Source organism: Mustela nivalis (genome assembly GCF_964662115.1).
Source record: "Mustela nivalis genome assembly, chromosome: 1".
Lineage (NCBI taxonomy): Eukaryota > Metazoa > Chordata > Mammalia > Carnivora > Mustelidae > Mustela > Mustela nivalis.
The window spans coordinates 8,878,856-9,023,034 of record NC_139020.1 but is presented as its reverse complement, the minus strand read 5'-3'; the positions used below and the strand labels follow the sequence as shown (position 1 = coordinate 9,023,034).

The 144,179-nt window shown below is 42.6% G+C and overlaps 3 protein-coding genes, 1 long non-coding RNA gene and 1 pseudogene across 10 annotated transcripts in view; 3 read left to right on the top strand and 2 right to left on the bottom strand.

The window, feature by feature from the left end:
* Window positions 1-20,205, bottom strand: part of LOC309860634 — a 67,835-nt gene extending 47,630 nt beyond the window's left edge. Inside the window, exon 1 of the long non-coding RNA XR_014309507.1 lies at window positions 18,098-20,205. This is a non-coding gene — a long non-coding RNA (uncharacterized lncRNA). The remainder of the gene's footprint in view (window positions 1-18,097) is intronic.
* A 17,930-nt stretch (window positions 20,206-38,135) lies between these two features.
* On the bottom strand, window positions 38,136-101,530 carry SETD4 (SET domain containing 4). Of its 6 annotated transcripts, none has more exons than XR_014309475.1 (14): window positions 101,290-101,530; window positions 99,699-99,867; window positions 93,520-93,615; window positions 89,648-89,685; window positions 86,658-86,746; window positions 84,478-84,907; window positions 82,258-82,432; window positions 80,473-80,554; window positions 79,102-79,182; window positions 76,440-76,563; window positions 75,474-75,604; window positions 40,566-40,617; window positions 39,968-40,011; window positions 38,136-39,371 (listed from the first exon to the last, which is right to left on the bottom strand). XR_014309475.1 is itself a non-coding variant. In XM_082722867.1 (13 exons), exons 2-12 carry the CDS (start codon window positions 99,769-99,771, stop codon window positions 40,602-40,604), a joined length of 1,335 nt encoding a protein of 444 aa, XP_082578993.1. In that variant the 5' UTR covers window positions 99,772-99,867; window positions 101,290-101,530; the 3' UTR covers window positions 38,136-40,011; window positions 40,566-40,601. The 6 variants fall into 6 exon arrangements, 3 of the variants coding, with proteins under 3 accessions (XP_082578993.1, XP_082578994.1, XP_082578992.1); XR_014309476.1 differs by having other exon boundaries at window positions 76,440-76,522; window positions 101,290-101,528; XM_082722867.1 differs by having other exon boundaries at window positions 38,136-40,011.
* A 4,875-nt stretch (window positions 101,531-106,405) lies between these two features.
* On the top strand, window positions 106,406-110,913 carry LOC309860623 (carbonyl reductase [NADPH] 1). Its single transcript, XM_082722906.1, has 3 exons — window positions 106,406-107,054; window positions 107,636-107,743; window positions 110,230-110,913. The coding sequence occupies exons 1-3, from the start codon at window positions 106,766-106,768 to the stop codon at window positions 110,664-110,666; spliced, it is 834 nt and encodes a 277-aa protein (XP_082579032.1). The 5' UTR covers window positions 106,406-106,765; the 3' UTR covers window positions 110,667-110,913.
* A 381-nt stretch (window positions 110,914-111,294) lies between these two features.
* LOC309846960 (carbonyl reductase [NADPH] 1-like) lies at window positions 111,295-123,370 on the top strand (annotated as a pseudogene). Its single transcript has 4 exons — window positions 111,295-111,328; window positions 118,435-118,721; window positions 119,283-119,390; window positions 122,887-123,370. The product of its transcript is annotated as a carbonyl reductase [NADPH] 1-like (transcript).
* Window positions 123,371-134,251: 10,881 nt separating this feature from the next.
* On the top strand, window positions 134,252-143,121 carry LOC309860610 (carbonyl reductase [NADPH] 1-like). Its single transcript, XM_082722903.1, has 3 exons — window positions 134,252-134,664; window positions 135,473-135,580; window positions 142,241-143,121. The coding sequence occupies exons 1-3, from the start codon at window positions 134,376-134,378 to the stop codon at window positions 142,720-142,722; spliced, it is 879 nt and encodes a 292-aa protein (XP_082579029.1). The 5' UTR covers window positions 134,252-134,375; the 3' UTR covers window positions 142,723-143,121.
* Window positions 143,122-144,179: the final 1,058 nt, after the last annotated feature.

Here is a 144,179-nt window from a genome sequence, read left to right as displayed (position 1 = left end):
GACCCTGAGATCATGACCTGAGCTGAAGGCAGCGGCTTAACCCACTGAGCCACTCAGGCACCCCTATACCTAAATTTCTATTATAGACTTTCTTTATGTCAGAATACACAGTAAATATCTCACTCCTTTAAACACTGAATAACATTCTAGAAGTCACTTAACCAATCCCCGGTAGATGAAGCAGTAGAATTATAAGGTCACAATATAGTCACTTCTTTCTTCTTAATAGATATTGCCAAATTTGCTTCTAAAATATTAAACCTCCATCAATACTGACTACTATTAATTCTCTAAATTCTTGTTATCTGGAGGAAGTGCTTTTTAGTCTTTCCAATTTGTATTAATTTGGTTATATGTGAGATTAAGCACCTCTTCTATTTATAAACTATTTATACTTTTTCTCCTGTGAATTGTTTTTTCATATTCTTTGCTATTTTAAACTGGATTGATCATTGCTTCTTACTGATTTTTTAGGCACTTAGGCACTTCTTATGTCAATTTTTTATAGCTATACATAGTGAATATTTTCCCCACCTTCATGATGTTTTTTTTCTAATTGGGATTTTATTACTTTTTGCTATATAGGAGAGTTTTCTTTCAATACTATCAAATGCGTCATTCTAAAACAGTATGACTTCCAGGTCACATGTCATTATTTAAAAGGCCTTGCCCACTCCAACATAATGAAAATATTTCCTATATTTTTACTAGTAGTTTAAAGACTCTTCTTATGTTCAGATCTATAATCATTTCAAGTTTATTTTTGTACATGGTACAAGTAAGGGATATAACTTTTTTTAAAAATTTAACTTCTTAAATCTTCGCTTTATTGTTTTTCAATTTTACCCAATAACAGCCAGTTGTAAAACATAACTTATTCACTAATTCATCCTCTTTTCCCTGATGTAAAATGACCCCTTAAGCATATACCAGTGTTCCACATACAGCTGAAGGCTTTGAGAGCCAAGACTGAGGTTTTCAAAAGAAGAAGCAATTCTGCTTCTTCGAGACGGCAAATAGAAACCCTAGCTGAGTTTGCAGCCGGCCTGGCCTGCCTGCAGGATTTGGACTCAAGTGTGCGACATCAACTCTTTATTTTATTCTGCTAATCTCTTGGCTGAATGCTGGCGGGCGCCTCGCTCCTTTTTTTTTTTTTTTTAAGATTTATGTATTTAGACAGAGAGCACGGTGGGGAGAGGAGCAAAGGGAAACAGAAAGAATCTCAAGCAGAATCCCCACTGAGCATGGAGCCCGACGTGGGGCTGGATCTTACGAACCATGAGATCATGACCTGAGCCGAAACCAAGAGTCGGACGCTTAACCAACTGCACTACTCGGGTGCCCCGCATCTCACTCTCTTAATTACTATGAATTTAAATTCACTTCCACATCAAGGAAAGCACAGATCTCCCCTATTACTCTTTTTAAAAATGTCTCTTGGCTCTTCTAGTGCATTTGCTTTTCCAGATTAACTTTAGAATCAAGTTTGCCACAGTATCATCATATATTTTCTGCCTTTTTACAGATCTACAAATTACTTCACTGATAAACACTTTGCTCCACGGAACAGATGTGAGGTTCTTCCTGCACAGGGAACTTTACTCTGTGATTTTCCTCTCCTTCTTCACACTCCCAACTTCTTATTTATTTGCCTCTTTGTCCTTTCAGCCCTGGCCTTTCTCCTGTCTTTCTTCAGTAGTGAGATGGTTCTGGTTGATAACTCAAAGGTGGCCACCTGGCAGCTCACGGCCGCACACAGCATCTTTGCTTCCAAGCCCTCTGTGCCTTCACAGAGAGCAGACAGGCTCCACAGCCCCGCTGCTCCTTCAAACAGAGAAACCTGAGTTCAAATCCTATCTGATCTCTTCTTCCTATGAACTTTGATAGGTTTCTTAACTTCTCTAAGATGTACTTTTCTGTTCTGCAAAATGAGGATACTAATACTTACTTGAAAGTCTTATGGAGATTGTGGAAAATACCAAATATAAAGTTCCCAGCACGGAGCATGAATTTCCTAAAACTCTGCTTCTTTTCTTCTCTTGCCCTTTCTTCTGAGCAAGAAGCCAGCTCCTCTCAGATCTTCACAGTTGAATTCCACATTTATTTATTTAGGCCTTTTCATTGGCAAACAACATACTGAAGTTTGTGGGAGATATCAATAATCAGACAAACTAGGCAGGGAGGCAAGATGTACTCATGGGGGAAACTTAACAGGCTATAAATAAAATTTGTAAACGTCCAGTATTTAATATTAGGCATAAGCCGCAAGGAAATCCACAGAAGGAGCAAGTTGCCTACGCTCCTGGGATTTAGGCTAACAAACGACTCGTCACAGGAGGCGAAAACAGAAACTGCTCCTGCTTTTTCAGTGGTCAGGACTCGCTTGGCTCTGTCAGGCACCTTCTCTGGTCCATGTTCATCACCAGATTGCCAACTGTCCCAATGATGACAGATGAAGAGAGATTTTTGGACAGGCTCTGTCTACTCAAAGTAGATATCTCTTAGGTACTATCTGTCTACTGGTTCAGGAAATAAGACAAATATACTTTTGAATGAATGTGCCCACCCAACAGTTTTGGAAGGTCAGCTCTGGATAAGACACAACAGTAGTTACCCCAAAGGCTGTCCTAGACACTGAAGGTGGGACTGTGTCTGGTGCCGCTTTGCTCACCCCAAATCTAACCCCAGCACCGGACACGCAAAGGCTTTTGACAGAAGGTGAGAAGATTATCCCGGGGCCCCGTAAACATTGCCCATGAATGTTCTTAAACTTCTAACTGGGACAGGCCCGGCTCCTCACTGAGATTAACACCTTCAGCCTGTTCAACTGCTCACGTGGCTGTGGCCTGCACACACAGTCTAACAAAGCTCCAGCCACCATTCCCAAAGGAGAACATGAACTTGATGTGATCCTATCACATTAAGTACAAAAAAATATGCAAAGTTGCCTATCAACATAATACATCCACTTGCCTAAGACTCTAGTATCAAATGTCACATTCAAAGTCCCTGATAAAAGCAAAACAAGTGAGTAGTGACTAGGTCAACATTGCTTCTGGTTCTTTCCAAACGCTCTGGTACGAGGAAATTTAAATGAATAGGAGGTGGATTGCTCTTCGGACTTGGAGGTAAACATGAGCCAATAGTGTGACATAGATGCCAAAAAAAAAAAAAAAAAAAAAAAAAAAAACAAGGTCTTAGAATGGGTGAATTAATAGAAGTATAGTGTCATGAACAAAGGAGGCCACAGATATCCAAATATGAATATCCAAATATGAATATACCCCCCCTCCTCTACCTGAACTGGGGGATGCCTGCAGAGTGGTATTCCTCCTTTGGGTCAGTGAGGACATTCAGACAGAAGACAATCAGAAGCACAAACACTGTGTCATCTTAAAATGCTGCAAGAACCAGTATGAAGACAGCTAGATTTTACCATTTAGTCCCCAAAGCAGGACCCAGACTGAGACAGAAAAGCAACAGACACACCATTTTCAACCGAATGTGAGGGAGACCTTTCAAACGATTAAAGCCATTCAAAAACTGGAACGCTCTCATGAGGTAGTGAGTATCCTGTCACCGATAACATTCAAATAAAGGTGTCTTTCCACTTTCTGGGCTGGGTAGAGATTTAGGGGAACAGAGATTCTTCAAGCTTCAAGCCAGGTTTTGTAGAAAGCGTCCCACAGGACAGGGAGGTTAGACTGGGTGGCCTCAAATGACCGCATCGAAGGTAACCAGAAATCCTTGCTCCCTCAGTTGTTTTCTCTTATTACAATGGATAAGAATTTCCTGGGTCAGATTTTGATTGGGCACCTAATCACATCATTAACGCTTCCAGTCCTTCTCCCCAGCGGAGAGATGCGGAGATGCTCGGTGGCATCAGTGGCTCTTCCCTGCTCCTCCCTGACCCCAAAGTCACACCCACATTCTCGCTAGAAGTGGTGGACGGCGAACATCATCATGTATAATGCAGAAAGGGAATCATTGATTTTGTTCGGATTAGTCATCATAATGCCTTTCTCTTATATGTACTTAATCACAGTGGTTTCTCCAGAACGGAAATAACCACCTCTCCAAAAAATCCTCTCCATAGAAGGATCTAAATAGCTCTCTGAACAGACACCAGCTGGGCAAACAGTGCAGAGAATTTCAGCGCAGTGTGATGAGAGCGACCACACCCACGGCCAAGGCCAAGCAGCCTCTCAACACAGCTGCCAAGTAATGAAGAGCTGCAGCGGGGAGAGGCTCCTTTTGATCTAACCGTAGGGCGCTTCTATGTCTTAAGAGAATGTTCCATCCAGCTCCGTGGCTAGTCACAAAGCCTGAAAATGATTAATGGACTGGAGCACCGGCCAGTGTTTCCCTTCCTGGACGAGAACCGGACGGAGCCGAGCAGCACGGGCGCAAGCAGGAAATAAAAGGACAGCTGGAGGCCGGGCTGCAGGCCACACTGAAGGGCTTCCTGGTAGACCTCATGGCTCTGCAGCCTCGCCTTCCCGCCCTGCCCCTTCTCGCTGTGCCTGTCTCTACACGGGGATGATAAGGCCTTCTGTGTCTGTCTGAGGGATGGATGCTGCCAAAGTGAGCAATCTTAAACACAGGAAACACAGAAGCCAGCATCAAGAAAGCGTGCTCTCCTCTGCTCCGAAGGAGAGTACCCTGCAGCTTACATGGTGCGTGTCCCCCCCACCTCCAGGGTTGGCACAGTGAACCCAGAAGCTTCTCCCTGGGCACAGGACCACCCAGCTTCTTGCTCTGTTGGAAGAAGTATGAAGCCACATCTTCAATTGGCGTTCCCTCATTTAAGTGGAGTCAAGCCCTTTTGTATCCTCAGACTCTGTGGTTGCCTTGACTGGGTAGGTAGTGTCTTTACATTGTGAATTTCCAAGTTATTAGCCACAAACTCACTTTCATTTCTTTGCTATCTGTACACGACATAGAACACACTTGGTTGGAAGCTGAACCACATTCTGAAAGACTGCGCTGTCCCCATGTTGTGCCCAGCTCAGGCTACCGGACTGGGCCACATGAGTAGAGTGGGCTCTGCCTGGTCTGAGTCTCCCCGTTGAATACTGACCAGTCTTTCAAATGCAGGACATGGTGAAAACAGCAGAACTATAAGACCCTGTGAACTAGAAACTAAATTAGATGTGTGTTCATTCGCCTCGGAGTCGACTTGGGCATTAGGTATGTCCACATTTAAGAAGTATAATCCGCAAGATGCTGACGTCGGTGGGTAAGGCCAGGGCACTCTTGGTGCAACAATGTGCGCCTCCTCTCTCTCCTCTGAAGCCTAAGCAAGGACGGTGCTCTGGAGAGACATGGGGAGGAAGAGAAGGAGGCAGGGGGAGGCTACATTATGGGCACAGAAAACCACATCTGAGCAGAAAGGGTGTCTGCCTAGAGCATGGCTGACTACTGTCCTATGCACACAGATGACGAGGGCAGATTCAGGAACGAGTTTCTGCTACCGCAGCTTGGACGATGGGCCGGGCCTCACGAGCACCCTTCCCTAGCTGTTCTCCCCTCCCTCTTTCCTGACTTTCTTCTCTAAGAGCTTCCATTGTGAAGCAGCTGTGTGGTGGGGAGGTGGCGTAGCTCCTGGGGCCTGCGTCCCCATTCCATACACGGGCAGGAGGCTCTTCTCCGCTGCGGGGTCAGAGCAAAGCCCTGAGCACCAGTTTCCACTTGCTCCACCCCGAGAGCAGTACCAGCACTCCAGGTGGCATCTCTCCTCTTGGACTCTGCCCATCCTCTCCTATGCTATTTCTGTAGGGCCTACCCTGGGAGGTCACTTTCTTCGTTTCAAGCATCTTTCAGTCTCCTCTTATGAACTGCTCCAAGTTCTCTCTACATTGATTACATACGTCCATCAATTAGGTTTTTTTGCAGAGCTTGGCTTCCCCTACATTGATAAATGCCCACAGCCATTTTGCTGAAGAACCCAGGTGAAACAGAGAGCTCTCTGGCTCCCTGTCTGTCCTCCATGATCTCTGGCAAACACATTCTCCTCCACAGGCTGCTCCCTACATGTCAGAGGCGAGAAGCCAGTGACACGAGGTGTTTCTCACTGGGTACCAAGCACACGGATTCGTGAACACCATGACAATGCAGGAGGATGAGCCAACAACAGTTGGTGAGGAGATGTGACTTGGGGGGAGGATTCCTCAATGAATCCTCAGCATTGAACTTGGATGACTGAGTAGATGCCAAATGAGGGGAGAAAGACCAAGCCGAAGAGGCCTGTTTAGATCTTCCCCCCAAAGTAACAGTTACCTGGAATGTTGCTCATCATCCCCTTGCTATATATATGTGCAGAGGTGTAACGATAAATGTTTAATAACCACCTCTCCAAAAATCAAAAGTGTGTGTGCATGTGCGTGTATCCCTATATAAGTTTGTTACACATTTTTGATACAAAGGACACATAGAACACAATTTGCAAATAATGATCAAATACATAAAATCCCATACATCCTGTTTGTAAATCACAGTTAGTTGACTCACGCAGTATTTTTTTGTTCAGTTTTGCCACACCTTCATAATTGCAGCCAACCTATGGCTGCAATGGAGAAACCAATGTAGTTCCAAGATAAATGTTGGTTGATATTTTGGTTTGCATTAACAAGTAAAAAGAAAGCAAACTGAACAAAGTATATGGTAGCAAGTCACCTTCTCATCAGTCATGTGAGCAATTTCTTTGTTGAATCAGACAAAAGTTCTCAAATATTGGGAGGCTATTTCCTCAATTCCTGTGCCAGTCACGATGTAACAGCCACAGACATAACCAACTTTTAAATTCAATCTGTTCATCATTATTAACATTTTGTCCACCATTTTGTTATGTCCACATGTGTATATTGATACAGAACAATCAAGCCTGGTTTGTAGCATTAGCTGGTCTCTTTCATGTCAGTTATAAGCTCTTCCCTGGTGGCCTATTTCAAGCTACCAAGGTGATGCCACCGAACACAGAGTTTGAAAGAGATTGTAGTGGCATGCCAGTAGGTAGGATTTTCACCATACAGATAAAATAGACATAAATAACCTCAAAAGCATAGATAAGAGTAAAATTCAGTAAGATAACTAGGTGATGAGGTTAGCATATTTGTTACCCTTGTCTTTAGTATAACATTATAAATATACATAATTTTATTTTTAATGTTGGCTCTGCTTAACAACTGGCTTGCAAAGTTCCTGAAAATTTAATTATTGGCTCTCATAAGCCAGTTCACACCAGCTCTAACACACCATTGTATAAAAATGGGTGGGATCATGCCATAGGTAATCTTCAGGGAGAGGTTTCATCACGTATCATGTTAGTCTTGTCTTTGGAGCCCCAGCACCATCCCACCCCCTTCTTTTTTTTTTTTTTTTTAAAGATTTTATTTATTTATTTGACAGACAGAGATCACAAGTAGGCAGAGAGGCAGGCAGAGAGAAAGAGAGGAGGAAGCAGGCTCCCCGCAGAGCAGAGAGCCCGATGCAGGGCTCGATCCCAGGACCCTGGGATCATGACCTGAGCTGAAGGCAGAGGCTTTAACCCACTGAGACACCCAGGTGCCCCCATCCCACCCCCTTCTTTGCTCTCAGCTCTGTCACAGGATGTAGAGGCCTAAGAACAACTCCCAGAATCCCTTCTGAACAGGGTTTCTATTCTCTTACCAATGAGAGGTGAATTGGAGGACAAAGGTGGATTTCCTCAACCTCAGGCAGCGATAATTACATGGGCTCTGCAGTAGCAATAGTGGCTGCCTGTGCCTTCTTGATACTCAGGGAGTACCCCCACCCTTGGGTTTTGCCCCTTCCCCAACCCTTCCAATAATTTTGTAGGACCTGACTTCCTGTATTCAACCCTTCGTGCTCAAAGTATGCAGAATGGTTTCTGGTTATCTGGTTTAAGACCGGGGTTTATCCATGTCCATACATGGAGCCCAGTCCCACCATTTTCCTTGTGGTATAATATTCTACTCTGGGATAGTATCACATAGGATTCCCCCCAGTTGGGCTCCATTTCACACCCTCGCTGCCCAGCCTTTGATGCTTTGAATATAGCCAGTGTACCCAGATTATACTACCATGAACAACAAGGCTCTGTTCTGGTGCCTACCCAAATGGCTCTCATGCTTACCCATTAGAGTCATCATTCCTTGCTCTTATCACCTCCACAGTGTCTTCTGTGGGTGAGCCAGTAGGCCTTGCTTTCTAGTCCATCAGCCTTGGCCTAACACTGTGTTGAAATGTGTTGAAGGAGGGTCTACTGGTAGTAGAGAAACTTGTTCCTATGGGTTAGTTTAAGACCACAGACGCAGCATGAAAAAAAAAAAAAATCATATAATAAAAATGTAGTTCACCTTCTCACAGTAAATTAATGTTATATGTAAGATGTAACATAATTAGCAACATTCCACATATGTTCACTAGTTGATCAAACTCAGTCAGAACTTTTCTAGAAGTGTCCCCTGTCCTCACATCACCTGTGATAAGATGTACAGGAGAGAAGTTAATCTATTATCAGGAAGAAAAGAGAAGACTTTTCTTCCCTTGTCTGTGGGCCCAAGTCTTATTCACCCTTCAAAACCCAGTTCGGATGTCTTCTCCATGAAGCCTTCTCAAACATTACCAATCTGAGATATCTTGCTCCATATCCTCTATGCCTTGTATATAATTCTTTATACCCTTGAGGGATAAGATACTGTCTTCCCCCCAAAGAAGAAATTTGCTTACCACTTATTATTAAGAGCATTGGAATGCCCAAGTTCTGTGTTCCTTAGCTGTGCTGTAAACCCACTTCATGCTTAATATCTACCTAGGCACCCTCATGTCGCCCCATAGGACTTACGGGATAAAAGGAATCCATGTCAACATCATGCTCATTCCACTTGCTATGCCATGAATAACAAGTCCTTTGTCTTTGGCCCAGGAGCCTTGTGTCTTCTGCTGGCATCCATGAAACAGTAACAGGCTAATGTACTAGCTTGTAGGTAGAGCACAACCCCAGACCATTCACATATACTTGACCGAGCTTGTGTCTTTTCATCCTCAGGAGCTCCAGAATCAAGCAGAGGTCCTAATTAGTATATGCTTGGAGTTTAATCAAGTTGAATTGACTAGACCAGAGACAAGGAAAGTTTCTTCTTCTCAGTACCTTATAGCCCAATGTTTCTCAACCATAGTACTATTGACATTTGGGGCTACTACACCATTCTTTCTTGTGGAGGATTGTCCTCTGCAGTGTAGGATCTTTAGCAACACTTGCCCCTACCCAGTTGATGCCACTTAACACCCACTCCCCTATTGTGGCAAACATCAGTATTTCCAGATATTGCCAAGTGTTCCCTGGGGAGGCAATATCACTCTCCCCCAAGAAGCGCTGGAGTAGCCTATCCCAAGGATGCAGGAGACAATTAGAAGAGCAAGCAAAGGGGCCTTAACTAAATGATAATTTAGCATAGTCTGAAACTTTAATGCATTGGAGAGAGATATAAAATACTGTATAGTCTATTATATCTCAGCAAAACTGAGGGGGAAATATTGTTCTTAACTGCTTTTTCACAGCCTAACAGTAAACACAACTACTGTAAGCACCATGGCATAGGTGCTATACAGGGGCCATCAGCTAGATCACCACAATTGTACTCTCCTGTAATTCTGTGAAATAAGCATTTCGCATTATAGGAAACTGAGAGTTGAGTGGCTCATGCAAGTGGCTCATGCAAGTGGAATAGTTTAGACTTGAATACAGAGCTTTGAATCTCCAACACTCTTGCCCGTAATTATTAACCTTGTGTTATAATCCCTCAAAGAAAGGGGATGTCAGCCTGGTGGCTGGAAGTCATGAAATGGAAAGTCAAAATCTATCTTACGGAAAAAAAAATCAAACTCATGTGTCAATACCAGTCTCTTCAGGGTTAAAAAATACATAACACTTTAGATATTTTAAGTGGGCACATTAAGTGCCAAAATCTTTAAAAACATACACATTAATTCCTACATAAAGTGTTCAAATATAAGACCTCATGGGCTGCTCTCTCTTCTGTATCCAAAAAAATGCCAAACATCCACTCCAGAAAGGAGAAAAGTGCCAAAACCTGTTTGAACGCGGCAAACATGAATCAGAACTTAAGTGGAGTAACTTCTCCATCTGGTGGCAGGTTAAAGAACTGTCCCTAAAACACATCGCAAAGAATGCTCTGAATGAGTGTCCAACTCATTCCCAACTGAGTTAGACACTGGTCAATATCAGATTTTGGCAATTTGGAGAACAAAAAAATTACTAATTACCTATGGAATTACTAAGCTGAGTAACTTCTAAAGAAAAACACTGTTTCAACTTTATTTAAAACTTTTCCTGAGAAGCTAACATACTCAAACACCCTCCTTCCTTAAGTAGATTTGGTCCATCCAATGGATGTGGTCCAGAAGGATCGATTCCCTACATCCTAATGCTCAGAAATACTTTTAATGCACTATAGTGTTTCTCCTTGGAGGCAGAGATAGACAGCAAGAAAGGAAGTGGGAAAGAGAAGGAATGGAAGAGAGGGGAAGTCTTTGCCATATTCTATGGGGAGCCAAAAACCATAATTCTATTAAACATATATATAAGGAGGCTGCCTGGGTGGCACAGTTAGTTAAGCATCCAACTCTTGGTTTCTGCTCTGATCATAATCCCAGGGTTGTGGGATCAAGCCCCTCATCAGGCTCCACACCCAGTACAGAGTCTGCTTGAGATTCTCTCTCTCTCCCTCTCCCTCTGCCCCCCTGTTCTTGCTCTCTCTCTCTGTCTCTAAAATATATAAATAAATATTCAAATACACACACACATACATACATACATACACACACAAACACACATACACACACATACATACATATGGGGATGCCTGCATGGCTCAGTCATTTAAGCATCCAAATCTTGATTTCCACTCAGGTCATGATCTCAGTATTATGAGATCAAGCCCCAGGGCAGACTCCATACTCAGTGGGGAGTCTGCTTGAGATTCTCTCTCAATTTCTGCCCCTCCCCACTACATTTTCTCTAAAATAAATAAATCTGTAAAATATATATGTATATTTGCCAAAGATATAAAACTATGTAAGTCAGTTTCAGGAATCCTGAAAAATACCATCTAGAAAAATGATGACTTCTCAACTAAAATAATAAATTTATTTAAAAGTGAAATTAATGGGGGTACCTGGTGGCTCAATTGGTTAAGGGTCTGACTCTTGGTTTTGGCTCAGGTCATGATCTCACGGGTTGTCAGATTGAGCCCCAACTTGGACTGCTGGCTCAGCAGGGGGACTGCTTGGGGGATTCTCTCCCTCTGCCCCTCCCCCACTCTCTCTCTCTCTCTCTCTAAAAAAAAAAAAATATCATTTTTTAAAGTGAAACTAATAAAAAGAAGTTATTATTTAAAATTTAAAAGGTGGGGATAAATAAATAAATAAATAAATAAATAAATGTGAAATTAGTTCCCAATACTAAGATACACATGGATAACTCATGCTGATAAAAAAATATAAAATCTTTCTCCAATTAGTTTGTTTCCAATATAAATGTCTCATATCACCACTCCTCAAATCTTTAAATTTCACTTTCTCTTCAAAGTAATATCACAGGGAAATCTAAAACACATTTTCATTAATCTAACAAATGTTTTATTGAGCACCTACTATGGGCCAGTCATGGGGATATAGAAGGGAACAGATATGTCTGTGCTATGACGGGGCCTACACTCTAACGGGGGAACAGACAATCCACAGGCTCTGTACCAAGTGTGAGGCACCATCTCATTTCATTTTCACAGCTCTGTGTGGTGGGTCTTATTATCCCCATTTTACACATGAGGTTGAGTGGCTTACCCAAAGACTCAGAGAATAAGTGGCAGGAGTAGGATTCAAAATCATGTATCTTCTCCAACGCCCAGCTCTTAAGCCCTATACCATCCAGCTACTACCTTTCAACAGTAAAGCAGGCTGCACACAATAAGTGCTAAGAAGAGGAGGAGGAGGAAGTTGAAGGAGAAGAAGAAGAATTGTGTGGGGCACAATGTCAGGCCCTAGGGGATGCAGGGTGATTCAGCCCTGCCCCAGGACCTGGAGCAGCATCTGCCTGCAGGGACAGGTACATGAGGCTTCCAGGCCCAAGATCATACCCATCTGCTCACCAGCATTCGCTAACCATAACAAATTCTCCCAAACTTGACTCTAGCACTCTGGGGGGAGAAATCAGTCTTAGAAATTATAACTAAAATGAAATTGAACAAAAAGACTAACATCAGGAGGGTCATCAACAGATCCTGCGATTTCCCCACGGTTGGGGGGCAGGGTGGGAGGGTAGTTAGGCTGGGGCAATGGATTTCATGGGGCCTCCCCTCCCCCACTCATTCACTGACGGAAGCCAATTACTGGAATTTTTAGGTGGCCAAATACAGAGATTGAAGTGGAGGTCTTGCTTCTGTATTAAGGGTGCATGTTGAAAGGCTCAGCGATGCAGAACACAGAATGAGGAATGAAAACTTACAAAAGACAGAAGTGAAGTCACCACTTCTGTCTATCACATGCCTCCAATGGTATCCTAAATTTAGGACTTCATCTAACAAAAACCAGAGTTGACATCAGAGGAGAAACCCCACTGCCAACACCACTATTAAGGCCCATTACTCCCGACCATTTCTGGCAAACCTTTGTTTCCCACTTCTTGTCTAAAGCACACTGTTTGCTTGGCAAGAGCTAGGAGACATGAGAACCTCCTACAGCAAATGTTGATATAGAGAAAATGCCCTAAGTGACCAATGGTGTTTATCCAGGTATTATTTCTGCCACCTGTACCAAGTTTGCCAAGTAGGTGGGGTGGGTCACTCTCTTGTGTGCATTCAGTCTGAGTTTCCCAGATACCACTTCTTAGATTTAACAGGGAACACAAATCTAATTGTCCCCCTCTTCACTTAAACCATAAGGATTCCCAAGTAGGTCCTAGCTGTGAACCATAGGAATGATTCCTGTACATTTAAACCGTCTGTGTGCCTGGCCAAAGTGGCCCCCTGAAGCCAGAGGCAGCAGGCTTTACCATCAGGATGTTCTGGGGTCTTGCAAACACAACCAACATTCCAGAATTCTCCCTGTTGGCAGACGTCCGTTTGGGTGCTCTCACTCCTACTTGCTCGATACCAACGAGCAGGCCTCTTAGTTCTGACTCCTGTTCTGCAGCCAAATTGCTGACTTCCGTTAAAAAAAACCCTCATAAAGTGCCCTTTGTGGGCACAATTGTCGGTGTCCATTTACTCTGAGACATACTTGGCTTCCACAGACATGGGGGAGAAAATGTGACAAAAATAAGCCCAAGAAAGGACACAATTATAAATGTACATAGGAGCAAGCTACTCCAGAATCATAGATAAATCTTAAAATAAGATTTCTAAATGGGATACCTGGGTGGTTCAGTGGTTTAAGCCTCTGCCTTCAGCTCAGGTCATGATCTCAGGGTCCTGGGATGGAGCCCCACATCAGGCTCCTACTCAACGGGGAGCCTGCTTCCCCCTCTTTCTGCCTGCCTCTCTGCCTACTTGTGATCTCTCTGTGTCAAATAAATAAATAAAATCTTAAAAAAAAAAAAAAAGAAGATTTCTAAACATCATGGAAAATGTTAAGGTTTCTTTCATGAACTTGACTTTTTTTGCTTTAGGCTATATTATCATGAACTCAACTTTTTTTTCTTTTGGCTATATTTTCATTTCATAGCACTTATCACAATTGTGATTAGTGAATTAGCTGGCAGTTCCTGGGTAGCTCAATCAGTTAAGCCTCTGCCTTTGGCTCAGGTCATGATCTTGGGGCCCTGGGATCGAGCCCCATATCTGGCTCCCTGCTCAGTGGGGAGCCTGACTCTCCCTCTCCCCATACCTCATCCCTCTGCTCTCTCTCTCTCAAATAAATAAATATTTTTAAAAAATGAATTATCTGCATAATTTCTAATTTAATATCAATCTCCCTGGTTATTCTGTAACTCCTCAGGGGAGGACCCAAGACTGATTTGTTTACACTCCAGCTGCCCTGTCCCCTGACTGGCATGTTGCAAGGGCTCAAAAAATTGTTAACACTATCTTTGCACTAGTGCTATGATTTATTTCAATGTGTCACCTATTTCAGAATCACTATGCTTTTCATTTCCTAGTTTGGTCACCATGCTACAGTTATGCAAGATGGTGCAAGATGGTGCAGGTATATGGGACTTGCTGGTTTTTTTTTTTTTTTTTTTTTGCAACTTGCTGTGAATCTATGATTATTCAGAATCTTTCATTTCACCTAAACAGTGGGACTTCCATTTTCTCCCACATGCACACACCACAAAATGCTCTTGGCCTGCCGGATTTCCCCAGTGTCTTCTCTTCTACCAGCTCTTCTTCTAACATCTGACATCCTGTAGAAGAGCTAGAAGCTCCTCCTTTTTTCCCTTCCACCCTTGACAGAGCAGATCACTTTGTACAACAGTGACCCCCCTAACAGCCAGCCAAAATGCCAAGTATGAAGGCAATTTTTGTACAATGTATCCCTCTGTCATCTTTACAGGGACACCACCAAGAGCTGTCACATGGTAATTTTCAGTAAGAACAAGATGGAATACCAAGGGTCAGGGAGAGATGTTACATTGATGAGCCAATCATTTCCTCAAGATGGTTGGTTGGCAATACAGTCCAGAACATGCATGTCAAGGTTCACAGTCGATGAACCACACTCCTGAGTACTATGTGGCCACATCTGTGACAGCCTCATAATACACAAAGAATCAGGTCAGCACCCAGCTGCCAAGAGCCTCAGAAAACTGTACAAAGTTCATTAAAATCAAAATAAAAGCTGCCCATGTCACAATATTTGGATAACTCTCACCTTTCCTCCCCAAAAGCCACCTCTGGCTAAAGTTTGACACTACTGGTTTGAATCGCCCAATCAGATTCAAACCTTTAAACAAACCACTGAACAGATATTAACTTCTCTGTAGGCCTGGGAACACAATCCAGCCCTGCTGGACGTAAAGGTTGGTTCAGTAAGTAGGGGCAGAGCTGAATCAGGATTGCAGAGAGTTCTCAGGAAGTGAGTTTACCAGCTGCTCATACTGACCCTGACCTCCGCCCACTCTCTGTGGTTCTTCGTCCTCCTGCTTGATGACCTCCTCCACAGGGGGGGGGGAAATCCTGCCTTAACATTAACGTCAGTCTCTGTGGGTTGGAAGACAAGAGTTGTTTGGCTTTCTAATACTGTCACAGGCTCCAAGCATTACCCACAGTTGACTCTTGTTGTAAACACAATGGTAAAGCAGAAATTCAAGGGGGAAAACAACTCTGAGAGGCTCTCTAAACAGTAAGGCTGGGTTCCCAGGAAAAAGAAAAAGAACTGAAAACTAATCTTCATTACCTCCTGGATGAAAGTGGCAGGGAGGGAAAGAGCCAAGAGGAGGAGAGAGAAATGGTATTCATTTAAAATATTTCAAAATGGCAGCATGATCAAGACTTATGTCCCCACTTCCAGGCAGTGACTCCAGAGAGGGCCAAATGGCTCATTCGCTCGTAGACTTCTCAGCAGAAAAGTAATGTCCTTTCATATAGCATTTATAAATCAGTAAAGTATTTTCACATATGGACACTCAAAGTGTCAGCAGCCCTGAAATATTATTATACCCACTTTATAGATGATGAAACTAAGACTCACAGAGACATAGTCAGCAGGAAGTAGCAGAACCAGGAATACAGTGGGACCATTTGGCTGCTCAGTAGGGACATGAAAGAAGCAGGGGACAACCATTGTGGTATTCTTTGAGGAAAAGGAAATAAAGCATAGTCCTAACAGTTTATTGTTGCTCATTTCCCTTGCTATAGGAGACATATCTAGAAAAATGTTGCCATAGTCAATGTTAGAGAAAATACTGCCTGTGTGATCTTCTAGGATTTTTGTGGTTTCAGGTCTCACATGTAGGTCTTTATTCCATTCTGTTATACTTTTGTGTATAGTGTAAGAAAGTGGTCCAGTTTCACTCTTTGCATATCGCAGTCCAGTTTTTCCAAGATCATTTATTGAAGAGACTATCTTTTCCTCCTTGTATATTCTTCCCTCCTTTGCTAAAGATTGGTTGACCATATAAACATTATTTCTGGGCTGTCTGGTTGATTCCATTGGTCTATGGTATCCTGTACCATACTGTTTTGATTAAGACAGCTTTGTAGTATATCTTGAAATCTGAAACCGTGACACCTCCAGCTTTGTTGTTTATTCTCAAGATCATTTTGGCTACTTGGGGGTTTTGTGATACTTATAAATTTTAGTATTATTTCTCCTAAGTTCTGTGAAAAATGGTGTTGGCATTTTGATAGGGATTGTATTGAATCTGTAGATTGCATTCGATAGTGTGAACATTTTAACAATACTGATTTACCTAATCCACGAGCATGAAATATTTTTCCATTTGTTTGTGTCATCTTCAATTTCTTTCATTGGTATTTTATAGTTTTCAGAGTACAGGTCTTTCACCTCCTTGGTTAGATTGATTCCTAGGCATTTTTTGGATGCAATTTTAAGTGGATTTGTTGTTTTGTTGTTTGTTTGTTTGTTTTTTTTAATTTCTCTTTCTGCTACTTGATTGTTGGCAACCAATTTCTGGGTATTAACCTTGCTGTACACCAAAGGAAACCATGAAGAAAACAAAAAGGCAACCTACTGAATGGGAGAAGATATTTGCAAATGATATATCCAGTAAGGGGTTAGTATCTAAAATATATAAGGAGCTCATATAACTCAACACCAAAAACACAGTCTAATCAAAAAATGCACAGAGAAACTGAATAGACATTTTTCCAACAAAGACATACCGATAGCTGAGAGACACTTAGATGTTCAACAACATGAGTCATTACGGAAATGCAAATCAAAACCACAGTGAAATGCCACTTCACACCTGTCAGAATGACTAAAATCCAAAAGACAAGAAATAACAAGTTTTGGTGAGGATATGGAAAAAACATAACCCTGGTGCATGGTACAAATGTAAATTGGTGTAACCGCTGTGAGAAACAGTGTGGAGGTTCCTCAAAATATTAAACATAGAAAATATAAGATCCAATAATCCACTCCTAGGTATTTACCCAAAGAGAACAAAAACACAAATCCAAAATGATCTATGCACTCCTGTGTTCATTGCAGCATTATTTACAAGAGCCATAATATGGATGCAACCTATGTATCCATCAAATGGATAGGGAAAATGTGGTGTGTATATATACACACATAATGGAACATTACGCAGCCATGACAAATGATGCGCTCTTGTCATTTGTGACCATATGGATGGTCCTACAGGGTACTACGCTAAATGAAATAAGTCAGACTGAAGTACCATATGATTTCACTCATATGTGGAATCTAAAAAAAAAAATGAATAAACAGAAAGCAGAGTCAAACCTATAAATACTGAAAACAAACTGACGGTTGTCAGAGGGAAGGGGAATGGAGGGATGAATGGGGGGAATGGACGGTGAAATGGGTGAAGGGGGGTGGGAGATGCAGGCTTCCAGTTATAGAATGACTGTCACAGGGATGAAAGATACAGCACAGGGAACATAGGCGATGGCATTTTAACTACATTGCCTGGTGACAGACGGTAACTACACTTGGAGAGAGCACAGCATATCCATAGACTTCTCAAATCACTATGTTGTACCTTTGAAACTAATGCAACACTGTGTGTCAATAGTCAAATAAAAAATTTTTTCAGTAAAAAATAAAAAACAAAAAGAAAGCATTGTCCCGAGGATATGGGGGTTCATGCCCACCTTTGTGGTGGGCCTAGGAAACTACACTGCAGGGCACTACTTTTATTCTTCTTCTGACAATTCAAAGAGAACAGTCCATCAGCTGATAAATTCTCATTTCAAAGGTGATTCATAGAACATTATCTCCAACAAGAAATCCACCCAGAAATGTGAGAAGAGAGCGCTATAAACAAGCGCTCTCAAGGGCTCCAGCTGTTACTTCAATCTGTCGGCACCTCAAAAGGGACAGCAGCTTAAGCCAAAATACCAAAAGACTTTGAAGGCGAGCAGCTCACCTTGAAGTGACTCTGGAACATGAACCCAGCCGCAGATGGAGACACTGGATCTCCAAGGCCAGGCCCACGGTGGCAGCAAGAGGTCAGGTCCACGACTCTAACCCAAGACTGCTTCTGACTTGGCCACCAGGAAGGGCAGGCAGAGCCCGACCGTCCGGAGCTGCCTGAGCAGCGGCTCTCCCACAGGCTTCACACAGTCCCCAGGTTTTGAAGACCTGACTTCCGCAGGTGGCCTTGGGGACAGAGTAGCGAGGAGGGGAGGGAATCGTGCCGCAGAAGGCCCCACACTCAGTGCTGCCCCGTGCTCTGCCCTCCGAGTGCATCCTTTCCTGCTGCCGCTGGGAATAAAAGGGCTTGGCCAGACTAGTGTGCCAAACCCACTCTAGCCAGCGCCCTGGAATATAAAAAGGGAAAAAAGCTTAGTGCCATGACCCTGAGGAACTAAGTTTGTGGTGAAGCTCAACCTACGGCTGCACTTGGGGCTCTTTCAGGAGGAAGCCCTATGCTTCATCTGGCTGCCCTGCCTGGAGCTATGCACTGTCTCTACAGGCCATTCGGGAGCAGGGCACTGGGCTCTGTGCAGTTGTGTTGAACCGGGTTGACGTTCATTCCCTGCCACCCCATGCTGTGCCCATGGACTGGGTTCTCCTCCCGTTAGAGGATTTGGAGGCATCTCACCCTGGGGGAATGCTAAGCAGAGCAGAGAGTGTGCTCTGCAAGGGTTAGCATCTGAAATAAATCATGAGGCTGGAGAGAAGGGACTGGAGCAAGGTCTAATCCCACCAGCCGGGTCCCCAGGAGACCTCACCAAGCTTCCAGCATTTCACTGCTCCCAAAGGCTCTGGGAGAGAGAAAAGAAAGTCCACCTTGTTCAAGGAACGTGAAACACATACACAATCCTGGGCCCAGGAACTCATCCCACTTAGATGAGATTTGAGTTGGTATTTCTTCCATTTCAATACACCAGAAATTTGCTCTGCAAGATAACTTAGCCTCCCTCTCTTCTGCCCCTGCTTACTCTTCAGGAGGTTAATTCCAGGTTTCTCTTTCCACTGAAAAAGTTGTACCAGGTTAGACCCATTTTGTTGTCCTTCCAATTTTTTTTAATTGTGGCAAAACACATAGCAAAACACTTACCATCTTAACTGTTTCTTGTTTGTTTGGGGATTTTTGCTTATTTTTTTTTTTTTGAGGGTGTAATGGGAATTAATTTTTTTTAATTTTTTATTTCTTTTCAGCGTAACAGTATTCATTGTTTTTGCACCACACCCAGTGCTCCATGCAATCCGTGCCCTCTCTAATACCCACCACCTGGTTAACTGTTTTAAGCGTACAACTCAGTGGCATTCTGTATATTCCCATTGTTGTGCAAATATCACCACCATTCATCTTCAGACTTTTTCACCTTCCCAAATTGAAAGTTGTCCCTGTGAAACACTAAGTCCCCATGCGTCTCCTGCAGGCCACGGCACCCACCACTCTAGTTGCTCTCTGTGGGCTTGACTACTGTAAGGACAGCCTATCAGTACAGTCTTACAGGGTTTGCTCTTGGGGTCTGGCTGGTTTGACCGAGCACGATGTCTTTAGTGTTCATCCATGTCATAGCACACCTCAGGATTTCCTTCCTTTTAAGGCTCAATAATATTCCATTGCATAGATATATCACACTGTGCTTACCTAGTCAGCCATCAGAGGACACACTGGGCTGCTTCCACTGCTCAGCTGTGAATGCCTCTGCACTTGACAGAGAAGGTTCTACTTATAGTATTGTGATACCATATCAGAAGCTTGGGTTAGGGGTCAGTCTAAGGATTCTAAAGTCTCCCTTCAAGTTCAGTGACCTCCACCCACAATACCTAGCCCCCACCAAATAGCCCAAGAGATCACAAAACCCTACCCTCACATATCTGAGCCCTCTACCCCAACCACATCATAACCCTCACACACACTAGTTCTCATACCACAACCCTCACACACCCCAACACTCATACACCCAAATCTTACATGCCCCAACCCTCGCACACCTCAACCCCCACATTCCCCAACATTCATACACCCAACCCTTACACGAACTAACCCTCACAAGCCTCAACCCCCACGTGCCCCAACCCTCACGCACCCTAGCCCTCAAATACCCCAGACCCATGAGAGGCCCCCTTTTCTCTAGGGACTTCATGGAATGGCCTCCAGCCTACACACAGGAACTGCAGCTGCTTCCCAGCCTTAGGGCATCATTCAGGGAGCCCCAGCATTTCCACTCTGTCTTCCATCCTCTATTAATGGAACCACAAAATGCCTCCACCTCTGCTGCCTCTGCCACGTGAGCAAGGACAGTTCCAGGTCTGGACACAAAGCCCTGCTCTCACCTTGGACACTGGAAGCAGAAAAAAAAAAATCCTATAAATTATCCTGTGTTATGAAGGTTTTTGTGGCGGTGGGGAGGGTAGTGACTCAGTCAGTTAAGCATCCGACTCCTGATTTAGGCTCAGATCATGATCTCAGGGTCATGGGAGAGAGGGCTGAGCATGGAGCTTGCTTAGATTCTCTCTCTCTGCCCCTTCTCCCTCCCTGTCTCTAAAGAAAATAAATAAATAAATAATAAAGGTTTATATGTACTAACTCTAGCCTCTTTGGTTCTATTTTTTTTATCACATTATGTTCACTTTACCTCCAAAAGGAGGACTTATATAGAAAAACACATTTGAAATACCATAATTTTCCTGATGTCCCTGGGGCATAGACGGTACAGAAAACCTAGAGAGCTTTTAAGGGAGGAAGTATGTCTGTAAGATGTTCTATGGGTTAGGAGGAAACAGGCTGTGCAAATCTTATTCACACCTATATCTCCAGTGAAGACTGCAGGTAGATAGTTGGTGCCTGATCAGTAACTACTGAATGAGTAAGTGAAGGAGTATTTAAGGACATGAACAGATAATTCTCTAAAGAAGGCATACAAATGGCTAACAGGCGCATGAAAAAATGCTCAACATCACTAGCCATCAGATAAATACAAATCAAAACCATATTGAGATACCACCTTACACCATTTAGAATGACAAAAAATAACAAAACAAGAAACAACAAAGGTTGGCGAGGATGCGGAGAAAGAGGAACCCTCTTACACTGTTGGTGAGAATGCAAGCTGGTACAGCTACTCTGGAAAACTGTATGGATGTTCCTCAAGAAGTTAAGAATAGAGCTATCCTACAACCCAGCAATTGCACTACTAAGTATTTACCCCAAAGATACAGATGTAGTGAAAAGAAGGCCCACATGCATCCCTGTGTTCACAGCAGCAATGTCCACAATAGCCAAACTGTGGAAGGAGACAAGATGCCCTTCAACAGATGAGTGGGTAAAAAAGATGTGGTCCATATATACAATGAAATATTACTCAGTCATCAGAAAGGATGAATAGCCAACTTTTGTATCAACATGGGGATTATGCGAAGTGAAGTAAGTCAAGCAGACAAAGACAATTATCATATGGTTTCATTCATATGTAGAGGACCACATATAACATACCAAGGAGGACCACAGGGGAAGAGAGGAAAATCCAAAGCGGGAGAAATCAGAAACAAGACAAACTATGAGAGACTACGGACCCCAGGAAACAAACTAAGGGTTTCAGAGGGAGAGGGTTTGGGGGGAGGGGTAACAGGGTGATGGTTATTAAGGAGGGCACGTGCTGTGATGAGGATAGGGTGTTATAATTAACGAATGAATCACTGAACACTACATCAAAAACCAATGATCTACTATACAGTGGCTAACTGAACATAATAAAAAATAATTAATAAAAATAAAGTCAGTGGGAGGTAAAGGGAGAGAATGGGTGCCCCACTGAGTGCTTATCTTCACCTTGAATCAGCCACAGTAAAAATGCTCCTTAGCAGAGGGAACTTCAGGGAAAACCTGGAGTCGAGTCCAGGGGCTGTTTGCTATGGGCTCACCGTAAGAGGTTGGGGTGAGGTGAAATTCACAGGCAGAGGACTCTGGGCGCGCCTGCCTCATTTACAGACCTTTCCCAGCATTCTTTGAAGCTGTGGCCACAGGAAATGCAAGGACAAGAGTAAAGAGAATCGCACAGATGCTCAATAGTGAGGAAGGGCAGTCCAGTCTTTCTGGATTGTCTTGACAGTGGGATAACTGCTGGGACAATAGCAGGTGGTTCCCACAAATGCCAACCTGCTTACTTTCCTGCTTCTGAGTTCCAGCCCTATAAGGGAAGTGGATGCACCACTCACTGCACTGGTAGGTAACCCATCCTACACCTCCAACCTCAGGCAGTTCAAGCATCAGATGGTCAATGTGGGGAAAGGAATATACCTTTTCAGGAAGATTGCGGAGGAAAGTTTTTCTGCTGAGAGCAGATGCATACTGACTGACTTTACAGAGCCTGTGGAGAGTTACAGCCAAAGATTTGGACAAGAATTGGACATAATACAAAATAACCCACCTCCTGAGATCAAGGTTGCTTCTGAGCAAAGCTCTGAGGAAGGAAATCAGGTAACAATCCAGTTGCTGACAAAGAAACCTGATCAGACACAGAAGAAAAGACACTCTTATCTGTCTGTTGGATGGGCCCTTTTCTGCAACCAGTCTGCAGTTTTTGTCATTTGAGCCAGTGCATTCAATTTTATCTCAAAAGACCCCCAACTCTGGATGCTTAAAATTGATGCAGAAAGACTGAAGCCCATCCTACCCAAAACCAAGAGGTAACCTACAAGGAGCACAAAGCTGTTGACCCACCTCTTGTAGAAGGGGTCATTCTCAGTTTATTTAAAACACTAGATCAACTGCAGAAATAATTACAAGTAATAAATACACAACTCCTCTGTTCAAGCAACCCCTTCACAGCAACTGAGATCCAGGAAAGTCTATCATTAAGGTTCATAAAGAATAGAAAGTTGTATCAACACTGAGGTTTTGTGGTGAGTGAGATGAAGTCTCCGTAGAGTGTGCTGGTTCTATCTCGCCAAGCTACTTTCTCCCAACGTGGCTGTGGTTTGGTCTTCAAACAAGCCGAAAGATAAGCAAAAACATTTCCTCCCAGCTTACATTTGACTGCCCTCAGCATCCAGCCTGTTTCACGAATGCCAACAATATAGTAGAAAGCCACAATTCACCCACACCCCACCACAGAACTCCCATCTAGAATAAACCAGAATTTGGGCAGAGGAACCCATCCAAAGAACAAAATCAAATTTGACTGAAAGGTGATATAGTCAGCCTCTTTTAGCCACTGATCTTTTTGAAGTGGGAAATGTGAGAGTTAGGGAAATCAGATGGGTAATTCAAACCACTATAAAATCACCAATGATATCTTAGAACCAGAGGCAAAAACTTTAGAATGGATTGACAGACAAAATCTGCACTGTCCAATTCAGTATCACTAGGGACATATAGCTATTTACATTTAATTTTCAACTAATTAAAATAAAATAAAATTTAAAGTTCAGCTTTTCAGTCAAGCTAACCACACATTTCAAGGGCTCAGTGGCCATATGTGGTTAGTGGCTACCATATTCAACAGCACAGATATGGAATACTTCCATCATAGCAAAATGTTCTAATAGAACAGGAGTAAAATGCAAAATGTTCTATTAGACAGAACAGGAGTAAACGCTAAGAAAGGAAGAAGGAAAGGGAGTTTCAAAAGAAATAAAAGAGTTCTTTTCACAAGAAAAAAATTTTTTTCAGAAACCTAAGTATTCACCATATTCCTATCTTGATGCTTGCTTCCCAAAGGCATACTCAAACACAATGAACACATCAATGACTTGATACGAGATTCTAGGACTACATAGATCAATGTTGTTCCACTAAAAGTAGTAATTGTATATGCACCATGGCTAATTATTTTTGTAACTGTTACAAGCAAGCTGAGAGCAAACCTTTCAACAAAAGGCTGATTGGTGGTCTCATGTGCATTTTGATAATCTATTCTTCTGATTTCTAGTGGAACAAGTTTCAATCTTTCTGAAATGGAACAGGAAAATATCCTACTTCCCACTTTTAGAACATGTATATTTACTGGCCCTCTTCTTTCCATAAATGCTCATCATAAATTAGGTTGTGTTTTTTCTTTCTGGAATTTTCTTAGCAGAAGCCTTTGCTCCAGGACCATACCAACCTTGAATAGTTGCTCTGGAGCAGTAGAGATTGTTTCAGTCAAGGCTCTTTGCTTAACAGTAACAGAAACCAATCTGTGTTACCTTAATGAGAAAAGGAAATTTGTCAGATGGATTCAAGAATACTTCATGGGATCTGAGGGTAATGAGGCCTCATGAAGGACTTCTACCATTTCTCTCTGCCTCACTTTTCTGCTTCCCTTTGTCCAAATACATAATTGCTCACTCTCTTTAGAACTTTATTCTCTGCTTCTCTTATCACAGGGTGGAAAGGGCCATCCCTCAGCTCTAAAGAACATATGTGGATACTTCATGAACCTTGGATTTCACATGTCCCTTGGTGCTCAGAATTTTAGAGACTCAGTTCCATGTACCCAGAACTGATTGGCCCAGCTTATCTCTCAATGGTCCAAACAATCATGGAGGGAGAGTGGAACCATCTATGTAAACACATCAGCAACAGCTACTGAGGTGTGGGAGGCTAAGAAGCAGACAGTTCTCAGAAAGAGAAAGTCTCATAGAGAAGGTGCTCCGGGCAGTAATACCAAGGATGCAAAGGGGAAAAAAACTGTGAGTTTAAGAAACTAACCCATCTAATAGATATATCCCAATACTCAAAAATATTATAATGCAGGATGTCCATAAAATCTGAATATATCTAATATTATTTTTATTTTTAACAGATTAAAGATGTCTTTGACAACAAGTATATTCATTCACTTGTGCTTCCAGACATTATGGACAGAGTTTGCATGACACACTGCTTCATCACTACATTACTCAAAGAAAGCAAATATTTTACAAGGAGATTGAAGTACTAATAGATAAATTGTTTCCAATATACATTAAAAGCTAAGATGATTTTTATGTTTAAATTTCTGAACATATATGCTTTCTTTGGAAAGGAAGTATAGACATTTTTTACAGTTTATGTACTGTTTCTATAATAGTCTTTATTTTAGAGATATTCTGTTAAGTTGATTTTGTTGCCAATTATCTCCTTAACTATTTTCTCAGAGATACTAAATACTGGTTTTCTTTGAAAGGTACTGAACAAAAACAATATAAAAGCCAAATTATCATCTTTCTATTTTTGCTGTGGAAAAACTTTAAAAAAAGAAAGCAAGCTTATAGGTCAGCTCAGTTTTTTGGCAAACATTGACACTGTACTTTAATTTTTAATAGTATTTGCCCAAATTTTTCATACTAAAAATTCATTTCTGAAGGAATACCTTTCCCTTGTATTGAAAAAACAGACATTTATTTCCATTTGCATCTTTTTTTATCAGATGAGTTTTTTTCTCCCTGGAGTTCCCACAATAAAATAAATATTAGGTCATTTAAAATGGAACTCATCAAAACTAATAACGTATTTGATGGTGACTAACATAACACAATAATAAATAAATTAGTAAACAAACAAATAATAAAATAAAATGGAACTCATCATGTAGGCCAGAATGGCCAAGAAGGAGGTGACAAGGTGAACCTTTGTTTATCCCTTTTGGCTTTTCATGTCTCATGTCCCAGACTTTCAAGATCTCCAGAAACCCACCCAGTTTTCCCTCTGTTCATAGCTAATGGGGTAATAGGAAAAACATTTGAAGTCAAATACCATCAATAAATTATATGATTTTGAGATATTACTTATTCACACAGAGCCTACTTTCCATCTAAAAATGAGCCATGGAAATCTTACAGGTTTTATATGAAGATTAAATGAGTTAATGTGTGTAAAATACCTAACCTAGTCCTCAGCACACAATAGTTCTACCTATATTAGTATTAAAATTATGACTGTTGTTGTCTTTCTCTCAATGGCATAGCATAGCTATCTTCCTGAAAGAGAACTCCTTTAGCTTGGTCTTGAAAGTCTCTCCTCTTTCACCCTCAGTTCCAGCCCTGGGATACAGCTCCATCCAGACACTGAAACAAAGGAACAGTAAGACGAAAGTAGAAAATTACTCTGAAATAAATTTTGGTAAATCTTTGTAAGTCTGATTGAAGAAAAGAGAGAAGGTACAAATCAAAAGGATTTGGAATGAAAAACAGAAATAGAAATATAGATGCACAAATTAAAAAGAGAAAATTATGGACAACTTTTTCCAATAATCTAAGAACTTAATTGAAATAGGTAATGACCTAGAAAAAATATTAGTTGTCAAAAATGACTCTAGAAAGGGTGCCTGGGTGGCTCAGTGGGTTAAAGCTTCTGCCTTCAGCTCAGGTCATGATCCCAGGGTCCTGGGATCAAGCCCCACATTGGGCTCTCTGCTCAGCGGGAAGCCTGCTTCCCCCCTCTCTCTGACTGCCTTTCTGCCTACTTGTGATCTCTGTCAAATAAATAAATTAAAAAAATGAAATGACTATAGAAAATACAGAAAACCTGAATAGTCCTATACTATTTATAAATTTTAACCTCGAATTTAAAATCTTTTCAGCTGAGTTTGTGTGGTTTATTATTTTATTCTCTCCACTTTTTATTATGGAAATTTTTAAGTATATGCAAAAGCAAAAATAATAATAAAAATTTCTCATATAGCAATGTTTTTGCAGATAAGCTTTATCAAACATTCAAGGAAAAGGAATTCTAATATCTCATAATTTTTTTCAGATACTAGGAAAAGAGAAAACAATACAACTTACTTTTTATGCTAATATAATCTTGCTGCCAAAAACAGCATGAGATGAGAAAAGAAACTTTAGGCCAGAGAAGCTATACTGGGAAGTGGGGCATGTTGAACTTCATGGTAACTTTGCCTTTCAACTTATTAAAAAAAAGCCATATTTTAACATAGAAAGTTTTTACATCCTTCCCCTTTTATGTTGTGATTTATCTTAATTAAACCCCAATCCTTCCATTAACTCCTCATAAATCCACACACTTGCGGGGTGGTGTTGTAGATGAACGTAAAAGAATAAAGCCCGTCCTGTATCCACTGATCCCAGTCCCCAGAGACCAGAGAGTAGATGTCAAGCCTCCAACCCATGTGTTCCAGGAGAGAATCCTAAGCAGAGTGAACAGTGAGCATGTCAGTGACTCCTAATGATTTTGTTGCCCCACTTCTCCAAATGACCATTCAAAGAAGTGATTTCATCTGATTTTATGAATCAGCCAGGTGCACCCCACAACTGCCCTATGGCCGCAGCTCAGGACAAGCTGATGCCTTTTCCCTGCTTATCTCATTAGAAATGAAGCTCATGACTTGCTGCCCCTGTCCCCAGAGGTGTTCCATCAGAAACACTGAAGATTCAAAGCTATCAACTACTTTACTCCTATGGCCCTCCAGCCAACAACGTGGCCTCACTTGAGTCACCAGCCCAACTATACACTATCTTGCTAAATGAAACTAATTTTAGTAACTTCAGAAACCAAGATATTCTTGCACTTGGCAATTACATTTTCCAAGGATAGATCATTGTTAACAGAACCCATGTAGAAAGGAATGGGCATGAAATATTTAAAAGACTGTGAGATTATCTGTCTGATGTTGAATGTCCATTTGGGGAGTACTGAAAGGTAAGTTTGGTTAGACCTAGCTAGACCAAGGTAAAAATGGTGTCACTTGCTTGAATAAATGAGGCAGGAGGGGGTTCCAGCATTTTTTAAGCAGCAGTGCAATTTTAATGAATAAAATTATATATAGGTCTTCAATATATAAAACGGATGAGATCCAAGCTAGTCTTCATATAGCAGGAGGATGGAGATTCAGAGATTCATCCACTTGACTTTCTCTTATCCTCTGATTCAACCCCTTTAGACCCTAGACCCCTGCCCTTCAACACTTTGGGCCCTGGGCACACAATTCAAAGTCCACAGCCATGTGACACTAAATTTCCACTTAAAACCATTGCCACAGGGGCACCTGAATGGCTCAGTCAGTTAAGCGTCTACCTTCAGCACAGGTCATGATCCCAGGGTCCCAGGATGGAGCCCTGCATGGGGCTCTCTGCTCAGCAGGAAACCTGCTTCTCCCTCTGCCCCTCCCCCAAGACTGCTCACTTTCCTCCACTCTCTCTCTAATAACTAAAAATCTTAAAGAAAAAAAAAAACCAAAACCTTGTCACAGAGTCATCCATTATTTAGAGTTGGGAGGTTTATGTAAACCAAATCTTTTGTTTTGTCAGAGAGAAAATTGAGAAAATTGTGGGAAGAAGGGTCTTCCTGACTAGTCCAAACTTCACATCTACCCAATGGCAGACGCAAAAATATTATATATCTACCCTGACTCCCACCTCCTCCTATTTCCACCTCACCCCACTGAAGTTTTCACCAATTAAATGGAATTGTGTTACTGAACTTGCATCCATTACTGACTCACATATTATTAACCATTCCCATATTTCAATGATATATCTACACACTTCTGCATGGTTCTAAAGATATGTGTAACAAAAGTCCTGGCTAGGGTATGGATGAGGCCTGCAGAGATCGATGGCCCAGACATACACACATGTCATCCACTAAGTATCATGGGGGCCAGAAGCTTCCCAGAAATTACTTGAATGTCTGTTGAGCCTGGGGGCAAATAGAACAGGGCCAAGTAAGGGGAATCAACATAAGGTAGGAATAGGGAGATTGTGGGGGGTCCCTGGGAAAGAGTCTCCCATACTAGATAAAAGGGTTGATCTGATGGGTCAATCTCACCATCTGAACCTAGGGGATGAGGGGAATGGTGATTCCAGGTATGACAAATGCCTCTACCTAGATGCTTCCCCAAACTTGACCACATTGACATTGTGTACATGACTTGGGAAAGAGAAGAGGTGTGGAATACAGACAATTTAAAAAGCTGTTAAGTCCTAGAGGAGCTAGAACCCAGCATCTCCACATCGGGTTCCCCTCCAAAAGAGATTAGAAAGGTGTTTCTCTAAAATCAAGAGTGGGAATAAGCCTCAGTAGGTAACAGATACTGCCTTCTTCCCCCACTCCTACTGCCCACCCTCAAGCAAGTGTTAGCAGCCTAAAGGAATCACAAAGCTCCCAGAGACATGAGGCTCCAAAAGCAAAGCAAGCCTTCCCTGTAAGTCCCACCCAGAAAACTATAGAAAATCACACTGAATGACCCTGCTATGTCACATGACCACTCGTGAGACCACTCATCATGGTGGGAAGGACATGGTGCCTTGAATGTCATGCCCAAGTCAGTGCCTATCCCCCAGCCAGCCTCCCTGAACCACCCATGATAGGGGAGGAATGGCAAAACCCTAAAGATGAAAAGAAGTGCTGATATTGGAGGGAGGGATACCGAACAGACCAAACAGGAGATATCTACCACAGACTCTCAGCCTGAGAAATTTCTAGACCGTTACCTCAAAACAGTCAAAAGTAAAAGGTTTAGGGGGGTGCCTGGGGAGTGCAGTCAGTTAAGTGTCTGACTCTTGTTTTCAGCTCAGGCCTTGATTTCAGGGTCGTGAGTTCAAGTCCCGTGTTGGGCTCCACGCTGGGCATGGAGCCTACTTAAAAGGGGGAAAAAAAAGTTTAAAAAGAAAAAAAATAATAAAGGTTTGAATAAGCTGAAATCAATTTAGAGAGGAATATCTAAAAAAGAAGACTCAAAAGAGAATTTAAGAAGGTAACCATCATATTCAAGGGCATAATAAAGACAATGTAAGAAGCTAAGACAACCAAAGACAGAAGAACAAGAACACAGAAAATAAAAGGAATAAATTAAAGATCAACAAAAGCTACCACACAGTCATACCTCCCAGCGCTACATCTGTGGTTTCATTTTGTCCTCCTCAATAGCCCTGCCTGACAAATTACCATCCCTGAGTTTCACAAGGTCAAATCAACTAAGGTCATTTAGCTCCTTCTATAGCAGAATGGAAATCAAACCCAGGTCTGAAGGACCTCCAAACCTCTCTGACCCCCTCCGTGTCTCTCTGCTCTCCCGCCCGCCCCCTCAGCCCCCTCCCACACCATACTGCCTCCCATGTTCTGCAGAGTTTTAAAGCCCAATCATGAGGACTTTAGAGCTGGTGTACTTTTGAAACTATAGTAACAGCCATAATTAGAAGTTAGTGTATAAGTATTCAGTAACTAATGGGAGTCTGACCGGAATGGAGAGAAGACAGTTGGAAAACCAGCAAGGTGTAAGGTAGTGCTCCTTGGGTATTAATGCTGAAAGCATCTCTGGGTGCTTGTTAAAAGTACACTTTCTAGGGGTGCCTGGCTGGCTCAGTCTGTGGAGTGTGAGAACAATGAGTTCAAGCCCCACATTGGGTGTGGGGTCTACAAAAAAATTTTTTTTTAATTTTTAAAGAAGAAAACTGCACCTTCTAGGTTCTCATCCCCAGAGATTTGGGGTTTTTAGGTATGAGGTGAAGCCCAACAATAGCAGCTTCAATAAGCACCAGTGATTCTGAGGTAGGCCACTGGCAGAAGCATTCAGAAACACTGGTGAGAAATCAGGGCAATTAATACTAGCGGAATGTGAGAAGAATAGGAGAAGGGTCAGCTGGGTGGCTCAGTCGGTTTAAGTATCCAACTCTCGGTTTCATCTCAGGTCACCATCTCAGGTTGTGAGATCAAGCCCCATGTCAGGCTCTGCACTCATCGGGGAGTCTGGGATTCTCTCTCTCCCTCTTCTTCTGCCCCTTCCCCTCCTTGTGCTCTCTCTCTAAAATAAATCTTTTTTAAAAAAGTAGAATAGGAGAGAGATGTACGTGTTCCAAAACTGTGTGTATTAGAAAAGAAGAAAAAGAAACACATCAAAGGCAACCACTTATCTGCTTTGGAAGGTGTTGTCTTTGTCTCAGAAAGAGAATATTCTGGAAAAACCAGGCAACTGGAAAAGGGGGAGGAGGAGGAAGTACCTTCTGCATCACTAAGTGGCAAAGTACCAAACCTAAGCAAGGCTTAAAATAATTATTAATACTTGATCTAAGGTTATAAAAAAGTAAGGAAAGAAAGTAAGAGGAAAGAATGCACTAAGTCAATGTTATTGATTTACACTCTGAAAGAAATGCCAGAACTATTATTTAGATGTCAAAATAACTCCAAGAAGAGTACAAGGCTGTTTTGATCATTTGAAACCAAATACCTGCTTTCTCTGAGATGAGGCTTTCAGACATAGAGCCTCCTTAAATACCACTGCGATGCTCTGAACAGATCACATTTCCCCTTCAAAGGTTATACTATGTTAAATTATGTGCAATTTCAAAAAGAACAAGTCGTTGTCCTACTTTGAGTCCCCTTCTCTTAAAAGCATGTTTTGACTAAGATTAATTTATAGCCCAAGGAGATCTGGGGAAAGGGAAAAAAAAAAAAAAAAAAAACTTGAAATTGCAAGTAAAAATAACTAAGAATTCCGGTCGCTTCTTAAATATCAAATGACGTTGTTTTGGAAATAGGACCAGATCTGCCCAGAGTCACAGGTAAATGGACAAATGTTGGGATTTGCAGTATCCAATAGACACCTCAGGGTGAAGAAAGCTAGCTGGAAGCCACAGCTGTGGAAGAGCCATAAACACTGGGCAGTTTGCTCGGCTCCGTCCAGTGGAAAATGGTACAGTCAGGAAAACGAGGGTAGAGACGCTCACTGCCTCACAGCAGCGTCATGAGGCTCATTGGTGAGGGCTCCTGCAGCACCGAAGAGTGGACCCGCAAGGGGGATAAGCACATTCGACTTCCGCTTTCTGTAAAATGTGTCGCATGGATAACTGCGTCCTGACTCTTCTTATCACAATAACGGCACACATGCTCATCTCTTTCTGTACTAAGAGGACCCTTTACTTACTTAACAAGGTATCTCCATAATGATTTATCATTTGTGTTCCTCTTTTTATTTGTATTTTTTTTTAAAGCGGGGAAGGGGCAATGGGAGAGGGAAAGAGAGAATCTAAAGCAGGTGATGTACCCTGTATGGAGCCTGATGCCAGGCTCCATCTCACAACCACGAGATCATGACCTGAGCTGAAATCAAGAGTAGGACTACTCAACCAACCGAGCCACCCAGGTGCCCCATCCTCTTTTTAAAAAAATAAGAAAAAAAAACATTCCCTGGGCTTTTTCATATTTTTCTCACATATGTTAGGAATCTCTTTGTCAGTCACTTATGTAACACTTGCTCTACCAAATCAGGGCAACTCATTAACTGGAGGGGCCCAAGGAGAGCTTATGTGGCAGAAGGTACTAGGGTTCACTCACCCACCTAATGAAGAAAAACTTCCTTATATTTCTCAGCTTTTTCCAGCATTTTTTCAGATTGTTCAGATGCAAATTACCAAAGGGGAGGGATAGGGATTAAATACTTGCATTGTGTGGCTTTGATCTGTTGGAGCATTTCCTGAGTCCTTGGATTGTAAACTGCCCAATACTTAACTTCCTTAGAGGATTTAGTAGTCTTCTACGACTGCCATGACAGAATACCACAAGACTGGGGGGCATCAACAACAGACATTTATTTCTCACCATTCTGGATGCTGGAAGTCCAAGATCAAGGTGTCGACAGGTTTGATCTCTCCTGAGACCTTGCTCCCTGGCTTGTACATGGATCTTCTCGCTGTGTCCTCACATGGCCTTTCGTTTGCGTGCACACATCCCTATGTCTCCACCTCTTCTTGTAAGGAAACCAGTACTCTTGAAGTAGGACCCCAGCCTCAGGACTCCATTGTATTAGTTAGAATTCTCCAAGAAGGAGACTTATTATAGGAATTGGTTCACATGGTTGTGGAGGCCAGGAACTCCCAGAGTTTGCTGTCTGCAAGCTGGAGAATCAGGAATGCCAGTAGTATAATAAACAGTTCAAGTTCAAAGGCCTGAAAACAAAGGCTGATCATCTAAGTCCCAAAGTGAGTCCAAAAGCCCGAGAACCAAGACTGTCAATGTTGGAGGCTCAGCTCTAGCAGAGGGTAAATTCACCCTCCTCTGCCCATTTGTTCTATTTGGGCCCTCAATGACTAGATGATGACCACCCACACTGGAGAGGGCCATCTGCTTTAGATAGTTCACCAATTCAAATGCTAATGTCTTCCGGAAACACTCTCAAACACAGAAATAATGTTTTACCAACTATCTGGGCATCTATTAGCCCAGTAAAGTTGACATAAATTTAACCATCACTCTCATTCAACCCTAATTATCTCCTCAAAGGGACTGTCTCCAAATAGAGTCACAATAAAAATTAGAGCTTCAAAATATGAATTTGGAGGAACACAATGCAGGCCTTAACAGAGCATACACTAATACACATTTACAGAAAAGCTTGTTTTGACTAAGAAAAATATAAAAACTCTATAGTATGGTGGAGAAGTTGAAGCTATTACTCTATTTTAACTTGACCCGTAACATCAGTGTCTTTGTGGCCTAACCAATACTGGTAGCTTAAATTTTCTGTTTTTCTTTGCTTTCTCCATCATTTTCTCCTTGTTTCCAACATTGGGTTCTTTTAAGCCCCAAATCCATGCTACTTTTTTTTTTTTAAAGATTTTTATTTATTTATTTGACACAGAGAGAGAGAGATCACAAGTAGGCAGAGCAGCAGGCAGAGAGAGAGGGGGAAGCAGACTCCCCGCCGAGCAGAGAGTCCGATATGGGGCTCGATCCCAGGACCCTGAGATCATGACCTGAGCTGAAGGCAGAGGCCCAACCCACTGAGCCACCCAGGCGCCCCTCCATGCTACTTTAGATGCCTATATCTGTATCCAGTGTGTCTGACCTCCTATGAACGTTTTCTATTTAACTTCACTAATGCTGGAGAATTATAGCAATGAAGACCTACTAATAATTATTACCGAAGCGGGATGATGGGGGGTAAACATAGAATTGTGAGGGATACACAAGAACAAATAGCCCGTAGAAAAGACTTGTCTTTGTAGTAAAAAAACTGTATGTATATGACATATTTTATCTTCGAGTATTTGATTCAATACTTATATGGCTGGTAGTAGCATCAGAACATGGAGGACATTAGGCCCAATGTGCCCTATATATCACATCAGATCAACCTCCTGCTAACCTCCTCCATTAGCCCTTTCCAGCCGTTAGTTCCTGCCCTTTGTTTCCGTAGCACTGAGTTCAGACTTCATTCTAGTCTCTCCACCATTGTGACAGTCTTGAATAAAGTCATCCCTGGCTGTTCAACATTGTCCAGGGCAGTTTTTGCTTTGACAAGAGTTTATCATTCCTTTAATTCTGCTGTTCATGGAGAAAAGGGAAAAACTCCTCTTCCCTTCACTTCAAAGAGTTACTCTCTTCACAAGTAGCAAGGGACCCATTATTTCTTCAAGGTAAAATATCTAGGAGACATCTGCTAGTTAACTGCTGACAAGCTGTTTGAGAAGTCCATCCACATTTGTTCATAGGAAACTCTAAAGATACTCCCCGTTCTCATCATTCATTCAACAATTATTTATTGCATTGTGACCAAAAACTGTGTTTGGTCCTGGGTAGGGCCCTGGCAAGTGTGCGGCCCAGTCTCAGCCTGCAAGAAACTTCAGTCCCGCATCAGTGCTCTAAGGGTAACAGCTTAGAAAGTATTAATGTGCTTTCCGGCCCCCACTTTTTTTCTTTCTCTTTGCTTTCTCTTTCTCTTTCTCTCTCTGAGACATCCATCCTGTCTAGGGGGAGAATGGGGATAGAAGCCATGCAAAGAGATAGACTGACATAATGTTCACTTTTGTGCACTGAAAGTGATGATTTTGCAGTGAGAAATGGCCCTTCGGGCTGGGGTATCGTCCTAACAAAGGGCATCCAGTTTTCCTTATCCCCCCAGTAGCAAATCAACAGCCAGGCTTAGAAGACTGAGCCATGGGGTCTTTATCCTGGAGGCCTACACAGAATCTGCTCCATTTTGGCCCTGAGTGAACTGTGATGAGGAGAAGCGGGCCCAGAGGCAGGACAGCAAGATAAGTGCCTTCCTCCACCCTGGCTGTTATTATAAAAAATACCATAGATTGAGTGGCTTAGACAAAAAACATTTCTCTTTTATAGTTCCGGAGGTTGGGAGATCTGAGATCAGGGTGCCGGCACGGTCAGGTTCTGGTCGGAGCTCTCTTCCTGCTGTGTCTCTTGGAGACATCCCTCTTCTTGCTGTGTGGCCTCACACGGCAGAGGGAGACCAGGAGCTCTGGGCTCTTCCTCATCTTATAGGAGCACTAATCCCAATATGGGGACTATACTCTCATGACCTCATCTAAACCTAACAACTTCTCAAAGGCCCCAAAACCATCCCACCAGGAGTTAAGGTTTCAACATATGAATGGGGGGTGGGGAAGACAGAAACATGAAGTCCGTAACTACAAGCCAACAGGTAGACTATTTTTTAAGTGAGGCTATCCAGGACAGAGTTCTAGCTATATATAAGGTATAGGAACCAGCTTACAGGCTGTCCCACATTCCAATTCAGGGACTGGATACATCCTGCAAAATTTGGCAGCACCGATAAGCGTGGTCATTCTAGAAGATGCCTTGAAGATCAGCCAGCCTGGGCCACATGGATTCCCGGCCTGCAGCCAGGTAGAGAATCGGGCTCAGAAGCCTGCAGGTAGCAAAAGCCAATAAGACAGAGTCAGTAGATGTGTCCCAGAGACAGTGCATGCGACAGGCTGCAAATTCACCAGTTACAGACAGAAGAACCAGCATGGGGAGGGTAGAACTGTAAACAAAAAACCCCTCCTCCCACCCAGTACCATTTTAGGGAAAGAAACAAGAGAGGCTACTGGACCATGTTTCTCCTCAGGCAATTGCCTAAAGAAGCCATTTAAATTCAATTGAGGTTTTTTAAATTAAATTGGATGAGATAAAATTTAAACTGGACAGGACTAAAAGCCAGATTTTACCCAGTAACCTGTGGGGCGGGCTGAGGGGGAAATTGGATCATGCAGCCACAATGAAGGCATCACATTTTCTCAGTAGTAGGAGTTAAACTGATGCCCCTACACAACTGCCAGCCTTGGTTGCCTGCTGAGGTACATTTCATCCTCAAAACAGCCCCTGGACATCAGTACTCTGCCTGTCCCCATTTACAGATGAAGAGGAAGAAGCACAAGAGGGTGACTGAGAACTTCCCGTGGTTCCAGAACTAGTTAGTGGTGCATCAGGAGCCAAACCCAAGTGAGGCTCCATCTAGAACCCAGGCTGGCAACCTATACCCCACACGGTCCCTGGGTAGAAGACAGTTAAGCAGAAGGCCTCAGAAATCAGGATGCCCGTTCAACAAAGGATGATACCATACAAAGCTTTCATATCAAAGCAACAAGCAAAAATACCCGACCGGCAAGCAAAGTCATATAACTTCTTAGTATCTTGTGCCTGGTGGCACAAACTGCCCTCCAAACAGCAGCAGCAGCAATTACAGATGAGATGAGAACAGTTAAGATAAAGGGAAGTTGGAAGAGGTTCCCTGTAAAAACTGTATTTTTAGGGAAAGAAAGAGAGGAGAAGAGTGATTTTTCTTCCCACGACTCTGGATCAAACTGAGGTTTGATTAAAGAATGACCTTGACCCACAGCAGAGAATAATAAAAGACAATTTCCAGTAAGTATGCTTGCTCGAATTAATGATTTACTTTTTATTTTTAAACCGAATTCAGTAGAGATTTACATGCATTAGGTTACAATGATTAACATTTGAAATTTGACCTTGAAATAATCTTTACATTGTAAATTCTTAATGATCAAAACAATGTTCTCGGTGATTAAAACATATTAGTGATTAATTATTAAAGGAGAATAATTGCAAATACACATTCCTAAAATCTCAAGGCTTTTAAACCATTTGTACAAATGACTGGACATTTTTTTAAATTTACAAAAAAAAAAAAAAAAACCTCCATCTAATTCACATTTTCACTGTCAACCCCAAAACAAGAGAAAAGGTACTCTAGCAAGCTAGAAATGCACATGACTACCTGTGATCCCATCAAAGCCAAAAAGAGAAAAGAAAATTATTCTCTATCAACCTGCAACAATAAGAAATAATCCCAAGAACTTCTTAGGTAAGGTTAATAAAAGGTCAGTAGTTCTGATTATTTTTCTTAAAGAAATCACTTTGTTATCAGTTTAATAACATGGAATCAGGCACGATCTTAATGCTATACCTAAGAACTATGATTGATGCCCAAGCTGCGTAAGGACAAGCAGAGCTACCGAGCAAACCTGAACAATTTTTACTGCGTAAGAAGGTTTCAGGGGCACCTCGGTGGCTCAGTCGGTTAAGCTGCTGCCTTCGGCTTGGGTTATGATCCCAGAGTTCTGGGATCGAGCCCTGTGTCAGTCTCCCTGCTCAGTGGAGAGCCTGCCTCTCCCTCTCCCTCTGCTCCTCTGCCTCCACCTGCTTGTGCTCACACACTCTCTCTCTAATAAATAAATAAAATCTTTAAGAAAAAAAAAAAAAAGACGGTTTCAAGAAATGACTGTATCTCATGCCAAAGAGAAACAGTACTCAACCAGATACCGGCCCTGTGTATTTGAAGCCATCTTTCCCAATGCCATGGTTCTTCTTAACCTGGACGTACTTGCCTGGAGCAGATTTCCTCTGACACAAGGAGCCCCACCCGGAGTGTGTACAAGCCAGGGCTGACTATGGCATCTCAGGGCTAAGGCCATCTCAGGGCCAGGAGGACGGCCTCTCGGGGGCAACAGCCTCCCAACAGCTGAACACACCTGGCCAACTCTTTGGGGCAAGATAGAAAAGCATTCTCTACACCCTCCCCAAAACTGCCCCTTGTCTGTAGGTTCCCCTCAGAAGTGACAACATTTAATAGAAAAAAATAATAATAAAAGGCAATTTGCTGGGGAATTGATCTATATGTAATTTTCTGAGTTGTCAAACATTACCACTTTTCACAATTTATTCTACATTGATCATAAACCTAGTTTTTCAAATATAAAGGAATGATACTTGAAATGTTACCTATATTAATTTTCTATTGCTGCATAACAAATTATCACAAACTTAGTGCTTCAAGGAGTACCAGTTTATTAATTTCATAGTTTCTGTAGGCTAGGACTCAAGCACATTTTAACTGGGTTCTTTGCTCTCAGTTTGCACTAAATGTTTGTATCACTCCAGATTCATATGTTGAAGCCCTAATCATCAATGTGCTGGAAACTCTGGGAACTAATTAGCCTTGAATGAGGTCATATCAGAAAATGAAGAGACTGGAGCATGCTTGACAGAGCTCACTCTGCCAAGCATGTGAAGACACAGCGAGAATGCAGTCATCTGCAGACCAGGAAGAGGGCTCTCACCAGACACACAATCCACCAGCATGCTGATCTTGGACTTCCAAGGTCTCCGACAGTGAGAAATAAACACCTGTTGGTTAAGCTGCTCAGTCTACGGTATTTTTGTTATAGCAGCCCAAGCAGACTAAGACAGTCTCACAAGGCTGAAAGCATTATTAGCCCAGTACATTGCCATTTGGATGCTCAGTGAGGGAAAGATCCACTTCCAAGCAGCTTCAAGTTGTTGACAGAATTGACTTCGTTGGAGCTTGATGACTGAGGTCCCCATTTTCTTGCTAGGTGTCACCTGGGGACAACTCTAGCTACTAGAGGATGCTCTCAAGCCCTTGCCAGGTAGCCCTCACCAGAGGTCCCCTCATACTTCAAATCTATCTCTTCAGAAGGTGCTCAGTCGCTTTTAAGGGCCCACCTGATTAGATCAGACCCACTTACAATAACCTGTCTTTTGATTAACTCAAAGTCAACTGATTTGGAACCTTAATTATATCTGAATAGCCCCCACACTTATGTCCTATAACATACCCTAATCATTGTGTTTGCAGTCCCATCCACACTTAACGAAGGGGAATTACATTGGGCATGTGTCCCAGGGGGCAAAAATGTGGGACCATTTCTATTGGCCCGGTGTTCTGGGGAACCCTGACGAATATACACGGTCATTCTGTGAGTGACAATTCAAGCTCACTCTGCCTCTCCAAATCCAATCTGTCCTTTTTTTATCCACTTTCATACAAGTGGCAAAAATGATAAACCCCTTAAGGATTTAAGGATTTTTTAATGTTCAGGGCAGCCTAAAGGGTCTCAGCAAAGTTATATTCCATGTAAGCTTGATGCTGTACTTGGTCTGCTTTACACAGAAGCCAGTGACTGTCTGGTCCCTTTGATGCTACTTTTCTGCAGGCACAATCTGTGTTTTCTTAGCCTGATGACATAGAAAGTGGGAGACACTAAAGAAAACAGGGAATATTCCTATTGCACAGGATGCAATAATCACTCTCAGATATTTTCGGCTGCACATTAACTGAAAACCTAACAAAACTCTGAGTCCACTCATGGGATGGGTGTTTATATTAGATATACATATGTCTATACAGCTTGGAAGTAAATGTCATCCATTATACGTCATACTGTGTTGAATGGAGTTGAAATGAATCGGAACATGTACCCCAGAATGTCACTGTAGCATAGGGCTTTTTGGGTTACAGGCAATTGAGCAACAGTAGATGCAGGAAGAACTCTCTGCCCTTTTCCTTTCTGCCTAAAATCAGTAATAAAGACATGAGTTACTTCACATGACAAGAGACCTAGGATGGGGGGTGGGGTGAGAGGGAGAGTGAGAAAGGGTGGAAGGCTCCAGGGTCGATTATTCAGTTGCTCATAAAGAACTTTCTCTCTCTTCTTTTTTTTCTTTCTACGCCGCCATCCTTATGGTATTGACTTGGGATGACTTCCCTCATAGTCCCAAAGAGGCTGCCATAGATCCAGACATGATGCAGAGATGACAACACCTAGAAGCGCAAGGTTACTATTCCTTCTCACTTACCTCTTTTTACATTACAGAATAGAGATGAAAAAACCTACATTATGCTACAAAATACAGTAAAAAAAAAAAAAAAAACAATATTTTACAAATCCTTCCAAGGAAAACAAGAGGAAATACTTCCAAACTTATTTCATGAGGTGAGATTATCTAATTACCCTGATATCAAAACCAGACAAAAATATTACAAGAAAACTATAGACCAACATCCTTTATGAATATAGATACAAAAATCAAAAACGTATTAAGAAACTCAATCCAGCAACATATAAAAAGGATTATGCTCCATGACTGAATGAATGAGATTTGTTCCAGGAATGTAAGGTTGGTTGATATGAAAATCAATCAGTTTAATACACTTTATAAAAAAAAAATAAGGACAAAAATCACATGATCAGATACAGAAAAAGCATTTAGCAAATTTTGAGACCCTTTTATGATTAAAAAAAAAAACTCAATAAAGTAGAACTAGTAGGGAACCTTCTCAACCTGATAAAGGATGTCTGCACAACCCATGGCTAACATTATACTGAAAGTGAAAGACCAAAGTTTTCCCATTACTAGCAGGAGCAAGACAAGAAAAAAGGGTGACTGCACTTACTGAGGTGAGCACTGAGCAAAGGACAGAATTTCCAAATCACTGTGTCATGCACCTGAAACAAATACAACATTGTATGTAGTACGTGCTTGCTTAATTATCTATGGACTATAGAAGGGAACAAAATCATTACTCCTCTAAGAAATAATTTATTCCTTAAAATATACTTTTAAAATTTTTTCAGTAATTATATCCTCAATATTCATTTTTACCAATAAAATGACTAGTTTTTTTGAGATCTTTACATGCTGCTTCACTTAATATCTGGATAAATATGGTTGTAAAGGTCACCAAGAAGAGCAGTGTCATTTGTCTTATTTCTCTACAGGATTGCTTATATTTTCTAGAACTCTGAGTCCACTCATGGGATGGGTGTTTATATTAGATATACATATGTCTATACAGCTTGGACGTAAATATCATCCATTATATGCCATACTGTGTTGTATGGAGTTGAAATGAATTAGAACATGTACCCCAGAATATGTAACTGTAGCATAGGGCTTTTTGGGTTACAGGCAATTGAGAAACAGTAGATGCAGGAAGAACTCTCTGCCCTCTTCCTTTCTGCCTAAAATCAGGGCATAAATTTCTATTTGTCCCTGTACAAGGAAGAGCAGAACAACTCTTAATCACCGGGGACTCTGTGTCATTGCCAACTTCAGTCCGCGTCACAGCCCTTACTGATAGCTCTTATTTTCCATTAGTTTCCCTGTATATTTACCTTCCCAAAACTGGGCTGCCCCGAAGCCCAAACCCCTTTTCCTTTGCCTAGTCACTTCTCTACATTTATTACCTTTTTAAAAATAGTAAATAAGGTCTCAGGCCTAACTATTTCTTTGGGTTTTGTTTTCTATGCAGCCCCTGTGTGCATGTAAAATAAATGTTTCCTCCTATTGATCTGTCTTTTGGCAGTTTAAGACACAGGTCCCTGTCACTGAACTTAAAAGAGTAGAGAAAACTGTTTTCCCTCCCATACAGTGTCACCCATCTACTACCAAAAGAAATGTCTAAGTCATAAACCCAAGTACCTGTGAATGTAACCTTATTTGGAAATTAATATCTCTATGGATGTAATTAAGTGAAGGATCTCAAGATGAACTCATCCTAGAGCAACCCTGTATACCATAAATCCAATGACAAGTTCTCTTTTTTTTCTTAAGAGTTTATTTATTTGAGAGAGAGAGAGAGACCTTGAGCAGGGGGAGGGGAGGAGCAGAAGAAGAGAACCTCAGGTAGATTCCATGCAGAGTGCAGAGCCTGAAGCAGGGCCCAATTCCATGACCCCAAGATCACAACTTAAGCTGAAACCAAGAGCCAGACGCTTCTTAAGCATCTGAGCCACACAGGTGCCCTCTCAATGAGAGGTCCTTTTAAAAGAAAAGGAGAAACAGCTAAAGAGAGAGACAGAAAACAGGTCATATGACCATGGAGGCAAAGACTGGGATGATGTAGCTATAAGCCAAGGAAGCCCAAGGATTGTTAGCAACCACCAGAACCTAGGAGGAAGGTGTGGAACAGATTCCTCCTTAGAGCCTCCAGAAGAAAACAACTCTACTGACACCGGATTTCAGACTTCTGGCCTCCAAGATTGTGACAGGATAAAATGCTTTTCTTTTTGTCATTTTTGCTTTTTTAAGTTATTTATCCATCTATCTATTTATATGAGAGAGCAGCGAGGGGGACAAAGGGGGAGGGAGAGGTTCTGAAGCAGACTCTGCACTGAGCATAAGCCTGACATGGGACTCATCTCACGACCCTGAGATCATGACCTGAGCTGAAACCAAGAGTCAGATGCTCAATCAACTGAGCCACCCAGGCATCCCTAAAATGTTATTGTTTTAAGCCACAAGGTTTGTGGTTATTTATTATAGCAGCCCTAAGAAACTAATACATATGTATTATGCAGGAAAAAAAAATATCACCACAGTAGAGATCTCGTACTTCATCATTGTCAGTCAAGCCCCTGGGAGGTAAGCTGATGCATTGGGGCCAAAAGAGTCATTCTATGACTGGAACTGGCTGTGACTGTTTTGTGTCTACCAAACACCAGGTAAATAATTAGTCCTGACTCAAAACCAGTGACCAAGAGAAGTAAACTCTCCAACAGAGCCACCAAATGTAAAACATACGTGTTCTTTAGATCCAGAGTAGCAGCCAGCAAATTCTTTCTGGGAAGGGCCAGAGAGTAAATATTTTCAAGTTTGTGGGCCATATGGTCTCTGTCACAACTGCTCAACTCTCCTGTTGTAAGGGGAAACAGCCACAGACAATTGGTAAACAAACAGACATGGCTGTGTTACAATAAAACTTTATTTATACACTTCTGGGTAACACCCAAAGAAACTGAAAGCTAAGACTCAAACAGATATTTGTACGTCCACGTTCATAGCAGCATTATTCACAACAGCCAAGAGGTAGAAACATCCCAAGTGTCCACCAACTGATGAACAGATAACAAAATATGTCATAAATACATGGAGGTATTATTCAGGAAATTCTGTTACATGCTACAAAAGTCAGTCAGTCACAAAAGGACAAATACTGTATGATTCCACCCCTGGGAGGTATCCAAGGAGAAAAACTCTTAGAAATAAAAAGTAGAATGACAGTCCCCAGGGGCAGAGGGGAGAGGGAAAAGGGGAGGTATTATTCAATGGGTATAGAGCTTCAGTTTTGCAAGATGAAAAAGTCCTAGAGATCTGTCGTACAACAATATGAATACAGTTGACACTACTAAAGTGTACATTTAAAAATGGTGAAGATGACAAATTTTATATTACGTTTATGTTATGGTTATTTTATGTTTTTATCACAAAGGAAAAAAGCAGCAACGCAAGATGAGTAAGTTCTGGAGATCTGATGTACAATGCTGTGACTATAGTTAATAGTACTGTTTTGTATACCTGAAATTTGCTAAGAGAGTAGATTTTAAGTGCCTTTACCACAAAGAAAAAAAAAATTATATGGTAACTACGTGAGGTGATGGATATATTCATTAGCTTAATTGTGGTAATTATTTCATAATGTAAAAATATGTAAAATAAGACATACACCTTAAATACTTACGATGCTTAACTCTCAATGAAACCTCACCAAAGCCAGAAGGAGCAATGAATCCCTAATACATGCCACATCATGCATGAACCTCAAAAACAGGAGGCTAAGTTAAACAAACCAGACGGAAAGGACTCAGAGTATGCGATTCCACCTCTATGAAATATCTGGAACAGGCAAATCATAGGGACAGAAAGTAGATGAGAGGCTACCAGGTGCTGGGGCGGGGCCGGAAGTGGAAGGGGGAGTTACTGATGAATGGACACTGAGTTTCCCTCTGGGGTGATGAAGCTTTGGAAACAGACGTCGGTGATGCTTATGCAACATCGTACTCAATGCCACCAAACTGTAGCCTTAACAATGGTCATGATGGCAAATTTTAAGTTATGCATATTTTATCACAACTTTATAAAGTTTGCATTTAGGAAAAAAACAAACTATATTTACAAAAATGGAGAGGAGCTGTAGTTTGGGCACCGGTGATCCAGAGTTTCTGTGACACGGAGAGGACTCTTAGTGTATGTTCCTGTTCCAGAACGACCCCAGCGTAGTAGGTACAAGGTGGTAAGGACTTGCCACAAGCTCTGAGATCCTATGCCGCTTCCTTCTTAGGACATGACCATATTCCATACACATCTGGAATACGGAGGAAGACGGACTTCGATTAGGTTGTCCACACTCTGTCATCTCACAGTGCTGTGTGCCCAGGAGAGAAAACACAGAGGTTCCGTCTGGCTGAGGGAGCAGCCCAGCCCCGGTTCACCACGCTGCTGTCGGTCACATCACCTCCGCTCGGGACCTCCACTTGATCCGAGAATCCTAATTTGCTGTATCCGAAAGCACGCCGCTTACAAACAAGACCCAGCGAGCGGGCATTACACACTCGCGGACGGCTGCCAGCATCCTCAGGCATGTTTTCATCCAGAACAGTAAACAGCCTCATAGAAACAGACATGAAACACTAGGCTCAAAGTCATCATTCAACGTATAACAACCTGCAAACCAGTACAGGTTTATTAGATGGCTAATAAAAATAAATCATGGAGGTGTTTTTAAAATGACTTCCCATGTGTTGTGGTTACTTTTCGGGCATACTGTAAATTAAATGTGAAGTGCTACTTCCTGCAGGGATTTTTTTTTTCTTCCAAATACAAAGGGGTTATAAGGCTAAAGAATGCAGACACGCATCATGTCTGCAGAAATCATAAAAAAAGATCAAATGTAATATTTTCTTTCAACATGGGCGACTGCTTTGAGATTTTCCATTCAAGCAGCCTTGAACACAGCCTCCAGCGTTTGCCAATTACTCCTGACAAATACCATTTGGGCCTGAGTGATGTTGTAAGTGAAATAAAACAGTGGGAGGGAAAAACCAGAACATGATAAAAGGCATTTTTTTTGGTCTGCTGAGAACTTACTGTAAGTTATACATTGACGAGGAAAGGCCTTGCTTCCTGCCAGTGACGGACCCCATGTGATTTTGAATTCTAAGGTGACTTTTGTTTGACATTAATAGGAAGGGAAGACAAAACTCAGTTTTCATGTCCCTTAAAAGGGAGTCAGCTCTTTTTACCCACCTCACAAAGAAAAAAAAAAAAAAAAAAAAAGTATATAAACAAAAGAAGGGACACCGGGCACTGTTCCCCATCATTCCACATAAATATGAGCTAATGCGCGGGAACAATGCCGTGAAATCGGCCTGGCCAGGATGCCTGTGGCTGCCAGCAGCTCCGCCTGGCTCAGTCTATGAGCTAGAGGCATGTCAGAACCCGCTGCGTGGAACCAAAGCCACAAGAAAGGGAAGGCACAGCCAGGATTCAGACTGCAGTCTGCCCCCTTCCTCGCCCGCAGAAACCCATGGACAGCCTAAGGGAAGCGAATAAGAAGGCTGCCCCCATCCCCACTGCCTCATTCTTTAAGATTCCAACCAAACCCATTCCTACTCTTAATGGAAGTGTTACAGGAAGTCGGAGGGTGGCCCACAGAAATGACCTGAAAGACGCTGGTTGGGTATAAAGCCCATGTGGCCTCAAGCAGACCAGGGCTGTGTCCAGCAAGGAAGGGACTTTACCTGGTGACCCACTGAGCTGGGCCTTCTTCATCTATCAGACAGAGAACAGTGCATGGCGAGGATGGAGCCCACTCAGGGCTGGCCCCCGTCTCGCATCGTGCTGGCCCCTCGTAGCTAGGCAGTCCCTGGAAACACTATGGAAACACTGGCCAGTCTGAAAGTCCCTGCACCCCTCCAGTCAAGGCCCACCAGCGTTAATGTATCCACAGCGGCTCGCGGACGTCAGAACAACACTGCCGCATTAGGGTCTAACCCCCACCCCGTGAAGGTGAACCTCGGAAATGTGTTTTAGGGAGACTGGGCTCCAACTGCCTGGCAGCTCCCCAGCATGGAGTGCAGGTGAGGAGCGGGCAGCTTCTGTGGGGCCACCTCACCTGGTACTGTGGGGGGCTTGGGAACAGTCATGGCCCAGAGTACAAGGGGCAAAACCATGATAATTGCTCTGATAATCTGGGCTCACAGCGGAACCCGCAGCCCCGCCCCACTCCCTGCAGCTGGGCTGGCTTCAATGGAGCCTCTTATCAGGGACCAGCTGCCCCTCCCAGGCTCTCCAGTTTGCTGATGGTCAGACTGATGGGCGCAGGAGACCGGTACAACTCGGCAAAACACAATGCCTAGAGCTAGACACACCCAGACGCAGCTTTTCTACCCTTCTCAGGAACACACATCTTGTGACAGCGCAGACTCTGATTCAGTAGGGGCTGGCTGAGGCTGAGGGACAGTCTGTGGTGGCAGTGGCCTCCCCTATAGACACCTGCCACTAATAAGCCACAAAAGAAAGAGGATGGGTTCTAACGGTTGCCCACCCACTGCTGGTATTTGGTCCTACTGGTATCAGAGACACTGTCTTCTGAATAAAGAAGCAGAATATTTCATCCTACACACAATTTCCACGGACGTCTGTATCCACATGAGCAGAGGCCCCCAACCTAGACTCTCCTGTGGCTGCCTGCTCTGAATACTGACCCACAACAATCAGAACGAGCTCGTTATCCCAACCTGAAGATGCTTAAGCCAGATTTGTTTCCCGAACAGGCAGCCACCACCAGTAAGGCTACCCCAATCAGACAAACAGTCCTTTGCAGTTTCCTCATGCAGGTCTTGCCAACACATTCTAGATGAAATGCCAAAGAGAAGGCAGCGTCCACTCAAGGCAAAGCCAGAATGCGTATCAATAGCAAGAGTGTAGACGGAGCAGAGAAATCAAAAGGAAAGACATGGGACAGGAGCTCCCCCATCTGCAAGGCGAGTTAGTCTTGATCTAAGGACAGAGCATGAAGGCACAGAGAGTCCAGCCGACCAAAGAGTCATTTCAAATAGGACCGCCAGCCTCAGCAGTGTGTGACCCTGTGCTAGGCCACTTCACATGGCCAGCAGTCTGGGGCCGGAGGCTGTCAGCCACCTGTGGACCAGGAAATCCAAGGACACCCTGGTGTTTTCACTCTACCTAGAAGCTCTGCCTTCAGATCAAACACACACACCTCTAACAACAGACGCACCAGCCCTCCCATCAGTCAGAAGGAACAGCTCCTGGCCAGCTCTCTCCACAAAATGCACCATTTTCTAATTCCAGAAACATCTTGCAGAAGAGAAGTCACAGGACTAGACCCCTTTCTCTGTAGGGGTGGTCAATTCAAACTCCTTTCAGAGCTACCCTTTCTCTGTTTGCCTGCGTGTCAGGACCTGAGTCGACATGCTACCAGTGATGTTAGAAATGAAAACCTGCTATCTGGTGTGAGACATTGTTTCTTTCTCAAAAGAAAGTGCTAAATATCGACATTTTTTTATGGCTTGGGTGTAGGCAGAACCAGGGCAGTTTCTGCATCTTTTCAAGCCCCCTCCCCCACCCCAGCCCCTTCCTCTGAGCTCCACACCTGGCCCCTTGTCTGGCAGCTGTCACCTTGAACTAATGTTTATCTGCCTGTGTTTCTCACCCAAAGAGATCCAACACCCCCCAGAGAAAACGAATCTCTGCATTTTGTCCCAGTAGCAACACACAGAGTTGTTTTGCCTTGTCTGAATCCTACTAACACCTGAAAAAAATGATACTCTGCAGCCTCATTTTGATGGAGCCTCAGTGACCGGAGGCAGCAGCCTCAGCCTGATGGTCTTCTTGTGCCATCTAGTGTACGAAACTAGAAGTTTCTCAACTCGCGGCAAAGTCCCACAAAGATTGAGAGATCCTCTTTGTATATTTCAGGCATCCAGCCAAACATTTGGGACACTTACAGGTATGACTTGTTTTTAAAAGAGTTGCATGAAAAGAACTAAAATGCAGTGAGCATCTGTTGTGGTTGCACCCAGATTTACATGCCCTCACTAGACCAAATGTTAGAGCATTTGAGCTTTGGATTAATCTGTACTCAATATGGACTGGCACCATTTAAAAGACTAATTTAAGCAGCATAAACTTTTGTGGTCGTATAGCAATAGGCACTGTGTATCCTGCCTCCCAAGCTATCGTCCTTGTAGGCACTGGAAAACCAGAGGGTTCCAGCTGGGCTAGCTAAAGCAGCTTTTCCTACAGAGCAGAGCCTCAGAAAGGGAACTGTGACGTACATCAGAGGCACCTGGGAGCTTTAGGGCCCCCAGTATCTTGGCACACCCCAGACCAATTAAATCTGAGCCTCTAGGAGGGACCTGGGCTCAATAGTTTATAAAACTCTGCCTTGTGCAAGGGAGGTACTGTCAGTCAGCAAGACGGAGGGCTAGGGGATCCCAGTGCACATCATCCCCATTAAAAAACAAAGAAAAGAGTTCATAAATAACTGCCAATCAATGAAAATAACTCAGGGAAAGCTCTGGGCTACAGTTTTTAAAAAGAAGCAAAAGCCCTGCAGAGCATAAAACCTGAGCATAGTCACACAGTAAAGGACAGGAAGGGTTTTACCCACATCTCCCTTTTCTCAAGTCAAGAGTGACTTGGTGGGACGCCTGGGTGGCTCAGTTGGTTGGGCAGCTGCCTTCGGCTCAGGTCATGATCCCGGCGTCCTGGGATCGAGTCCCACATCGGGTTCCTTGCTCCGCGGGGAGCCTGCTTCTCCTTCTGCCTCTGCCTGCCATTCTGTCTGCCTGTGCTCACTCTCTCCCCCTCTCTCTCTCTGATAAATAAATAAAATCTTTAAAAAAAAAAAAAAAAAAAAGAGTGGCTTGGTGCACCAGGGACCCATTCAGGGGCAGCTGCTCTCATGGGGTAAAGGAGAGGCAGGAGAACCCCAGCAAGCCACGCCGCTGTGGATGTTTGCAGCCGTTGCTACCGTGGCCTCCCACAGTCTACACCAGTGCTGTTCCCCCCTGATGGAGCTGCCCTTTCCCACCACTGAGTCCCCTCCTCATGCCTTGAGCTGTTACTGCAATAAGATCTGTCCTCAGGAGCCCTGTCACTGCTGTACCCAATTCTTTGGGATCAAGACTTCACAGTGCTTCACCAAATACCAGACGGGAGCTGCCACTGTCCTGAGCCCTGCCCTTGACTCAGGTTGCAGCTTTGCCCCCTTGCAGGGGCTATCCTGAACCCCACCCCCAGGTCCCAGGTCATATCTGTGAACCTTCATTGATGGGGCTGTGCTGACACTGCTCAGAGCCCCAGCCTCCAGGTCCCAGGTTACTGTTCTGAACCATCATCACCAGGCCAAACTATGACTGCTCTGATCCTGGCCCTAGGTTCCAGGTAAAAGCTCTGAGCTGTCATTGCCAGGGGTACTCGCTCCCCAGATCCTAACTGGGCTCTAATAGACCATCACTAGGGATGTGCTTCTGCTATCCTGAAACTGCCCCTGAGGCCAAAGTTGTGAGTGACCCACCACCATCCACAGGCCCTATTGCTATGGACCCCTGTCCCCTAGGCCTAAGCCACTGCTATTCCTTGCTATCCCAGGGCCTGTGCCTCTGCTGCATTATCTACCTGGCCAGAATCACTGCAAGACCCAGAGACCCTGGTTTCACAAGGTTCTACATAACCACACCTTAGACATCAGTGCTACTGCCACAGCAAGGGAACTGGTGCCCCAGGACCCAGGCACTGTGGTAGTCCCACAGGCATCTGATCCCAGGACTCCTGCTCTCCTATTGCTCTGATTGCCAACATTCCAGGCTACAGGCTAAGAGGGATCCCCTTGTGCTAGAACTTCCTCCCACAGGCAAAAATAGAACAGAAGATCCAAGCAACCTTCACCTCTGAATATCCCAACAGCCTTGGTCACCATGCCACCCACAGTCTTGGCCACAGAAAATACCCACAAGTCTATGCCCACATGGACCTCAGCTGGCACAACTGCATGGAAACCACACTGCTGTGCCTTCCCAGAACAAAAGATGCTGCATTCTACAGACCTGCCACCCTTGCAGCCAACTTTAGGTCAAAGTCTTTCCCCACCAAAGCCAGTTCAAATGGCTGGAAGAGGTGAATGCACCCTCAAATATGCAAAGATTAATAACGCAAATAATAACACAAAGTCATTAGAAACATGACAAAGCAAACACGGCACCACCAAAGGAACATGATTTTCCAGTAACCAATCCCAAAGAAATGCAGATCTGTGAGTTACCTGAAAAAGAATTTAAAATAATCATTTTTAAGGAATTTTAAGGAAGCTCAGTGAGATTCAAGAAAACACAATTTCGGGCGCCTGGGTGGCTCAGTGGGTTAAGCCGCTGCCTTCGGCTCAGGTCATGATCTCAGGGTCCTGGGATCGAGGCCCGCATCGGGCACTCTGCTCAGCAGGGAGCCTGCTTCCCTCTCTCTCTCTCTGCCTGCCTCTCCATCTACTTGTGATTTCTCTCTGTCAAATAAATAAAATCTTTAAAAAAAAAAAAAAGAAAACACAATTTCATGAATGAAGGAAAACCATACATGAGCAAAATGAGAAGTTCAACAGAGACATAAATCATACGAAAAGAATCTAACCAAGACTCTGAGCTGAAAAAACACAATGAATGAAATTAAAAATACAGAAAAAGCTCCAACATTAGGTTCACTCAGACAGGAAAAAGAATCTGGAAACTTAAAAACAGGTCAGGTTGAAATCATCCAGTCAGAGAAGAAAAAAGAAATTGGAATAGAAAAGAGTGAAGAAACCCTATGTGAATTATGGGACATAATCGGTGAAATCCTATCTGCACTATGGATGTCCCAGAAGAAGAGACAGAGGAAGGGACAGAAAAGTTACTTAAATAATGGCTGAACACTTCCCAAATCTGGGAAAAGTACAGCCATCAGGTGCATGAAGCTCAAAGGTCCCCAGATACAACCCAAAGAGATCTTCACAAGAGTCAAAACCAAGACAAAAAGAGAATTTTGAAAACACAAGAGAAAAAAAATTAATCACATACAAGGGAATCCCAAGAAAACTATCAGCAGATTTCTCAGCAGAAGCCTTGCAGACCAAAAGAGGAGGTAACATATATAAAGTGCTTAAGGAAAAATTTTTAAAAACTGTCAACCAAGAACATTGAGGTACATGTGCCCCTTCTTTTCACTACATCTGTATCTTTGGGGTAAATGCCCAGTAGTGCAATTCCTGGGTCATAGGGTAGCTCTATTTTTAACTTTTTGAGGAACCTCCACACTGTTTTCCAAAGTGGCTGTACCAACTTGCATTCCCACCAACAGTGTAAGAGGGTTCCCCTTTCTCCACATCCTCTCCAACATTTGTTGTTTCTTGCCAATTTCTGCCATTCTAACTGGATAAGGTGGTATCTCAGTGTGGTTTTTATTTCAATTTCCCTAATGGTTAATGATGAGGAACATTTTTTCATATGTCTGTTAGCCATTTGTACGTCTTCTTTAAAGAAGTATCTGTTCATGCCTTCTGTCCATTTTTTACCTTGATTGTTTGTTTTTTTCAGCCAAGAATAGTTTACCCAGTAAAGTTGTCCTTAAGAAGTAAAGGAGAAATATAATCTTTTGCAAACAACCAAATTTGAAGGAATTTATCACCATCATATCTGCCTTACAAGAAATACTAAAATGAGTTACTGAGGCTGAAACAAACAAACAAAAAAACACTGATTAGTAACATGAAAACAGGTAGAAGCATAAACTCACTAGTAGAGGAAAACATAGCACCAAATTCAAAATACTTTAATACTACAAAGTGGTATTACTACAAAGTGGTATAAATCACTTTGAATTCCAACATACAGGTTAAGAGACCAAAAAAAGTAAAAATAACTATAGCAACAATATTTTGTTAATGGATAGATAATATAAAAAGATGTAAATTGGGATAACAACAACATAAACTATGTGAACAAGTAAATGGGTGGAAGATTTTTACGCAACTGAAGTTATCAGGTCAAAATAGTCATAATTAGGCTGAAGGAGACAAGATGGTGGAGAAGTAGGAGGCGCTGTTTCAACCTGTTCCCTAAAGTGAGCTGATTACCTACCAAAGAACTCTGATCACCCATGAAATCAGCCTGAGATTAGAATTATACACTTCTGGGCACCTGGGTGGCTCAGTGGGTTAAAACCTCTGCCTTCAGCTCAGGTCATGATCTCAGGGTCCTGGGATCGAGCCCACATTGGGCTCTCTGCTCAGCAGGGAGCCTGCTTCCTCCTCTCTCTCTGCCTGCCTCTCTGCCTACTTGTGATCTCTGTCTGTCAAATAAATAATAAAATCTTTTTAAAAAATTATACACTTCTCGATCTCTACGGGGGCAGAAGATGCCAGTGGACAGATAAAGAGGAGTAAGAACATCAGACTGATATCAGAAAATGAACAAAAGGAGGAGGGAGCCACCAGAAGTGACCCATTGAAAAGTAATACCCCAATACTAGAGTGCCCTGTAATTGGGGACCAGCATTAACTTGGAGTCTGGTTGAAAGCACTCAAAAAGATAAAAAGATCTTTTGGAGGGAAAGCTAAAGATCTTAAGGGGAAATTGGAGGAATTGGTGGAATTGGGTGGTTAGGGACAGGGAATTAAGCCCACAGATCCAGGATGGCCACTGCTGGCAGGGAACAAGAGAGTAGAGTGAAGAAGCCAGGTCTTGGTCCCTGAGTCACAGGTGCACCTGAGAGCGTCTGGGTGGCAGCGCCCATGAGGGTGAGGGAGACTGCTGTGGACACCAGCCAACAGAACCACAGCCTTTTGCACTCTGCACACGCACTGTGAGACCGGGGTCTGAGTCACGCCCCACACCCTCCTCTGAGAGAGGTGCATGCAGGTGCCAACCAGTGCTCTCTTGGACCTGGAGAGTCTGAGCACTCCCAGCCTGGACCAGCAGGAAAATCTCAATGCACTCTCTCTGCTTGGGACCTCTCTGGTGGTCAGGACCTGCCCAGACAGCCCGGCTAGTATATCTCCTGGTTTTGGGTACAAGTGGGAGTTCCTATGACCCCAGAGACCATGACTGGGGACATGCTCTGCCAGTGGCCGAGGGGGAATTTATGTGCTCTGGAGCACCCAGAGGGGAACACACTGAGGCTTCTCTCTGAGAGGGAGGTCTGGGTGCAATTTGTTTTCCTCTAAACCCCCAAAGAACCACCAAAAGCCAACAAAAGGAGAGAAAACAAATGAACAAACAAAAAATTTTCCAGAGAACAAAAGCCTGAAAAACCGGTTTCCTCAGAGCCCAGCCCCTTGATGGGAGCAGGAGGACTCAACTCTAGCGAGATTCCCTGAAAACCCACGTGGCAGGCCCCTCCCCCAGAAAGCCAACAAAAAACAAAAAAACAAGAGGACAACCACCACTACTTCATAGATATAACATTTATTTTTAATTTGTTCCCACAATTCTGGTTTTTTCCTTTTTTATATATATAACTTTTTAACCTATTTATCATCACAATGAGATGTTCAGTACATCAAAATTCCATAATAACCTTTTAACCTGAACTTTTTTGATACATACACCTGTGTATTTCTTTTGCTTTTCTATCTTTAAATTTATTTTATTTTATTTTATTAGTATTCATATAGAGATAAGATTCAAGGTAATCCCTTTTCCCCAATCAATGCTACCCCTATACGTAAACCAGTTTTAATCCCCCTTTATCTCAGGAAAGTTGAGTCCTTTAAAAAGATATCAAGATACATCCAGGAAGAATCAAATTAACCTTCCTTGCCCACGTTGAGAATTTATAACCACCCTCCCGTCTTGTCCATCTTGTCCTTCTGTCAGTGTTTCTGTGTATTTGTTTCTGTTCTGGTAGTATATAAATCTTATACTTGGGGTTCATTTTGATGGGGATCTTTTTTTTTTTAATTAATTTTTCTCTTGTCATCTTATTTTGTTGGTCTTCTTGTTTCTCTGTTTTTGTTTGCATACATCATAAATCTTACCTTTGGAGCCCATTTGGACAGGGCCTTCTCTTTTATTTTATCTTTCTTATTTCTTTTCCTGTCTCTCTCTCTCTCTCTCTCTCTCTCTCTCTTCTTTTCTTTTCTTTTCTTTTTTCTTTCCTTTTGGTGGGGACTCCTGATTGCTCAGAAGCATTCCAGGATGTACCTTGCCTGAACCACGATTGATACATTCTGCTAAACATCCATTCAGCCATCTCTCACCAAAATGACTAGGAGGAGGAATGCCCAATGGAAGAAAAATTCAGAGACTGGGCCCTCATCATCAGGGTTTTTGGATATGGACATAAACAGTATGTCAGAAAGGGAATTCAGTCTAATCAGGCAATAGCTAGCTTGGAGAAAGCCTTTGAAAATGACAAAATGGAATTGATTAAGGCAGAAGTGAAAGTCACCAGGGATAATGTTAACAATGCTCTCAAAGAGCTCCAATCTAATCTAAATTCTCTAAAAGCTAGGGTAACTGAGGCAGAAGATAGAATTAGTGATCTGGAGGACAAACAGAGAAAAAAGATCAGGAGGAAGCCTGGAACAAACAGCTTAGAAGCCATGAAAACAGAATTAGGGAAATAAATGATGCATGAAACGTTCCAACGTCAGAATTATTGGAATCCCTGATGGGGAGGAGAAAGAAAAAAGACTAGAAGATATAGTTGAACAAATTCTCCATGAAAATTTTCCCAATCTGGCGAATGGAACCAGCGTTCGTGTACTAGAGGCAGAAAGGTCTGCCCCCAAGATCATAGAATCTAGAAAGACCTCAAGACACCTGATTGTGAAAATGCTGAATCATAATTTTAGACAGGAGCTCTTGAAAGCATTTAAGGGGAAGAAATTCCTTACATACAGAGGAAAGCCCATCATAATAAGTTCCATGTGCACTCTTTCTGGCCAAAGAAACCTGGCAAGCCAGAAAGGGCTGGCAAGGTGTATTCAGGGCACTAAATGAGAAGAAAATGCAGCTAAGAATACTTTATCCAGAAAGACTGACATTCAAAATGACATTCAAAAGAGCTTCCAAGACCAGCAAGGTTTACAAGAGTATGTGACCACCAAGCCGGCACTGCAAGAAATATTAAAGGGGGGGGGGTTCTATAAAACAGGGAAAAAGCCAAGAATATCATTGAACAGAAATATATGAAGACAATCTATAGAAACAAAGACCTCACAGGTAACATGATGTCAATAAAAACGTAACTCTCAATAATCACTCTCAATGTGAATGGCCTAAATGCACCCATAAAATGGCACAGGGCTGCAGATTAGATAAAAAGACAGGGCCCATCCATATGATGTTTACAAGAGATCCATTTTGAACCTAAGGATACATCCAGACTGAAAGTGAAGGGATGGAGAAGCATCTCTCATGCCAATGGGCCTCAAAAGGCGGCTGGGGTAGTGATTCTCATATCAGATTAATTAGATTTTAAACTGCCCGGCTAGCTCAGTCGGTAGAGCATGAGACTCTTAATTAGATTTTAAACTAAAGACTATAGTCAGAGATACAGAAGGACAATACATAATTCTTAAAGGGACTATACACCAAGAAGATCTAACAATTGTAAATATTTATGCCCCCAATATGGGAGCAGCCAATTACACAAGAAAACTAGTAATCAAGATAGAGTCATATTGATATGAATACATTAATAGTAGGAGATCTTACCACACCACTCTCAGTAATAGACAGATCATCCAAGCAGAAAAACAATAAAGAAATAAGAGCATTGAATGACATATTGGACCAGATGGATCTCACAGATATATACAGAACATTCTACCCTAAAACAACAGAATACTCATTCTTCTTGAGTGCACATGGAACTTTCTCCAGAATAGACCACCTACTGGGTCACAAATCAGGGCTCAACCAATACCAAAAGATTGAGATTATTCCGTGCATGTTCTCAGATCACAATGCTTCGAAAGTGGAGCTCAACCACAAGTAAAAGTTTGGAAGGAATTCAAACACCCAGAAACTAAAGACCACCTTCCTTAAGAAAGCTTGCATCAGCCAGGAAATCAAAGAAGAACTTAACAATTCATGGAAACCAATGAGAATGAAGACACTTCAGTCCAAAACCTATGGGATACAGCAAAAGCGGTCCTAAGGGGGAAATACATAGCCATCCAAGCCCTCCTCAAAAAAACTGAAAAATCCAGAATACACCAGCTGTCTCTACACCTTAAAGAACTGGATAATCAACAACAAACTAAGCCAACTCCACACACAAGAAGGGAAATAATTAAGATTAGAGCAGAGATCAATGAGATAGAAACTAGAGATACAGTAGAATGTATCAAGGAAATTAGAAGCTGGTTTTTTGAAAGAATCAATAAAATCCATAAACCATTGGCCAAACTAATCCAAAAGAAAAGAAAGAAGGCCCACGTTAATAAAATTATGAATGAAAAGGGAGAGATCATAACTAACACCAAGGAAACAGAAACAATTATCAGAAATTATTATCAACAGTTATATGCCAAAAAGTTAAGCAATCTAGATGAAATGGATGCATTCCTGGAAAACTATAAACTTCCAAAATTGAACCAGGAAGAAATTGACAACTTGAATAGACTGATATCTAGTAATGAGATTGAAGCAGTGATCCAAATACTCCCAAAAACAAGAGCCCAGGACCAACAGATTCCCTGGAGAATTCTACCAAAATTTCAAACAAGAAATAACACCTATTCTCCTGAAACTATTTCAAAATATTGAAGCAGAAGGAAAATTTCCAGACCCTTTTTATGAAGCCAACATTACCCTGATCCCCAAGCCAGGCAAAGACCCCACCAAAAAGGAGAATTTCAGACCAATATCCCTGATGAATATGGATGCTTAGATTCTTAACAAGATCCTAGCTAATAAGATCCAATAGCACATTAAAAAGTTTATCCACCATGACCAAGTGGGATTCATCCCTGGGTTTCAAGGATGGCTCAACATTCACAAATCAATCAATGTGATAGAACACAGCAGTAAGAGAAGATAGAAGAACCACATGGTCCTCTCAATTGATACAGAAAGAGCATTTGAAAAATCAAGCATCCATTCCTGATTAAAACACTTCAAAGTATAAGGATAGAGGAAACATTCCTGAACTTCATAAAATCTATCTATGAAAGACCCACAGCAAATACCATCTTCAATGGGAAAAAGCTTGCAGCCTTCCCGTTGAGATCAGGAACACGACAAGGATGCCCACTCTCACCACTCTTGTTCAGCATAGTATTAGAAGTCCTAACAATAGCAATCAGACAACAAAGAGAAATAAAAGGTATTCAAATTGGCAATGAAAAAGTCAAACTCTCTCTCTTCGCAGATGACATGATACTTTATACAGAAAATCCAAAGACTCCACCCTCAAACTACTTGAACTCATACAGCAATTCAGTAACGTGGCAGGATACAAAGTCAATGTACAGGAATCGGTTGCTTTCTTATACACTAACAATGAAAGTACAGAAAGGGAAATTAGAGAATCGATTCCATTTACTATAGCACCAAGAACCATAAGATACCTGGGAATAAGCCTAACCAAAGAGGTAAAGGATCTGTACTCAAGGAACTAAAGAACACTCGTGAAAGAAACTGAAGAAGATACAAAAAGATGGAAGACCATTCTACGTTCATGGATCAAAAAAATAAACATTGTTAAAATGTCTATACTGCCTAGAGCAATCTATACTTTTAATGCCATTCTGATCAAAATTCCACGGGCATTTTTCAAAGAGCAAACAATCCTAAAATTTGTATGGAATCAGAACAGACCCCAAATCGCAAAGAAAATGTTGAAAAAGAAAAGCAAAACTGGGGGCATCATGTTGCCTGATTTCAAGCTTTATTACAAAGCTGTGATCACCAAGACAGCATGGTACTGGCATAAAAGCAGACACATAGACCAGTGGAACAGAGTAGAGAGCCCAGACATGGACCCTCAACTCTATGGTCAAATAATCTCCAACAAAGCAGGAAAAAATATACAGTGGAAAAAAGACAGTCTCTTCAATAAATGGTGCTGGGAAAACTGGGCAGCTATATGTAGAGGAATGAAACTCAACCATTCTCTTACACAGTACACAATGGAAAAAAGACCTCAATGTGAGGCAGGAATCCATCAGAATCCTAGAGGAGAACATAGGCAGTAATCTCTTCGACATCAGCCACAGCAACCTCTTTCAAAAATATGTCTCCAAAGGTAAAGGAAACAAAAGCAAAAATGAACTTTTGAGACTTCATCAAAATCAAAAGCTTCTGCACAGCAAAGGAAACCGTCAACAAAACAAAGAGGCAACCCACGGAATGGGAGAAGATATTTGCAAATGACAGTACAGACAAAAGGTTGATATCCAGGATCTATACAGAACTCTTCAAACTCAACACACACAAAACAGATAATCATATTAAAAAAATGGGCAGAAAATATGAACACTTCTCCAATGAAGACATACAAATGGCTATCAGACACATGAAAAAATGTTCATCATCACTAGCCATCAGGGAGATTCAAACTAAAACCACATTGAGATACCACCTTACACCAGTTAGAATGGCCAAAATTAGCAAGACAGGAAACAACATGTGTTGGAGGGGATGTGGAGAAAGGGGAACCCTCATACACTGTTGGTGGGAATGCAAGTTGGTGCAGCCACTTTGGAGAACAGTGTGGAGATTCCTCAAGAAATTAAAAATATAGCTTCCCTATGATCCTTCAATTGCACTACTGGGTATTTACCACAAAGATACAGATGTGAAAAGAAGGGCCATCTGTACCCCAATGTTCATAGAAGCAATGGTCACGGTCACCATACTGTAGAAAGAACCAAGATGCCCTTCAATGGATGAATGGATAAGGAAGATGTGGTCCATATACACTATGGAGCATTCTGCCTCCATCGGAAAGGATGAATACCCAATGTTTGTACCAACATGGATGGGACTGGAAGAGATTCTGCTGAGTGAAATAAGTCAAGCAGAGAGAGTCAATTATCATATGGTTTCACTTATTTGTGGAGCATAAGAAATAATACAGAGGACATGGGAAGATGGAAAGGAGAAGGGAATTGGGGGTAACTGGAGGGGGAGACGAACCATGAGAGACTATGGACTCTGAAAAACAATCTGAGGGTTTTGAAAGGGCGGAGGGTAGGAGGTTGGGTGAGCCTGGTGGTGGGTATTATGGAGGGCACGTACTGGACCCTTATCTTATACCATTCACAAAAATTAACTCAAAATAGAACAAAGATTCAAATGTAAGACCTGAAACCATAAAACTACTAGAAGAAAACATAGGAGAAAAGACCCTTGACATGGGTCTTACCAATGATTTCTTGGATAAGACATCAAAAGTACAGATAACAAAAGCTAAAATAAACAAGTGGGACTGCTTCAAACTAAAGAGATTCTTCACAACAATGAAACAGTCAATGAATTGAAAAAAAAGCCTGTAGGATGGGTGATAAAATTTGCAAACTGTATTATGTATGATATACAAAGAACTCATACAATTCAATAGTAAGAAAAGCAAATAATATGATTTTAAAATGGGCATAGGACCTGAATAGACATTTTTCAAAAAGAAAAAAAAAGACATACAAAAGATATATGAAAAGATGCTTAACATCATTAATCATCAGGAAAATACAAATCAAAACCACAATGAGATAACATCTAGTAGGAAGCCTATTACCAAAAAGACCTGAGATCTTGAGGTTGGTGAGGATGTGGGGAAAAAGGACACCTGGACACTGTTGGTGGTAGTATAGTGGTATGACCATTATGGAAAGCGGTATTAACAGTTCCACAAAAAATTTAAAATTGAATTACCATATGATCCAGCAATCCCACTTCTGGGCATATATCCAAAGGAATTGAAGTCAGTATCTCAAAGAGATATCTGCACACCCACATTCATTACAGCATTATTCAAAATAGTCAAGATACTGGAACAATATAAAGTGTGCTTCAACAGATGAATGGGTAAAGAAAATGTGGTACATATATACAATGGAATATTATTCAGCCATTACAAAGGAAATTCTGCCACATGCAACTACATGGATCAGCCTGGAAGGCATTTTGCTAAGAGAAATAAGCCAGACTGAGAAAGACAAATACTGTATGATATTACCCACGTGGAATATTAAGTCGGGGGGGAGGGGGTGCCAGTTTCATACAAATGCAGAATAGAATAGTGGTTGCCAGGGGCTGGAAGGATGGGGAAATAGAGCAGCATTGATCAAAGGATACAATTTTTCAGCTCTAAGAAGAGTAAGTTCAGAGGAACTAATGCACAGCATAGTGACTAGTTAATGCCACGGTACTATTTACTTGCAAGTCACTGAGAGCAAACCATAAGCATTCCCACCAAAGAAAGAAAATAAAAGTTAACTATGTTAACTATGTGAGCTGATGAATATGTTCACGATCTCCATCTCAGTAATCACTCTATAATGTGTATGTGTATCAAATCATCATGTGTACACTTTAAGTTTTTACAAATATATTTGTTAATTATTCCTCAATGAAGTTTTTTAAAAATGCATCACATGTGGTTCCCATGAACAGCTAAGGCTTGGCATGGCTGCTGCCACCCTTACTATCTGAGGCTTGGGAGGACCCCGGAAGCAAAGATCTACACTGCCTGCAACAAACACACCCTTACACTTGAACTCCATCGTGAGCGACATCCTGAATTCCCTTTTATTGCAAACATTTTGAAGTTTCCCTGTATGACAAGGGCAAACTTAAAACTGGAATTTGTTATTGTCCTAATAACTACTGGGCAGACCCTACACAGTCCTGTGCAGACTCTAAGCACCAACAGAAGGCTTTTAAATGCCCATCACCAGAGCTGCGTCACCAGACAAGGGCTCCTAAGATCAAAAGGAGAGTCTGCCACTGTCAGGACAAATTCCTCTGAAATGTGAGAAGGCTGCCTTTCGGGATCACTCACCCCTTCTCACTCCTCTGCCCCTATGGGATGTGGGTGTCACAGTGACAGGGAGAGGGGTTGTAAAATGGAAAACCACGAGGAGAGGGCTTGGCCCCCAGGGATGCCAGGGCAGGACCTGCTCGTGGCACCTGGCTGCTGCTTGTCCCCTTTTGCCAGTCTGCCCGATGAGGTCGGGGAAGTTTCCTATTAGAACATGAAAATGAGACAAAACAAACTGATGTCAGACGGTCTATCCCCACTCTACACTGTAGGCTGCCCATTTTGGAAACAGAAATCGGTATAACTGGCAAGTGATAGACTTGAATTCAGGGACTCCTGGGATTGAATCCCAATTGTATAATGTGGATGGGTCCCATGACCCCTCTGTCCCTCAGTTGCTTCATCTCTGGTAAAACATGGAATACTTGCCCCACAGAGCTACTGTGAAACAAGATGGGAAAATCAGATGAGAACGTGCAGGCCAGTGTAGGGAGGGGCTCAGCTCCTGTTCGTGTCTCTCCGCCCCTTCCTGGGCTGGGGCTGCCACTCTCCTTTCTCCTCCAACTGCCTCACTTCCACTGATTCTTCTATAGAATACAGTTTGGGGAGTCCATTGGGGAGACCATCTAGGTCTCACACTACTGAAGGAGAATGCAGGGCAGTGTAATGTCTGCTAGAATCACAAAGAAAACATGGATTCTGATAGGCCAAATTCGGGGTCCAGAGAAAGCTCCTCAGCCTTTCAAGGCTTCCACAACAAAATGAGGGGGTCTGAAAGGATTATCTCAAGGCCCTCTGTCACCCCAACCCTCTGGCAAGACCTGAATTCAGAGGCCTGGCCTCACAGAATCTGGGGCGTGCCTAATATTTCACACGTTAAGAGTCATGAGATGACCAACTAAAATCCGGGGGACCAGCACCTCAGAGGGCACTTCTCCTCCAGAATCTCTAGATCAGTGGCTCCCAAAGGGCACGACATCACCTGGGGCCTCCATGAAAATACAGATTCCTGGCCCTACCCTCAGAGATTCTGTGGGTTTGGGATGGGCTTGTAGAACCTGGCAGTGTCCGATGCCACGGTCAGGGGCGCACATCCTAACAAGCAATAAGAAAAGTTTAAACTTCCTGTGACTCAGGTAGCTCCACTCCCACCCCATATGGCTCTGGGCTCACGCTGAATACCCATGGCCCCAGTACTTCCCTTCTCTGAGCCGCTTTGCTCCTCTGGAAAATGTGGCTAGTAACAACCTCTCTCAGGGACTGGGCTATCGTTTTTGAAGATGGCTTCCCTGGGCCATGAGTCTGCTCTTCAACGTATTAAGGGGTCTCTTTGCTTATCAAAAGTGCCAGGAGAAGGGCGCCTGGGTGGCTCAGTTGTTATGAAGTGGAAGGCATCTGTCTTCCACTCAGGTCACGATCCCAGGGTCTTGGAATCGAGCCCCGCCTTGGGCTCGCTGCTCCCTCTCTCACTCCTCCTGCTGTGTGCTCCCTCTCTCGCTGGGTCTCTCTCTCTCTGCCAAATACATAAATTAGATCTTAAAAAACAAAAAGTGCCAAAAGTACAGACTTAAACAGTCAAGACTGTAGCATTTCAACCCTCCAAATGTTCTTCCAAGAATGACCAATCCAGCTACACAGAGCCCTGATCAGGTGAGATCAGGAGCCTCCGTACACCTGTGTGTGCCTTCCACAAACACAATCTTTGCTGTATGAACATCACAAGCACGGCGTCTGGAGGCTGACGGAGGCTTGAATCCCAGCTCTGCCCCTCAGCAGCTACGTGACCTCAGCAATAACATTTACGTTTACAAAAAGCAGGAAAATACTTCCTCATCAGATCATGGTAAGGATGGACAAGATAACAAATGTGATGCGTGGGCATTTACAGACACTGTCAGACTGACAGCCCCTGGCCTTCCTGTGTTAGCTGCAGGTGGGAAGAGGGGTAGAATCCTAATTAGGCACTAACCTTATTTGATTAAAAAAATAGGTTTACTGACATCTAGCTCATAGGCCATACCACTGACCCATTTAAAGTGTACAATCCAATGGGCCCCAGAATTCCTGCTGAACCACGCGGCCATCACAACTCGAGAGCACTTCTGTCACCCCAGAGAGAAACCATGCATATAGCCTTTGCCACCCAATCCCGGCAATGCCCCAGCCGGCCCCAGGGAACCACTAATCTACTTCCCATTGCTCTAGATTTGCCAATTCGGTGTATTTCATAAAAATACTATTATATGTGACCTTTTGTGACAAGGTTCTTTCATTTAGCATGTCTTTAAGGCTCATCCGTGTTGTGCCATATATGAGTATTTTGCTCCTTTCTGTGACTGAACAATATTCCATTTTATGGAAAAACCTCATTTTATGTATCCATTCATCCACAGATGAACCTTTGGATTAGGGCTGTTATGAACAAGCGCTATACAAACTACTATGAACATTCATTTTCAAGTTTTTGTGTGGATGTTTTCAAGTCTTGGGTAGGTATATCTGGGAGGGGAATTGCTGGATCATAAACTCTGGGCTACACCTTTGGAGGAACCGCCAGACTGTTGTTCAAAGCCGCTGCACCGCTGGACTTCTCCCTCAGCAGTGTAAGAGGGTTCCAATTTCTCTACATCCTCGACAATTTATCTTTTTTACAGCTGTCCTTGTGAAGTGTGAACCTTGCATTTTTATTAAGTTCTACTATACTTCCAGTGGAACAGAGTAGAGAGCCCAGATATGGACCCTCAACTCTATGGTCAAATAATCTTCAACAAAACAGGAAAAAATATACAGTGGAAAAAAGTCTCTTCAATAATGGTGCTGGGAAAACTGGGCAGCTATATGTAGAAGAATAAAACTCGACCATTCTCTTACACCATACACAAAGATAAACTCAAAATGGATAAAAGACCTCAATGTGAGGCAGGAATCCATCAGAATCCTAGAGGAGAACATAGGCAGTAATCTCTTCGATATCAGCCACAGCGACTTCTTTCAAGATATGTCTCCAAAGGCAAAGGAAACAAAAGCGAAGATGAACTTTTGGGACTTCATCAAAATCAAAAGCTTCTGCACAGTAAAGGAAACCATCAACAAAACAAAGAGGCAACTCACGGAATGGGAGAAGATATTTGCAAATGACAGTACAGACAAAAGGTTGATATCCAGGATCTATACAGAACTCCTCAAACTCAACACACACAAAACAGACAATCATATCAAAAGATGGGCAGAAGATATGAACAGACACTTCTCCAATGAAGACATACAAATGGCTATCAGACACATGAAAAAATGTTCATCATCACTAGCCATCAGGGAGATTCAAACTAAAACCACATTGAGATACCACCTTACACCAGTTAGAATGGCCAAATTAGCAAGACAGGAAACAACATGTGTTGGAGGGGATGTGGAGAAAGGGAACCCTCTTACACTGTTGGTGGGAATGCAAGTTGGTGCAGCCACTTTGGAGAAGTGTGGAGATTCCTCAAGAAATTAAAAATAGAGCTTCCCTATGACCCTGCCATTGCACTACTGGGTATTTACCCCCAAAATACAGATGGAGTGAAAAGAAGGGCCATCTGCACCCCAATGTTTATAGCAGCAATGGCCACGGTCGCCAAACTGTGGAAAGAACCAAGATGCCCTTCAACAGACGAATGGATAAGGAAGATGTGGTTCATATACACTATGGAGTATTATGCCTCCATCAGAAAGGATGAATACCCAACTTTTGTAGCAACATGGACGGGACTGGAAGAGATTCTGCTGAGTGAAATAAGTCAAGCAGAGAGAGTCAATTATAATATGGTTTCACTTATTTGTGGAGCATAACAAATAGCATGGAGGACAAGGGGAGTTAGAGAGGAGAAAGGAGTTGAGGGATATTGGAAGGGGAGGTGAACCATGAGAGACTATGGACTATGAAAAACAATCTGAAGGTTTTGAAGGGGCGGGGGGTGGGAGGTTGGGGAACCAGGTGGTGGGTATTGGAGAGGGCACAGTTTGCATGGAGCACTGGGTGTGGTGCAAAAACAATGAATACTGTTACACTGAAAATAAATTTAAAAATTAAAAAAAGCTGATGAATAATTCATTCAAGTCAGCCTGTGAATGTTAAACAATATTGCATTACAAAATAAATCAATTATATCTTTAAAATTTAAAAAAAAGACAATATCCCCTCAGGGAAAGGTTACAACAGAATGATAAAAACAGAAAGACGCCCTCTGAAAGGTGAGACAGAACAGCACCAGAGAGGGTACACGGCATACTGGCTTTGTCTGTGGGACACTGGCAGGGTTAAAGAAAAATGCTTCAGGCCTATTTCTTCCCTCTTACTGTTCCATTCCTTGAATTCACAAATGACTTTCTGGATCTGTTAAAAAAAAAATAATGTCTTTTTCCAAGTGAACCAACATGGTTACATGCCCAACAAAGCTCTCAATTCAAATGTCAGCCAACAAGCTGATTTGGGTTTTGTAACACTTTGCTCCTCTGGAAAAAACCTACTGCTCAACATGAACCTATCACACAGACTGCAGCTGCTGTCTGCCAACTGAGGATCTAAAATAAATTCCTGTTTCTGAACCCTAATGGCTCCTCTCAGGGTGGTGTCTAGGTGCTTCGGTGAAAGCCACTTTCCTAGAATGAACAGCTCTGATTTCCTAGGTCATTACCAATCTCTACCCTCAGGATGCCCCAATCTACGGAGTGCTTCTTCTGTTTTTAGCTTGAAGGATTTGAGGTATACCTGAAATAGCCCTTAACCCTCAGGCCAAATCAGCCCTTATGGGGGGCTTAGCACCCACAAACTCTGTAATCCGATGGCAACAAGGGGAGGGGGAGTTGCTGTTAGGAACCTCGGCCATGCCCACAGCACTAGCAAGGAGAAAACAGAAAAGGAGGAAGATGGAAAGGGTGCTGGCGGAGGCAGGGCATGGGACACTAACGGAGGAAGAAAGCAGTGCTGCTGGGAAAAGATCAGCAGCACAGACTGCCTCTCCTGTTTTGAGAGATGGGTTTGCTGGCCCTCGTGATGATTCTGCAAGGACAAGCCAAAGGAGGCTGTGCTGTCACTGTCAACAATGGGTTACCCTGCGGGCCAGACTGCCTTCCAAGACCCACAGGTTTCTCGCAAGCATTGTCTACCAATGGAAAGGTTTTATTCTTATGTTTTTCAAATATGCATTGATCCAGTATGAATGATGAAACACTTCTCGTTTGTAAACATGTAATGACTTTAGTCATTGTACTTTTTTCTAAGCACTGGACAACTAAAGCAAAACTATTACCACAAGTCTGTGAAGTTTTTCATGTTAACGGGGGGGCTTTATTTTCAGGAGGTATAAGGCACCTTCAAGAAGGAGCTCATGAAAAAAAAAAAAAGAAGGAGCTCATGTACTATAAATTTTATACATATATATATGTACATATATACATATATATATATATATATATATATATATGAAGACAGTTAGGTCTAAATGTCCACAAATAAGAGACAGAAAAAATAAGCATGGTATAGCACAAGGGTCAGCAAACCATGGCCCATAACCTGTCTCTGTAAATAGTTTAACTGGAATGCAGCCATGCAACCTGTTTGTGTATTGTCTCTATGTTGTACAATATAGTTGGGACAAAGACCGTATGGCTCAGAAAGCTTAAAGCAATGACTATCTACCCCTTGAAAGTTTGCAGACCCCTGGTATAGCATATCCAGAAACACACTGCAGCTAATTAAAAATAAAGTCAACACCAACTATACATATGAACAGGGAAAGATGTCCAGATCCTCTGACTGCCTTCTGAAGGGAGTGGGCCCCGTTGGCTTGTTTGGGTTGTATTCCACAAAGGCAGAAATTCCAACGCTGAGGAAGAATGCAAAATTGGGAGATAAAACCAGACTCTGACTGGGGTAGACCCTGCACTGTATGGCCCAAGTCTGGCCCCAACTTTGGAGAGGCCCAATGGTCCCTGAAGACACCACCCCCCAACCTTGACTCACGCAGGGATCCCCTCCGGCTAAGGACTGGTGAGGGCTGAGGAGGAAACATCCCTTCTTCCCACCTGGTTCTGAAAACGATAAAGAAGAGTAAGGGGCGGAGCAAGAAGGCAGAGGAGTAGGAGACTGAGATATCATCAGGTCCCAGGAGTTCAGCTAGGTAGTTATCAAACCATTCTGAACACCTACAAACTCAACGGGAGACAGAAGAGAAGAAGAGCAGCAATTCTAGGAACAGTAAATCAACCACTTTCCGGAAGGTAGGACGTTTGGAGAAATGAATCCGAAGCAATGGGAAGATAGACCGCTGGGGGAGGGGTCTGTTCCTGGCAAGCTGTGGAACAGCGGAGCACAAAATCAGAACTTTTAGAAGTCTGCTCCACTGAGGGACGTCGCTCCAGAGGCTAAGCAGGGGTGGAGCCCTCTTGGAGACAGTGTGATCTCAGGACCCGTGGAGTCACAGAAAGACCGGGGGTGTCTGAGTATGGCAAAGCTCCCAGGTATTGGAGCAGGGAACTCGGCTGCAGAAACATAGCCAAGGATGGGGGGGCGGGGAGGGGTCTCAGCTCAGGGTTACCTTAAACTGTGATCCAAGGCACAGTCGGGCCACTGCTCTTCAAGCAGGGACCCCACAAGTGGAAGATCTAGAGAGACCTTCTCTTTCCTCCTCTAAGCAGAGTGGCATGGGAGTGAGTGGCAGGAATCTGGTGGGTTTGGAGACTCCAAACAGGGCTTTGTGCCAGAGACAGAAATGCTCAGTCACAGGCCAGGTAGGCTCTAAGTGCAGCTGGAGGCCACGGAGGCGGGAGAGATTGACTGTTTTTCTCTGACAGCGCACTGAGGAGTGGGGCCCTGAGCTCTCAGTTCCTCCAGGCCAGAGTCTGGGAGGCCACCATTTTCATTCCCGTCCTCCAAAGCTGTACGGAAAGCATTTAGGGAACAAAAGCTACCAAGAGCAAACCCAAGCAGATTGCTTAGCCTGGCCCCTGGCAAGGGTGGTGCAATTCCACCTCGGGCAAAGACAACTGAGAATCACTGCAACGGCCCCTCCCCAAGGAGATCAGCAAGAACATCCAGCCAGGACCAAGCTCACCAATCAAGGAGAACAGCGGAAATCCAGAGCTGGGGAGAAGTAACACATAGACTTCATCCCATGAATTTTATCCCATGATCCTTTAATCTTTCAAAGTTAAATTTTTCAAATTTTATTTTTTTCTTATTCTATTTTAGTTTTTCCTCTCTCCTATTTTAATGTTTTTTAACTATTTTATCTTATCAGTATCTTTTTAAAATCCTTTTTAAATTTCATTTAGTCACATTTTATCCCTTCATTGTAAATACCCTTATTATTTATAAACATATAGGAGTTTTTTTTTTCTTTTAAAATTGTGGCATACAATTTCTTCCAATAGATCAAAATACACCCTGAATCTAGTGCCTAGCTTTATTCTAGTCTCCAGCCTCAATCACAGTCTTTCTCTTTTTTTCTTTTTTCAACCAACTTCTTATCAATTCCTTTCTTAGAATCCTTTTTAATTTTTATCTTTAGAGTCATATTTCATACCTTCATTGTGTTCACCCTTATTTTTGTGTATATATAGAAGTTTTTCTACCTTTAAAATTTTGGTAGGTAGTTTCTTCTAACAGAACAAAATACAACCAAAATCACGTGTGTGTCTCTGTTCTACTCCCCAGTCTTATATATAGATATAGATATAGATATAGATATAGATATAGATATAGATATAGATATAGATTGATAGATATTATATATATATATACTATATAACATATAATATAATACACACACACATACACGCACACTTTTTTTTTTCTTATTTTCCCCCTTTCTTCTCCCCCCTGCCCAAGTTTCAGGTCTCTTCTGATTTGATTAGTGGTTATTTTTCTAGGGTTGCTGCTACCCTTTTAGCATTTTGTTCTCATTCATATATTTTATCTGGATAAAATGACAAGGCGGAAAAACTCACCACAAAAAAAAGAACAAGAGGCAGTACCAACAACTAGGGACCTAATCAATATGGACATTAATAATGTGTCGGAACTAGAGTTCAGAATGACGAATACCAAGGTGCTAGCGGGGCTTGGTAAAAGCATGGAAGATATTAGAGAATCCCTTTCTGGAGAAATACAAGAACTAAAATCTAACTAAACTGAAATCAAAAAAGCTATTAATGAGATGAGATAAAAAATGGAGGCTCTTACTGCTTAAGTATATGAGGCAGAAGAGAGAATTAGTGATATAGAAGACCAAATGATAGAGGATAAAGAAGCTGAGCAAAAGAGACACAGCTACTGGACCAGGAGGGGAGAATTCAAAAGATAAGTGATACTATAAGATGAAACAATATTAGAATAATTGGGATCTCAGAAGAAGAAAGAGAGAGGGAGCAGAAGGTATAATGGAAAAAGTTATAGCAGAGAATTTCCCTAATATGGCAAAGAGAACAAGCATCAAAATCCAGAAGGCACAGAGAATTTCCTTCAAACTCAGTAAAAATAGGTCCATACCCCGTCATCTAATAGTAAAACTTACAAGTCTCAGTGACAAAGAGAAAATCCTGAAAGCAGCTTGGGACAAGAGGTCTGTAACATACAACGGTAGAAATACTAGACGGGCAGCAGACCTATCCACAGAGACCTGGCAGGCCAGAAAGGACTGGCATGATATATTCAGAGCACTAAACGAAAAAATATGCAGCCAATACTATATATATCCAGCTAGGCTGTCACTGAAAATAAAAGGAAAGATAAAGGGCTTCCAGGACAAACAAAAATTAAAAGAATTTACAACCACCAAGGCAGCCCTACAGGAAATATTGAAAGGGGTCCTCTAAGCAAAGAGAGAGCATGAAAGTAGTAGACCAGAAAGGAACAGAGACAATATACAGTAACAGTCACTTTACAAGCAATACTATGGCACTAAATTCGTATCTCTCAATAGTTACCCTGAATATAAATGGGCTAAGTGCCCCAATCAAAAGACATAGGGTATCAGAATGGGATTAAAAAAAAACAAGACCTGGGGCACCTGGGTGGCTCAGTGGGTTAAGCCGCTGCCTTCGGCTCAGGTCATGATCTCAGGGTCATGGGATCGAGTCCCACATCCGGCTCTCTGCTCAGCAGGGAGTCTGCTTCCTTCTCTCTCTCTGCCTGCCTCTCAGTGTACTTGTAATTTCTCTCTGTCAAATAAATAAATAAAATCTTTAAAAAAAAAAAAAAAAAAAAAAAAAAAAAAAAAACAAGACCCATCGATATGCTGTCTACAAAAAACTCAATTAAGACCCAAAGACACCGCCAGATTGAAGGTGAGGGAGTGGAAAACAATTTACCATGCTAATAGACATCAAAAGAAAGTTGGGGTGGCGATCTTTATAAAAGATAAATGAGATTTTACTCCAAAGACTATAAGAGATAAGGAAGGATGCTATACCCTACTTATAGGGTCTGTCCAACAAGATCTAAAAATTTTAAATATCTATGCCCCTAACATAGGAGCAGCCAATTACATAAACCAATTAATAACAAAATTAAAGAAACACGTCAACAATAATACAATAATAGTAGGGGACTTTAACACACCCCCCTCACTGAAATGGACAAATCATCTAAGCAAATGATCAACAAGGAAATAAAAGCATTAAATGACACACCGGTCCAGATGGACATCAGGTAGATATATTAAGAACATTTCATCCAAAAACAATAGAATACACATTCTTCTCTAGTGCACATGGAACATTCTCCAGAACAGATCACATTCTGGGTCACAAATCAGGTCTCAACTGGTACCAAAAGATTGGGATCATTCCCTGCATATTTTCAGACCACAATGCTCTGAAGCTAGAACTCAAACACAAGAGAAACATTGGAAAGAACTCAAATACATGGAAGCTACAGAGCACCCTACTAAAGAATGAATGGGTCAACCAGGAAATTAAAGAAGAATTGAAAAAATTCATGGAAACAAGTGAAAATGAAAACACAACTGTTCAAAATCTGTGGGGCACATCAAAGGCAGTCCTGAGAGGAAAGTATATAGCAATATAAGCCTTTCTCATGAAACAAGAAAGGTCTCAAGTACACAACCTACACCTACACACCTATATAACCCTATACCTAAAGAAGCTGGAGAAGGAACAGCAAAGAAAACCTAAACCCAGCAGGAGAAGAGAAATAATAAAGATCAGAACAGAAATCAATGAAATAGAAACCAAAAGAACAGTAGAACAAATCAATGAAACTAGGAGCTGGTTCTTTGAAAGAATTAATAAGATTGATAAACCCCTGGCCAGACTTATCAAAAAGAAAAGAGAAAGGACTCAAATTAATTAAAATCATGAATGAAGAGGAGAGATCACAACCAACACCAAAGAAATATAAACAATTATAAGAACATATTATGGGCAACTATATGCCAGCAAATTTGACAATATGGAAGAAATGGATACATTCCTAGAGACATAGAAACTACCAAAACTGAACCAGGAAGAAACAGAAAACCTGAACAGACCCATAACCAGTAAGAAGATTGAAGAAGCCATCAAAAATTTCCCAACAAACAAGAGCCCAGGGCCAGACAGCTTCCCAGGGAAGAACATTTAAAGAAGAATTAATACCTAGTCTTCTGAAACTGTTCCAAAAAGTAGAAATGGAAGGAAAACTTGCAAACTCATTTGATGAGCATTACCTTGATCCCAAAACCAGAGAAAGACCCCATCAAAAAGGAGAATTACAGACTAATATCCTTCACGAATACGGACGCAAAAATTCTCACTAAAATACTAGCCAATAGGATCCAACAGTACATTAAAAAGATTATTCACCATGACCATAAGATACCTAGGTATAAACCTAACCAAAGAGGCAAAAAATCTATACTCATAAAACTATAAAGTACTCATGAAAGAAATTGAGGAAGACACAAAGAAATGGAAAAACGTTCCATGCCCATGGGCTGGAAGAACAAATATTGTGAAAATGTCTATGCTACCTAAAGCAATCTACACATTTAATGCAATCTGTATCAAAATACCATCAATTTAAAAACAAAAAAAAATTTAGGATCTAATATAATATTTCAAGGGTGAAAAACAAAACAAAACAAAATACCATCAATTTTTTTTCAAAGAAATGGAACAAATAATCTTAAAATTCATATGAAACCAGAAAAGACCCTGAATGGCCAGAGGAATGTTGAAAAAGAAAACCAAAGTTGGCGGCATTAAAATCCCACACTTCAGGCTCTATTACAAAGCTGTCATCATCAAGACAGCAGGGTACTGGCACTAAAACAGACACGTAGATCAATGGAACAGACTAGAGAGCCTAGAAATAGACCCTCAACTCTATGGTCAACTAATCTTCAAAAAAGCAGGAAGAATGTCCAATGGAAAAAAGATAGTCTCTTCAACAAATGGTGTTGGGAAAATTGGACAGCCACATGCAGAAAAATGAAACTGGACCATTTCCTTATACCACACAAAAATAGGCTCAAAATGGATGAAAGACCTCAATGTGAGACAGGAATTCATCAAAATCCTTGAGGAGAACACAGGCAGCAACTTCTCCGACCTCAGCCACAGCAACTTCTTCCTAGAAATATCACCAAAAGCAGGGAAACAAGGGCAAAAATGAACTACTGGGATTTCATCAAGATCAAAAGCTTTTGCACAGCAAAGGAAGCAGTCAACAAAGCCAAAAGACAACTAACAGAATGGGAGAAAATATTTGCAAATAACATATTGGGTAAAGAGCTAGTATCCAAAACCTATAAAGAACTTATCAAACTCAACACCCAAAGAACAAATAATCCAATCAAGAAATGGGCAGAAGACATCCAAATGGCCAACAAACATATGAAAAAGTCCTCAACATCACTTGGCATCAGAGAAATACAAATCAAAACCACAGTGAGATACCACCTCACACAGTCAGAATGGCTAAAATTAACAAGTTGGGAAACGACAGATGTTGGCAAGGATGCGGAGAAAGGGGAACCCTCCTACACTGTTGGTGGGAATGCAAGCTGGTGCAGTCACTCTGGAAAACAGTATGGCGCTCTGCAAAAAGTTGAAAATAGAGCTACCCTATGACCCAGCAAACGCACTACTGAGTATTAACCCTAAAGATACAAATGTAGTGATCCGAAGGGGCATGTACACACAGATGTTTATAGCAGCAATGTCCACAATAGCCAAACTATGGAAAGAACCTAGATTCCATCAACAGATGAATGGATAAAGAAGATGTGGTATGTATATACAATGGAATACCATGCAGCCATCAAAAGAAATGAAATCTTGTCATTTGCAACAACGTGGATGGAACTAGAGGATATCATGCTGAGCGAAATAAGTCAAGCAGAGAAAGTCAATCATCATATGATCTCTCTGATATGAGGCATTTGAAAGGCAGAGTGAGGAGGGGTTGGATGGTAGGGAAGGAAAAAATAAAGATGGGATCAGGAGGGAGACAAATCATAAGAGACTCTTAATCTCATGAAACAAACTGAGGGTTGCTGGGGGTGGGGGAGTAGGGATAGTAGTGGGGTTATGGACACTGGGGAGGGTACGTACTATGATGAGTGCTGCAAAATGTGTAAGCATGATGATTCACAGACCTGTACCCAAATAATACATGTTAATTAAAAAAAAAAAAAAGACAAGATTAAGGATGGAAGTTCACATATAACCACGGCTTTAAGGCAGTTCACGTACACGGAACCCCAGAATCAAGCACACATCCCCACTGAGGTGGAGCTGTGCCAGGCTCCCCGACTAGTACACTGAAGCCCACTGAAATGGAGGTGACAGGCCCATAGGTGTAAACCAGATCCCCATGTCAGGACAGCACGGTACACCCTAGACAAAAACACACCCAACCTATGGACCCTGGTCCCTCTGAGGGCAGGGTGTGAGGGCATTTTCACTGTAGCACACACTAGACATAGCATCTTGGGCAGTTTCTTCAGGATAACTATGAGGCTTAAATAAAACACTGCACACCAAGGCCTGAGCACATCGCCTCACATCCAGCAATGCTAGTATTTAATTAATGTTATTGTCTTATGTTTCAATCGTAGTCCAGTTTTTATGACAGGTATATATTTGCTTCTGTGATATATAACACCAGTGGACTTCCTCACAGTGGTCCTGAATGTTCACTGACAGACATGAGAGCACTATGAAAAGTGTAAATACCGAGCCAAGATCTAAAAAGTACTAATTAGGGGGGCCTGGGTGGCTCAGTGGATTAAGCCTCTGCCTTCAGCATCGGGCTCTCTGCTCAGCAGGAAGCCTGCCTCCACCTCTCTCTCTGCCTGCCTCTCTGCCTACTTGTAATCTCTACTTGTGATTTGTTTTATTAAATAAAATAAATAAATAAAATAATAAAATAAAAAGTACTAATTACTACATGTTTTTATATAAAAACCATTCCTGGAGGGAAGTTGATAGCCTCAAATATTTTTAAAGGAAAAAAAGGCAGGGCATAAAGACTCTTAATTAAAAATGTCCAACTGAGCCCCAAAATTCATCTCCTATTCCTCCCAAACTCCCACTAAAATGGCAGAAAAGCAGCAGAATAAGAGTTAAACACCCACGGGAAAAAGAATGGATAAGGGACATATCTAATAAGAGATTCAAACACATACTGGAAAACTGCCAACAAAGAGAGGTCTGCTAAGGCAGGCCCTGCTCTCTCCTGTATTTAATGACCGAACTTTCATTCTGTAACAAATCAGAGACAGACAGTGCCCCGACTGTCCCTCCCACTACCGATTCCCTGGTCCCTAGTCAGTGAGGCCAACAAGGGGAGAGGCAGCATCTCCTGGGGCCTCTGGGGACGTGTCCCAGCCGCTTAGCCTTTCCACTGGGTCGGGGGTCAGAGCTGATATACAGGGCGTCCACCCCCATTCCTGCCCAACAATCTCCTTTCCAGACTGGAAATCAGAACCGAAAAACATGGTGTGGTTTGCTCCAGTTCAGTGCAGCTGGGGGTAACGCCCCGCTGAGACCCCGGCCAGCCCCGCACTCCCCATACTCCCCAATCAAAGCACCCACCGCCAGCTCATCCCTAAACCTTTTACAGGCGCTGAGGCAGGGGGGAGGTAGGACACCGAGTGGGAGGCCCCACACAGAGCCCTCACAGCCCCCTCTCTCCTTACAGTGCGGGGCCTTCCTCCTCCTTCCCGCAGGACTGCGGTCCGTTTTGAGCATATCAGAGGCACTGCGAGGACGGCACATCCATCTCCACGCACTGCTCCAGAATCCGCAGAGCCTGCCCTGCCCCCCCACCCCCTCCACCTCCCCAACAGCCCCCCCTCTGCAGATACCCTTCAAAGCCTGAGAAGCAGCCACCGCTCCACCCCACAAACAAAGAAAGCAAAAGAAGTAGGATTCAGTAAACAATTGTTTAATAGAAACCATTCACTGACTATAAATGATTCTATACAAAATAAATCTTTGTTTGTCACACCCACCACAGGAGGTGACCCAACGCATTAGGTGAAGTTACCTAAAGGGCGTTTGCAAACTGTTTAGAATCTCAGCAGAGGCCTGCAGAATCTTTAGCTCTTCTGTCCACAGTGTTTCTACCAAAGTTAGTTGGTTTAGCAAAGCCACTTCTTCATCTTTCATATGAGAAACCTGGAAAGTATTTTAAAATTAATTTTTTACTGTAGTAAAATATAAACAAACATAAAATTTACCATTATGAGCACTTTTCCATGTACAGTTCAATGGCATTAAATGCACTCTAAGTGTTATGTAACTGTCACCATTAAGTGTCCCCAGGAGTCCTTCAACGTCTCTAACAGAAACTTTGCACCCATTACACTCAAACCCCATTCCCCTCACCCTCAGCCCCTGGGAACCTCTACTCTACTTTCTGTCCCTATGAGTTTGCCTATGCTGGACAGTGGAATCATACAACGTTCTTCTTCTTGTATTCTGGTTTATTTTACTGAGCATTATGTCTTGAAGGTTCATTAAAATTATTTTTCAATCTCAGTAATGTTTTCATTAAAATGAGCTGGTTTCTCAGGGCACCTGGGTGGCTCAGTTGGTAAAACTGCCTGCCTTCAGCTTAGATCACGATCCCAGGGTCCTGGGATCAAGCCCCACTAGGGCTCCCTGCTCAGCAGGGAGTCTGCTTATCCCTCTGCCCCTCCCCCTGCTCATTCTCTCTCTCCCTATCTCAAATAAATAAAATCTTTTTAAAAAAAGATTTTTAAAAATCTTTTAAAATTAAAATAAATTTAAAATTATACTTAAAATTAAAATGCAATCTTTTTGAAAAAATATTTCCCATTTAATGAAAACAACTACTAAATAGAAATATTTTTTAAAGTACTTGAAAATTCATGCAATAATTTTACCTACTGAATCTATAAGCACAATGTTAACAGTCAAAAAACCCAGAAATTACATCAACATTCATCTATTTAAGGCATCAAAAGAATGCAGTATTCTAGAAACATACCTTTTGCAGCATAGCATTGGTTTCCTCTATGAAATAATGGCATATTTCCTGGGCTATGACCAAACTTCTCTTCTCATTTGTATCTGAAATGATTTCCCCAAGAAGTATTTTTTTCCAGCATGTACTAAAACCAAATTGTTCAATAAGGTAATGTCAGCAGGCTCTCAAAAGGTAAAGGCTTTTTACACTTCAACATAACACTTCTCCAATTTTTCCAGAAGCATAATAAACCCATTCCGTTAGCACATTCCCTGAAAGCATCTAGCACATGCAGCTCCTGTTGCAGCAGACAAGGTACAGAAGGAGGAGAAACAACTGATAGTAAGAATCAAGGGGACTGACGCTTTGTAGGGAGGGACTGAATCTGATTATCGCTGCAACTGTGTCAGGCACGCGAGTGAGTGCGACATGTCCACCAGGCATGGACACAGAACAGAAGACGGAGGTGACTTCCATCCTTAGACACAAGGACTAAGGCTGAGGAGCAAAGACGGTAGAACTTTCCTTTTCTTCAAGTGACAGTCGTTTCTAAACTACGGCAAACTGAAGAGAACACATTTCACAAGGTAAAAGGCTCTGGAGATGGAAAGAGGAATGGAGAGTGAAGGCCTTCTGTGCATGGAGGTCATTCCCGTTTTACACTGTGAAAATACGCAGGAAATGCGGTTCCAGGGGCACGTGGGGCCAATTCCCTTCAGGCAGAGGAGTAGAAGTGTTGCAGGGTAAGCGAGAGGGAGCCACAGCAAGATGCCGAGCCAGACAAGGGCAGAGCCAAAACCACGAGCTGGCAAGAAGCACTAAGCAGAGCGGAAGAGGGTGAAGGAATAAATTCTGGATGCCGAGAGTCCAAAGCGGAATGGCTTAGGAGGGGAAAGATAAAGTGAAAATTGCCCCATCAGAGTGGAAGTATACAGATGTCACTTAGAAATTCAGGACAGCTCATAAGCCATGGAGAAGTCTGACAAGTCTTCAGCCTCAGAAACAATGGAAACCTCAGGAATAGCTAAGTTCTCAGGGAAGAAAAGAAGGAAGGAAATCACTATCTGCCCAGCACGGGGTTTCCTATAAAACAATTATCTAATTAACTCTTCACAATTACCTAGTAGAGAAGGCATTTAGTATCCCCAAGTTTGACACAAACTAAGACTTGGGAATGGTAAGGAACTCACTCTAGGTGACAAAGCTAAGGAGAGGCAGAAACCGCATGCGAACAACATTCGGCCAAACCGCCACCTGTTCTGCCACATCACTCCAGACTGAAGGAGGAACTCAAAGAGGGAGGAAAAGGGGCCTCGGGGTGTCCTCTCAGAACCTCTGCCATGAAGGATTTACAGAACCTTACAAGGGCACACCGGAGAGGAAATACAAGGTTAAGATGAACGGACAGTGGAAACAAGACCAAAGGACAGGTGAACGGAGGAAGGGTCAAATAAACCAGGATAAAGTGCGCGCCTTAAAACCCTGCATGTCTGGACAGGCCACAAATCTGCCACTGAGTTTTCTAGCAAACCACAGAGAAAACTATCAGATATAGAATCCACAGCGGCTGTAAGATAAAAACACACCATCTGCTGAGAATAAACACAACTATTTCTGGGGTTGAGATGAGGAAGTCATTTTTTTCTCTGAGTCCTTACAGCAGAAGAGGTAAGCATTATCCCGACAAGAGTTACTCAATGAGCGCCAAATACTTCGAGGCCCTGTTCCAAGGGCTAACTCTATGCATTAGCTCCTTTAGTCCCTCCCAACTGCTGGAGGAAGGGGTCAGTATCCTCAGCAACTCCTCCTTTCCTATGGTTCCTCTCATGTGAGCCTTTGCAAAGCAATGCACCCAGGCTGAAGAAGTCCCTGCACTGTGCAGTGGACAGTCCTTTCCACGCTGGGGGAGGAACCGGCAGCCTCAAGGTAACATTAAGGAGCCTAACCAAGACGTGTGTCTCCACCCGGGCTTCCCCTCTACCTGCCTTCCCCATGGAAACTTCCAGGCCTCTCCTTTAGCAGGGGGCTGGATCTGCGCACTGTGGCGGAACCAGAGCGGAGGAGCTGTTTGCCCAAAGACAAAACTTGCTACTCCGGACTTCCCCTTTGAACAGTGCCAAGGCTCACATTTTTTAAAAATATTTACTCTATGAAAAGAAATACATATATTTATTCTAGAGTTTCCTGAGGGGTTTGGTCAGTTGGGCATCTGACTGTTGATTTCAGCTCAGGTCGTGCATGATCTCAGCATCCTGAGCTGAAGCTTGTGTCAGGCTCCACAGAGCTTGCTTGAGATTCTCTCTCCCCCTCTCCTTCTGCTCCTCCCCCACTCGCATGTCACATGAGCATTCACCCTCTCAAATAAATAAATAAATAAATAAAATCTTTTTTAAAAAATCAACTCTCAACAACTGCAGGTCACCAGGGAAAAAAATACCTGAAAATAAAAAGTTCTCAGGGTCATGTATTCTGATTTTGACTCTAAAGCCAGATTCCAGAAATGGTAAAAACTTAAAAGTGAAATGCTCAGGACATGGGCAAGTTCCCTAAAGAATCAGCCTCCCGTTATACGATGGCATTCCTTTCCCCTCCCAGGCTGGGTATTGGAGTGTACGCCAAGAGAAGCCCCAAGGTTATATACAGGTTGTAACTACAGCTCACAACCAACACAGACAACACTTACAATTCTTCAGCCTCCAGACATAACAACTTAAGAGCTGTGAGTAACCTCCAAGATGGTCCATCCCATCCAAATGTTAAATTTCTAAAGCATAAAAACAAATAAGAACACACCAGTCACTTCAGTACCCCATGACACCGTGGCAAATGGCTGAAGAGCCAAACACTTTCTGAAGGGCTAAACTAATATTATGTAACTTGTGTCTTGGTCACAAAGGCAAAAGAGAAAATTAAGTCTGCAAATACTTAAGAACAAAGCCAGAGCAGGAAAAAAAAAAAAAAAAATCATTTCTGTTTAAAAAGAAAATGTAGGGGCACCTGGGTGGCTCAGTGGGTTAAGCCTCTGCCTTAGGCTCGGGTCATGGTCTCAGGGTCCTGGGATCAAGCCCCACATCGGGCTCTCTGCTCAGCATGGAGCCTATTTTCCCCAATCTCTCTGCATGCTGCTCTGCCTACCTGTGCTCTGTCAAATAAATAAAATCTTAAAAAAAAAAAAAAAAAAGTAAAAGGGGAGCAGGGGTGGCTCAGGTGATTAAAGGTCTGCCTTCAGTCCAGGTCATGATCCCGGGGAGTCCTGGGATCAAGCCTCACATCGGCATGCCCCCTGCTTAGTGGAGAGCCTGCCCCTCCTTCTGCTCCCTCTCCCTCTCTCTCTCAAATAAGTCTTTAAGTTAAAAAAAAAAAAAAAAAAAAAAAGGCGGGGGGTGGAAATAAAAAAACAACTTTCCCACTAATTTCAGTAAGGAGCTACAATCTGGTTGAGGAAGCCAGAGGAAGAGGGTCAGTGCCACAGGTCCCAGGGAGATGAAAGATGAAGAATCAGAGCTCCCTGGGCACCAAACAAATGGTAACCACCACAGCCAGAGTGCCCTCACACTGCTGCTGGAACCATGTAAAACTTCATTTTATTTAGAGAAGAAAATCTGAGAGAGTCTCCACTTGGCATGGAATCACCCAGCCAACACCCGCAGTCCTGCACCCTAAGTGCCTACACCATGTTACTGAGTGACTGACCAAGAGCTAGCCTGGCCTGCAGGAGCCCAATGCCATCCCACTGACCATGTATTGGAGACAAACACCGGGACACCAGGCTACCAATCCATACAAACAGGGCTTATACAAACAGGGCTTTCTTTTAGTACAATAATACTTCAACTTTGTATCTTATGTCCTCAAGTAAGTTTCTTGAAAAGTATCTTTACACTTTTTGTGTCCCCCACATGAAGCACAATTTACTACACATAGTAAATGCTCAATAAATACCTACCTGTCAACTGATACAGTCTGGATGTATCTCGTATCTCTAGAAATGCTACCTCAATTTTCTTACCAGTTTCCTGAAGAAATAATTTTAAGAGACAGAGAAAATACTTACTCTATAAAGTCATGATCCTTCAAAATGGAAATCTTCTTGTTCATTTGTTTATCTGTTGATGGAAGATATTTAACAAGTAGATCTACAAAAAGAAAAAAAAAGGAAACAGAAAAAGGAAATTTAGGGTGTCATCAGACAAAAGTGTGGGCCTTCTATAATTACTTTCCCTTCCACCCACAATCAAGACATGTGTGTTGTGCATTAACTGATGAACCATTGAACACTACATCAAAAACTAATGATGTATTACGCAGTGGCTAACTGAACATAATTTTAAAAAGAGTAAAATAAAAATTTCAAAAAAAAAGACATGTAAACACAGTTTTTCCTAATTCACACCAAAAAGCTCCAATCAAGTCCAAATCAAGATCTTTATTAACCCCTGGAAAGCTACAGAATTTCAGGGCAGGGACGAAAACACCCATCACCTCAACCCACATCCCCACATTCCCACTAAGCAAATCAACCCACAGACCTGGTAATTAAGACAGTGGCAGATGCAGGAAGTTAAACCCACTACCCACTACAAACATGAATAATTGTTTATAATGACGTTTCCAAAAGTCAGAATTCGAAACTGGGTATTAGTGATTATAATCATAAGCAATTAAAAGTGAACATGTAAAAATTAACAAAGCTTGTTGAGATAGCAGGGTAATGACTGATTTTTCTGTTTTTAAAAATCTCTTTTATATTTCTATGTCTTGGTTTTAAAAGTGTAAAAATAACTAAAATGTAAATTTTGTCCAAACTTTGCAAATCAGTATTTCATGGTCAACAATATTAAAATTATTCTGGTACCAGGAGGCTAATCTCAAAGCTAGTTGTCCAAGAGACCCAGCAAGGCCCAGTTTTTGCTTTTAATTTCTATTTTGAGAAATAACACTATTATTCTGCCTATAGGACCGAGTAGTTTCACCCTGAACAAGTTTCTACTTCATACAACTTATATTAAAACTACCCCAAATTATACAGTCAGTAAATCTCTAGCCATATTTCTACAAACTACTCCTCTGCTGCTTCAGGAGAAGGGGGAAAGAAACATTTTTCTATATACTGTTATTAATAGTATATTTGGAATTTCCACAGCATTAATTTAACAGCTAAATTCTTATTTTCAAAAATAGTAATACTGATGATGGCTAATTAGTAGGTCACAGAAAAACATAAATGAAATCAATATATCATCATGGCATTAACCTCCAAGACAATAACTATGTAATATATTTATCCCTGTCATAGCACCTCATACAAACTAGTAAGAGATACTAGACATGATCTTAGCCAAAAGGCTGAGAAGCAATCACACAGTAAATGCTTAAATTTAATTTTTTAAGTTTTTTGTTTCTCTAATCTATCCTGTATTTAGTGACAGTGATAATGTCTCAGAACAAAAGTTACCATTTCTTCCCATCTTTTTAATTATTAAAATATTACTATATTAATTGATTAGTAATATTAATATATTATATATTAAATGTTATATTATATTCATTTCCTCAGTGGTCTTTCTTTTCTCCCATTCTACTGTCTGACCTAATGCAACAACTTTTCTCAGCTCTTCCTTTCCTTGGTAGTGACCAGAGCCTTGTTTTTCACTTCAACATTCAATTTACATGGTCAGTGAGTGTCTTCCCCTACCTAGGGGAAAATAAATGATACACATTTTAAGGTTTTGCCATTTTTACTAAAACTTTAAAAAATCCACATCCTCAGATGGCATTAAAAAAAAAAAAAAAAAAAAAAGGACTGTATCTTCGTAGTAAGAACAAAGCTGCTTCCAACCTGCTGAGACATAAACACAAGCATGAGGATTCTGGATGGACACGAATCCGTATTCCAGGAGCAGCCGCTGGTTATCATGGGGGCCATAGCAGATGAACACCTGTTCATGTTTCCTGCAGCCTGAAGCCGTTCTGACTTCATAACAGCGAGTTTCCTCATTAAATGCTGCTTTTACCTAGGCAAAAAAAATCATTAACGATTTTTTTAAAGCCAAGCATAAAACTGAAAATATTAAGTTTGCTGTATTAAAGTCAGATGCAGCTTTCAAACTCTCATCACAGTGTGAATTCAACCACATGTGGGAACATGCCGGCCCTGCACTTGGGGCTCCTGGGTGTCTCCACGTCCCCGCTCAGTGAGGGGGAGGTGGCCTGCCCAAGGGCTCTCAGGATGGCCAGATGCAGGACACGTGAAAGCGGACAGGTACGCCAGAGAGTGGTTCACTAGTCACATATACAGCCTAGGTAAGGACACCCCAGCCACACAGGGGCTACGCTTGGGAACTGTGGGACCTGCAGGAGCCACAGGAAGCAGGCTCGGGAGTAGAAGGAAGTGACCCCGTCTCGTGCGGGGAGATGTGAGCGCTCGCGTGAAGAGGCAGACAGGAAGAAGAAACCATTAGGCTGAGGGCCGGGTGATGGGGCCTTTCCCTCTGGGTTGGGGGCATATCCAGGGAGAGCAGAGGAACTCACAGTCAGACCCCTGGGGCCCTGTGATGCCCAAAGATGTCAAGGCAACACATGAATTTCAGGCCTCACGATACACAGCGTTCGGGCAGCAGGATACTGATTGACACAATGATAGGGATTTTGTGACAGTTCTGTTAGTTAACAGACTGCAGAGGAAAGAACCAAGATGATCCACCTGCCCTCCACACTGAGGAGGGTCCAAGAGCTGAGGCCGCCACACTCCACAGTAAAACCCAGTGAGGACGAGGAGGAGGAACCGGGCTGAAATTCTCAGCTTGCAACATCAACAGACTAGGGCCACGGTTTCAAGTTACTTGCCAAAAGCAGGAGGTAATGCGCTTTAGACCAAGGGCCTATGCGCTTTTTTCCATAAAGGGCCAACGAGCAAGTAATTTAGGCTCTGCCGGGGCCACTGGGCCACATACCCACAGGCTGTAGTTTGTGGGGCCCCTATGAAGGCTGTCGAATCACTGGCTTAGAGCACAAACGCACTAACAGCCCGATACAAATAAAGTCACCCCAGTGAGGACTGACTCAGCCCTGTGTCCAGCACCCGTTTACAGGCACGGCGCCGACATTAATTCATCAACATCAGCCACAGAAACAGCCATCAAACCTCCATCTCCTTTGCTGAATATTGTCAGAAATGCATCTTTCTCAACAGTAGCAAGCAGACAGGCAAGGAGACTGCCTCTGCCTGAGAAAGCACAGGACAGGCCTCCCTGTGCTCGCCTCGCACCAGTACGTGGGCTAGCCGGGGGCCATCCATCCTCTCCAGGCGGGGTGCAGTACGAAGAGAAGAGCGTGAGCAAGGGCCCAGCCAGTGTACCTCTAACAGACCCTGACAGGTTACAGGTGAGCTGACATAGGGACACCTTTGCCCTCAAAGCCAGGCACCTACCTCAGCATGCCTACCCTAAGTCGTCACCTTTATGTGCGATTCGGGAAAGAGCTGCAGACGAGCTCTCTGACTATCTCCCAAAGAGGGATTCTGTAATGTTTCCCAGACTCCTTTTCCCCACAAATATTCATCCATTCAGCAAAGGTTTATCAAGTCTTTACTAGGTGCCTGACCCGCAACTGGGTTACAGGGAGAAAAAGGCACAGTCTCTTCAAATCCTTACACAGCTCAGAGACGGAGACAACAAGTCAATCACTGATCACAGCAAAGACAGATACTGACAGCGATATCACCAGGTGTAAAAAGGAATGGGACAGGAGAGCAGTCAGGACTTTAGTCCCCATACTAGCCAAGAGGAAAGAGGACTTTGCACCAAAGCTGGGGGGTGAGGGGGTGCTGCTGGTTAAGGCTGTATCAAGGGATGTAGCTCTGCTGGCCTGGAAAGCAGAGTGGGAAAACAAAAGAACAGGATGCCAGAAAGGAAAAGGGGGCTGGGAGAAAAGTCAGAAAAATACCTGGTGGGGGTAGATTTCCCTAAAGCCAGCAACACCTCCCTCCGTGGTTTCAAAGTCAGGTTCTACACGCCAGAGTCCTTCCTATCAAACAGAACATGTTTGTCTTGTGTCTCACCTGGACATCTGGGCTGTGATTCAGCAGATCCAAGTACGGGGCGAGCGCGTAGGTGTCCGGCTCTGGAGAAAAGCATTTCCTCTGCCCATGCTTCATGTACACAGCTCTGGTGTTGACCGTGCACCAAGCCCACAGGAGGGCACTGTAGCTAAAAATGTTCTCAACAGCCTCAGAAAACAGAGGCTGCAGGGAAGAGAAAAAGTCTCTGGAGGAAGAAAAGAACCCCTGCACACGGGCTCTCTGCTCTTCAGCCTTTGCCTTCAAAGGTTCAGGAAATAGATTCACCACTTTTGGCTCCAAACATACGGGGCAGGTGTAGGCCTTTGGTAAAATGTCCAGGTAAGGCTTCCAGAGAGACTGGTCCCCAGCATGCTTTTCTGAAACTAAAAAGGTGCACAGAGCCAGAAGAGGAGATGGAGGAGGCTGGCACCTTTTAAAAAATACAAGCCAGATTAAAAGAATTACTTTTATTGAAAATATGGAATCAGCTAGAGACACAGGTATCCTAGTGGTTTGTTCTGCTCCCAGAGGGACTGTGGCCAAACTGCCAGCGCACGCCGAGCTTACTCCGTGCTCCAGGAGAGGGTTTTGCTTCCTCAAGACTTTCCTCTCCAGAGCGCATCCCACCGTAAATGCCCTAAGCAAGTCACACTGATGAGTGACAAGAGCTGTCTCACTACCCCAAGTTCCAGCTTTGTTTGCAAGAGAATCCTTTTTGCAAGCAACCTCTTTGTTTCTGACTTGGTTCTCCAATTTTAAAGCTTCTGCTCCAAGTTCACTTATTTTGCTTGGATAAAGGTATCAAACTTGGTGGGGGCAAAAACTGGTGGAAAAGAACCTATACCTGCCACACCCAATACAGTAACCACTGGGTACACGTAGTTATTTCAGTTTTAGTTATTCAAAATTAAGTAAAATTTAAAATTCAATTCCTCAGTCATGTAGGTCACTTTTCAAGTGTTCAACAGGCGTATGTGGTTAACGGCCACCACAGTGGACAGCACAGAGTGAAACATTTCTACTGCGAAAGTTCTACTGTGTGACACTAACCTAACAGAAAACTGAATCACCTCATTATATATTTGTTACAGTTCTAAAGTTTTAATTCCTAAATTTACCCACTCTATTAAAAATTACACACTGCGGTATTTTTGTTATCAATAAAAAGATTTCATGTTGCAGGAATCTTTTAGAAAAGTTTTCATTAAACCTTCAAAGTCCAGGGACGCCTGGGTGGCTCAGTTGGTTAAGCAGCTGCCTTCGGCTCAGGTCATGATCCCAGCGTCCTGGGATCGAGTCCCACATCGGGCTCCTTGCTCCACAGGGAGCCTGCTTCTCCCTCTGACTCTTCCTTCCACTCTGTCTGCCTGTGCTCGCTCTCACTCACTCTCTCTCTGACAAATAAATAAATAAAAATCTTAAAAAAAAAAAAAAAAACCTTCAAAGTCCAGATTCCTATACTGTGAAAATAGCCTGCTCAAAATTTCAGAATGACATAGAAAATGTTAATACTAAGAGCATCGCTGCTTTTACTCAGGCCAATAAAGATACATTTGCCCTCATAAAAACGTGCCAAGGAGATTAAAAGTCCAGAACTTAGATTCTGAGAAGAAACAATACAATCTTACAACCCTCATAATTTAGAAACCCCTTCTGCTACGGACCCCATTCAAGCTGTCCTCAGAAAGTTCCGCAGAACAAAGACCCACTATAACAAAAGCCAGAAAATAGTTCTTCTATTCTGGCCTCCTTTCTTCTACACTAAATAAAACTACACTTTCGTAACCTCAACAGCTCTTCGTAGTGGAGGGAGAGTTCGAGCAGATACAGTAAGGGTGAAAATAAGAGTATCGTGTGGAGCACAGGCTAGGAGGACTCGGGGCACTCAGGACGGCCATCTAGTCTCTCACTTTATCTTCATTTCCTAGTAAGTGATAGATGAGGATTCGAGCCCACATCCCAGGCAGCCTATTAAAACCCTTAAAAATGCAGCTTAAAATGAATTAAGAACACAACTTCGAAAACAGAGTAAACCTTCTGAATCACTTCAAACATGTATGAGGTATTCAAAGGGGCTCATCCTAACACACTATGCCTTACTTAAAGGACTTTATCTGCCAATGCTGCAGACTTTACAAGACAAGCACGTGCACCAGACAAGCGTGTGTATGTTCACTTACTTAGCAATGTACGTCCCTAAGTAGCTTCTAATCACTGTGTCCGTGGTGAGCAGGCAACTCTCGGGCAACGAAATAATCATCTGTCCCTCCTTACCAAAAAGAAAGTAAAGTTTAGAACACCTGCACTTTGAGAAGGACCTGTGTCCTGCAGTCCACAATTATCTACTAAGAACCCAGGATAACCCGACCATAGACACCAAAGAGCCCACCAACCATCTGGCTCCCAAGCCCGAGTCGGCGGATGCAGGCAAGTCTGCTCCAACAGCAGGTACTACAACCCCAACAAGAATGAAGGGTTCATTATACAACTGACATCCACTAGCAGTCAGCCCTTCACCAGAAAGGAATGTGGAAACTCTCTTGACAGATCCTATCACTACTTCACTTTCTTATACCAGGAAACAGTGTTATAGGAAATAGGCAGAAACCACTCAAAGTAACTCCATCTGGTGAAATCCATGTGTCCAGTGACTGCTCCCAGCAAACGCCTACTCTTCATATAACCTGTGCCAAAACAGACTAAGAAAAGGGCAGCCCAGCCAGCACAAGGGTCTCATTTTACCACATGCAAAAGTAGAGTTTTCAGTTCCTCCCACTGAGATAGAAACACAAAGAAAAATTAAGATGTCAAGTCACAGACACCAGAAACAAATAAAGCATTAAGAAGCCTAACGTTAATTAAGATCCCAGCTTCCATTGTAATTGGCATCTAAGTTGGTTAAATAATCTCAGCCAATAATCTTCTGGGTTCCATTTCTGGTTTCCTCATGTGTGAATCAAGATCAAGATGGACAATCACTATAGTCCCTTCCTGCTCCAACACTGCACAATTTTCTGATTTTAATAACCCACTTAATAAAATGTTCTATATCCTAACTACAGTAAACCTCTTGATTAACACTTACCAAACTGGATGCTTAAAATCTGTGCATTTCACCAGGCATAAAATATGTACCAGTTTTCAAAAAGTTTAACCAAAGATCATATTGGAAAGATGTGAAGCAACTGCCAATTATCATTTCATAATCTAAACAAAGACTACCTACATTTACTGCCATATACATGAGAAGTATATCTCCCCTCCCAAACAGAACACGATTATGTTTCCTCAAAAAATAAAAATAATTGCTGAGGGGAGGGGGTTTGGGAGAAGGGGGTGGGATTATGGACATTGGGGAGGGTATGTGCTTTGGTGAGTGCTGTGAAGTGTGTAAACCTGGTGATTCACAGACCTGTACCCCTGGGGATAAAAATATATGTTTATAAAAAAATAACAAATTAAAATACAAAATAAATAAATAAATAAATAAATAAAAATAAATAAATAAAAATATTGTATAATGTGACTGTACTTAATATTATTGAACTGTACACTCGAAAATGGCTAAGATAGTAAATTTCGTCATGTATGTTTTAAAATTATAAAGTTTTAGGGGTACGTGGCTGGCTCTGTCAGTTAAGTGGCGGCCCTCATGATTCCAGGGTCCCTGCTTAGCAGAGAACCTGCTTTCCTCTCTCCCCCGGCTTGCCGCTCTGCTTAGTTGTGCTCTCTATATCCCTGTCAAATTAATAAATAAAATCTTAAAAATAAATAAATAAATAAATAAAGTTTTAGATTTAAAAAGCAGCCCAAGAGAAATGGAACATTTAAAAGTACCATTCTTTAGGCTGAATGTGTAAGTGATCGCTGGATTTCAAAGTTAAGGAACTAAAGGGACACCCGGGTGGCTCAGTGGGTTAAGCCTCTGCCTTCGGCTCAGGTCATGGTCCCAGGGTCCTGGGATCGAGCCCCAAATCGGGCTCTCTGCCCAGTAGGGAGCCTGCTTCCCCTTCTCTCTCTGCCTGCCTCTCTGCCTGCTTGTGATCTGCCTGTCAAATAAATAAATAAAATCTTTAAAAAACAAAAAGTTAAGGAACTAAAAATAAATTAAGGAATTCTAGCTTCACAGAAAATTTGCATTAGATATCCTTTAAATAGCATAGAAAGAACTAAAGTGGACCTTGGAGATCATCTATGTCATTTACCTCCTCATTTTCCAGGTTAGGAAACAAGCCAAGGGGGTCCCACCACCAGCTGAAGATAATCCTGGACAGGCTCTGAGGCTCTGCCCACTGCTTACTCAGGCTTATGCTTATTCAGGCTTGTACTTGGCATACTAAGCACACCCTCTCAGATGAGAGCCGCTCCCTCCCCTGGCTCTTTAAAATCTAGTCTGCTTTAGGGGCACCCGGGTGACTCAGTGGGTTAAAGCCTCTGCCTTCGGCTCAGGTCATGATCTCAGGGTCCTGGGATTGAGCCCACAGCGGGCTCTCTGCTCAGCAGGGAGCCTGCTTCCCGCCCCCCTCTGCCTGCCTCTCTGCCTACTTGTGATCTCTGCCAAATAAATAAATAAATAAAATCTTTAAAAATATATATATAAAGTCTGCTTTACACAGTTTGCTGTGGCAGAGGCAGCTAGTTACCAATCCAACATGCCTTCTCTCCTGCCATTAGTGCAATCCTATCGGGAGGTCACTGCACAAGGGACCTCTCTCACAGCCAGGGGGACTGTGTACCCAGTCACTGGCAGATGTGACAGGGCTGGAACTTTCTCAAAAGAAGGAAACCTGCCCTTCTTCACCCCTTGTTCCATCTTGCCGTTCAAGCTCCAGGAGCTACTCCCTGGATCTGAGTGAAAGGGACTTCCTTTAGAATGCGGACAGAGAGCTTGAAGGAGTCTGGGCCTCCCACAGCCATGGGATCACCACACCAGCCCAGGTCTGCCCATCCAGGCTTGTTTACTTGAGAACAAAATTAAGCTCCACTCTGTTACTTTGGGTTTGTCTCCTATGCAGCAAACTTAAAGCTAATGGACAAAATTATATTCAAACCTATCCTTAGGTAAAAAAATGGCTGTGTATCTTAAATATTTTTAATTTACTTGATTTGAATTCACAAAAACAAAGTAGCAAAATCTACATTAGATTTCAAGGATTAGAGAAATTCTCACCTGTAGGGATGTTTTGCTCATCAGCCCTCTTCCTGTACCTAAGACACAAAGGAAAAAAAAAAGGTAAAAATCCTACAATGTCCAAAAAAACAAAAAACTTATAATATCTTCAAGATCTTAAGGATATCATTTTAAATAAAACATGCAATTGAACAGGGGTGCCTCGGTGGCTCAGTCAGTTAAGCATCTGACTCTTGGTTTCAGCTCAGGTCATGATTTCATGGGATTGAGCCCCGTCAGGCTCTGAGCTCAGTGGGGAGTCTGCTTAAAGACCCTCTCCCTCTGTACTCCCCATCCTGCTCTGGCTCTCTCTCTCTCTCTCCCTCTCTCTCTTTCAAATAAGTAAATAAATCGTTTTTAAGATGCTACTGAACCTCAAAATTACACCAAGCTGAAGCTGGATCTCTCTCTCATCCTTTGACTCCCAGGGGAAAGAGATCAAGAAGCTGTTCCAGAAAATGTCCTGACCTCCTTTGGGGCTTATAACCCCTGAAGAGCAAAGAGTGAAGACCTAGAGATCATCAACTTTATACAGACCTGCTACCGGGAGTGTTACCCAGTAGGACTGGGTGTCCTTCAAGCTGGACCCTTTCCCCTGCGGCCAGCCCGCTGGGCTGGGGGCCTACTCCCAATGCCCACCCAACCTGAAAAGCTAAACCCTCAAACCACTTTTACCCACTCCCGAACCCAGCTTTCCCAATGATGATCTTGAGGCCTCTTTGACTGGCTGACCAGTAAATCCACCCAGCTCCCGCAAAGCTGAGTGGACTACACCCTCCCCTCCCTGACCATGAAAACCATTAGACTCTCCTTGACTGGGTGAGCTCAACAGGGGAGATCCAAGACCACCTCCTCCCTGTGAGCCAAGGCCTCGGCCAGAGCAGTCACAGCACATAACTTCACCAGCTACACTGTCAACACCACTACTGCCCAGAAATTTACCCTTCTAAGCCCAAGGCTCCTTTCCTGTAACAGTCAGCAGCTCTTCTGGCAGGCCTAGGTACACTATGACCTATAATTATCATACGGGGTACAGAATATCCACTTTTTCAAATTCATAGTCCTTGATCTTTTTCTTTCTCTCTCAACTAGGAAGGAATATAATTCAGCAAAGGTCAAGCCCTGCAGGTCTACTGGGAGCTCCCAGTTCATGGAGGGAACTCCTGCCTTGATCCTGGCTCAGATGTCTGGCAAGTCTGATTTGATGAATCCTAACTCATCTACCCACCCAGACGCACACTATCTACTCGGACACCTGGTTTTGGTTTCAAAAACTTATTTAATTTCTTCCATGTGTGCCATAGCAGAGTTAATCATTCCTGTGGGCCAGAACCCTTCCTGGAACCGAGTTACTAATGGGAGGATTTTATTTTTATGGGGTCATTCTTTAAAAGACTCGTGTGCTAAATTAAGTGGAAATTTCTCTTCAAATACATGTATGAACAGAATGTGGCATATGGAATAAATCTGGAAGATACTTCACCTGTATTTCTACAATACAGCATCCAGTATCGGAAAACAAATCACAGTAACCTGCACTTACCAAGGCAAGGTAGGAAGTGGCCATTAGGATCCTATAAAAGGAATACTTATTATAGACTTTCCTGCACCCGAAAATTTCTACTATCATAAGTCCACCTCAGAGACCCAGATTTGGCCAGTTCTTTTGGTGGCAAAAACGAATACTGGGGTCAATTCCCAAAGCATAAATCCTGCTTGCAACTTAGAAATCCTGCCTTGGCCCTCCACAAACTAAGATTAATTCCCCAGAATTTTGTACATTTTGAGAGACTCCCATAAATGTTCCCTCTTAACAGATTAAAGATAAAGGTATATAAAGCATTTTGGGAAAATATGTTGAAATCCCAACCCACAATGTGATGACATTAGGAGGTAGGGACATTTGATAAATGTTTAGGTCATAAAGACAGAGCCTCATGAATGGGATTTAGTGCCTACTACAGCAGTAAGAGACCAGAAAGCTTGTCCAGCCCCCAGCTCGGTGTCACGTGAGGACCCAACTTGAAGATGGTAATTTGCAAATCTGTAATCAGTCCTCACTAGACCCTGAACTTGCCCATAACTTGATCTTAGCCTTCCCAGCCCCCAACTGTGAGGAAGGAATTGGTCATCACCCAGTCTATGGTAATTTGTTATAGCAGCCAAAACTGAGTAGGACAGAAGGTTCCCTGACCCCAGAACTGGAACTAGTGGGCTAGGATCATTACCAAACCATTGTACTTTAGCTGCTCTGTGACCATGAATCTGGAGGTGGGCCTGGAAAGAGTTGCACCACTAAAAATGGTTAAGTCTTCATTGCTCCAAATTATAGATAGATTATTTCTTTTTAGGCATTCCACTTAGACATATGCCAGTCCCTGCTTGATAATTTTAATCCTATCCTTCTTAAGTCAAAGTGACTCCTGAGGCATAGATCAGCCAAAGGCATAAGTCCACTCCTGACACTATTTTCTCTAGACCACCTTGTGAAGAACACCATCCAGTAAAATCTAACAGTGTGGCTTTTCCTGTTTTTGTGCTTCTTGACACATAAAAACAGAAAGTTAAACATTCTGTTACAGGCTGACAAAAATAGTTTACCATTTTAAATAGGAGCAGCCCTAACACGTAATGGCTTGAAGCAAGCGTTTTAGGCCAAAGTCGTCATAATGCATACGGAACAATTTTAGACACATCACCTCATTCAACCACAGCCACACAGTGATAAATCGTTTATCCTGACAATGTATAAGGAAGTTAACCTGCTCAAAGCTAAATTACCTAATGGGTATTTAATCATATCAGTCTTGAAAAGGAGCAGAGAGGCGTACAATTTAATCTTCTGTAAAAGATCCGCACCTGCCCTGTGCTGTAAAACTTCAAGGCCCTGACTGCACAACTGTGTCTACGGTACAGCAGACCCGGAATCCCCTTGAAGGCCCTCCCCATGGTAACATCCTCAAGCCCACATATGGACAGAACTGGGTGGTACTGAATGCAGGCACACACCCAGAGAATGTTCCCGAAGAAAATGCTAACCTACACTCCAATGATAAGCTCCTCAATTCCAGAAAATTATGTTAATCTACCTCTGCTTAGGTGACTGTTGAACTAAGGCCACACAAAAGGCTCCTCTTCTAACACCTGGGGAGCACACCCACAAACCGGCAAAGGGAGTAGTATCTGCTCAGGCCTCCCTAAGGACATCTGTCCTCCAGCTACACCAGCAGAGAAAAGCACCTCCTTATTTTGGAAAACAACTGTGACTCACCTGAGCTATGGGATAATCCCATCAGCCTGCACGGCTTGAAAATCCCAAGAAATCACTATGAGTTTGATGATAAGGGTGTCACATTACAGAAGTGTCTTCCCTATGAAGACCCAATGAAGACATTTCCCTCAGGTCTAAGCTCCAGAAGTTCCCAATTCTGTTGAGTAAACAACTTAGTTTTGTTTACAGAATACAAAGACTCAGGTAACTGATCATATAAATGGACTCACTATTAGAAAGATAAGTTATAATTTGTGGCTGATCTCTGACAAGTATGCAGGATCTTAGAATCACGGCTTTTATGTATTATTCTTATCCCTACCTTCCTCTTATTTTCCTATTCTCATTTCCCTTTTTTTAAATTTTTAATATTATTTTACCATTTTGGAATTTCTCCCCAAAAGCCATTCAATTTATTTTTTGAACAAAGTAATGTGTAAATCAATATTATAGCTACAAAGGAGGAAGTCTGACACACAACAGGAGATGTGCTCCCAGAGAGAATACCACCCATCTTCAAGAACTACCCCTGCTTTCCCATCACCTGAGCCCACATGTCTCTCACGTGAGCAAAGTCCTGAGAATTGATGCCAGACCTTACCTGGAAAACAAGCAGGTATTAAGTTTGTATCTTCAAACTTCCTGCCTTTCAGCCACTTCTTAAACTCTATGAATTCAGGCTTGCAGCTCTCATTCACTAATCAAGAGAAGAAAGAAAAAAATGGTATTAAAATCACTACATAATCAGAGCACCATTTATAAAAAGTACTGTCTCAGGGGCACATGGGTGGCTCAGTCAGTTAAGCATCTGACTCTTGATTTCAGCTCAGGTCAAGATCTCAGGGTCGTGAGATCAAGACCCACATCCTGCTCCATGCTCGGCATGAAGCCTGCTGAAGATTCTCTCCCCCCTCCCTCTGCTCCTCCCTATACCCCACTTTTGCTACTTCAAAAAAATAAATAATGAATAAATAAAAAGTAACTGTCTCAGACAGATGGTCATATCTTAAAAGAGAATAAGTAACACCTAAATAATGTAAACTAAAAGTGAAAAACCATGCAATCATCTCAAAGAAGCAGAAAAAGCATCTGACAAAATCTAATATTCATGTCTGATCAATAATGCCAACAAGCAAGGAAAGAAAAGAATTTCCTCAACCTGATAATGACCATCTAACAAAAAATCTACAGCTGACATAAGGATGAAAAATTGAGTGCATTCCCCCTAAGATCAGAAACAAGCCAAGGAACAAGACGCTTCCAGTCACCATTGTACTAGTGGTTCTAGCCAGTATAAATGAAAGAAAAATAAATAAAAGGCATCAATTACGGATTGAATTTTGTATCCTCAAAATTCTATGCTGAAGTCCTTCAGTACTTCAAAATATGACTTTAGAGATATAGTGTCTTTATAAGAAAAATCAAGTTAAAATGTAGTCATTAGGGTCGCCCCTATTCCAATATGACTAGTGTCATTATAAAAAGGAAAAGTTTGGACACAGGCATGCAAAGAGGGAAGATGATAGAAGAAACCCGGGGAAGACATTGTCTACAAGCCAAGGAGAGAAGCCTGGAACAGATGCTTCCCTCACAGCCCTGCAAAGAAACCAATCCTGCTGACACCTTAATTTTGGACTTCTAGCCTTCAGAACTGTGAGATAGGGAAATATACAGCTATAAAGGCTAATATGAAAAAAGAAGACCCAATTTAAAAAACAGGCAAAGAAAAAAAATTAAATTAAATTAAAAATAAAAATAATAAAAAACAGGCAAAGGACTTGAAGAAACATTTCTCCAATGATGGTATACAAATGGTGAATAAGTATATTAAAAAAGTTCAACATCATTAATCACTTGGGAAACGCAAATCAAATCTATAATGTGTGTCACCCCATATCCATTAGGATGGCTACCACCACAAAAAAACAGAAAAAAAGCCAGCAAAGATGTGGAAAACCTGGAACTCTTGAGCACTGCTGGTGAGAATGTAAAATGGTCTAACTGCTATGGTGACTGCTCAAAAAATTAACAGAAGTGACCCAGCACCCAATTCTGGATATAGATCCAAAATAGAAAGCAGGATCTCGAAGAGAAATCTGCCCATGTTCATAGCAGCATTATTCAAAAATAGTCAAGAGGTGGGAAAAAACAACAAATATCTATCAACAGATAGATGGATAAAGAAAATGTGGCATATATACAATGGAATATTATTCAGCCTTAAAAAGGAAGGAAATTCTGACACATGCTACAACATAGATGAATCTTGAGGGCACTACATTACATGAAATAAGCCGGTCACAAAAAGACAAATACTGTATGATTCCACATACATAAGCTATCTAGAAGAAGTTCACTGAAACAAAAGGTAGAGTGGTAACTGCTAGGGGCCAGGGAAAAGAAGGGAATGAGGAGTTACTATTATATGGACATACAATCCCAGTTCTGCAAGATGAAAAGAGTTCTGGAGAAAGCTAGACAACAATGTGGATGTACTTTACACTACTGGACTACACTTAAAAATAATTAAAACAGTAAATTTTACAGTATGCGTATTTTACCACAATTAAAATAAAAAATTTTTTAAAAGATCTCAAGTCAGGGCGGGCGCCTGGGTGGCTCAGTGGGTTAAAGCCTCTGCCTTCAGCTCAGGTCATGATCCCAGGGTCCTGGGATGGAGCCCTACATCGGGCTCCCTGCTCAGCGGGAAGCCTGCTTGTCACTTTCGCACTCCCCCTGCTATGTTCCCTCTCTCGCTGTGTCCCTCTGTCAAAAAAATTTTAAAAATCTTAAAAAAAAAAAAAAAAACCAGACATTTTTCCAAAGAAGGCACACAGATGGCCGACAGACACATGAAAAGATCCTCAACATCAGTCCTCATCAAGGAAATGCAAATCAAAACCACAATGAGCGGGGCGCCTGGGTGGCTCAGTGGATTAAAGCTGCTGCCTTCGGCTCAGGTCATGATCTCAGGGTCCTGGGATCGAGCCCCGCATCGGGCCCTCTGCTCAGCAGGAAGCCTGCATCCCTCTCTGTCTCTGCCTGCCTCTCTGCCTACTTGGGATCTCTCTCTCTGTCAAATAAAATAAATAAAATCTTTAAAAAAAAAAAAAAAAAACCACAATGAGCTATTACCACACCTATGAGAATGGCTAATATCAAAAACACAAGAAACAACAAGTGTTGGAGAGGATGTGGAGAAAAAGGAACGCCTGCACACTGTTGGCAGGAATGCAAACTGGTACAGCCACTGCGGAAAACAGTTACGGAGCTTCCTCAAAACATTAAAAATAGAATTATCATATCATCCAGTAATTCCACTACTGGGTATTTATCCAAAGAATACAAATACACAGGGCGCCTGGCTGAATCACTCTTTGGGTGTCTGCCTTCAGCTCAAGTCATGATCCCAGGGTCTTGGGATTGAGCCCTGCATTGGGCTCCCTGCTTGGCAGGGAGCCTGCTTCTCCATCTCCCACTCCCCCTGCCTGTGTTCCCACTCTCACTGTCTCTGTCAAATAAATAAATAATAAATAAAGATATGTACACCCCGTGTTTACTGCAGCATCATTTACAATAGCCAAGATATGAACGCTCCCCAAGTGTTCATCGAGAGATGAATGGAAGATTACTCAGCCAAAAAAAGAATGAAATCCTGCCATTTACAACATAGGGATGGATCCAGAGGGCATAATACTAAGTGAAATAAGTCAGTAAGAGAAAGACAAACACCCTATGGATATAGATCCAAAATAGAAAGCAGGATCTCACTCCTATGTGGAATTTAAGAAACAAATGAACAAAGTAAAAAAATAAAACACAAACCCTCAGGGGCGCCTGGGTGGCTCAGCGGGTTAAAGCCTCCTCCCTCTCTCTACCTGCCTCTCTACCTACTTGTGATCTCTGTCTGTCAAATAAATAAATAAAATATCAAAAAAAAAAACAAAAACCTCAAATTCAGAGAACAAACCATGGTTGCCAGAGATGAACTGGGTGAGGGGATGGGTGAAAGAGGGGACGGGGAAGACCAGTACGCTTATCCTGATGAGCACTGAGTAAGGTACAGAACTGTTCAATCGCTATATTGTACACTTGAAACTAGTATAATACTGTACATTAATTATACTGGAATTTTAAAAATTAAATGTCATAAAATAAATAAATAAGTAAAAATTAGCATTTTCAGCTCAAAAAATAAAAGAAAGAATGCAAAAAATATATAGACAAGAATTTATACTAAGATAGTATAAATCAAAAACCAATGCGCAAAAATCAATAGCCACGACAAGTACAAACAAGAGCCAGTAAGAAGATGTAATGGAAAGTAATGCCTTACTTACCATAACCACAAAACAAAATTTTAAAAAGGAAAAAAATAAAAAATAAATAAAAAGAAAAGGGAAAAGGAAAAAAAAGGAAGAAAAACCAGCTAATAAAAAACATGGGCAAAAGATGGAACTCTCATGAACTGTTGAAAGAAATGTGAAGTTATACAACCACTCTGAAAAACAGTTGCGTAGTTTCTTTAAAAGATACACCTACACCCACCATATGATCCAGTCTTTCTAGTCCTAGGGATTTACCCAAGAGAAAAGAAGTCATGCATCCATGCAAGGACTTGTATGCAAATATTCATAACAGCTAAAAATAAAAACAAGCCAAATGTCCATCAACAGAATAAACAACTCATGGAATATATTCAGCAATTAAAAAACAAGGAGCTATTGATACACATAATTATCTTAAAGTAACTATGCTAAGTAAAAGAAGCCAAATACTGTGTTATTAAATCATTTGATATACTATATGATCATATAAACTATTTATCATATAAAGTATAAAATGCAAATAAATTGATAGTGACAGAAAGCAGATCAGTTGTGGCCTGGATGGGTGGGGTAAGAGCTAAAGAGGGGCAAAAGGAAAGCATTACAAGGGGAAACAAGGAAACTTCTTGAGATGGATGGATATGTTCATTATCTTGATTGTGGTGATAGTTTCCTATGTGAACATACATGTCAAAATCTATCAAATTATACACCTTAATATTGACATTCATTGTATGTCAAATTATACCTCAATAAAACATTTTTAAAAACAAGATTTAAGGGGTGCCTGGGTGGCTCAGTGGATTAAGCCGCTGCCTTCGGCTCAGGTCATGATCTCTGGGTCCCAAGATGGAGCCCCGCATCGGGCTCTCTGCTCAACAGGGAGCCTGCTTCCTTCTCTCTCTCTGCCTGACTCTCTGCCTACTTATGACCTCTCCTTCTCTGTCAAATAAACAAATAAAATCTTTAAAAAAAAAAAATTATTTAAAAAAATCCAAGATATGGGGCGCCTGGGTGGCTCAGTGGGTTAAGCCTCTGCCTTCGGCTCAGGTCATGATCCCAGGGGCCTGGGATAGAGTCCCACATTGGGCTCTCTGCTCAGCAGGGAGCCTGCTTCTCCTCATCTCTCTCTCTCAGTCTGTCTCTCTGCCTATTTGTGATCTCTCTCTCTGTCAAATAAATAAATAAAATCTTTAAAAAAATAAAAATAAAAAATAAAAAAAATTTTTAAATCCAAGATAAAAGCTTTCCAAAATACCCTACCATAAACTAGAGAACAGATCTTACAGTAACAGCATTTAATCAGTGACTGTGCAATTAGCAACTACGATAGACACAGCACTATGTTAACCACAGTAGGGAATGTTCAACATGTTCTTCAAATACAAAAGCTGACAACTTAGTTGGGAAATAAGACTTCGATAGAAAACAACTAAAAAACCATAGGTCCTTAAGCATCATAACAAAGGGTGATGTCAGTGAAAACTGAAAATGACATTACCAAAAATGTAAGATCTCACCTCAGTCTTAAAAGTTGGAGAAAAACTGAGTAAGCAGGGAGAAGGAAAACAGGTGCTCTAGACTAAAGGATTCTGAGAAACGGCACGGCAGAGGTCGACATGTGTGCGTCGTGCCCCGGGAGACGTACGGAGAGAACATACTTCTGGTACAGGAGGGCCAGGAGGGAGCCCACAGAGACCAGGCAAAAGGGAATGAACATCCCTGGAGGCTTTAACCCAAAAAAGGCACCATATGAGTAGTTCCTTAGAAAGTGAGATTCAAGCAATAAATGGATACCAGCAAGGAAGAAAAACAAGGGTGTAAGTAAACCAGCAGCAAAGAGCCACCTCAATTCATCTTCCAATAGTGAAAGAGAGAGGGAGAAGTTAACCTAAGAAAAACTAGATGACATTTAGTAGGATCTTGGTCACAGAAAGCAAAGAAATAGTAAAAAGACTCCTTCAGATGGTGCTGACAGGCTTGGAGTCAACTAGGAGTTTTACTAATTTTTCTGATAGGCCTGGAGTCAGGAGGATTTTTATTAATTTTTATTAAAAATAACTGCATTTATATAGTACTTTCCAGCTTGCCAAGCACTTCCACATGCAATGTCTTGTTCACACTCCGTTACACTGAATCTGAAATGATGAATTTATACCCAAACACTGATATTCTACAGACAGCTGGAGGTCAGAAGAAAGGTCAGGACTAGAAATAGAAACCTGAGAGTCATCCGTAGAGAAGACACAGTTGAAAGCAATGAGAAACATATTCACAGTCCCACTAGGGACTGTACATAATTAAAAGTACATAATGGCACTATTAAAAAGACTATTCTCTAAGAAATATTCTCTTTGAACATTGCCCATGTGCCTTTGAGAAAAGCTATGTGTATCTGTCAACACCACTCAACCTTCTTTGCACCACTGGCACCAAAAGATCAAAACTGTACCTCCTCTTGATACAGAACTTCTGAAGAGTCTCTGTCTTCTGATCCGGCTTGTTCTTCCTCTTCCCCTCTTCATCCTAAAATTGCAATTTCTGTTCAGTTGTCCAATCTAAAGCAAAAGCATCTTCTTTGCCTTCCTTTCCAATTGTATGACAAACACTCTTCTTTGTACCTACAAGGATTTAAATACACAAACTTACATTATTTGGTAAACCATTTCTCTAAAAAGTGTTTTAGTACAAAAACATTTATACTGTCAGCTAAATCATGATTCTTTGTGCAGTAAGGGAATGCCTATTATATCAGTCCTTCCAAAATGGTTTTATCTTGAGGTCCTACTAAATGCTGATTAATCATCGAAATCCTGGAAACTGATTTCACAACTGCATGCTTTGGTGACTTACACACCTCCATTCTAATCAATATCTACTGAGCACCAACCCAACACACTTTTTTAAAAAAACAGTAGCCATGAAGCCCTCATCAGCCAGTAAGTCTTGGTGGGGGAACAAAATCATCTTTAAAAAAAATATTCCTCTATTAATATGAAGGAAATAATGATTTGTTCTTAGAATCAGGACACTGAGATCAATATAAGTAAAGGGGGGTTGCAACAGATTGGGGAGGGAATGGGGGCCATGAAAAGCAGAGAGAACAAAGGAATTATCATAAAATCTAAAATTACCATTGTAGTTTTCACATGCTACGTCTTTGGAAGCATAAAAAATTAAATACATTAACCACAGCAGAATGATAGTCAGTGGCGTGGAGTATGACGCAACCATTAATAGGAAAAAGGGATGTGCTCAAGTGTCCGAATGTTCAAGATACAGTAAATGGAAAATAAAGCTGCAGAACATTTAAAGATCCCTTTCGGGTTTGCTTTTGACACATTCAGTATGTTCGTAAAACAAGAGAAGTTAAGGAAGGATATTCAAAAACGAGCCTGAGGAGGCAGCTTTTACTATTACTTTTGTATCCTCCCATTCTGTGACTTACCCATACATGAGCACATAAATCACACGACACGAATATTACTTGTGTGCGTATATGTGCATTTTAACCACACAACTGGTTCCAAAGTCTACTTCTACCAATACCGGACAGAAATGAGTAACGGGCCCCATTAACATCCCACGGCGGCAGCGGAAGGCTCTCTGATCTACCCAAGGGCTCGAGCTGGGTCCCGGAGCTAACACGGGCTCGTCCCCTCCGGTGTCCAGAGCCTCGCCAGTACGGGGACGCCCGGCGACAGCACGGCTAACCCCCCGGCCTCGCTCCCACCAGCCTTGGACTCGCACTTGAAGCTGAGCCTCCCGCCCTGGAGGGACCAACTCCCGGCCGCAGGCTCCTGAGCATCCCCCAGCGCGTCTCAGCCGCGGCTTCTGGGGCGACATCCGCTGAAGGACGTGCAGAAGACGGGGGCTGGGCGGGAGGAGGCGGGGATTACTGCAGCGCGCAGCTGAACGCCAGGCCCGGTGGGCGTCTGCGAGCTGAGCTGCTCTTTGCACAACAAACAATGCAAACAGAAGGAAAGCGCCAGCACCACCCGCGTCCCCCAGCTTCCGTCACCCCGCAAGTCCTTCCGGCTCACCTCGCGGAGAGGCGGCGGGCCCAGCGCGTGCAGAAACCCAAAGAGGACCCCAGATGGACTCGAGTTAAAGAGCGGGCGCAAGCACAGGTGGGAGACGCCAAGCGCAGGGACGCCCGCCTGCAGCCTTCACCAACCCAAGTCCTCAGTTTCCACCCGGAAGTCACGCCACGCTGTGCCGCCACCCCCGGGCGTGCGTCTGCGCCTGCGCCTGCGGCTGCGCCTGCGCCTGCGGCTAGTTTCCCGGAAGCGCTGCGGCCGCCCCTCCCAGCTGGAGTCTGGAGTAAATAAACCCCAGGGCACACCAGCAGGGCACGCCAGCGGGGAGAGTGCGCTCTGTAACGTCCGCCTGCGCAGTCTTTTTTTTTTTTTTTTTAAGATTTTATTTATTTATTTGACAGAGAGAGATCTCAGTAGGCAGAGAGGCAGGCAGAGAGAGACAGAGAGGGAAGCAGGCTCCCCGCCGAGCAGGGAGCCCGAAGCGGGACTCGATCCCAGGACCCTGAGATCATGACCTGAGCCGAAGGCAGCGGCTTAACCCACTGAGCCACCCAGGTGCTCCTGCGCAGTCTTATTTTTAGAAGAGGAGAGGGTCGTCCTGGGCGTGCAGCCTCACAAGGCCGGGCGGGTAAAGCAATAGGCTCCCCTCTTTCTCCCTCCGTACTTCGACTACCGCCTCGCGCTGGGGCTCCACTTCGGGCCCTCCCCGGCCGCCTTTGCCTCCGCCCCGCCCCGCCCCCCCCATCCTCGGTCAGCCGGGGCCGGCGTCGCCCCACGTGAGTTACAGCCTCGTTACCCCAGTCCCAGCCTTAAAGAGTTCCTGGGTATGGAGCTCAGTTTCTGCCCACCGCCTCCGCACTGTGCTTAATGACTTGCTTCCCAGGAGTACAGTGCGAAGAGGGAAGAAAGTTAACTCCAGTGGAGAAACCTGGCAGATAGTGCCTTGGTCAGGTGATGAGAATTAACGGTGATAAATCATGTTGAAAGCGTGCTCCCCAAATATAGGAAGGGTACTTCACCTCTATGGCATTCCTCCCCAAAACCCATATCCCCAGTTCTTCTTGAGAAAAATATCAGACAAACCCAAAAACGCCCAACCACGTACTTTGACACAATCATGAAAAACAAGCAAACACAGAAGCTCATAAACAAAAAATACAAAAACAAAAAACTAAGGAGACAAGACAGTTACACGTAATGGTGACAGTTACACGTAATGGTGGTATTCCGGAGAGCGTCCTGGAATAGAAGAAAGATTTTAGAGGGAAAGCTAGTAAAATCCAAATATAGCACGCAACTTTGTTAATACTACTATTGAATGTTGCTTTTTTACTTGTGACAAATAATGGATGTTAATTATAAGGCGAATTTGATGAGGAATTCTCTAATACATATGCAACTTTTCAACAAATATATTCTAAAATTAAGTTTATTGAAAAATGGGATAGGGACCAGCTGAATGGCTCAGTCAACCATCTGACGCTTGATTTCAGCTCCCGTCATGACATCAGGGTTGTGAGATGGAGCCCTACATTGGGCTCTGTGCTGAGCAGGGAGCCTGCTTAAGATTCTCTGTCTCCCTGAGATCATGACCTGAGCCGAAGGCAGCGGCTTAACCCACTGAGTCACCCAGGCGCCCCTTGTTCTCTCTTTAAAACACTCAGCCACCTCTGTACAAATCCAAGTTGAGTTCAGTTCATGCTGGAACCACTTCCCTATTTCAATAGTATATTACTGATGAACTCTGTCCTTACCACCTCAAATAGTATCCAGTGTTATTTATCTTTAACAAAATTAATTGCTGAGAATTACATATCTACTATGCATCTCAGCTACAGTTTGATTCTGCAAATCAAAACAATGCTCTACCCTTTTAAGAAGGCTTGTTGAACATCCTAAACAAGCAAAATATGTAAGAAGAAAAGCTGGTGCCAAGTGGAGTTCTATGAGTGTAAATGATCACAGGCAAGAGAAGAGCCTGAGAGCTTAATAACTTGTCATTTAACAGTACTGTTCTCCTACATCTTTTATGATAACAGATACCAAAGAATTGGGTACTCTTAAGCAAATAAAATGGCTGCTTTCGGGGCACCTGGGTGGCTCAGTGGGTTAAGCTGCTGCCTTCGGCTCAGGTCATGATCTCAGGGTCCTGGGATGGAGTCCCCCATTGGGTCCCTGCTCAGCAGGGAGCCTGCTTCCCTCTCTCTCTCTCTGCCTGCCTTTCTGTCTACTGTGATCTCTCTGTCAAATAAATAAATAAAATCTTTAAAAAAAAAAAAAAAAAAGGCTGCTTTCAGCCAGTGGATGGTAAAGATGTGTTTATTCCACAAGTTAAAAGATGTAATAAACATTCCTTCTCCATATAGCAGCCAGGATAATCTCAGAGTTGACTCACAACTAAGCAGTATCTTCCAAGCTAGCTCATACTACAGAGATCTGGGGCCTCCGACTTCACTCTTTTGTTTCATTTCTCAAGTTGTTCAGAAGTCAGACAAGGTGCTATGTATGGAAGTTGGTAGGGGCTTCACAAACACACTGCCAGGGCCAAGACCCAAATTTGACAGGGAGGAAAAAAATTAAAAGTTATCTGCTTAATTCACTGGCTTTAAATTAGCATGCTTTTCCAAAAAAAAAAGTTTCAGAATGTTCCCCATGCTTAAATCTGTCCTTTCCTTTGTGATTCTTCTCATGTTCTTATGCTTACAAAGTCCTTTTCCCACAAATTTTAGTCATATTTTCTTTTACCTGTTTTATGGTTTCATTTATGTAACTGTAAATTTTCTCATCTTAAAAATTAACTGAGGACATTATGCAAATCACTCCCTTTCCCCACTACCATTTTTTTTTTTAAGATTTTATTTATTTATTTGACAGAGAGAGAGATCACAAGTCGGCGGAGAGTCAGGCAGAGAGAGAGAGAGAGAGAGAGAGAAGCAGGCTCCCGCTGAGCAAAGAGCCCGATGCGGGGCTCGATCCCAGGACACTGAGATCATGACCTGAGCCGAAGGCAGCGGCTTAATCCACTGATCCACCCAGGCGCCCCTCCCCACTACCATTTTTGCAATAATTTTTTGTTAATCCCATAATTGTTAATACCACTTTCATCATATGCTAAATTTTTACTTCTCCATGATATTTTATGTATTGCATTTTCTTGAGTGTCCTGCCTCATTGACCTGTAAAGTCTTGTGGGATCAGTACTAAAAGGATAAACAAATCAGGTAGAAGATATAATTCACGGCCCTTTAGGAATTTGCCTTTTGAAACAGCAGGCCCTCACCGTGCCCAGTTTCCTGCATACCATATGCTATCTGTGAATGGCTCTCTTAGTGAATTTAATTCCTTCTAACACTGGCTCAACCCAGCTATAGAAGAAAGCAGCACGTAATGTGGAGAGAGGCCAGCAAATGACCCACTAAGTACACACTTAGATAAAAGAAAATCCAAAACAAAGATTAGTTATCCCAAGTTAAAAAAAAAAAAATCCCCAAAGGTTACACTGCACAATGCCATTTATGTAACATTTTTAAAACAATTTTTAAAATGAAAAACAGGGGCACCTGACTGGCTCAGTTCATAGGGCGTGTAACTCTCGATCTCAGGGTTGTGAGTTCAAGCCCCACATTGGGCACAGAGCTTACTTTAAAATAAATAAGTAAATAAAAATTTGGGGCGCCTGGGTGGCTCAGTGGGTTAAAGCCTCTGCCTTCGGCTCAGGTCATGATCTCAGGGTCCTGGGATCAAGCCTTGAATCAGGCTCTCTGCTCAGCAGGGAGCCTGCTTTTTCCTCTCTCACTCTCTCTCTCTCTCTCTCTCTCTGCCTGCCTCTCTGCCTACTTGTGATCTCTGTCAAATAAATAAATAAAATCTTGAAAAAAATAAAATAAGGAACAGATTACTGGTTCCCAGGCAATGGAGTGGGAGGGTGGGCAAGAGAGAGATGTTTGGCTATAAAAAAGCAACACTGGGGGTTCTTGTGCTGATAGAAATGTTTTATATCTGGACTACAGTGCTGGACAGACAAACCTACATTGATAAAATTGTACAGATCCAAATACACACACTAGTAAGTACAAGAAACACTGAGGAAATCTGAATATGATTGGTGGGTTGTTTTGATGTCCGTATCCTCATTAGGATATTGTACTATACTGCTGCAAAACCTTACCATAAAGGAAATCTGGATAAAGTATAAGGAGTCTCTGTATTCCTTTTTGCTACTGCATGTGAATCTGCAATTATCTCAATAGAAATTTAGGTCAAAGAAAGCCGGGGTCTTGCCCAGATTGTTAGTTTTGTTTTCTCAGGTTTGGTTTTTGCAACTGCTTGGAAACCCACCTTGAAATTGCAGCATAATTGGAGTCTGTCTAAAGCATTGCTTGTAACTTTCTGTTGTGATGGAAATACTGTAGATCTGCACTGTCCAATACAGCGTCTACAACACCTGTGACTACTCAGCACTTGAAATATAGCTAAGGCAACTAAAGACTGAATTGTAAATTATATTATTTTGATTAAATTTACATTTAAATAGCCACTAGTGGCTGTGACTCCCTTACAGGGACGGTACAAAAACGAGATTTGATTTTTTTATAGTCCCCTATTCCTCTGGGTAAATAGGAAGTAAGAGGAAGAAAAATTATTTCCCACCACTGAACTAATTCTCTAAGTTTCTGGGGATCCATTTCCTCACTTTGAAACTGGGAAAATAAGATGAACCCTGACAAGTTAGAGTGTGAGAAAGGGCTTCAAATCCCCCCTCCCACCTATAACCTGCAGGACCTTTTAAGTAATTTGACAAGTAACTTGATGAGCCTGCAAACAACTAGGGAGGTAATCCTGTGACTTATCAGTGAATGTTCCCCACTATTATGTAAAAACCATACAAGGATTAGCAAGTAGATTTGCTTTCACGTACTTAAGAAAGAAAACAACACAACACACACATGATCCCTTGCCATGCTGCTCCTAGCTTAGTCCATAACTACAGTTCCAAAGACTTCAGTTCAAGAGATTTTCTTTAAACATCAGGAGAAAGAAGAAAAGAAAAAAAAAAAAAAAAAGTCTAGACAAATACGCTATTTCTTCAAGTGCACACGCAAATAGTTTAATGGGAGAATACGAGGGAAAACTCATGGAGAACCAAGAACAAAGCTTCAGTTTAGATCTAAACAGTGAGTGACTCGGCGAAATCGAAGAATTACCCCCACTGCAGGGCGGGGCAGTCGTCAGACGAGCCCGGGCACCCACCGCCAGTTTTGCAGCTCAACCTAGCAGCCCTACCCATTCTCCACCAGCTCGGGGGCGGTCCCGGGAAGCCACGCCCTAAGGGGGCGCGTCCGGCCCCGCAGCCCCTGGCAACCTCGGGCTTCGCGCAGGCGCGCCGAAGCCTGCCGGTGAACTCCGGGGCACCGCGCGCACAAATTCCATTTGACTGCTCTCCAGGCCTGTACTTCGTGCGCCCCTCCCCCCCACAGCCATGTCGTCAGTCAACCGAGTGGCGCTGGTGACCGGGTCCAACAAGGGCATCGGCTTCGCGATCGTGCGTGACCTGTGCCGGCAGTTCTCAGGGGACGTGGTGCTCACGGCGCGGGACGAGGCGCGGGGCCGCGCGGCCGTGCAGCAGCTCCAGGCCGAGGGCCTGAGTCCCCGCTTCCACCTGCTGGACATCGACGACCTGCAGAGCATCCGCGCCCTGCGCGACTTCCTGCGCAAGGAGTACGGGGGCCTGGACGTGCTGGTCAACAACGCGGGCATCGCATTCAAGAGTAAGGGGATGCAGACGAGGAGGGGAGGTGGACCTCCGGAGCTCCTCTTACCAGGGGTGGACGCCATCTGTTGGGAAATCCAGGCGATCTCGCTTTTAATGACTGTGGCATCCAAAATGGCCCCTTAGGGCGGGGGGGGGGGGGTGGAGGGACAGCATTGGGACACAGGCAAAGTCCAACAGAAATTGCCCCGTTTAATCAGCTGCCCTGCTTATCAGCCTGAGTGACCTTTGTGTTCCTCTGATTACTGGGGATTTTTTCCAAGTTGTCAGAAAGTTTCTGTCAGATCGGACTTTAGGGCAGTTCTCTTATTTTTACTGCATTTTGTAATAAACTAGAAAACTGCACAAATTGGTAAGGCGATCCCACACCTTCGTCCAGCCTTCCCCAATGGTGCCATTTTATACGACTACAGCATTATCAAATGCGAAAATTGTCAGTGGCAGGATACTGTTACCTAGATGCCAGCTTTACACAAAATTCAAAACATCTCACATGTACTTTTTTAGTATATAACATTTTCTGGAATTTTCCCACAAGGCTCCTACTAACGCTGCTTCTCTCTTTTTCCCCCCGGGAAGCCAATGATCCCACACCGTTTCATATTCAAGCAGAAGTGACCATGAAAACAAACTTCTTTGGTACCCGAGATGTGTGCACAGAACTCCTGCCTCTGATGAAACCCCAAGGTGAGCCTGATGAGGGGCCCAAGCTGTGGTGTTTCGGGAATGATCTGGCCCCTGCCTCTCTGACCTCTTCTACAGGACCCGGACCCCTCTCCTTGCTCAGCCACACCAGCCTCCTCGCTGTGTCTCCAACTGGACCCTCTGTCTCAGGACCCTTACACACTTGGCCCGCAGTCAGCAGTGCCCTCTGTCCTGCTAGTCCCTCACAACTGCCTCTGTCTTATCCTTGAAGTCTTGCTTCAGATCTCTCCTCAGAGAGACCTTTTACTCCCTCAGTGCCACTCACAGGGGAAGTTCCCTAAGGATTCCTTCCTGGACCCTTCCTCCCCCACAACCCTTTCACCCAGGATTTTACTACAACTAGTGGACGCCTCACTCTCCAAACTTCTCAGGCCCCCCTAACATTGGTCACCTGCCTAGAACATTCCCAGAGCTCCAGACACACATGTTTCTCTTCCTGCCTCTCTTTCTCCTCAGGATGCCCTCACAGAGCCTGTCCAGCCTGGGTGCAAGACCCTTCCCCATGGCCAGCAGAAGGCCTACACACTCACATGTGCAGAGCTAATGATGGCCACAGGCCAGAGGTACGTCTCCATGCAGATGGGACATCTGTGATACTGGATGTCTCTTGTTGCCTAAACCACTGTTCATGCCTTTATCCTCATTCCTCCCCCTCCCACCTCTCTCTTCCACCTGATAGCCCATCCCCATTCACCTTTCAAAGGGACATCAAGTTCAGCCTCTGTACTGGTCCTGACGACCTGCAACGATACTAGTCCAAGGAGTGCCTTCCCTCCAGTCCACTCCCATTCCTATAAGAGAAGGCTGCACAAGTCTAGAATGAGTGGGTTGTTTCAGCCGCTGCACAATGCAGCTATGTTCACTGTCCCTCCAGTTTTCCCAGATGGGGAAGGCACAATCCACTCCATTATGCCCCTAGGAATTCTGACATAGAAATTTAAAGCTATAGTCACATGGTTTCTTGATTAGAGACTATCCTTGCTTTCCATTCCTATACTTGCACCCCTCGTCCTGGGAACATGGTAAGAGTAGGAAGAAAAGGAAGTTGAGATGATGTGGGGAAGAATGGTGAGGTCAAGTCGGCACCCTCCCCGATACCCTCTCCCCAGTATCCCCAGGGAAGCAGAAGAATCTCTCCAGTGGGGATTGTCCCTTGGCACCCACCCGCCTCATATTGAGTGTGAGTACATGTTCATGAATGTGTCTAAGCCCCACATACCTTTATCTCGTGTTGAAGACAACCAAAGATTCAGATGCCTGTTGCAGTTCTCTGTGGAACCACTTCTCTGCATATGAAAATGTATTGCTTGGCCTGCAGAAATGATAAGGCCTTAGGACAAATTTCTGCAGCATCTTCTGTCTTCATCTTGCTACACTGCTTAAGCATTGGCATCTTCTTCTGGGTTTCTCCAAAGCTTGGTCCAGAAACAGTGCCTTGACTTGTCCGGACCACCTGTTTGGAGCCTCCCAAGCTACTACCTTCAACCTAACTTGCCACCTATGTGGAAGGCCTTCCCCTTGGGAAATCTCTCCCATAACTATCTCCAGTCTTTGTCTCTTTTGCTGAGAAATGGAAGAGTCCTTAGATTTTGCCGGGGGGGAGGAGGGTGTGTTGCTCACAGGGTGCAGAGTCTATGTCAACAGTTTCCCCAGCTCTGCGTTTCTGCAGCTTTCCCATTTCCACTCCTCTCAGGGACCAGATGGCCATTTCATAAAGGCATACCAGGATATCCACTTCCTAGTTCCACTCCCATTCCAGTCTTTGAAGGGGTTCTTCTGAGGGGCATTGACTTGTCCAACTTTATTCTGCCCCCTAAATTGCCATAGGGCCTTCCGCAGGCCTTCCGCAGGCCATGCCCTCTACGGAATTCCTTCAGTCCCCCAGTTTTCCACTGCCTCTCTCCATAACTGGATTCTCAGGCCATAACACACGCCCAAGTTCATAAAAACTCCATCATAGACAAATCACCATGCAAGGCAGGCCACTAAACCAATTTGTTTTTATCATCCTCAAACAGAGTAGCAGCCTTCCAAACCAGTTGGATCTGCCCTCCTTACACCGGTCAGCTCCTTATTTGTACAGACCTATTTGAGGCCACTCCCCATGAGATCTTCAGGTGGTCCCAAAGGTGGCCTTAGGGAGAAAGAGGGAATCCCCTCTTGAATGCAAGGAGTGTCTCCTTATATCCTCCTTAACCATGTTCTTCCTTACAGTATTTCCATTTTTCCTATGGAACATAGGCTCAGTGCCCTCCCCCTAGAATTTTTCGGACTTCATCAGAGACATCACAGGTATAACAATTTCCAAGACCATATCATAGTCTTCACACATACAGGCAGTCTTCACGGATGCGTGTAGCATATTAATAAAGTCTCAGTGGAAATTTTCTGTACAAAGTCTTGGTGAAATTGGCATTTGTCGTTCTTGAGCCTTTGTGCAGAGCTAACGTTGTGTATTGTTATTTCAGGCAGGGTAGTGAACGTGTCCAGCATGGTGAGTCTGCGGGCCCTGAAAAATTGCAGCCCAGAGCTGCAGCAGAAGTTCAGAAGTGAGATCATCACAGAGGAGGAGCTGGTGGGGCTCATGAACAAGTTCGTGGAAGACACGAAGAAAGGCGTGCACAGGAAGGAGGGCTGGCCCAATACTGCCTATGGAGTGACAAAAATCGGCGTCACAGTCCTCTCCAGAATCCATGCCAGGAAACTGAGCGAGCAGAGGAAAGGGGACAAGATCCTCCTGAACGCCTGCTGCCCTGGGTGGGTGAGAACAGACATGGCAGGCCCTAAAGCCACTAAAAGCCCAGAAGAAGGAGCAGAGACCCCTGTCTACTTGGCCCTTCTGCCCTCAGATGCTGAGGGGCCTCATGGGGCATTTGTTATGGAGAAGAAAGTTGAACACTGGTGAGCTGAATGTATAGCTCTGTCCATGGATCCCCTTAGAATCGCCCCCCTTTGACCAAAAGGACTCTTCCAGTATCAGTAATATCCCGAACCACAGCAAAAAAGGTATAAAATATCCCTGCTGCGTATTCAATTTCAGGAGGCTACTAATTCAGGGAAGGTTCTTTTGATTTCTTCTGTGATACAGGCACAGAATGAAATCAATGAGATAATGAACTGCAGACATGAATAAATGTTTCTCTGTAAATGTTGATTTGTGCAGACTCTTTATGTGCTGAACCAGCTAAGAAGTCGTCTACACTGAATAAAATGAAGAGAAGTTAGAGTTTCACTCAAGGGTCAGCAAACATTATACAAAGAGGCAGATAGCAGTATGTTAAGCTTTGCAGGTGACACACTCCTGTCGGATCTCCTCAGCTCTGCTGCTGTAACATGAAAGTAAGCACAGACAATATACAAACCAATGAGCTTGGTTGGATGTGACATGAAGCCTGTTGTGCCAGCCTCTAGTATAGCATGAAGGGAAGATATCCCCTGTAGTCTCTGAATATCAAACTCATTGGGGAAAAAACAATTTCCAAGCGTGAAATGACAGAAGGAACTTAGATACATCCATAGGGTGCTCTGAGACAATGGAGAAAATTGAGTATGGTTTGGGTATGGACAGTGAGTGAGGCCCAAGACACCAGTGTGACAAGAAGATTCTTACTGCCCTGTCCAAGCCTGGCTGCCTGTGGGCCTCACTGAACCTCCACCACATGCCTCCCTTCACAAGAACATGCTTGTTGGAAAGGGACCTCTACTCTACTAACTATTTTTCTCTCTTCACCAAGGATTTTTCAGCCTCACCCAAATGAAAGGTGGGGGGCCCTAAAAGCAAGGGTAGGGTCCTTATTTTAAGTTTTTCCCTTCAGATGGGCTGATAATGACCTCCCTATTATTTTCCACTTAAGTGTATAAGAAAACAACTGATTTCTATGTATTGATTTTGTATCCTGCCACATTACTGAATATATGAGTTCCAATAATCTGGGGATGGGGTCTTTTGGGTTCTCCACATAAAGTATCATGTCATCTGCGAAGAGACAGTGTTTGACTTCTTTGCCAATTTGAATGCATTCTGTTTTTGTTATCTGATAGCTGTTGCTAGGACTTCAAGTACTATGATGAACAGTAGTGGCCAGAGTGGGCATCCTTGTCATGTTCCTTATGTTAAGGGAAAGGCTCTCAGCTTTTCCCTACTGAGAATGGTATTTGCTGTGGGCTTTTCATAGATAGACTTTATGAAATTGAGGAATGTTCCCTCTATCCCTACACTCTGAAGAGTTTTAATCAGGAAAGGATGCAGTATTTTGTCAAATGCCTTTTCTGCATCAATTGAGAGGACCATGTGGTTCTTCTCTCTTCTCTTGTTAATGTGTTCTACCACATTGGTTGTGATAGAACAAGTGTTGAACCACCCTTGCAACTCGGGTAAATCCCACCTGGTCATGATGGATCATCCTTTTAATGTACTGTTTGATCCTATTAGCTACTATCTTGTTGAGAATCTTGGCATCCATATTTATCAGGGATATTGGTCTCAAATTCTCCTTTTTGATGGGGTCTTTGCCTGGTTTGGGGACCAAGGTGATGGTAGCCTGAGAAAGAGTCTGGAAGTTTCCTTCTGCTTCTATTTTTTGAAACAGCTTCAGGAGAATAGGTATTATTTCTTTTCTGAATTGGTAGAATTCCCCAGGAATCCATCAGGTCCTGGACTCTTGTTTTTTGGAAGGTTTTTGATCACTGCTTCAATCTGATTACTGGTTATTTGTCTACTCAGGTTACCAAATTCTTCTTGTTTCAGTCTTGGAAGTTTATAGGTTTCCAGGAAGGCATCCATTTCTTCTAGGTTGCTTAACTTACTGGCATAGAGCTGTTTATAATAATTTCTGATGATTATTTCTATTTCCTTGGTTTTGGTCATGGTCTCTCCCCTTTCATTCATAATTTTATTAATTTAGGACCTTTCTCTTTTCTTTTGGATAGGTCTGCCAGTGGTTTATCAATCTTAGTAATTCTTTCAAATAACCAGTTTCTAGTTTTGTTGATGTATCCTACTGTATTTCTGCTTTCTAATTCATTGATCTCTGCTCTAATTTTAATTATTTCCCTTCTCCTGCATGGCTTAGACTAATTTGTTGATGATTCTCCAGTTATTTAAGGTGTAAACATAGTTTGTGTATCCAGGATTTTTCTTTTCTTTCTTTTTAAAATTTTTTTATTATTTTTTTATTTATAATTTTTTTTAAATTTTTTATTTCTTTTCAGCGTAACAGTATTCATTGTTTTTGCACCACACCCAGTGCTCCATGCAATCCCTGCCCTCTCTAATACCCACCACTTGGTTCCCCCAACCTCTCACCCCCCCGCCCTTTCAAAACCCTCAGTTTGTTTTTCAGAGTCCATAGTCTCATGGTTCACCTCCCCTTCCAATTTCCCCCAACTCCCTTCTCCTCTCTAATTCCCCTTGTCCTCCATGTTATTTGTTATGCTCCACAAATAAGTGAAACCATATGATAATTGACTCTCTCTGCTTGACTTATTTCACTCAGCATAATCTCTTCCAATCCTGTCCATGTTGCTACAAAAGTTGGGTATTCATCCTTTCTTTTTTTTTTTCATTTATTTATTTTCAGCATAACAGTATCATTATTTTTTCACCACACCCAGTGCTCCATGCAATCCATGCCCTCTATAATACCCACCACCTGGTACCCCAACCTCCCACCCCCCCGCCACTTCAAACCCCTCAGATTGTTTTTCAGAGTCCATAGTCTCTAATGATTCACCTCCCCTTCCAATTTACCCCAGCCCCCTTCTCTCTAATTCCCATGTCCTCCATGCTTTTTGTTATGCTCCACAAATAAGTGAAACCATATGATAATTGACTCTCTCTGCTTGACTTACTTCACTCAGCATAATCTCTTCCAGTCCCATCCATGTTGCTATAAAAGTAGGGTATTAGTCCTTTTTGATGGAGACATAATACTCCATCGTGTATATGGACCACATCTTCCTTATCCATTCATCCGTTGAGCGTTGGTGGTATAGTGGTGAGCATAGCTGCCTTCCATTCATCCGTTGAATGGCATCTTGGTTCTTTCCACAGTTTGGCAACCATGGTCATTGCTGCTATAAACATTGGGGTACAGATGGCCCTTCTATTCACTACATCTGTATCTTTGGGGTAAATACTCAGGAATGCAATGGCAGGGTCATAGGGAAGTTCTATTTTTAATTTCTTGAGGAATCTCCACACTGTTCTCCAAAGTGGCTGCACCAACTGGCATTCCCACCAACAGTGTATGAGGGTTCCCCTTTCTCCACATCCCCTCCAACACATGTTGTTTCCTGTCTTGCTAATTTGGGCCATTCTAACTGGTATAAGGTGGTATCTCAATGCGGTTTTAATTTGAATCTCCCTGAGGGCTAGTGATGATGAACATTTTTTCATGTGTCTGATAGCCATTTGTATGTCTTCATTGGAGAAGTCTCTGTTCATATCTTCTGCCCATCTTTTGATATGATTGCCTGTCTGTTTTGTGTGTGTTGAGTTTGAGGAGTTCTTTATAGATCCTGGATATCAACATTTTGTCTGTACTGTCATTTGCAACTATCTTCTCCCATTCCATGGGTTGCCTCTTTGTTTTCTAGACTGTTTCCTTTGCTGTGCAGAAGCTTTTGATCTTGATGAAGTCCCAAAAGTTCATCTTCGCTTTTGTTTCCTTTACCTTTGGAGACATATCTTGAAAGAAGTTGCTGTGGCTGATATCAAAGAGGTTACTGCCTATGTTCTCCCCTAGGATTCTGATGGATTCCTGTCTCACGTTGAGGTCTTTTATCCATTTTGAGTTTATCTTAGTTTGTGTATCCAGGATTTTTTTTTTTTTTTTTTTGAGTGAGGCTTGGATGGCTATGTATTTCCCCCTTAGGACTGCCTTTGCCATATCCCATAGGTTTTGGACTGACTGTTACCATTCTCATTTGTTTCCATAAATTGTTTAATTTCTTCTTTGATTTCCCAGTTGACCCAACCATTCTTGAGCAGGATGATCTTTAGCTTCCAATTGTTCTTCCAAACAAACAGTTCTTCCAAACTTTTTCTTGTGGTTGAAACTTGCCAGTTTCAAAGCACTGTGGTCTGGGAATATGCAGGGAATAAAATCAATCTTTTGGTATCAGTTGAACCCTGATTGTAACCAGTATGTATGTGGTCTATTCTGGAGAAAGTTCTATGTGTGCTCAAAAAGAATTAGTACTCTGTTGTTTTAGGGTGGAATGTTCTGTATATATCTATGGGGTCCATTGGATCCAGTGTGTCATTCAATGCTCTTGTTTCTTTGTTGATTTTCTGCTTGGGTGATCTGTCTATTGCTGAGAGTGGAGTGTTAACATCTCCTGCTATTAATGTATTATTATCAATATGCCTCTATTTTGGTTTACAGTTGGCTTATGTAGTTGGCAACTGTCATGTTGGAGGCATAGATATTTACAATTGTTAGATATTCTTATTGGATAGATCCTTTAAGAATGATATAGCGTCCTTCTGTATCTCCAACTACAGTCTTTAGCTTAAAATCTAATTTGTCTTATATGAGAATTGCTACCCCAGCTTTCTTTTGCAGTCCATTGGCATGAAAGATGGTTGTCCATACCTTAAGTTTCAGTCTGGATGTATGTTTAGGTTCAAAATGAATCTCTTGTAAACAGCATATGGATGGGTCCTGTCTTTTTATCCAGTCTGCAAACCTGTGCTCTTTTATGGGAACATTTAGGCTGTTCACATTGAGAGTGATTATTGAAAGGTACAATTTTATTGTCATCATGTTGCCTGTGAAGTCCTTGTTTCTATAGATTATCTCTGTATTTTTCTGTTCTATATCACTCTTGGGGCCTTTCTCCTTTTAAAGAACTGCCCCCCCTTAATATTTCTTACAGGACCAGCCTAGTGGGCACACACTCTTTCAGTATCTGCTGGTCCTGGAAGCCCCTTATCTCTCCATCCATTCTGAATAACATCTTTGCCAGATAAAGAATTCTTGTCTGCATGTTCTTCTTATTTAGTACCCTAAATATGTCTTGCCAGCCCTTTCCGGCTTGCCAGGTCTCTGTGGACAGTTTTCACATTATTCTGATGTTCCTCCTTTTTCACATTATTCTGATGTTCCTCCTTTTGCACGTAATCTCTTCCCCTGACCTGTCCTTAAGATGATAGCCTTGGTTCTAAGATTAGTGTTTTACTGCTACATGCCTGGGCATTCGTTTATTATCCTTAATCTTGGGAAGTGTTCTCTCTGCCTCTAGGACACGAATGCTTGTTTCATTCCCCAGATTAGGGAAGTTCTCGGCTACGATTTGCTCCAATATTTCTTCTAGTCCTCTCTTCTCTCTCCACCCTCCTAGGGATCCCAATAATTCTGATTTTGGAATATTTCATGGCATCATTTATTTCTCTAATTCTGCTTTCATAGATTTTAAGCTGTTTGTTCCAGGCCTTCTCCTGTTCCTTCTTTAATGTCAGTTTGTCTTCTAGATCACTAATTCATTCTTCTGTCTCGTTTACCCTAGCTGTCAAAGTATCTAGATTAGATTGGATCTCACTGATAGCATTTTTAAGTTCTGCCAGACCAACTCTCATTTCTACCCTTAGAGAATCTATGTTGTCATTAATGGTTTTCTCCATCCTAGCTATTGTCTGCATAACTGTTACACTGAAGTCTATTTCCAACATCTTGCTTATGTCCATATCCAATAGTCTTATGACAGAGATCACAGTCTCTGAGTGTTTCCTATGTTGGGAGTTCTTCCTCTTAGCCAGTTTGTTGAGGGGTTGTTGAGGGAATGTACAGAGTCCAAATTATTGACCACAACCCAAGCAAGATGCACCTGTTTTACAGGGTACTTAGGGTTGCAGGCTTCTTGTTCTTCCAGCCTGTCCTTTGGGGGAGGGGCATGCCATGCTCTTATTCAGGCAACACTGTTTGGGCATAGTTGCCCTGTGCCCTGTGGGAGGGATTGGATAAGTGAAAATCAGGTTTTGGGGACTTTTGTTCTCTGGTGACTTTCGCTGGAGGCTTTCCACATCTCTTCTGAGAGAGCAGAAATGACCATATCCAAATCTCTGTCTCAAAAGTCTGTTCTAGGGGCATGTGGGTGGCTCAGTGGGTTAAGCCTCTGCTTTTGGCTCAAGTCATGATCTAAGGGTCCTGGGATCGAGCCCCACATTGGGCTATCTACTCAGTGGGGAGCCTGCTTCCCCCTTCTCTCTCTCTGCCTACCTCTCTGCCTACTTGTGATCTCTGTCAAATAAATAAATAAAATTAAAAAAAAAAAGTATGTTCTACAGAGAGCTCTCCAGGCCATACTGTCTCCATTTCTGTCTTCACTGCCAAAAACCACAGGGACCTGGGTTGTGCACCCCCACAGCAGCAATTCCAGTCCTTGCTTCCAGGTCCAGGCACATCACTCCCCTTTGTGCTTCTAAAACCACCAGCTATCCTCAGTTCACAGTTTCCTGGAAACTCCAGGTTTCAGTTTGGGGGATGGGGGTGTGTGTCCTAAAGTACTTTCCCTGCCGCTACCAGTCTGCAAGTCTGTCCCCAGCATAGGAGACCTTTGAGCTCCAGCAGCACAGAATCCCAGGAGCTCCCACCCCCTTCTGTTTATCTTCCCATATCTGCCAGCAGAATCACTGCTCCCTGCATCATACCTCTAGACCAACTGCCTGAGATATTCTGTTTGTAGAGATCCAGATATACCTTCTTACATCACGGGCTGATTTCATAGGTGTTCAGAATGGTCTGGCACCTATCCTGTTCAATTCAGGGTACCGCATGAAATGGAGTTCCTACTCCTCTGCCTTCTTTGCATCCCCTTATTTGCATTTCTAACCTGACAAAGGAAGAATATGAACGTCTACAAGAAGACATAGGATCTCCACTGCAAATTTGCAAAAATACTCTAAGGTCACATAGGTCTTTTTTTCCTTGATATTTTAAAACACCTAATTATATAAAATAATTTTAACTGTGACTTAAGCTCAACCAAAAAGTAGGCACTTAAGCCAGAAGGGATTATGTAACCATTAAATTCATCATTCCAATCATACTTTGGTCCATGGTGGCTTCATAAACATCCCCTGCCCACAACCAAGTCTCAGAACAGTATCAAATTCTCTATTTCTCCCTCTTGAGTCTCTCCTAAGATAGGAAGGAGAACTGTAGCTTCAGAAGCACTTTCCCTATGCCAGATATTTCACTGCATTTTGGAAGAACCCAACCATTCCAATTCTGCAGAGGATGGACTCATTCCCAAGAAAATCTATCTACTCCTTTTATTCCTTTTCAGGTTTTCCCAAAATTATTTTTGGTCAGCCACTGTGAATCTCTAGTCCCTTATGACCATCACCAACCACTTTTCTTTGGTGGGAATTTTAGTCCAACCCCAACGATTGTTTACCTCAAAGGAGGGAACCTAAGAGGGTGGACTCTGGGTTGGGCTGAGAGTGCAGCTGCTGAAGGGACAAACCTAGTATAGTGTTATTAGGAAAACTTCTAAAATATTTGGCCCCTTCTTCAATGGGGGGACAGAGGAGGGGTCTTGGACCTGCAGTGCTACAACCTAGAATACACTTCTACTGGCATCTCAGACAGTGATAGACCCACAGCAAATTGGCTCACCACACAGGGCACTGCTTGCTCTCCATGCAGCCACGTCATTGTCCCTGTGAGTGGCACTGGTGACAGGGGCCAACAAGGGCATTGGTTTTACCATTGTGCAGGACTTGTGCCAGCAGTTCTGTGGTGCTCATGGCATGGGATGAGGGACAGGGCCGGGCAGCAGTGAACAGCTCCAGACGAAGGGCCTGAATCCCCGCTTCCACCTTCTGGACATCAACGACCTGCAGAGTATCTATGCCCTGCGTCACATCATGATGCAATGGTTAGAGTTGGACTAAAATTCAAGGAGTACAGGGGCCTAGATGTGCTGGTCAACAATGCAGGCATCACATTGAAGGGTAAGAACACAGGAGCACTTAGGGCTGAAAACCTCTCTTACGGGACATTCCAGTGTGGGCTGGATATGATCTCTGAATGCTACTGGAGGGCTTAAAGCTCCAGTAGGATCCAGAAGGGCCTCCCTGGGGGAAAAATCGAGACTGGAGGCACAGGGAGAGAAGAAGCCTCTGGGGGTTGCAAGTCTTTAAAGCCAAAGAACCATGGCATTGCCATGGGTTAATCTCGGGGACCTGACAGAGATTTTTGCAAGCTTCATTCGGTTTGGACCACAGCCATTCAGTGCATGTTCAACCTATTTTGTAATAAACACAAATTACAAAGAGACATACACAGAAATCCCACTGGGCACACTTCCCTTAGCCTCCAGGAATGATGCCAAAGTACCAAGCTACACAGCATTAACACAGCAGATACGACACAGTGGGAAAATAGAGTTCAGTAACGCAGACATCAATGAGAATTCACCAGATTGCATGTACAAAAAACAAATGTTACTGTCACTCATGGAATGTTCTCAGATGGCTATTATTTATTAATCTGTTCTCCTCTTCCCCTAACAGCTGGTGACACCACACCCTTTCATATTCAAGCAGAAGTGACCATGAAAACAAACTTCTTTGGTACCTAAGATGTGTGCAGAGAACTCCTGCCTCTAATGAAACCCCAAGGTGAGCCTGATGAGGGCCCCAAGCTATGGTGTTTTGGGAGTGATCTGGCCCCTGCCTCTCTGGCCTCATCTACAGATGCTGGCTCCTCTCCCTGCTCAGCCACACCCTGAACCTGATTACCAAGTCTCAACCTGGACAGTGTACCTCTGCCTCAGGACTCTTACAGTCAGCAGTGTCCTCTGTCTCATTGGTCCTTCACAGCTGGCTCTGTCTTATCCTTCCCGTCATCGTTCAAAACTCCTCAGAGAGACCTTTTACTGCCTCGGTGTCACTCACAAGAGAAGTTCCCGAGGATTCCTTTCTGAACACTTTCTTCTCCCTCTCCGTCTCTCCTAGGGATTTTATCCAGATTAGTGGACTCCACACTCTCCGAACTTCTCAGGTCCCGCTAATATCTGTCACCTACCTAAAACAATCGCAGAGTTCCAGACACACATAGTTCCCTTCCTGCCTCTCCTTCTCCTCAGGATGCCCCCTGCCCCTCCCCAAATCCCACACTTCCAGCACCCATCCCGCACCGCCATCTAAACATCTACATTTCCAAAACACTTATCATTTCTTACACACAACCTGGTCACAAACCCCACCACACACTCAGCTGTCATTTTTGGATTATTTCAACCTTCCTAAGACACCCCGCTTCTTCAGTCTTTTCCTCTCTGAGCGTTCTCTGTACTCTCTGAGGGCTCACTTGCTCCCAAAAGATCTTCAGAAGCAAAGCCCAAGCCTGAGCATCACTTGTAGGCATCTCTGTCAGACCTGCCAAAGTCCAGGCCCACCAACTCCCCTTCCCCTGGTTCAATGCTCTGCACAAAACAAACTGCCATAATTCCTTGGTTGTCAACTACTATAATACTTCACCCCATGAGAACGTGATAGGGGGAAGCACAGCCCTTTTACTACGCTCATTAAGAGGGAAGCTGACACTTTTAGGAAGATTAATATTCTGGCTTGAATTAAAAACATGCGGGTACAGTTGACTCTCGGTTCTGCCCCCAATTCCTCTTCTGTCCTGGAAAGTTCTACTGCTTCTTCTAACATTCACTGGCTTCACTGGCCGCTCTCAGATGTCACCTGACTCCTTTACTCACCACAACACTTGAGTGGGATGGAGTTCCTTGTGCCACCACACATCCTACAGGTATTCCCTTAGAAGGCAAAAATGACTTCTGGCTGAGAAATTCTTCCCACCTACCGAGCAGTGTTGGTGCTTGCTGTGTGTTAGCCTTGGACCAGAATGAGGAGGGAGTGTTCTTCTGCATTTGCTAAGGCAGGCTCTAATCAAACAACTCTTCTTGCCTCAGGGAAACTGGACTTCATGGACATGGAAATGCAAGCGACATTCTCAGTGTGGAAGCAGGGTTTTCTTGCCTTTGGAGGAGTTCTTCCATTAGCTGGGAGGATGCCAGCCACTGCAGCCATGTTACCAGGAATTTACCCTCTTTGGGGACACTATCTGGGAGAAATCCTAGCTAGGATAACCGAAAGCAAATAAATACTGTCCCTCTTCTCTCATACTTCCCAACCTAAGACATGAAGGACAATCTTGAATGACTTTACCAGCTCTCTGTCAGTGCAGAACACACTTCAGAGCCCTGTGTTTGCTCTGCTTTTTGGCATGGAAGGACAAAATGAAAGAGAATTGTGAGCCTAAGGACTATGCAGGATAGCAGATGTTGATTTTTCTTCTTTTTAAATTCTTTCTTCAAAAAAGAAAGCTTTACTAAAATAATTGATCCGCAAAAAAAGAAAATACAACAACAAGGTGCCCACCATTGATCGTAACCAGACAATCAATATCTAGGCCATATATATCCCATCTCACATTCCATGGATTTTCCTTCCCTTTCCCCTAAATTCACTAATCATTCTCTAAAGTGATAAACTGTTGTCCTTGTATTCCCTTTAAATTATACTATAGATTTATTTTGAAAAATATATTAAAAATATATATCCATTTAAATATAAAGACTGTAAACAATTACTCATACATGTCAATATAAGTTCATTTCTATAATACTAACTATATTTTTTTAAAAGAGTATATATTTTTTAAAAGATTTTATTTATTTGACAGACAGATTACAAGTAGGCAGAGAGTCAGGCAGAGAGAGAGAGGGGGAAGCAGGCTCCCTGCTCAGCAGAGAGCCCGACATGGGGCTCAATCCCAGGACCCTGGGATCATGACCTGAGCTGAAGGCAGAGGCTTTAACTGAGCCACCCAGGTGCCCAAAAAAGAGTATATTTTTTTTAAAAAGTGAGAGCTATGTCAACGCTTTACACTTTTAACAGCTTTGTTGAGATACAATTCACATATCCTACACTTCACCCATTACAGGTATCCAGCTCAGTGGATTTTAGTAAGGGGCCGGGTTGTGGAACCATCATTGCTTCAAGATTAGCACACTGTCATCAGTCCAGGGAGATCCTGGGCCCTCAGCTATCAGCCCTCTGATAGCTTCCCCCTACCCCAAGCAACCATCAATCTATACTCTCATTCCCCCTACCCCAAGCAACCATCAATCTATACTCTCTCCCTACATTTCCTTTTCCGGACAGAGAATCACATAATGAGTGGTCTTTTGTGACTGGCTTTTTAATTTTGAATATCGCTGTCAGGGTTCATGCATGTTGTAGCACCAACATCATTTCTTTGATAGTATTCATTTAACAGATTTGTTTTCCATGTTTTCTATGACCATATTGCCAGGACATTAGTTACTCCTTTTGAGCCAATAAAAACCCCAGGGAGAAAACCTGTATGCAGTTCAGCCCACTGAGGTGACTCATTTTTACCTACCCAGAGCATACCAAGCCTAATGCAGTATGTACACCTTCAAGGCGCCCTCAGTTAAGTGATCAGCTCTTTGTTGTTCAGTAGACACTGATTCATAGAGCACTGCCCAAGTAACCAAGTAACCATAAGATCGTCAGATGGTCCCAAAGAAGACCAATGAGGAAAAGTTGCTTTCTACTCATGACTACAGAGTGCCTCCTATCACTCTGCTTAGCATGTTCCTCTATAAGGCACATTCTTTTCTCTATGGAACATCTGGGCACTGCTCAGTCCCATTAGATCATTTCTCTGACATCGTCGGAGACATTATGGGTAAAACAAAGCTCAAAACTGAATCATGGGGGCGCCTGGGTGGCTCAGTGGGTTGAGCCGCTGCCTTTGGCTCAGGTCATGGTCTCAGGGTTCTGGGATCGAGTCCCACGTTGGGCTCTCTGCTTGGCGGGGAGCCTGCTTCCTCCTCTCTCTCTGCCTGCCTCTCTGCCTACTTGTGATCTCTCTCTCTCTCTCTGTCAAATAAATAAATAAATAAATAATCTTAAAAAAAAAAAACTGAATCATGTCCTTCAGTTACAGAGGCAGTCATCATTAATAGTGATAGCAAACTGATAATTGTCTCCCAAATGGACAAAATACTAACAATTTTGGATTTCATCATCCTCATACATGCCATTCTTTGTGACTCTTTGTGTTCTATTTTAGACAGAGTGGTGAATGTGTCTAGGATAATAAGCCTCATAGCCCTTAAAAAGTGCAACCCAGACTTGCAGCAGAAGTTTATAATTGAGACCATCACAGAGGAGGAACTGGTGGGGCTCATGAACAAGTTCGTGGAAGACACGAAGAAAGGCGTGCACAGGAAGGAGGGCTGGCCCGATACTGCCTATGGAGTGACAAAAATCGTGTCACGGTCCTCTCCAGAATCCATGCCAGGAAACTGAGCGAGCAGAGGAAAGGGGACAAGATCCTCCTGAACGCCTGCTGCCCTGGGTGGGTGAGAACAGACATGGCAGGCCCTAAAGCCACTAAAAGCCCAGAAGAAGGAGCAGAGACCCCTGTCTACTTGGCCCTTCTGCCCTCAGATGCTGAGGGGCCTCATGGGGCATTTGTTATAAGGAAGAAAGTTGAAGAATGGGGACCCCTCTATCAGTTACCTTCATGGCTCCCATCTCAAATCCCACCATGACTGACCAAAACAACTGTTACACTGTCAAAAATATCCTTATCACAAAAACTGAAACAAAAAAAGAATCACTATCCCTACCGAGTAGTCACATTGAATTGGCTACTAATTCTGTGAAGTTTCTTGTGATTTCTTCCGTGCTATGAGAGGGAAAAAAGTAGAATTGATGACAATAATTAATGGACATCACAAATAAACAATTCTAAGTAAATGTCCATGTCTGCAGAGTGTTTACATGGCAACCATCCCAAAAATCACAATTTAGTACACTAAGTTCAAGGAACAGACCCTGAGGTGGGTCAAAAAAGGACAATTTAACTCAGAGCTTGGTAAACATTAGTGAAAGATCCAGATAGTAAGTATTTTTGCCTTTGCAGGCAAATGGTCTCTGCAGACCTACTCAAATCTGCTGTTTAGCTTGAAAGTCAACACAGATGATATATCAACATATGAATGGGGCTAGGTTTCCCTGGCCAGCATACTTTATCAGCCTCTACTATGACATGGCAACCCCATGAAGAATAGATAGATATCTTCTGTCTATCCTTCTCATTGATATCCTTAAGTATCCTTAATATATCCTTAAAAATCAAACTCACTGAGGGAAAAGAAATTGCAAGGTGTGAAATGAAACTGGGTGCCCAAGATATATCCATAAGACAAGCTGAGACAAGGAGGATGAATGTGGATTGGTACCAAGGGATATTAAAGAATGATTATCAAATCTCCTCAAGGTGAATGTGTTCTTGAAGTAGGGATAAAGGGTCACCAAGTTTGTAACATTAACTTGGATCAGCAAAATAACAACAGAAGGTGAACACATAAAGAGAAGAAAATATTCATCATTGTTGAAGCTACTTTTCTGAATCCATGAGTGTCCAAAATACTATTCTTTCCACTGTTCTCTTGGAAAGCTATGGACACAAACATCTGGAAACTAAAAGGTCCTGTCTCTGCCACCTTACTGGGTGACCTTGAGCAAAATGCCACATGTTGCTGTATGTCAATCTCCTCAAGTGTACAATGGGGGACACCTCACAGCACTGCTGTGAGGAGTAAGTGAACTGATACAGATGGACAGGCTGAAAACAATGGCTGTGCAAAGTGTCCACCAAAAGAGTCCCTGTAGTGGGGTCTAACACATCCATGGCTCTGAGAAGTTCTTACTGCCCTGCACCAAGCCTGGCTCCCTGTGGGTTCACTGAATGCTCACCACCTCCCTCTCCTCACAGAAGCATTCATGTGCTACAGACTCCTCTCCTCTCATGATTATTCTTCACTCTTTACAAGGGCTTTTACAAGGTGATGGAATTGAAAACTGAAGGCCCATGCAAGCAGGGGTTAGTTTTTTTATTTTGAAAGTGAGGATTCCTTTGGGGCACCCAGCTGGCTCAAATGGTTTACCTTGGGACTCTTCATCTCAGGGTTGTAACTATGAGCCCAAGTTGGGTGCAGAGATTACTTAAAAATAAAATATTTTTTAAAAATAATATAAAATAAGGGCACCTGGGTGGCTCAATGGGTTAAGCCTCTGCCTTCGGCTCAGGTCATGATCTCAGGGTCCTGGGATTGATCACCACATTGGGCTCTCTGCTCAGCAGGAAGCCTGCTTACCCCTCTCTCTCTGCCTATTTTTGGTCTCTACATACTTGTGATCTTCCTCTCTCTCTCTGCCAAATAAATAAATAAATAAATAATCTTTTAAAAAATAACATAAAATAGTGGGGAGGAGCAAGATGGCAAAGGGGTAGGAGACTTAAATTTCATCTGGTGCCAGGAATTCAGCTTGTTATCAAACCATTCTGAACACCTATAAACTCAACAGAGAATCAAAGAAAAGAAGAGCCACCTTTCTATGAACAGAAAAGCAACCACTTTCTAGAAGTTAGGATGTGTGGAGACATGAATCTGAGGTGATATAGGGGAAGATAGACTGCAGGGGAGAAGGGTGCCTTCATCAGACAGCTCCTAGCAAGTGATAGAGTAGCGGAGCACAAAATCAAAACTTTAGAAGTCTCTAATGAGGGACATTGCTCCAGTGGCTAAGAGGAGGGTGGAACACTTGCTGGGACAATGTGGTCCCAGGACCCTCAGGGTCACAGAATGACTGGGGGTGCTTGAGTGTGGCAAAGTGTGGCAGGTATTGGAGCAGGGAAGCCAGCTGTAGAGATAGAGCCAAGGAGCGGGCTCTCAGCTCAGGGTTACCTTAAACTGAGATCCAAGGCATAATCAGACCACTGCTGTTCAAGCAGGGATCCCACAAGTGGCAGATCTGGGGAGACCCCCTTCTTCCTCTACTGGGAGGAGCAGCACAGGAGCATGCTGCAGGAACCTTTTGGGTTTAGAGACTCCAAATGCGGCCATGCACCACAGATAGAAATTCTCAGTCATAGGCCAGGTGAGCCTGGAGTGCAGACAGAAGTGATTGACTGCTTTTCTCTGAGGGCTCAGTGAGGAGGGGGGCCCAAGCTCTCAGCTCCTCCAGGACAGAGATTGGGAGGCTACCATTTTCATTCTCATCCTCCAAAGCTGTAGGAGAAGCTTTCAGGGAACAAAAGCTCCCGGGAGCAAACTCAAGCAGATGATTTAGCCTGGCCCCTGGCAAGGGAGGTGCAGTTCCACCTCAAGCAAAGACAGTTGAGAATCACTGCAACAGGCCCCTCCCCCAGAAGATCAGCAAGACCATCCAGTCAAGACCAGGTTTACCAATCAATGAGAATACCAAACTCCAACACTAGGGGAATACAGCACATAGAAATCATGGTTTTCTTCCCATGATATTTTAGTCTTTCAAAGTTAATTTTTTTAAATTTTCTTTATTTTTTTCTTTTTCTATTTTTTTTTAATTTTCCTCTTTCCTATTTTAACCAACCTCTTATCAATACCTTTTCAAAAATATTTTTTACTTTTCATTTTTATACTCATATTCTATCCCTTCATTGTAATTACCCTTATGTTTTGTATACATATAAGTTTTTCCTTCTTTAAAATTGTGGGATAAGTTTCTTCTAACAAACCAAAATATACCCTAAATCTAGTCTATGGCTTTACTCTACTCTTCCACCTGACCACATTCTCTACTTTTTTCTTTTAATTTTTTCTTTCTTTTCTTAACCAACTTCTTATCAATTCCTTTTTTAAAATCGCTTTTAATTTCATCTTTACAATCATATAACATTCATTCATCGGATTTACCCTTATTTCTTTCTTCAAAATTTTGGGAGGAAGCTTCTTCCAACAGTCCAAAATATACCCAAAATCAAGTGTGTGGCTCTGTTATGTTCACCAGCCTGATCATATATTTTCTCTCTCCTTTCTCATCTCCTCCAGTTTCAGATCTCTTCTGATTTGGTTAGTGCATATTTTTCTGGGGTCATTGTAACCCTTTTAGAATTTTGTTCCCTCAATCATATATTATTATCTGGATGAAATGACTAAACAGATAAACTCACCTCAAAAAAAATAAAAAGAACAAGAGGAAGTACCAACTGCTAGGGACCTAATCAATACAGACATTAATAAGATGGCAGGACTAGAATTCAGAATGACAATTACAAAGATACTAGCTGGGCTTGAAGAAAGCATAGAACATAACAGAGAATCCCTTTCAGGAGAAATAAAAGAACTAAAATCTAACCAAGCTAAAATTTAAAAAGCTATTAATGAGATGCCATCAAATAGGGAGGCTCTTACACTAGGATACATGAGGCAGAAGAGAGAATTAGTAAAATAGAAGACCAAATTATGGAGAATAAAGATGCCAAGAAAAGAGAGATAAACAACTACTGGACCACGAGGGGAGAATTTGAGAGAAAAGTGATACCATAAGATGAAACAATCTTAGAATAATTGGGATCCAGAAGAAGAAAGAAAGAGAGGGGCAGAAGGTATCCTGGAGCAAATTATAGTGGAGAACTTCCCTAATTTGAGGAAGGAAACATGCATCAAAATCCAGAAGGCATGGGGCACCTGGGTGGCTCAGTGGGTTAAGCCACTGCCTTCGGCTCGGGTCATGGTCTCAGGGTCCTGGGATCGAGTCCCGCATCGGGCTCTCTGCTCGGCAGGGAGCCTGCTTCCCTCTCTCTATTTCTCTCTGCCTGCCTCTCCAGCTACTTGTGATTTCTCTCTGTCAAATAAATAAATAAAATTTAAAAAAAAAAAATCCAGAAGGCAGGGATGCCTGGGTGGCTCAGTTGGTTAAGCAGTTGCCTTCAGCTCAGGTCATGATCCCAGCGTCCTGAGATCGAGTCCCGCATCGGGCTCCTTGCTCGGCGGGGAGCCTGCTTCTCCCTCTGCTTCTGCCTGCCATTCTGTCTGCCTGTGCTCACTCTCTCTCCCTCTCTCACTGATAAATAAATAAAATCTTTAAAAAAAAATCCAGAAGGCACAGAGAACCCCCCAAAACCAATAAAAATAGGTCCATACCCCATCATCTAATAGTAAAACTTACAAGACTCAGAGACAAAGAGAAAATCCTGAAAGCAGCTCGGGACAAGAGGTCTGTAACACAATGGTAGAAATACTAGACTGGCAGCAGACCTATCCACAGAGATCTAGCTGGCCAGAAAATAGTGGCATGATATATTCAGAGCACTAAATGAGAAAAATATGCAGCCAAGAATACTATATCCAGCTAGGCTGTCATTAAAAATAGAAGGAGAAATAAAAAGCTTCCAGGACAAACAATAACTAAAAGAATTTCCAACCATGAAGCCACCTCTACAGGAAATATTGAAAGGGGTCCTTAAAGCAAAGAGAGAGCCTAAAAGTAACATAGATCAGAAAGAACAGAGACAATATACAGTAACAGTCACTTTACAGGGAATACAGTGGCACTAAATTCATATCTTTCAATAGTTACCCTGAATGTAAATGGGCTAAATGCCCCAATCAAAAGACACAGGACATCAGGAAGTCTACCTATCAATATGCTGTCTACAAGAAACTCATTTTAGACCTAAAGGCACCTCCAGATTGAAAGTGAGGAGATGGAAAACAATGTATCATGCTAATGGACATCAAAAGAAAGCTGGGGTGGCAATCCCTTTATCAGACAAATTAGATTTCAAGCCAAAGACTATAATAAGAGATGAAAAAGGACACTATATCTTACTTAAAGGGTCTCTCCAAAAAGAAGATCTAAAACTTTTAGATATCTATGCCCCTAACATGGGAGCAGCCGATTATATAAACCAATTAATAACAAAATCAAAGAAACACATCAACAATAATAAAATAATAGCAGGGGACTTTAACACCCCCTCTTACTGAAATGGATAGATTATCTAAGCAAAAGATCAACATGGAAATAACGGCTTTAAATGACACACTGGGCCAGATGGACATCACAGATATATTCAGAACATTTTATCCCAAAGTAACAGACTACTCATTCTTCTCTAGTGCACATGGAACATTCTCCAGAATAGATCACATCCTGGTCACAAATCAGGTCTCAACCAGTACCAGAAGATTGGGATCATTCTGCATATTTCAGACCACAATGCTCTGAAACTAAAAGTGAACCATAAGAGGAAAGTTGGAAAGAACTCAAATGCCTGGAGGCTAAAGAGCATCCTACTAAAGAATGAAGGGATCAACCAGGAAATTAAAGAAGAATTTTAAAAATTCACAGAAACAAATGAAAATGAACACATAACTGTTCGAAATATCTGGGATGCAGCAAAGGCATTCTTATAAGGGAAGTATATCACTATACAAGATTTACTCTTATTCTCAGAGAATAAGAAATAAGAAAGATTTCACATATACAACCTAACCCTACACCTAAAGTAGTTGCTGAAAGAAAAGCAAAGAAAACCTAAACCCAGCAGGAGAAGAGAAATTATAAAGATCAGAGCAGAAATCAATGAAATAGAAACCAAAAGAACAGTAAAACAAACCAATAAAACTAGGAGCTGGTTCTTTGAAAGAATTAATAAGATTGATAAACCCCTGGCCAGACTTATCAAAAAGAAAAGAGAAAGGACCCAAATTAATTAAAATTGTATATGAAAGAGGAGAGATCACAATCAACACCAAAGAAATATAAATAATTATAGGAACATATTATGAGGAACTATACCCCAGCAAATGTGACAATCTGGAAGAAATGGATGCATTCCTAGAGACATAGAAGCTACCAAAATGAACCAGGAAGAAATAGAAAACCTGAACAGACCCATAACCAGTGGGGAGATTGAAGCAGTCATCAAAACTCTCCCAAAAACCAAGAGCCCAGATCCAGACAGCTTCCCAGGGAATTCTACTGAACATTTAAATAAGAATCAATACCTATTCTCCTGAAACTGTTTCAAAAAATAGAAATGGAAGGAAAACTTGCAAACTCATTTGATGAGGCCAGCATTTTGATCCCAAAACAAAGACCCCATTAAAAAGGAGAATTACAGACCAATATCCTTCATGAATATGGATGAAAAAATTCTCACCAAAATACTAGTCAATAGGATCCAACAGTACCTTAAAAGGATTATTCATCATGACCAAGTGGAATTTCTTCTTGGGCTGCAAGTTTGGTTCAACATCCACAAATCAATCTATGTGATACAATACATTAATAAAAGAAAGAACAAGAACATATGATACTCTCAATAGATGCTTAAAAGTATTTGACAAAATACAGCATCCCTTCTTGATCAAAACTCTTCACAGTGTAGGCATAAAGGGTACTTACCTCAGTGTCATCAAGCCATCTATGAAAAACCCACAGTGAGTATCACTCTTAGTGGGGAAAAATTGGGAGCTTTACCCTAAGGACAGGAACATGGCAAGGATGTCCACTATCACCACTGCTATTCAACATAGAACTAGAAGTCCTAGCCTCAGCAATCAGACAACAAAAAGAAATAAAAGTCATCTGAATTGGCAAAGAAGAAGTCAGACTCTCACTCTTTGCCAATGATATGATACTTTATGTGGAAAACCCAAAAAACTCCACTTCAAAACTGCTAGAACTCATACAGGAATTCAGTAAAGTGTCAGGATATAAAATCAATGCACAGAAATCAGTTGTATTTCTATACACCAACAACAAAACAGAAGACAGAGAAATTAGGGAGTTGATCCCATTTACAATTGCACCCATAAGACACCTAGGAATAAACCTAACCAAAGAGGAAAATCTATACTCTGAAAACTACGGGATACTCATAAAAGATATTGAGGAAGATATAAAGAAATGGAAAAATGTTCCATGCTCATAGATTGGAAGTAAAAATATTGTGAAAATGTCTATGCTATCTAAAGCAGTACACACATTTAATGAAATCCCTATCGAAATACCATCAATTTTTTTCAAAGAAATGGAACAAATTTATAAATTTATATGGAACCAGAAAAGACCCCAAATAGCCAGAGGAATGTTGAAAAAGAAAACCAAAGTTGGCAACATCACAATTCCAGACTTCAAGCTCTATTACAAAGCTGTAATCATCAAGAGAGTATGGTACTGGCACAAAAACTGACACAAAGATCAATGGAACAGAATAGAGAGCCCAGAAATGGACCCTCAACTCTATGGTTTATTAATCTTCAACAAAGCAGGAAAGAATGTCCAACGGAAAAAAGACAGCCTCTTCAACAAATGGTGTTGAGAAAATTGGAAGAATGCAGAAGAATGAAGCCGGACCATTTCCTTACACCACACACAAAATGGGCTCAAATGGATGAAGAATGAAGCTGGACCATTTCCTTACACCACACACAAAGGTCAGGAAGAATGAAGAAGAATGAAGCTGGACCATTTCCTTACACCACACACAAAAATGGGCTCAAATGGATGAAGAACCTCAATGTAAGAAAGGAATCCATCAAAATCCTTGAGGAAAACACAGGCAGCAACCTCTTCGACCTCAGCCACAGCAAATTCCTCTAGGAACATCGCCAAAGGCAAGGGAAGCAAGGGCAAAAATGAACTATTGGGATTTCATCAAGATCAAAATCTTTTGCACAGCAAAGGAAACAGTTAACAAAACCAAAAGACAACTGACAGAATGGGAGGAGATATTTGCAAACAACATTTCAAATAAAGGGCTAGTATCCAAAATCTATAAAGAGCTTAGCAAACTCAACACCCAAAGAACAAACAATCCAATCAGAAAATGGGCAGAAGACATGAACAAACAGTTCTGCAAAAAAGACATCCAGATGGCCAACAGACATGAAAAAGTGCTCCATATCTCTCGGCATCAGGGAAATACAAATCAAAACCACAATGAGATATCACCTCACACCAGTCAGAATGGCTAAAATTAAGAAGTCAGGAAATGACAGACAATGGCGAGGATGTGGAGAAAGGGGAACCCTCCCACACTGTTGGTGGGAATGCAAGCTGGTGCAACCACTCTGGAAAACAGTATTGAGGTTCCTCAAAAAGTTTAAAATAGAGTTACCCTACAACCCCGCAATTGCCCTACAGGGTATTTACCCTAATGATACAAATGTAGTGATCTGAAGGGGCACATGCACCCAAGTGTTTATAGCAGCAATGTCCACAATAGCCAAACTATGGAAAGAACCTAGATGTCCATCAATAGATGAATGAATAAAGATGTGGTATATATACACAAAGGAATACTATGAAGTCATCAATAGAAACAAAATATTGCCATTTGCAACAACGTGGATGGAGCTAGAGGGTATCATGCTAAATGAAATAAGCCAATCAGAGAAAGAAAGACAATTATCATTTGATCTCTCTGATATGAGGAATTTGAGAGGCAGTACAGGGGGTCATGGGGGTTAGGGTGGGAATAAAGGAAATAAGATGAGATCGAGTCTCCCATCCAATACTAACCAGGCCCAACTATGCTTAGCATCCAAGGTCAGTCAAGATCAGGTGCATTCTGGGAGGTGAGGGGGTGAGGGGGTTGGGTGAGCCTGGTGGTGGTATTATGGAGGGCACGTATTGCATGGAGCACTGGGTGTGGTGCATGAACAATGAATCTTGGAACACGGAAAAAATTAAAATAAATTCAAAAAAAGAAATTTAAAATAGAGCTACCCTATGACCCTGCAATTGCACTACTGGGTATTCACCCCAAAGATACAGATACAATGAAAAGAACGACAATCTGTACCCCAGTGTTCATAGCAGCAATGGCCACAGTTGCCAAACTGGAAAGATCCAATGTGCCCTTCAACAGATGAATGGATAAAGAAGATGTGGTCCATATATACAATGGAATATTATGCCTCCATCAGAAAGGATGAATACCCAACTTTTGTAGCAACATGGATGGGACTGGAGAAGATTAGGCTGAGTGAAATATGTCAAGCAGAGAAAGTCAATTATCATATGGTTTCGCTTACTTTTGGAGCATAAGGAATAACATGGAGGACATGGGGAGATGGAGAGGAGAAGGGAGTTGGAGGAAATTGGAGGGGGAGACGAACCATGAAAAGACTATGGACTCTGAGGAACTAGCTGAGGGTTTTGGTGGGGAGGGGAGTGGGAGGTTGGGTGAGCCTGGTAGTGGGTATTGTGGAGGGCACGTATTGTGTGGAGCACTGGGTGTGGTGCATAAACAATGAATCTTGGAGCACTGAAAAAATTAAATTTTAAAAAAATTAAATTAAATTTTTAAAAAAAGATGGAATGGGGGGGAGAAAAACCATAAGAGACTCCTGATCTCATGAAACAAACTGAGGTTTGCTGGGAGTTGGGGGGGTAGGGATGGTGTGGCTGGGTCACAGACATTGGGAAGGGTATGTGCTATGGTGAGTGCTGTGAAATGTGTGAGACTGATGATTCACAGACCTGTACTCCTGGAGCACATAATACATTTTATGTTAATAAAAAGAAGTTTTTCACTTCAAAAGGGATGAAAACCTCCTCCCTGTTTATTATGCATTTAATTTTTTCTTTGCATTTCAGAATTGATACATGAGGAATATTAATGTCTAGGAAAACATTGTGTATCTTTACCATACATTTGCAAAAGTACTCTGAGGTGTCATAGGTCTTTTTCCCTTGATATACTATTTTTTTTATTTGACAGAGGGAGAGACAGTGAGAGAAGGAACACAAGCAGGGGAGTAGGAGAGGGAGAAGCAGGCTTCCCACTGAACAGGGAGCCAGGGAGCCTGATACCGGGCTCCATCCCAGGACCCTTGGCTCATGACCTGAGCTGGAGGCAGATGCTTAATGACTGAGCCACCCAGGTGCCCCTCCTTGATATTTTAAAGCAACACCTAATTATATAAAATACTTTTTAACTGTGACCTTAACTGAACTCAAAAAGTGGGCAGTTGAGGCAAATGAGATATGTGACCATTAAATCAAAACATTCTGATCAATACCTTAGCCCATAGTGGCTTCATAAATATCCCCTTACACTCAGAGACCTTTGGAATCATGCAGAGGGAGAGCCTTGCCCATAGCCAAGTCTCGCCACAGGACCAAATTCTCTATTTCTCCTTCTTGAATTTCTCCTAGGAACAGAAGGGGACCTGTAGCCTCAGAAGCACTTTCCCTATGCCAGAAATTTCACCACCCCTTGGAAGAACCCAACTATTTCCATTCTGCAGAGGAAGGACACATTCCCAAGACTATCTACTCCTTTTATTCCTTTTGAGGTATTCCCAAAATGATTTTGGGTCAACTACCATGAATCTCTAGCCCCTGATAACCCATCACCAACCACCTTTATTTTGGTGAGCATTTCATTGTAACCTGAACCACCATTTGCCTCAGAGGAGGGATCCTAATAGGGTAGAGTCTAGTTTGGGTGCAGGGTCTAGTCAGGGTGCAGCTACTGGAGGGACAGACCTGGGATAGTGTTATTAGGAAATCTTCTAGGACATTTGGCCCCTCCTTCTATGGAGGGACTGAGGCGGAGCCTTGGGCATTAAAAGCCACAATGCTGAAGACTAGAACACATGTTTACTGGCATCTCTGACTGCCCTAGACCTCAGCACCACCAGCCCTCCGCGTACCCCACAGCACATTACCTCACCACAGAGGGTACTGCTTGCTCTCCTCACAGCCATGTCATCATCCCAGCGAGTGGCACTGGTGACCGGGTCCAACAAGGGCATCGGCTTCGTCATCGTGCGTGACCTGTGCCGGCAGTTCTCAGGGGACGTGGTGCTCACGGCGCGGGACGAGGCGCGAGGCCGCGCGGCCGTGCAGCAGCTCCAGGCCGAGGGCTTGAATCCCCGCTTCCACCTGCTGGACATCGACGACCTGCAGAGCATCCGCGCCCTGCGCGACTTCCTGCGCAGGGAGTACGGGGGCCTGGACGTGCTGGTCAACAACGCGGGCATCATATTCAAGCGTAAGGACACAGGAAAACTTAGGGCACCAACCTCCCTTAGGGGACCACCAAGGATGGGTTGGGGTTGGTGCCTGAACCAATACTGTGGGGGCCACAGCTCCAATAAGATCTAGAAGGGTCTCCCTACAGAAGGAGGTCATACTGGAGGCAGAGGGAGAGCAGAAACCTCCGCGGGTTGCAAGCCTTTCCAACCAAAGCACCTTGGTTTAGCCATGAATCAATCTCAGGGACCTGACAGAGATTTTTATATGTTTCATTTGGTTTGGATCACAGCCATTCAGTTAATGTTTTTCTTCGGTTGTTCTGTTGGGTTTTTAGTTAGTTAGTTTGTTTTAAGATTTTTTTATTTATTCATTTGAGATAGAAAGAGGGAGACTACAAGCAGGGGAAGAGGCAGAGGGAAAGAGAGAAGCAAGACTCCCTGCTGAGCTGAGAGTCTGACACGGGGCTCCAGCCCAGGACCTGGAAATCATGACCTGAACCAAAGGCAGATGCTTAACCGCCTGAATCACCCATGTGCCCCCACAGTTAATGTTTAACTTAAATTTAATAAATAACAAATTGGGAAAAAATATACACAGAAATCCCACTGGGCACACTTCCCTTAGCCTCCTGGAATGATGCCAACTTACCAAGCTACACAGCATTAACACAGCAGATACGACACAGTGGGAAAATAGAGTTCAGTAACGCAGACATCAATGAGAATTCACCAGATTGCATGTACAAAAAACAAATGTTACTGTCACTCATGGAATGTTCTCAGATGGCTATTATTTATTAATCTGTTCTCCTCTTCCCCTAACAGCTGGTGACACCACACCCTTGCATATTCAAGCAGAAGTGACCATGAAAACAAACTTCTTTGGTACCCAAGATGTGTGCACAGAACTCCTGCCTCTAATGAAACCCCAAGGTGAGCCTGATGAGGGCCCCAAGCTATGGTGTTTCGAGAGTGATCTGGCCCCTGCCTCTCTGGCCTCATCTACAGATGCTGGCTCCTCTCCCTGCTCAGCCACACCCTGACCCTGATTACCAAGTCTCAACCTGGACAGTGTACCTCTGCCTCAGGACTCTTACAGTCAGCAGTGTCCTCTGTCTCATTGGTCCTTCACGGCTGGCTCTGTCTTATCCTTCCAGTCATCGTTCAAAACTCCTCAGAGAGACCTTTTACTGCCGCGGTGTCACTCACAAGAGAAGTTCCCGAGGATTCCTTTCTGAACACTTTCTTCTCCCTCTCCGTCTCTCCTAGGGATTTTATCCAGACTAGTGGACTCCACACTCTCCGAACTTCTCAGGTCCCGCTAATATCTGTCACCTACCTAAAACAATCCCAGAGTTCCAGACACACATAGTTCCCTTCCTGCCTCTCCTTCTCCTCAGGATGCCCCCTGCCCCTCCCCAAATCCCACCCTTCCAGCACCCATCCCGCACCGCCATCTAAACATCTACATTTCCAAAACACTTATCATTTCCCACACACAACCTGGTCACAAACCCCACCACACACTCAGCTGTCGTTTTTGGATTATTTCAACCTTCCTAAGACACCCTGCTTCTTCAGTCTTTTCCTCTCTGAGCATTCTCTGTACTCTCTGAGGGCTCACTTGCTCCCAAAAGATCTTCAGAAGCAAAGCCCAAGCCTGAGCATCACTTGTAGGCATCTCTGTCAGATCTGCCAAAGTCCAGGCCCACCAACTCCCCTTCCCCTGGTCCAATGCTCTGCACAAAACAAACTGCCATAATTCCTTGGTTGTCAACTACTATAATACTTCACCCCATGAGAACGTGATAGGGGGAAGCACAGCCCTTTTACTACGCTCATTAAGAGGGAAGCTGACACTTTTAGGAAGATTAATATTCTGGCTTGAGTTAAAAACATGAGGGTACAGTTGACCCTCGGTTCTGCCCCCAATTCCTCTTCTGTCCTGGAAAGTTCTACTGCTTCTTCTAACATTCACTGGCTTCACTGGCATCTCAAAGGGCAGCTCTCAGATGTCACCTGACTCCTTTACTCACCACAACACTTGAGTGGGATGGAGTTCCTTGTGCCACCACACATCCTACAGGTATTCCCTTAGAAAGCAAAAATGACTTCTGGCTGAGAAATTCTTCCCACCTACCGAGCAGTGTTGGTGCTTGCTGTGTGTTAGCCTTGAACCAGAATGAGGAGGGAGTGCTCTTCTGCATTCGCTAAGGCAGGCTCTAATCAAACAACTCTTCTTGCCTCAGGGAAACTGGACTTCATGGACATGGAAATGCAAGCTACATTCTCAGTGTGAACGTAGGGTTTTCTTGCTTTTTGAAATAGGGGAGTTCTTCCATTAGCTGGGAAGATGCCAACCACTGCAGCCATGTTACCAGGAGTTTACCCTCTTTGGGACACTATCTGGGAGAAATCCTAGCTAGGATAACCGAAAGCAAATAAATACTGTCCCTTCTCTCTCATACTTCCCAACCTAAGACATGAAGGACAATCTTGAATGACTTCACCAGTTCTCTGTGGGTGCAGAACACATTCTGGAGCCCTGTGTTTGCTCTGGGTTTTTTTGGTTTATTTTTGTTTGTTTTTTTTTTTGTTTTTTGGCATGGAAGGACAAAATGAAAGAGAACTGTGAGCCTAAGGACTATGCGGGATAGCAGATGTTGATGTTTCTTCTTTTTAAATTCTTCCTTCAAAAAAGAGTTTTGCTGAAATAATTGAGCCAAAAAAATAACACTAATAATAGTGCCCACCACCTTCTTGATTGCTACCACCAGGCAATCAGTGTCTAGGTCATGTACATTCCATCCCACATTCCATGGCTTTCCCAGCCCATCCTCCAAATTCATACTCCTGAATTTGAAAGTACTTAACTGCTGTCTTCCCTTTTCTCTTCAAATTATACTACACGTTTATTTCAAAAAGATATTAAGGTATACTCATGTCTAAGGAGTCAAGCAAATGTTTCAAATCTGAAAATTCTTATTCATCAGATATTAGCTAAAGTACTAGGAAGAAATATAAACTTGTCAATGCTACACTTACAAAGGAAACCTTAAAGAAGAAGTTCTCAACCGTCATTTGAAAAGCTGCTTTGCTACATCTAGAACTCTGAAAAACCACTAGAGGAATTGGGTGGAGAAATTACAGTACTAAAGGTCTCTCTCTCTCTCACACACACACACACACACACATCTCACACACCCACATGCCCTCACACACACACTTATCACAAAGACAACAAGATGGCCCACACAGTTCTTAGAGCACAGGTGTGTGCATTCTAGTTCAGAGTCCCTGAAATGACTCTTGAAAGCCATGAGAGTAACTAGAAGACAAAATTGTTTGGATCAGAGTCTTTGCTACGGAAGCTCCACAAGTTATTTCCGTTTTCTGCCCCACTGTTTCATGTCCTGAGCTATCAGTCCTGAAGGGTCTATAGTCTCACCCAGTTCTACGGAGAAGGCCCAGCTGGTCACTTTGCCCCCCTTGGGGAATGTGGTAATTGGGTGGGACAGGCTGGGGGAAGAGGGACTGGTTCTAGCATCCACATCTAGGAATTCACCTACAAGAACTTTTGACTCCCCATCAGGTTTCACTTATAACACAGGCCAATATTTTCACAGCTGATTCTAGACTTCCTGAGATAGACAATATGGAATAGAAAACAAGGCATCACTTCGTTACAAACAGTCTACAGAAAGTTAAGAGAGTTTTTCCATCTACTATCTCCACTACAGGTACATGAGAAAATGGTCCTGAGCCCCTGTGAGTAAAGGCAGCTGCCTTTCTGGTATACCAGTTACCCAGTGTGGGTCCCTCTGTCCCATCTTGTCTTATTTTTGCACTTTTGAATCATGAATATGTATTTTTCCTATTGTGAGACAGGCAGACAATATTTTTGAAAATAAATCTAGTGGTAAGTAATATATATCTGAGAAGAACTCACTAAAATTTTTTTATTTAAATTATAGTTAACATATACTGTAGTATTGGTTTGAGGAATAGAATTTAGTGATTCATCACTCACATATAACACTCAGTGCTCATCCCAACAAGTGCCTTCCTTAATGCCCATCACCCATTTAGTCCAACCCCAAACACCCCCCCCATCAACCCTCAATTTGTTCTTTATACTTAAGAGTCTCTTATGCTTAGCCTCCTCTGTTTTTATCTTATTTTATTTTTCCTTTCCTTCCCCTACGTTCATCTGTTTGTTTTTTGTGTTTTGTTTGTTTGTTTGTTTGTTTTGTATGAGTGAAATCATATGACACTTGTCTTTCTCTGACTGACCAATTTGGCTTAACATAATACACGCTACTTCCAACCACGTTGTTACAAATGGCAAGATTTCGTTCTTTTTGATGGCTGAGTAACATTGCTTTCTATATATATGTATAGCTTTCTATATATATGTATATATGTATACCACATCTTCTTTATCCATTCGTCAATTGATGGACATTTGTACTATTTCCATAATCTGGTTATTGTTAATAGTGCTGCTATAAACACTGGGGTGCGTGTGTCCCTAAGAATCAGCATTTTTGTATCCTTTGGATGAGCACATTTAGTAGTGCAATTGCTGGGTCATAGGGTAGTTCATTTTTAACTTTTTGAGGAACCTCCGGACTGCTTTCCAGGGTGTCTGCACCAGTTTGCATTCCCACCAACAGTGCAAAAGTGTTCCCCACTCTCCCCATCCACACGAACATCTGTTCTTTCCTGAGTGGGCAATTGCAGCAATTCTGACGGGTGTGAAGTGGTATCTCATTGTGATTTGGAGTTGTATTTCCCTGATGATGAGTAATGTTGAGTATCTTTTCACGTGTCTGTTAGCCATCTGGATGTCTTCTTCGGAAAAGCATCTATTCTTATCCTCTGCACATTTCTTATGGGCATATTTATTTTTGCCATGTTGAGTTTGAGACGCTCTTTATTGATTTTAGATACTAACCCTTTATCAGATATGTCATTTGCAAATTTCTTCTCCCATTCCATTGGTCACCTTTCCATTTTGTTGATTCTTTCCATCTCTCTGCAGAAAGTTTTTATCTTGATGAGGTCCCAATAGTTCATTTGTGCTTTGTTTCCCTTGCCTCTGGAGATGTGTCTAGTAAGAATTTGCTGTGGCTGAGGTTAAAGAGGTTGCTGCACACTTTCTCCTCTAGGATTTGGATAGATTCCTGTCTACATCCAGGTCCTCCATCCATTTTGAATTTATTTTTGTGTATAGTGTAAGAAAGTGTTCCAGTTTCATTCTTCCACATTTGGCTGTCCAGTTTTCTCAACACCATTTGTTGAAGAGACTCCTTCATTTCCATAGGATATTCTTTCCTGGTTTGTTGAAGATTAGTTGACCATAGAGTTGAGGGTCCATTTCTGGGTTCTCTATTCTATTCCAATGATCTATGTGTCGCTTTTTGTGCCAGTTCCATACTGTTGATGACTACAGCTTTATAATATAGCTTGAAGTCCAGAATTGTGATGCCTCCCACTTGGCTTTTCTTCTTCAACATTCCTTTGGCTATCTGGAGTCTTCTCTGGTTCCATTCAAATTTAGAATTCTTTGTTCTAGCTCTCTGAAAAATCTGGTGTTATTTTGATAGCAATTGAATATGTAGAGTACTTGAATAGTATAGACATTTTAACAATCTATGTTGTTCCAATCCGTGAACATAAACTGTTTTTCCATTTCCTTCTGTCTTCTTCAATTTCCTCCATAGTGTTCAATAGTTTATAGCAGTACTCATTAAAACATTTGAGAAATAGGTTCCATGAACCTCACACTTAACATCCTGTAGGTGAAACAAAGGACTAGAGTAAAGGACCCCGTTCTTAAAGGTGTTCATCTTAGAAGACTGTTACATTAAGATAGTTTCTATCATTCATTTTCATTCTCTCTAAACACTACTTCATGAGAGTCAGAGTGCCAGTCATTCTCTCTTCCACTGAACTTTCCTGGCACTGCCAATCCTTAGTAAGAGGGAGCTTAGAGTTAAGTGACAATGACTGTCCTTCCTGGATATTTACATTAAAAAGGAGAGCTTTCTAATTTTCTTGAATCTCTTATGTTGGTATGATCTCATAAACTTTCTCTTTTTTATTTTATTTACTTATTTGTCAGAGAGACCACAAGCAGAAGAATCAGGCTCCCCACTGAGCAAGAAGCACAATGTGGAACTTGATCTCAGGACCCTGGGATCATGACCTGAGCTAAAGGCAGACACTTAACCGAATGAGTCACCCAGGTGTCCCATCTCAACCTTTCTATAATGCTGAAAATACTCATTTAAACATAAAAATAGGAACACCTGGGTGGCTCAGTGGGACTAGTCACCAACTCTTAGTATCATCAGCTCAGGTCATGATCTCACGGTTGTGGATTTGAGCCCACATTTTGGTATTTATCACTCTCAGGTCAGTCTCTATGCTCTGCAGAGACTCTTCTTGGGATTTTCTCTCTCTATCTTCCATTGACCAACCCTACTCATTATTTCTGAGAGTCTCTCAGACTCTCCCTAAAATAAATAAATAAATCTGTAAATAATTAAATAAATATATAAAAATAGTAAACCATTTACTTATACATGTCACTATAAGTTCATTGTTACAATTGCTAATGATATTCTCAAAAAAGAGTTAGTAAGAAGTATGTCATTGCTTTACACTTTTAACAGCTTTATTGAGATACAGTTCACGTATTGCACACTTCACCCACCTCAGATATCCAACTAGGGATTTTAGTAATGGGCAGAGTTGTGGAACCATCACTGCTTCAAGACTAGCAGCACACTGTCATCAGCCCAACCCATTCCTCTGCCCCAAGCAACCACAAATATATTTTCTGTCTGTGCATTTCCTTTTTTAATACATTCATGTACAGAATCATATAGAATGGTCTTTTGTGACTGCCCTCTTTATTTCAGATAATGTTCTCAAGGTTTACCTATGCTAGCATGGACTTCATTTCTTTTTATACCATCTCCTTAACATGTCACTTTCCACTGTCCCTTTCCATGACGATATTTCCAGGCACTCTGTCACTGCCCCCAAGATATGTAATCCCAAACCTAGAGAAAAAAGCAGGCAACTCAGTCCACCGAGGTGATTTGTTTTTACCTGGCCACCCCAGAGTGACAGCCTCCCTAACCCAGTGCAGTCTGCTCACCTTCAAATGCCATCAGTAAACTGATCAGCCATTTCTTGGTTAATAGACACTTGTTAATAGATGACTAAACAAGTGACCACAAGATCTTCAGGCAGTCCAAGGAGGACCTATAAGGAAAAGCGGTTCTCTAGGGAGTGCCTCCTTACACTCTGCTTAGCATGTTCCTATATAAGGCATGATCTTTTCTTTATGGAACATCTGGGCACTTCCCAGTCCCAGGAGGTCATTTTCTGACATCCTCTGAGACATTATGGGTAAAACAAGGTTCAAATCTGTATCATGTCCTTCATTTACAGAGGCAGTCTTCATTAACACTCATAGCAAACTGGTAATTGGCTCCCAAATGAATAAAATACTAGCAATTTTGGTATTTATCACTCTCAGGCATGCCATTCTTCATGACTCTTTGTGTTATATTTTAGGCAGGGTGGTGAATGTGGCTAGCATAATGGGCTTCGTAGCCCTTAAAAATTGCAGTCCAGAACTCCAGCAGAAGTTTATGAGTGAGACCATCACAGAAGAGGAGCTGGGGGTGCTCATGAACAAGTTTGTGGAAGACGTAAAGAACGGGGTGCACAAGGAGGAGGGCTGGCCTGATACACAAGAAGTCCCATATGGAGTGTCCAAAATGGGCATTGTGGTCCTCTCCAGAATCCATGCCAGGAAACTGAGCAAGCAGAGGAAAGGAGACAAGATCCTCCTGAACGCCTGCTGCCCTGGGTGGGTGAGAACAGACATGGGTGGACCGAAAGCCATCAAAAGCCCAGAAGAAGGAGCAGAGATCCCTGTCTACTTGGCCCTTTTGCCCTCAGATGCTGAGAAACCTCAGGGAGAGATGATTATAGAGAAGAAAGTTGAAAAATGGGGAATCCTCTCTCAGTTCCCTTCATGGGTCCCCATTTGATATCTGCCATGATTTGACCAAAACAACTCTTACACCATCAACAATAGCCTTACCAAAAAAAAAAATCACCATCCCTATTGGCTACTCACACTGAATTGGCTACTAATTCTGTAAAGTCTTCTGAGATTTATTCTGTGATATAAAATAAAAAGTATGACTCTGGGAAACAAACTGAGGGTTTCAGAGGGGAAGGGGGAGTGGGGATCGGGTAGCCAGTGATGGATACTAAGAAGGGCACGTGTTGTGATGAGCACTGAGTGTTATATGCAAGTAATGAATCATTGAACACTACGAAATAAATAAATAAATAAATAGATAAACTTTTAAAAAAGAGATAAAGTAGAATTGATGTCAATAATGGATGAACATTATAGATGAATAAACAATCTAAGTGCCAATTGTACAAATCGTTTCATGCCAACAAGTCTAAAACTCCAACAGACCCTAAACCATGTCTAGAGAAGGGACAATTTAACTCAAGACTTTGTAAACATCAGTGAAAGAGCCAGATAGTAAGTATTTTTGCCTTTACAGGCCAATGGTTTTTGTTGGAATAACTCAAAGCTGCTGTTGTAGCTTGAGAGTCGCCACAGATGATATATTAATTCATGAATGGGGCTGAATTTCCCTGCCCCACATACTTTATCAGACTCCACTATAACATGGACAACCCCATGAAGGATAGACATCCCCTGGTGTCTCTTTAAATTTCAAATTCACTGGGGGAAAAATAATTAAGAGGTGTGAAATGGAAGTGGGCACCTCTCAAACTCAACACCCAAAAAACAAGTAAGTCAAACAGTGGGCAGAAGACATGAACAGACATTTCTCCGAAGAAGACATATAAATGGCTAACAGACACATGAAAATATGTTCATCATCATTAGCCATCAGTGAAATTCAAATCAAAACCACATTGAGATGCCAGTTAGAATGGCAAAGATTAACAAAGCAGGAAACAAAAAATGTTGGAGAGAATGTGGAGAAAGGGGAACCCTCCTACACTGTTTGTGGGATTGCAAGCTGGTACAGACACTTTGGAAACAGTGTGGCAGTTCTTCAAAAAACTACAAATCGAGCTACCCTATGACCCAGCAATTGCACTACTGGGTATTTATCCCCAAAGATACAGATGTAGTAAAAGAAGGGGCACATGCACTCCAATGTTCACAGCAGCAATGTCCAAAATAGCCAAACTGTGGAAGGAGCTGAGATGCCTTTCAACAGATGAATGGATAAAGAAGATATGGTCCATACTGATAATGGAGTATTACTTAACCATTGGAAAGGATGAATACCCACCATTTACATGACATTGGTGGAACTGGAGGGGATTATGCTAAGTGAAGTAGGTCAAGCAGAGAAAGACAATTATCATATGGTTTCACATATTTGTGGAACATAAGGAATTAGCATGGAGGACATTAGAAGGAAGGGAAAAATGAAGGGGGGGAATC

Coding starts and splice junctions, on each gene's coding strand:
- LOC309860623 (XM_082722906.1), top strand. CDS start 106,766: ATGTCGTCAGTCAACCGAGTGGCGCTGGTGACCGGGTCCAACAAGGGC. Junction 107,055..107,635: donor CGCGGGCATCGCATTCAAGA/GTAAGGGGATGC, acceptor CCCCCCGGGAAG/CCAATGATCCCACACCGTTT. Junction 107,744..110,229: donor GCCTCTGATGAAACCCCAAG/GTGAGCCTGATG, acceptor TTGTTATTTCAG/GCAGGGTAGTGAACGTGTCC.
- SETD4 (XM_082722866.1), bottom strand. CDS start 99,771: ATGAAGAGGGGAAGAGGAAGAACAAGCCGGATCAGAAGACAGAGACTC. Junction 80,555..82,257: donor TTGTGTTTATGTCTCAGCAG/GTTGGAAGCAGC, acceptor TTCTTTTTGTAG/ATCTACTTGTTAAATATCTT. Junction 75,605..76,439: donor CCAATGCTATGCTGCAAAAG/GTATGTTTCTAG, acceptor AATACTTTCCAG/GTTTCTCATATGAAAGATGA.
- LOC309860610 (XM_082722903.1), top strand. CDS start 134,376: ATGTCATCATCCCAGCGAGTGGCACTGGTGACCGGGTCCAACAAGGGC. Junction 134,665..135,472: donor CGCGGGCATCATATTCAAGC/GTAAGGACACAG, acceptor TTCCCCTAACAG/CTGGTGACACCACACCCTTG. Junction 135,581..142,240: donor GCCTCTAATGAAACCCCAAG/GTGAGCCTGATG, acceptor GTTATATTTTAG/GCAGGGTGGTGAATGTGGCT.